This window comes from Capricornis sumatraensis, chromosome 7, assembly GCF_032405125.1.
Source record: "Capricornis sumatraensis isolate serow.1 chromosome 7, serow.2, whole genome shotgun sequence".
Classification (NCBI taxonomy): Eukaryota; Metazoa; Chordata; class Mammalia; order Artiodactyla; family Bovidae; genus Capricornis; species Capricornis sumatraensis.
In genome coordinates this window covers 93,519,280-93,639,888 of record NC_091075.1, presented here as the reverse complement: position 1 = coordinate 93,639,888, position 120,609 = coordinate 93,519,280, and the positions used below count along the sequence as shown (strand labels likewise).

Here is a 120,609-nt window from a genome sequence, read left to right as displayed (position 1 = left end):
TAGTTCACATGTAAGGAGAACTTTCTATATAACATGTGCTGTGCTCAATGCTTTACACGAATCAGTCTCATAACAATCCCATGAAGTAGGTACTAACATTATTCCAGATAAGGAAACTGAGGAACAAAGAAGTTGAAAAACAAAACAAACACTTGTCAAAGTTCCCATTGTTAATAAGGGGGAGAGCTGGGATTTTAATAGTTAGTGTGACTCTGGAGAAAGGTAAGAAAGGTGTTTATACGTCAGAGCTTCTGACATATAAAAATGCCCATACAAATAATGTGGAACAAAAATCAGGAGCTCTGGGAACACTAGGTCCACCTTCCTGTGGAGCCCCTATTGGCATAGTGGCTGCCATCTTTAGACAAGTCCTGTGCTCTCTTATCCACAGTCTCCACTGTTCCCTACCACCTAATATGAAACCTGCTTCACACTGTCTCTTTACCTCAACAGACAGTTATTTGCACAGAGTTTTTAGGGCAGGAAGCTAAGATGGAAGAGATCGATGGACAAATAGAAAGAAAAATGAGACCTGGATAATCTAATATATCCAGGCATTGCCAAAGTCAGGACTTGGCATTTGAGCAGCTTAATGGCAGGTCTCTCATGATCTTAATGCATCAAATGGCACTAGTCAGATATTTCTATATTATTGGTGTCTTTCCTTGAAGCCTCTTCCACCTCCAGGCCCCTTTCATCTATAATGACCCATTACAGTAAATCTACTTCTTGTCACACTCATCTTTATAGGCACAAAACATTTTAAGAGATTCCAGCTTTATCCTTATCCTTTTCTTGTGAGTCCTGGACACTTCTTTCTGTCTGTGCATGCATGTGTGTGTTTTAAGGGTTTAATCCATCTGGAGATGGCAACCCACTCCAGTACTCTTGCCTGGAAAATTCCATGGACTGAGGAGCCTGATAGGCTACAGTCCATGGGGTCGCAAAGAGTCGGATATGACTGAGCGACTTCACTTTCACTTTCACTGTGAAAATACAGATGAGAGGATACAAAAATATGAGTTTACAAGTTGCTCTTTGCAATTTATAAATCACTCCTAAATAGCTAAGTGGTGAGGATGTTGAAATTCTATCTAGCCTTGAGATTTGATGACTCACTCAGTATGACTTGTTAGCAAGTTACCCTCTATAGTACCAAAGTTCTTCCTGACCCAGGAATCAAACCGGGGTCTCCTGCATTGCAGGCAGATTCTTTACCGGCTGAGCTACCAGGGAAGCCTGTTTCCCACACATTTACAACTAATTCAAAGATCCAATCACTTCATAAAATAAAATCTGATGACCAATATTTTTACTCAAGCACAGTCATGCAACTCAAAATGAAAGTGCGGCAGCTAGCTCAAGCCTGATAGAACATTAGAGCTGGCACAAACTTTGAAAGAAATCTAGTCTAACTTCTCCACTTTTCAACAAGGAAACGAAGTTCCAAAGAGGTGAATAAGGGAACAGTCTGGCTGGAGGACTTACCTCACTTTGCCTCTCATAGCTGATAAATTTGCCTCTCTGCATTCTGTTAAGTTCATGAAAATTTTTGCTTAACCCAGAGTATAAAGCAAGAACATTTTTCTAAGCATCTACTATTTTCACAGTCACTATATGATACTCAGATATTTCCATCTTTAAGAGCTGCAAAAGAGTATTGGGCATTTATCCTAAAGAAATGAAAACTTATCTTCACAAGAAAGTCTGTACACAAATGTTTATAACAGCTTTATACATAATAACTAAAAATCAGAAACAAACTGAATGTCCTTCAACAGGGGAATGGAAAAACAATGGATAAACATCTGTGCCATGAAATATGACTCAGCAGTAAAAATGAACTATTGATGCACACAACATCTGGGATGGGTCTCAAGGGCTTCTGCTTAATGAAAAGGAACCAATCTCAAAAGGTTTCATATCTTTTATAACAGTATTATTCTATTTTTCTAACATTCTCAAAAGAACAGAATTCTAGAAATGGAGACCAAATTAGTGGCTGCCAAGTGGTGTGAGTGGTAAAGTGAGTGAAAATTAAAGCATAGCATGAAGTGGCTCCCCTGCTGGTAAGGAAACAGTTTTGTATCTTGATATATACATATAACAATATTTTACTGAACTACACACACACACACACACACAAGTACAAGTGAAAACTGGTGAAATTCAAGTAAAGTCTACCATCTAATTCATACATACACACAGTGCTGATTTCCTGCTTTGGTAATGTACTATAGATATGCAAGGTGGTATCACTGCAAGCATCTGGAGGAAGGGTGCGTGGGACCTCTGCACTATATCTGCAACTTCTTGTGAGTCTATAGTTATTTCAAAACAAAAAGTTTGAAACTGGGGGTTGGAGAGATTCTCAGAAGAGTCCATAAACTCTAACATGTATACAGTGCATATATATGGCAGTAACTGTTTTACAAGTGCCAAGTCACTAAATCCTCACAGTTTGTGTGTCAGTCACTCAGTCATGTTCACTCTGCAACCCCATGGACTGTAGCCTACCAGGCTCTTGTGTCCACAGCATTCTCTGGGCAAGAATAACGGAGTGGGTTGCCATTTAGCAATCCTAGAAAGCTCATTCCTTTTATTGTTCTCATTTTACAGTTAAGAAAACTGAGCCCAGAAAGAGCAACTAATTGTCTAAAGTCACCAGTCAAATGAGGAAAACTGGCCTTCAACTCCAGCCTTGCTGATTGTAGACTCTGGAATCTTCACCACCACATGGCTGCTGCCTCCAAGAGCACTGAATTCCGTTCTCATAAACCGCTCAAGGAACCAGCCAAGGCAAAAAGCCTCAGGTTCCTGTCTGGTGCAGTGATGCCAACCATGGCAACTGACCACCCCAGGGCCTGAGGCACCCCCCCCCCCCCAATACCAACTCGGCTTGGCCACAGTCACCTGCTGGGCAGGGAAAGACTTCTGGTGCGACCCTTCAAACATCCAGACCCTTCACACTGGATGTAGCCTGCAGGCAGCTAACCCCGAGAAGAGTGGGTTGCAGGCTAAACCATTCTCCGCAGAGGACTCTTCCACCATCAGTTTCCCATCTGGAGGTGTGTTACTCGTTCAGTTTTGTACAGCTCTTGGCAACCGCAGGGGACTGCAGCCCGCCAGGCTCCTCTATCCATGGGATTCTCCATACAAGAATAATGGAGTGGGTTACCATGCCCTTCTCCAGGGGATCTTCCAGACCTAGGGATCGAACCCAGGTCTCCCACATTGCAGGCGGATTCTTGACTAGCTGAGCGAGCAAGGCAGCCCTCCCATCTAGAAAGGGTATATTAATCTACATCCTCTGGGGGTGGTTTAGTCTCTCAGTTGTGTCCTACTCTGTGCGACCCCATGAGCTGATGAAGCCTGCCAGGCTCTTCCGTCCATGGGATTCTCCAGGCAAGAATACTGGAGTGGGTTGCCATTTCCTTCTCCAGCGGATCTTCCTGACCCAGGAATCGAACCTGTGTCTCCTGCATTACAGATAAGGAATCTGCCTCTAGGGGGACAGTAAAGAGCGTGGCATGAGCTGGTTATGTTCTATTACGATCATTTAGGTGCGGGAGACCTAAAGGAGGGAAGGAAGCCGGGTCCTCCGCGGCCATCGGCCACCCGCCGACCCCGACCCCGGCAAGCACGGAGCGCAGGCGCCCCCACGCGGCACCCACGGGATGCGCCCTCGCTCGGGCGCGCGCTTACCTGGGCCTGCAGTTCCGGCCCACCGGCATCCCGGCCCGCGGCGCCGGCGGAAACAGCCGCCTGTGGTCAGCCATGCTGCCTCGGCCGCCCACGCGGCCTCCGGTGGTGTGTGTTCCCCGCCGCTCGGGTCGCTAAGAGACCCGCCGAGCTGCGCGCTGCCCAGACTCGCCCGGGGCGCGGAGCAGCCCAGGCGCCCCCTGCTGCTACCGGGGAGCGAGCGACCCCGAGGCGTCCCTGCGCCCCACCCCCCTACCCCTCCTCCAACGCCTGGGGGCGTGGTCAGTGGCAGGGGAAGCGCGAAGAATCAGGTTCTTGGTTTAACTGTTTTTTTTTAATCTGTTGTGATTAAATCTATCGGGATTTAATCTGTTAGGGTCAGTGTTCATGCTTTTCTTGCACACCACCGGTTCAAAAACGGTTGAAGGAAGAAAGCAGCTGGGGTGAGAACAAAAGAAAGAATGGAAAGAGAGCGAAAGGAATAGACTGACTTGTAATGGTGGGAAGGCCTTTTAGCACGGAATGTTTTTCTGGAGGTCCTGGAAATCCGTAACTCACCGCCTCTGTAAATCGGGGGCTATGCACTGGTAACTAGTCACCAGCTGGTTCCCAGAGTCCCGCCTAGCTCTTGTGTTACTTGCTCCTTCTGCCTGGACTCCCTAACGCAGTGAAAATGCCATCCAGTTGGCCCTGGTAGGCAGATGTCCTCGTAAATATGGATTGCATGAGGATGTATTTTGGGTTTGCTAAGTTCTCTTGCTACTTCTGAGTGTTCCTGATTTAAATAGTAAGCCTTGCTTCTAGAGGAAATAGCAGCAAAACATTCTCTTCCAAAAATATTGCAATGGTTAAATTGTCTGTTATGGTGGGATACTTTTTGCGGCCATTTAAAGATGAGTCCTCTTCAAACTCTTCGGGAATAAATTAGCGTTACATTTCGGCACCTGTTAAATATCTGGATGGTAATAAAGGTGCCCCAGCTGTCTCTAATTTCACCATCTTCACCTGCTATGTGTGTTCAACGGTCTTTTCTGGGCACAGTGAATGCCTTGGAGTCCCACCACTTGAGATAACCCAGGATGCTGTTTAATAGTTATGCACACAAGGACTCCCCACCCCAATGCCTAAGACTCTGCATACCCAACACTGGGGGCCAGTTTGCATCCCTGGTCGGGGAATTAGATCCCTCATGCTGCAACTAAGATCCAGTGCAGCCAAATAAATAAAGGAATATTTTTTAATGAGTTCTTTAAAAAATTATGCACACACATACACCACTCCCTGGTACAGTTGCTTAAATTTGTTTTAGTTTCATTGATTTTCTATTCTGAAAATAGGGAAAATAAAAGGATATAAGAAGTAATAACTTATAGGGTTATTGGGAAATTCAGTGAGATGATGAATGTAAAGCATTTAATGCAGTGCTGGGAAGTAGGAATCCCTCAAGAATTACTGAGTATGATTATTATCTCTGGGCCTCCCTGGTGGCTCAGATAGTGTGAACTGGGGATGATAATATTTGCCCAGCTACTTCCCAGGGTTGCTATAAGAGTTAATGTAGAAAACTACAAATGTAATCATGATAAGGGGTCCTCTTAGTTGTTTTTATCATCTTTGATAATACCTTTAATATTGTTGGATTGCAAATTCAAACGTTTTTTACTTTGGGGAAATAGGATTTCTCCCTAGGACTGAGGATTAGAGTCATGCCTTTTGTACTGTGCATGGCACAGAGTAGGTCATCATTCAACAGATATTGTCTGTTATGGCCTTCCTAGGCACTGGGGATGCAATGGGGAGTAAAACAGCCTTGGTGTTTGTCATCCTGTTACTTAGTTTGTAGTGTTGTGTGAATAAGAAATCACCCGTTTTTCTTGACTCTTGCATTCTCACAAGTTGATATTTGCTTCATGTAGCAATTTTGATTTCATATCTGCTCAGTTCAGTTCAGTTGCTGAGTCGTGTCCGACTCTTTTTGACCCCATGCATGGACTGCAGCACACCAGGCTTCCCCTGTCCATCACCAACTCCCAGAGCTTGCTCAAACTCATATTCGTCAAGTCGGTGGTGTCATCCAACCATCTCATCCTCTGTTGTCGCTTTCTCCTCCTGCCCTCAATCTTTCCAAGCATCAGGGTCTTTTCCAATGACTCAGTTCTTCACATCAGGTGGCCAAAGGATTGGAGCTTCAGGTTCAGCATCAGTCCTTCCAGTGAATATTCAGGACTGATTTCCTTGAGGATTGACTGGTTGAATCTCCTTGCTGTCCAAGGGGCTCTCAAGAGTTTTCTCCAACACCACAGTTCAAAAGCGTCAGTTCTTTCTTTATGGTCCAACTCTCACATCCATACATGACTACTGGAAAAACCATAGCTTTGACTAGACAGAATTTTGTAGGCAAAGTAATGTCTCTGCTTTTTAACATGCTATCTACATTGGTCATAGCTTTTCTTCCAAGGAGCAAGCGTCTTTTAATTTCATGGCTGTAGTCACATCTGCACTCATCTCACATACTAGTAAAGTAATGCTCAAAATTCTCCAAGCCAAGCTTCAGCAATACATGAACCATGAACTTCCTGATGTTCAAGCTGGTTTTAGAAAAGGCAGAGGAACCAGAGATCAAATTGCCAACATCTGCTGGATCATGGAAAAAGCAAGAGAGTTCCAGAAAAACATCTATTTCTGCTTTATTGACTATGCCAAAGCCTTTGACTGTGTGGATCACAATAAACTGTGGAAAATTCTGAGAGAGATGGGAATACCAGACCACCTGACCTGCCTCTTGAGAAATCCGTATGCAGGTCAGGAAGCAACAGTTAGAACTGGACATGGAACAACAAACTGGTTCCAAATAGGAAAAGAAGTACGTCAAGGCTGTATATTGTCACCCTGCTTATTTAACTTATATGCAGAGTACATCATGAGAAACGCTGGACTGGAAGAAACACAAGCTGGAATCAAGATTGCCGGGAGAAATATCAATAATCTCAGATATGCAGATGACGCCACCCTTATGGCAGAAAGTGAAGAGGAGCTAAAAAGCCTCTTGATGAAAGTGAAAGAGGAGAGTGAAAAAGTTGGTTGAAAGCTCAACATTCAGAAAACGAAGATCATGGCATCTGGTCCCATCACTTCATGGGAAATAGACGGGGAAACAGTGAAAACAGTGTCAGACTTCATTTTTTTGGGCTCCAAAATCACACCAGATGGTGACTGCAGCCATGAAATTAAAAGACGCTTACTCCTTGGAAGAAAAGTTATGACCAACCTAGATGGTATATTCAAAAGCAGAGACATTACTTTGCCGACTAAGGTCCGTCTAGTTAAGGCTATGGTTTTTCCTGTGGTCATGTATGGATGTGAGAGTTGGACTGTGAAGAAGGCTGAGCGCCGAAGAATTGATGCTTTTGAACTGTGGTATTGGAGAAGACTCTTGAGAGTCCTTTGGACTGCAAGGAGATCCAACCAGTCCATTCTGAAGGAGATCAACCCTGGGATTTCTTTGGAGGGAATGATTCTGAAGCTGAAACTCCAGTACTTTGGCCACCTCATGCGAAGAGTTGACTCATTGGAAAAGACTCTGATGCTGGGAGGGATTGGGGGCAGTAGGAGAAAGGGACGACCAAGGATGAGATGGCTGGATGGCATCACGGACTCGATGGACATGAGTCTGAGTGAACTCTGGGAGATGGTGATGAACACGGAGGCCTGGTGTGCTGCGATTCATGGGGTCTCAAAGAGTCGGACATGACTGAGCGACTTAACTGAACTGAACTGAGTCACATCTGCAGTGATTTGGGAGCCCAAGAAAATAAAGTCTCTCACTGTTTTCACTGTTTCCCCATCTATTTGCCATGAAGTGATGGGACTGGATGCACTAAGTTTCTTTTTATTTCACCACATCCCATGCCTTCATTATAGTCATCACTCAGGGAATCTCTCATTCATTCTCTTCCCTTCCTTCCCTTTTGCACCACAAAGGAAAAATGTGTTACATATAGTAATCTAACAAGCAGATGTTTTTTAAGAGGAAGGATGGAGACGTCCCTGGTGGTCCAATGGTCAGGACTCCTTGGTCTCAGTGCAGGGAGGCCAAGCTCAATACCTGGTCAGAGATCTAGATCCCCCTGCCACAACTTAAGATCCTGCCTGAACTTCCCTTGTGGTCCAGTGGTTAAGAATCCTCCTGCCAATGCAAGGGACACAGGTTCCATCCCTGGTTCAGGAAGATGCCACATGCTGTGGAACAACTTAGCCCACGCTCCACAGCTACTGAGTCTGCACTCGAGAGCCCCCACACCCACTGCAACTACTGAGGCTTGTAAGCCTAGAGCCTGGGCTCTGCAACAAGAAGCCAGGGCAACAAGAAGTCCACGCACCACAACTAGAGAATAGTCCTCACTTGTCGCAACTAGAGAAAGCCCACGCACAGCAACAAAGACCCGGTGCAGCTACAATAAATACAAACATAAACAAATAGATGAAATTCTAAAAACTAGTTAAAAATGGGTATTTGGAAATAGAAAGATCATACTACCAGCCAATAAGGCAAGAAAAAAACACCATCATCCTCACTTTTTTTTTAAATTTGGCTGCACCAGATCTTCACTGCAGCATGTGCAGGTAATGAATAGAGAAAGTCCACAGAATGGGAGAAAATATTTACAAATTATATATCTGATAAGAGTATAACATCTAGAATATTTTTTTAAAAAAGCTCCTACCACTCAATAACAAAAAGACAAATTAAAAAATAGGCAAAGGACACGAATAGATATTTTCCTAAAGATACACAAATGGCCAGTAAGCCCATTAAAAGATGCTCAAAGTCATTAGTCATTGGTGAAATATAAATCAAAGCTACAATGAGATACTACTTCATGCCAACTAGGATGGCTATAAAAACAAAGAAAATTATATAGATTAGCAATGATGTGGAGAAATTGGAACATTTGTGATTACTGCTAGGAATGTAAAATGATGCAGCCAATTTGAAAACAGTTGGGCAGTTCTAACATAGACTTACCATGGGCTTCCCAGCCGGTGCAGTGGTAAAGAATCCGCCTGCCAATGCCTGAGGCTCAAGAGATGCTGCTTTGATCCCTGGGTCAGGAATATCCTGGAGGAGGAAATGGCAATCTACTCCAGTATTCTGGCCTAGAAAATTCCATGGACAACATAGCCTGATGGGCTACAGTCCGTGGGGTCATAAAGAGTGAGAGAAAATTGCGTGACTGAGCATGCACCACCCACAAGACTCACCATATGACCCAGCAACTCCACACCTGGGTATATACCCAAAAGAGTTAAAAACAGGGACTCAGATATTTGTGCAAAATGTTCATGCACCATTATTCACAGTAACCAAAAGACAGAAACATCTCAAGTGTCCATCAACAAGTAATGGATAAAAAAATGTGATATATACATGCAATGGGATACTATAAAACCACAAAAAGAAGGAAATTCTGATACTGCTACAACATGCATGAACCTTGAAACCATCATGTTACATGAAATAAGCCAAGTGCAAAAGGATACATATTGTATAACTCCACTTATATGAAATATCTGGAATAATTCCCTGAGACAGGAACAGAGGTTACAAGAACTCAAGGGGAAGAGGAATGGGGAGTTATCCCTTAACGAATATGAAATTTCTGTTTGGGGTGAGGAAAAATTTTGGAAATAATCTTGATGGTTGTACAACATTAGGAGTGTAATTAATGCCACTGAATCATACAGTTTAAAATGGTTAAAACTGAAAATTTTATGTTGTATGTATTTTGCCACAATTTTTAAAAATTGTTTTAAAAAATACAAAAAAAGAGAAGAAAGGTTGAAATTAGTGAGCTAAGACTCCAATTTAACAATTTGGGGAAATAGCCAAATAAAATATAAAAGTAGTACATTTTTCACACTGAGAAAAAGAAACCAGACTCAAAAGACTATGTACTCTTTGCTTCCATTTACGGGAAGTTTTATGACAGGCAGAATTAAGTTATAGTGATAGATATTGGTATTGTGGTTATTTGGGGTAATTGATGGAAAGGAGACAGAAGAGAGCCCGCTGGGAGGCTGAAAATGTTCTATATCTTGATCTGGTGGAAGATACATGGGTGCACACATGTAAACATTCGAGACGAGCTGTACCCTGCAGCCATGTGCAGTGTATTGTGTGTGCTGTAAATGACTAGAGAAGCAAAAAATATGGAGTGTTTTCTATCAAGAATATAATCCTGGAGAATTCTCTCCGCCATCATCACACAGAGAAGCCAGGATCTTGGGAATCATAGAACACAAAAGTCTGCAGACTTTTCCCTGCACGTCTTCTGTGATACTCCTTCGGGGGGGAGGGTATTTTAAATATTTAACAACCAGTAAGGCTTCCCAGGTGGCACTAGTGGTAAAGAACCCACCTGCCAATGCAGGAGACATAAGAGACGGGGGTTCAATCCCTGGGTCAGGAAGATCCCCTGGAGGAGGGCGTGGCACCCCACTCCAGTATTCTTGCCTGGAGAATCCCCATGGACAGAGGAGCCTGGCAGGCTACAACCCATGGGGTCACAACCCATGACAGTGCACACATGCACACACACAAGGCATATGGAAGAACCAATCAGGGGACTTCCCTGGCAGTAAAGACTTCACCTTCCAGTCCAGGGGCTGTGGGTTCAATCCCTGATCTGGGAGCTAAGATCCCACATGCCTCCTGGCCAAAAGTCAAAACATAAAACAGAGGCAAAATTGTGACAAATTCAATAAAGACTTTTTTAAAAGGTCCACATTAAAAAAAAAAAAAAAAAGAAAGAAAGAAAGACAAAAGAACCTATCAGGAAAGTGGCAGCCAGGTTGCGACAGCAGGGTTCTAGAGTCCCTGTCCAGGCCAGGCATATATATCCCTTTAGTTGTTGACTTTGGTTGGAAGGATGGCTCCAAGGAAGTGGCTGAGGCAGTCAGGGCAGAGCGGTTACTAGGGACGGCTCAGAGCAGAAACTATTGACCAACCAACTCAGTGCTTTGACAACCATCACAGTCTTAAACTGTGTTTGCTGGCTGAATATCAATTCTCTCCTTCACCCACAGGATCTCCCTAGAGATTTCCCTCCACAATTTCACAAGTGGTTTCTTGAAAACTGCCACCAATTGAGTCTGCAAGCCAAATCACAATGAAAAGGAGTAAGGCATGACTAAACCACTTTATCACTTGGTCAGCGGCGTTGAGTATAATGACAAGCAGGGGCTTACAAATAAAACAGATGAGGTTGCTGCCCTCAAGAGGCTATGGCTCAAAAATAAAGTAAAAAAGAGGCTATGGCCAGATGGATGGATGGCCTCCGAGCTCCAGGAGGCTGCTAGATTTAAGGAGATATCTGAGGCATCTACAATAGGCTAGACACATTCTAAGGAAGATGGGAGAGATGTCTACTTTTTGGAGTATGGAGAAGGAAATGGTAACTCACTCCAATATTCTTGCCTGGGAAATCCCATGGACAGAGGAGTCTGGCAGGTTAGAGTCCACGGGGCTGCAAAGGAGTCAGACAAGACTTAGCAACTAAACAGCAACAGCAGCAGACCATAAAGGGCAGACGGTACTTGGGGACATGCTGCTGGAGGATGTACCTGGTGCTAGTTATTACGGAGAGCAGTCTAGCACAACAGTCAAATCAAATGTGTGGTGTGCTTACAACCCTCTGCCTATTTGTTCCTCACCTGTCCCTGCTCTGCGCTGAAAGCTGCAGGATGCATTTGGGAATGTAGCAGACAGCCCTGATAGGAATGGGGGAAGGGAAAAGTTCAGCTATTTCTCTTTCCCTCTGTCTCCAAGAGGGTACAGTATCTATATATATTTTTCCTCCTCTTTCAGCTTCCACTGGTCAACCCTGATATGATTCCAGCTTCCTTCAAACTCAGGCTCCCATGCAAGTAATTCCTGCAGTTTGGATGTGGCAGGAGCATTCCTGCTTTTGCTAATGTCTCAGTTACCTCATTGTCTCTGTGACATGTTCTTTGCATTAAAGTCCCTTGGTATTACATGCTTAGAGTAGTTTCTGTTTTCCTGGTCGGACCCAGACTGATACATATATTACCTACACACGAGCATTTCTGCCACCAGGTATTACTGTTCTGTAGGAATGGAGAGAGATTCTCACCTGTAAGGGAAGATGTATGAGGACGTTCGTCACAGCATTATTAGCAGTATCAGTGAGTTGAGGGCAATGTGCATGTCCATCTCTGTGATATGGATGGGTAAAATGGATGGATAACTAGGTCCCAAATACAACAGTATAGATTTTACTCAACTACATGGTTAGATTTCTAAAAAATGCAATACTGGGTAAAGAAAGAGAGTTTTTTTTTTTTTTTTTTTTACTATAAGATGATTTATATAAATTAAAAATGTATGCATACAGGACTTCCCTGGTAGAACAGTGGATGAGAACCTGCCTACCAATGCAGAGAACATGGATTTGATCCCTGGTCTGGGAGGATTCCACATGCCATAGGGCAGCTAAAGCCCCTGTGCCACAGCTACTGAACTCGTGAGCACGAGAGCCCAGAAGCCACAATTAATCAGCTGAGTGCTGCAACGACTGAAGCCCATGTGCCTAGGGCCTGTGCTCACAAAAAGAGAAGCCTCTGCAGTGAGAAGCCCGTGCACCGCAACAAAGAGCAGTCACAGCTTGCCGCGACTAGAGAGAGCCCAAGAGCAGCAATGAAGACCCAGTGCAACTAAAAATAAATGAATAAATTTAAAAATTAAAGTTAGTACAAAAAAACGTATGCATACAAAACAAAGTAGATATTTTACAGAACGCACATAGTGAGCAGGATATACTTAAATACTCAAGAATGGTTGCTTATGGAGAGGGCAGAGGAATAGTGAAAAATGGAGAAGAAAAGGAGTATATGAATGAATGGTTAAGAGAGAGGCTTGTACACCCAAATGCTAATAGAATACCATGAATTAAAGATTAGCCAATGTGCTATACCTGAAGCTGGAAAAAGTTGCCAGAAAATAGTTACTAGGTGACGCTGAGGCATAATTTCCAAGAACGCACTGTGACTTGTGGAATGCAGAAACAAAATCCTCTCTGAAGCCAAGTTGCTGCTGCTGTTGCTGCTGCTGTTAAGTCGCTTCAGTCGTGTCCGACTCTGTGCGACCCCATAGACGGGGGAGCCCATAGGCTCCCCCGTCCCTGGGATTCTCCAGGCAAGAACACTGGAGTGGGTTGCCATTTCCTTCTCCAATGCATAAAAGTGAAAAGTGAAAGTGAAGTCGCTCGATTGTGTCTGACTCTTAGTGACCTCATGAACTGTAGCCCACCAGGCTGCTCCATCCATGGGATTTTCCAGGCAAGAGCAGTGGAGTGGGGAGCCATTGCCTTCTCTGAAAGCCAAGTTAGCTTCAGTAATAAAAACAACACAGGACAGATGGTGAAGCAAAGAGATAGTGACAAGTACTGGAGAAAGTGGGGGTACTGTCAAAATTCCGTGATAAATTTATGTGAGCCTAGCTCAAAGAGAATTCTGGGTCTGAAATTTTTGTCAGTTGTACTCAAGCATGTGCAGAGATTATGACTTGGAGTCTCACAGCTAAATATAAACAATACCAAAAATTTCTCCTTCATGCTTTTAAAAAAAATTTATTTATTTGGCTGTGATTTATCTTAGTTGTGGCACACAAGATTTTCATTGCAGCACACTGGATCTTTTAGTTGTGGCATATGAAGTCATACTTGTAGCATGTGGGATCTAATTCCCTGACCCGGAAGCAAACCCAGGCACCCTGAATTGGGAGCATGCAGTTTTAGCCACTGGAGAAGGCAATGGCACCCCACTCCAGTACTCTTGCCTGGAAAATCCTATGGATGGAGGAGCCTGGTAGGCTGCAGTCCATGGGGTCACTAAGAGTCGGATACGACTGAGCAACTTCACTTTCACTTTTCACTTTCATGCATTGGAGAAGGAAATGGCAACCCACTCCAGTGTTCTTGCCTGGAGAATCCCAGGGACGGGGGAGCCTGGTGGGCTGCTGTCTATGGGGTCACACAGAGTCGGACACGACTGAAGCAACTTAGCAGCAGCAGCAGTCTTAGCCACTGGGCCACCAAGGAAGTCCCTCTCTGACATGCTTTTAAGGATCAACTATGGCCTTGAAGAGTGAGCTGCTTTCTCAAATGGGGCTCAGATTATGATCAATATATGCACTAGAAAATTGGAAACAAGAAACATTTGGAGTGTCTTACAAAGGACATGAAATCTCACCAATGTAATTACAATCTGGGATTTCCCAGGAGGCTCAGTGGTGAAGAATCTGCCTGCCAATGCAGGAGATGTGGGTCTGATCCCTGGGTGGGAGAGATTCCCTGCAGGTGGAAATGGCAACCCACTCCAGTATTTTTGCCTGGGAAATCCCATGGACAGAGGAGTCTGGTGGACAACAGTCCATGGGGTTGCAAAGAGTCGGCCACAACTGAAGCGATTTGGCACGCACCAGTCCCCTCCTTTCTGGATTTCCTCCCCATTTAGGTCACCACAGAGCATTGAGTAGAGTTCCCTGAGCTCTACAGTAGGGTCAATACCAATCTCCCAAATCATCCCACCATGCCCCCTTGGCCTCTTGGGCTCCAGACATTTGTTCTTTAGGACTTTGTCTCTGTTTCTGCTTTGCAAATAAGTAACTGGAAAAGTTAAATTGTATTTTTCTCATTCATTCTGGTGTTACTCCAAATATAATTAACTCCCTCTCAGGAATTAACATATTTGATGGTGCTTATTTGGGCTTTTACACAATTGCGCATAGCGATGCTAAGGAGATGTTTGCTAAGCTGAACTGAATCTTTGTTTCCATAGACTGTGAAGCCAAAGAAGTGATTCAAATAAAACAGTAATGCATTATGGACTTATTAGATTTATTAGGCTCATGGCTAATGACATGAAGAGATGAAGATAATCACTCAAGCTCATGCAAGCAATTAGTGGGGGCAAACACATCCTAACCCAGAGTTCTATACTTGAGACACCCAGAAAAATATTGACTCATAAAGCAAGCTGAAGAAGCAATTTAATATAGTGACTAAGACCAACCCAGGTTTGAATCACAACTCCACCATTTAACCATGCTGGGCGAATCTCTTGCAGTTTCTATGCCTCAGCAATTTCTTCTTCAATAAATAGACCTAGTAATAGTCTATGTTGTAAGGCTGTTGTGAGGATGCAGAATGGAAATGATCTAAAGCTGTGTTCTCCAACAGAAATACAATGCAAGCCACAAATGTGAGCCATTCATGTAACTAAATTTTCTAGTAGTCATAAAGTAAAAAAAAAAATCAGATAAAATTAACTTGAATAAGATATCTTATTTATTCCAGTGTATCAAAATATTATTTTAACAGGCAATCAGTGTAAAAATATTAATGAGATATTTTACATTCTTTTTTTTCTTACTGTCTTTGAAATTTAAGCACATTTCAGTTTGGACTAGCCACATTTCAATTGCTCAGGAGCCACATCTGGCTGGTGACTATCCTATTGGGCAAGACAAATGTTAAAGTAGTATCATTCGCTCAGTCATGTCCTATTCTTTGTGATCCCATGGACTATAGCCCTCCAGGTTTCTCTGTCCATGGGGATTCTCCAGGCAAGAATACTGAAGTGGGTAGTCATTCCCTTCTCCAGGGGATCTTCCTGACCCAGGGATCCAACCCGGGTCTCCTGCACTGCAGGCGGGTTCTTTACTGTCTGAGTCACCAGGGAAGCCCAAGACAAATATTGAGTATGTAGCCAAGTTCCTGGTACAAAGGCAGCACTCAGAGTACTGACTCAGAAACATTCCCCGGGCTTATCCACAGATTGGTTGCATTCCTTACTCTATTATAAGCATAGAAAATATTTCTTAGTCACATAAGCTTGAAATCATGTACTTCCTCCATTTCCGTTATTCTTGTACTGTTTACTCCAGGGAATGTTTCCTTTTCTTCCTTCTGATGTGAGCAGAGGGTGGTTAGCTCTGTTAGCTTTTTCAGATTAGGGACTTTCTCTGAGAACCAAGAGGAAGAGTGTAGCCTCCATAAAGGATTTCACAGGACTTTGTCCTTTTAAACAAACTGCATTCAGCTGGGTAGGTATTTAATATGCTTTTATTACCACTGGTATGTGCCTGGAGTCAAAATTATATTATAAAATTTATTTCTTTGAACCTAATATGGGTAAACACCTTCCTTTTATCCTTCTCATTATATTTCTCCTAGACTCTCTTGGTAATCTGGCTCCCAAAGCTACAATTAATTCATCTGAAATGCCTCTTTTATGTCTGCTTATGGTGTCATTTAAGGAGGAGGGCATGGCAACCCACTCCACTATTCTTGCCTGGAGAGGAGCCCCCAGCTCCCATCAACAGAGGAGCCTGGCAAGATACAGTCCATAGAACTGCACAAAGTCAGACACAATTGAAACACCTCAGCACATGGTGTCATTGTTGCCTTCCCCTGCTGAATGCCTTCAGCACTTGGTGATCAGTAGGCTGAGCTAGGAACCCTCCCTTCTGCTAGTGGCTAGCCCAAAGATAAATGTAGAATGAGGAGCCAGACTCGCCATAGCCCTGGCCAGATCTCTTAGAAAGCCCACAAGGCAGTATTCAGCTGTCTTAGAAAGATGGCACTTATATTTGTAGAATGGTAGAAACAGATTCCTCAGGCAAGACCAAAATGAGACAGCAAAGGAAACTCTGTCCCTAGTCCCTTAAGGCTGAGTCAGGCTTGGAAACACCAGCCTAAGCCAGGGTGACCTGGAGACACTCAGCCTGAGTTAGGTCAGTCTGGATACAGAAAAATCTTCAGTCTTGGCAAACACAGACTAATAATGCCATAACCTTCCTTAAGGCTTCTCAGGTTGACAGTCTGCGGCTAAGTCGCTTCAGTCGTGTCCGACTCTGTGCGACCCCATAGACGGCAGCCCACCAGGCTCCCCTGTCCCTGGGATTCTCCAGGCAAGAACACTGGAGTAGGTTGCCATTTTCTTCTCCAATGCATGAAAGTGAAAAGTAAAAGTGAAGTCACTCAGTCGTGTCTGACTCTTCTAGACCCCATGGACTGCAGCCTCCAAGCTACTCTATCCATGGAATTCTCCAGGCAAGAGTACTGGAGTGGGTTGCCATTTCCTACTCCAGAGGATCTTCCCGACCCAGGGATCAAACTCGTGTCTCCTGCATTGGCAGGAGAATTCTTTACCAATTGTGCCACTTGGGAAGCCCCTGTTCTAATGGTACCCTTTACCTAAAAATCCCTCAGTAGTTGGTCTCCATCACCATCTTTCAATTCCCAACTCTAACCATACGTGTTTCCAGAGATGGACTCTTTCCTTCCCTCTTTTACCTCCAATAGAGCTCCCTTGATACTCCCTTCTATTGAGTATCAAGCATTTACCGTTTTTAGTGGACACTACACACACTACCCCTTCCCCGTTATGTAGCAGTCACTCATTTGCAGAGAATGACTGCACCCAGCTCTAATGATTGATACGTTGCTAGAAACTACTTTAGTTGAATTTTTATTAAGATAGATTGCTAGGAACTACTGTAATTGAATTTGACTTATGACTGGTTCAAGTATGGACAGCTACCCAGCCCAGGCCCATCAGTGCATGGCATTCCATCAAGGTCTGGTTCAGCTCGATCCAGTATTTGATGTAAATTCAGTGGCTGGGGGAAAAAAAAGACTTTTCTCACACCCTCAGTGGTATTTATCATCATAATTTTTTACAGAAGTATAGTTGACTTACATATTGTATTAGTTTCAGATGTGTATCAAAGTGATTCAGTTATCTTTTTCAGGTTATTTTCTATTGTAGATTATTATAAGATACTGAATATTATTTATTGCGTTTTATATATATATATATATATATATATATATATATATAGTAAATCTTTGCTGCTTATCTCTTTATAATTTCTATCCTTAGAATGACTGGACTTTACTTTCTGTGATACTGACAGTATATGAAACAAGATTGAGACAGAGAGGCATCTAAAGGACTAAAGTTTACCCTGAGTCATACACACCTTCGCTGTTGTTCGTACTAGGTCAAGCCAACTTATAGCTAAATGTGGACTCTACCAGGCTGTAGCAGTTTCTGTGTTCTCACTTCACCTTTGATCATCTAATTACATGAAATAAAGATAATGGAGCAAAGGTCCAGACTTGGTCGGGTCAAGGTCCCAACACATCTAGATTGCTACAGAGAATAAAAAATATTTATAACAGTGTTTACACTGGGGTGAATCATCTAAGTTCTGTTTGTTGTCACTATTTTCCTTTATGATTCTTGTGAAAGCTAGAAAGTGACTTCACCTGAATAACCAGCCTGACAGGTTTCTGTCAGTTTGCCACTTGACATGTATACAAAATTCAAACTGAATATTCCACTTTGTCTCAGTGTCAGAGCTTATATAGAAGAGTGCTGAGAGCCTGAACACTAGTGCCAGGCTCCACTGTTTCCTGGAGAAGGCGATGGCACCCACTCCAGTGCTCTTGCCTGGAGAATCCATGGACGGGGCAGCCTGGTGGGCTGCAGTCCACGGGGTTGCTGAGGGTCGGACACGACTGAGTGACTTCACTTTCGCTTTTCACTTTCCTGCGGAGAAGGAAATGGCAACCCACTCCAGTGTTCTTGCCTGGAGAATCCCAGGGATTCTGGTGGGCTGCCGTCTATGGGGTCACACAAAGTCGGACATGACTGAAGTGACTTAGCAGCAGCAGCAGCAACTGTTTCCTAGCTGACAAGTTCAGGAAAGTTACCTAAACTCTCTATACCTCAGTGTTGTCATCTGTGAAAATGAGACCAGTACCAGCACTGACCTCACTGGATTTTTTGAGGATTAAAGGAGTTACTATGTATAAAGTGCCTGACAACTTTCCTGGTGGTGCAGTGGTTAAAAATCCACCTGCCAGTGCAGGGGGCACAGGTTCAATCCCTGGCCCAGGAAGATCCTACATGCCACGTGGCGACTAACCCCGAGCACCACAACTGCTGAGCCCATGCTCTAGACCCCAAGTTCCACAACAAGAGAAGCCCTGAAAGGTTGTTGTTGAATCATGACGCCAGGATTCTTGGCTCAGAGAGGAGAAGAATTCAATCCGGGGCCAGAGACGAGGCTTGATTGCTCAGAGCTTTTGTGTAATAAAGTTTTATTAAAGTATAAAGGAGATAGAGAAAGCTTCTGACATAGGCATCAGAAGGGGGCAGAAAGAGTACCCCCTTGTTAGTGTTAGCAATGAAGTTATATACTCTCCAGTGAATCCAAAGAATGTCTGGAGGTTGTAAAGACCTCACCAGACCTACTCCCATAATTTACATTTTAAGATAACAGAATTAGCCAGAAAGTTTAATCCAGAGACTGTCCTCAGGCAGAATACATTGTTGTTATATAATCCTTGTAAAGAGCAGGTCTACTCCCATAATTTACAGAATTAGCCAGAAGGTTTAATCCAGAGACTATCCTCAGGCAGGATACATTATTGTCTAAGGAATGTAGAGAAGGAAAAAAAAAGTTTGTCCTTTCCTCCTCCCTGAGAATTCCAGACTCCTCTCTCCTTGGGGACCCCTAGACTTCTTATCAACCTGCCTAGGAAATGACTCTCTCAGCCCCCGCACGGCAATTAGAGAGCAGCAGCCTGGCTCGCCGAAACTAGAGAAAGCCCGCACATAGCAATGAAGACCTAGAGCAGCCAAAAATTAATTCATTAATATTTTTTAATTGCCTGAAACAGTGCCTAGCATGTAATTAAGCTTCCAGTAAATATTAGCGCTGTAATTCAGAGGATTTCTGAAACGTGGACTTTAAATAGAACCAACCAGTGAGTTGCAATGATCTGTGAATCTGGAGAGCCCCAGAGCAGCTTTATTAAACAGCAGGACACGGTAACAAAGAGGGTGACATGAAAATCAAAACCGCTTTCTTTTCCCTCAAGAGGCTGACGGGCTCTCTTGAGCCCTGCACTAAGAATCCATAGCTGTGCCCAGTGACTAGCTTCATAGTCTTGGGCAGATTCTTTGAACTCTCTGCAATTTCCCTGGAATTTTTTCAAATTTAAAATTGGGATATAATTGCTCCCTCAAGGACTGCTACCCTCTGTCCCTGGCGCAAGTGGAGACGTGGTCCTCCTCATGACTGCCTTAAGCTTATCCAGGATCAATAGCTTGAAATTATATTTTAAAATGATTTCCCCAAAATGAAATTTTTCTTCATTTAATTTTACTGTTTGAATCAGGCACAAGACAATTCTAAAGACAGACTAACATTAAGCCAAATGAAATAATGATGGGGGATCATTTAAACAATTTCCAGTGGTTTAAAATAATAATCTAGTAATTGTTAATAAGTATAATAATAATTATAATAATATATAATAATATAAATATATAATAGTAATTAAATAGTAATTTAAACAAATTCCAGTAGTTCATGGGAGTTTTCACCATGTGAAAACTATTTACACAGATACACACACACAAAGATTTGAACTATCGTTTAATTGACTTTATAATTTAACATTTTAAAAGAAAGTCTCTAAGTTATTTCATTTGTACCTATTCAGCATTTCTGTGTGTTAACTTTCTAAGGAGGCATAAAAACACTTTGTCTGGGACTTCTTGGTGGGCCAGTGGTTAAGACTCCACACTGCCCCTGCAGGGGAGTTAGGACCCCGTGTGCTGTGTGATCATGGCATCCGATCCCATCACTTCATGGCAAATGGAAGGGGAAAAAGCAGAAACAATGACAGACTTTATTTTCTTGGGCTCCAAAATCACAGTGGACAGTAGCCATGAAATTAAAAGACACTTTCTCCTCGGAAGAAAAGCTATGACAAACCTAGACAGCATATTAAAAAGCAGAGACATCACTTTGCCAACAAAGATCCATATAGTCAAAGCTATGTTTTTTCCAGTAGTCCTGTATGGATGTGAGAGTTGGACCATAAAGAAGGCTGAGTGCCAAAGAATTGTTGCTTTTGAACTGTGGTGCTGGAGATGACTCTTGAGAGTCCCTTGGACAGCAAGGAGATCCAACCAGTCAATCTTAAAGGAAATCAGTCCTGAATATTCATTGGAAGGACTGTTGCTGAAGCTCCAATACCTTGGCTGCCTGATGAGAAGAGCCAACTCATTGGAAAAGATCTTCATGCTGGGAAAGAGTGAAGGCAAAAGAAGAAAGAGGAGGCAGAGGATGTGAATCTGAGCAAACTCCAGGAGATAGTGGAGGACACAGGAGCCTGGCATGCTAAGTCCTTGAGGTCACAAAGAGTTGGACACAACTCAGCGACTCAACAACCACGACAACAACAGTACTGCATGGCATGGCCGAAAAAACCAAACCAAAACAAACAGAAGAAACAATCTGCCTTATCTGAGTGAAGCTTCTTGACTTTTGTAAAGTTTCAGATGAGATCATCAGCAAGTTTTATCCCTCCTTGTAAACCTAAATTCTACCCTATGGTAATAACATTTACTGAACAATTATATAGGACCAGGAACTTTATATGCTTCATCTCATTTAATCCTTAAAACATCTCCATCAGGTAAGTACTATATATTATTCCATTTTATAAATGGCACACAGAGAGGGTAAGTAATTTGCTTAAGGTCACGGGGCTACTAGACAATGAAAGTAGAATTCAAACATAAATGGCCTTCAGTGTCAACTGACCGTGTTGAACTTTATCTGAACCCTGCACTCCAAAAAAGCAATTGAGATATCTCCTGGACTTTCTACATTCCAGCTAATCTCAAAATATCACCCTGCCTATGGCAAATAAGATTTATCATCACCCTTCCTCAGGACTCTCTTGTTTACCTGTCTCTATAAAACCCTAGACCTTCTTTTTTTTTTTTTTTGAGACATTAATCTGTTCTTAATGAGCATTTTCCCCCTTATAATAGCCTCAAGAAGAGGATATCTTTACTTTTCCAGTGTGTTTTGTCTTCACATCACAAATCTACCCACTCAGGACAAGACCCCCAATACCTGAGAAAATAAAATCCAGTTTGGAGAGTCCTCAACTTGCAGTCAGGTAGTTAATGCCTTTGCTGGCAAAGTGGCCCACACACATTTCATCCAGCCTGTCATAATCAATTCAGAATTCTTTACCAAAGGGAAGAGAAGACAGATCCCTGGGAAGATGGGAGGTAAGCTTATTTTATAGAAAACGAAGACTGCTCAAGTTGTCTGCTGTTGTTAAAAGAGTGTAAACAGATTTGAAGTTTTGAAATCAGATCTCCTTTCCCCAAATCACTTTCTCTCCACCGCCCCCTTTTCTCCCTTCCAAAATGTCACCCAAATGCAAAAGTTCTCAATAGAAAGCTTTAGTAAAATTCTTGCGCAGCATTTACTACCATCCATTATGTACCACTGTACTACATTCTTCCCTGGTGGCTCAGAGGTTAAAACGTCTGCCTGCAATGTGGGAGACCTGGGTTCGATCCCTGGGTAGGGAACATCCCCTGGAGAAGGAAATGGCAACTGACTCCAGGACTCTTGCCTGGAGAATCCCATCGACAGAGAAGCCTGGTGGGCTACAGTCCACGGGGTCGCAAAGAGTCGGACACGACTGAGCGATTTCACTTTCTTTCACTTTCACTACATTCTAGGGTGCAGAAATAAGTAAAACCTTGCTCTCACAGAGTTCACACAGAAACAGAGTTCCAGGGGGGCTTTCCTGATGGTCCTGTGTTTAAGACTGCGCTCCCAGTGCAAAAGGTACAGGTTTGATCCCTGGTCAGGGAGCTAAGACCCCACGTGCCATGTGATGTGGCTAAAAAGTATTTTGAAGAAAGAAAAGAAATAGAGTTCCAATTTGGGTATATTCCATCCTAAAGCTCTGTCTATAGGATTGATTCTTGATTATTGAAAATACATTGGATAAGGACAGCTATAGAGGGAGTGCTTTAGAATAATGAATAATACCAAGTACAGAGATGATTGAGACAAAAGAAGTTTTCATTTTCCCTAAACTCAAACCCTGAGATTCCTCCCACCTTAGTCAAAAGTTTGACATTAAACTTTCAACAGATATTAAGAACCTTCGATGTGCCAGGAACTTTTCTGGGCACTGCAGAAATAATCACAGGGTTGAAACTTTCTGTGAGTCAGTTTCTCCATTCTTATACCATTTCAAGAGTAAGGCATGTGTATAACACAATGAAGAGTTCTATCTCCTCTTCAACATTACATTTGCTTTCAATTTCCAGGAGGGAAAACTTCAGGATGTACAGCAAAGACCTCCATCTCATTCCCAGAGGTCTATCATATCTGGTACTGTTATACATTTTTACTTCCTCAAGATCCAGAAAAAAAAAAAAATTTTCCTTCCTTTTCTAATATTACCATAGGTGAACAACTACAACAACAACAACAACAACAACAACAACAAAATATATATATATATATTTTTTTTTTTTTTACAATATTCTTTGGGACAATCTTTTTTTTTAAATTTAGTTTATCATTGTTCTCTTCTTTTTTAAAAGTTTTTCCTCTTTTTTTTTAAATTGAAGGATAATTACTTTACAATATTGTGTTGGCTTCTGCTATACACCAGCATGAATCAGCCATAGGTATACATGGGTCCCTTCCCTCCTGATCCCCTCTCCCAACTCCCACCCCATCCCACCCTTCTAGATTGTCACAGAGCACTGAGTTGAGCTCCCTGTGTCACACAGCAAATCCCCACTTGCTATCTGTTTTACATATGATAATGCATATGTTTCCATGCTATTCTCTCAATTCATCCCACCTTCTCCTTCCCCCACTGTGTCTATAAGTCTGTTCTCTGTGTCTGTGTGTCCATTGCTGCCCTGCAAACAGGTTCATCAGTACTATTTTTCTAAATTCCATATGTATGTGTTCAGTTCAGTTCAGTTCAGTTCATTTGCTCAGTCGTGTTTGACTCTTTGTGACCCCATGAATCCCAGTACGCCAGGCCTCCCTGTCCATCACCAACTCCCAGAGTTCACTCAGACTCACATCCATCGAGTCAGTGATGCCATCCAGCCATCTCATCCTCAGTCGTCCCCTTCTCCTCCTGCCCCCAATCCCTCCCAGCATCAGAGTCTTTTCTAATGAGTCAACTCTTCACATGAGGTAGCCAAAGTACTGGAGTTTCAGCTTGTTAGTATACAATATTTGTCTTTCTCTTTCTGACTTACTTTCACTGTGTCTAATAGACTCTAGGTTCATCCACCTTATTAGGACTGACAAATACATTCATTTTTATAGCTGAGTGATATTCCACTGTACATATGTACCATGATTTCTGTATCCATTCATCTGTTGGTGAACATCTAGGTTGCTTCCACGTCCTACTATTGGAAAAAGTGCTGCAATGAACATTGGGGTATATGCATCTCTTTAACTTAAGGTTTTCTCAGGGTATATACCCAGTAGTGGGATTTTGGGGTCAAATGGTAGTTTTATTCCTAATTTTTAAAGGAATCTCTATACTGTTCTCCTTGGTGGCTGTATCAATTAACATTTCCACCAACAGTGCAAGAATGTTCCCTTTTCTCCACAGCCTTCCCAGGATTTATTGTTTGTAGACTTTTTGATGATGGCCATTCTGACAGGTGTGATGTGATACCTCATTGTAGTTTTGATCTGCATTTCTGCAAAAATGAGCGATGTTGAACATCTTTTCATGTGTTTGTTGACCATCTGTATGTCTTCTTTGGAGAAATGTCTGTTTAGGTCTTCCACCCACCTTTTGATCAGGTTGTTTTTCTGGTGTTGAGCTGCATGAGCTTTAGGAGATTAATCCTTTGTCAGTTATTTCATTTGCAATTATTTTCTCCCACTCTGAGGGTTGTCTTTTAATTTTGTTTATTGTTTCCTTTGCTATGCAAAGGTTTTTAAGTTTAATTAAGTGGGGCAATCTTGGCTCAGGCAATAAAGAATCCACCTGCAAGGCAGGGGACCCAGGTTTGATCCCTGGGTCAGGAAGATCCCCTGGAGAAGGGAATGGCAACCCACTCCAGTATTCTTGCCTGGGAAATCCCATGGACAGAGGAGCCTGGTGGGCTACAGTCCACGGGGTCACGAAGAGTCTGACACAACTGAATGACTAATACCCATACACAAGTGGGGCAATTGTAATAAAGCTCTTAGTTAAGATAAATTGGGGAAATGTCTAGAGGGGAACAGATATTGTAAGGTTATTCATCAGCATAGTTATGTCATCAACAAAGTTATCTAGCTTTTGGGCACTGCTCTTTCTCCTTTATTACAGAAATTATGGCCCATTAACAGGACACATGTCATTTCTTAGCAAGGGCTTTAGCTACACTCAGCATTGTTATAGATGTAATAGCAGGTAATATTTAACTTTTGGTGAAACAGTAAATAGAGAATTTGAGAGGCATTCAACATTAGCACGAGAGTCTGGGTTTATGCTGTTGACCCCGTCAAGATTCTGGTGCTTACACAGGAACTGAGAGGCCCATCCTTGACAAAGCTGGGGTGCAGGGAAGGGGGAAAGAGGAAAGCTAAGGAGATGATCAGAGAAATCGTCCACAAGCTGGATACTGTTTGGAAGGACTGGAGGCTCAATTTAAAAAGTGGTATTTTGGACCACCTAATATTAAGATTTTATTTCAGGTAAAGGATTAGGCCTTCTCTGTCCCCTGAAGGCATTATATTTGGTTAGGACCCTCATTCCTCTTTTTAAAACCACTTTATTGAGGTATAATCAACCTATGAAAAGCTGTACATATTCAATGCATACAACTTGATGAGCGTGGAGATAAGTATACACCCACAATTAGTATGATCTGTGATGGCTGGATGGCATCACTGACTCGATGGACATGAATCTGAGTGAACTCTGGGAGTTGGTGATGGACAGGGAGGCCTGGCGTGCTGCAATTCATGGGATCACAAAGAGTCGGACACAACTGAGCGACTGAACTGAATTGAACTGAACTGTGCCACAAACATATCCATCTTCTCCAGAAGTTTCCTCCCACCCTCTTTATTATTTTATTTTCTGTGTATGATTACATAAGATCTGCCCTCAGTGTTAACTATAGGCTCTATATCTAGGACTTATTTATCTTACACAGCTGACACTTTGTACCCTTGTGTTAATACTTCCCTATTTCCCATCCCACAGCTCCTACTAACCACTATTCTACTTCCTGGTTCTATAAATTTAACAATATTAGATTCTTCATACAAGTAGTATCACATGGTATTTGTCCTTCTGTGACTGGTGTATTTCAAGTAGTCCAGTACCCTCCAGGTTCATCCATGTTGTCTCACATGCCCTTTGTGAAAGACAACGATATGTGCATACCACATTTGCTTATCCATCCAGCCATCCATGGACTCTTGGGTTGTTTTCATGTCTTGGCTATTGTGAATAGTGCTACAGTAAATATCAGAGTCCAGATACCTCTTTGAGATCTCGATTTCAATCCTTTCGTTTATAACCCAGACGCGTGAATCTTGGATCATACAGTAGTTGCATTTTTAATATTTTGAGTAATATCTATACTATTTACCTTAGTGGCTGCACCAATTTGCATTCCCACCAACAGTGTAGGAGGTGTCCCTTTTCTCCACATACTCTCCAGCACTTATTATTTGTAGACGTTTTGATGATGGCCATTTTGACCAGTGTGAGGTGGTACTTCACTGTAGTTTTGATTTTCATTTCTCTAATAATTAGCGATGCCTAGATGCTCTAATAATTAGGCATCTTCTTTGGAGAAATGTCTGTTTAGGTCTTCTGTCCATTTGTGGATTGGGTTGTTTGTTTATTTTGCTTCTGAGTTATATGAGCTATTTGTATATTTTGGAAATCAAGTCCTTGCCATTCACATCATTTGCAAATATTTTCTCCCATTCAGAGGGTTGTCTTTTCATTTTGTTTATGGTTTCTTTCGCTGTGCAAAAGCTTATGAGTTTGATTAGGTCCCATTCGTTTTGGTTTTTATTTTTTGGTTTTATTTCCATTGCCTTGGGAGACTGACCTAAAAAAACATTGGTACAATTTATATCAGACAACATTTTGCCTATGTTCTCTCCTAGGAATTTTATGATGTTATGTCTTATATTTATGTCTTTAAGTCATTTTGAGTTTATGTCTGTGTATGGTGTGAGGATGTATTCTAACTTCATTGATTTACATGCAGCTGTTCAACTTTCCCAATACCGCTTGCTGAAAAGACTGTCTTTTCCCCATTGTATATTCTTGCCAAGATTAATTGACTGTAGGTGTGTGGGTTTATTTCTGGGCTCTGTAGTCTGTTCCATTGACCCACATGTCTGTTTTGTGTCAATACCATGCTGTTTTGATTGCTATAGCTTTGTAGTATAGTCTGAAGTCTGGGAATATTATGCCTCCTGCTTTGTTCTTTTCCCTCTCAGGATTGCTTTGGTAATTCTGAGTCCTTTAAGGTTTCATATAAATTTTAAGATTATTTGTTCCAGTTTGGTGGAAAATGTCATGGATAATTTGATAGTAGTGTAGTATTTGTTAGTCACTCAGTCGTGTCTGACTCTTTGCAAACCCACAGACTGTAAGATCACCAGGCTCCTCTGTCCATAGAATTATCCAGGCAAGAATACTGGAGTGGATTGCCATTCCCTTCTCCAGAGGATCTTCCCGACCCAGGGATTGAACCTGGGTCTCCTGAATTGCAGGCAGATTCTTTACTGTTTGAGCTACAGGTAAGACCTATGGATAATCTGATAGGGATTTTATTAAATCTGTATATTGCTTTGGATAATATGGCCATTTTAACAATGTTAATTCTTCCAATCTAAGAGCTTGGGATATCTTTCCATTTCTTCGAATTATCTCCAATTTCCTTTATTAATGGCTTATAGTTCTCAGCATTTAAGTTTTTTACCTTCTTGGTCAGGTTTATTCCTAAGCATTTTTTAATGGAATTTTAAAATATATTGTTTTTTTAATTCCCTTTATGATGCTTCACCGTTAGTGTAAAGACATGCAACCAATACAAGATTGACATACAGAAATCAGTTGCATGTCTTTGCACTAATGGTGAAGTTCTAGTAGTTTTTGTGTGGCATCTTCAGAGTTTTCTATATACAGTAAATTTGGGTACTTTTATTTTTTTTCCTTGCCTGATTGCTGTGGCTACAATTTCCAGTACTGTGTTGAACAGAAGTGGTGAGAGAGAGCAACCTTGTCTTGAGGACCCTCATTGGTTTGGTTTGGTATTGTTCCTATACCACAGTGGCTTGTGGAATCTCAGTTTCCTGATCAAGGATTGAACCTGGGCCCTGGCAGTGAAAGCACCAAATCCTAATCACTGGGCCTCCATGGAATTCCCAAGGACTCTCATTGTTAAATGAGCAGTTTCTTTTTATGGTTTCACACATAGATATTAGCATGCCAGGTAGATCCCTTCAGCCTGTTGCTTATTGTTGAAGAATCTGGAACTAATTCCACAGTAATACCCAGCATAGGTTAAGAAGTAGGCTTTGTTGATGAAAACTCACAACACCAGGATCAAAGCTGCTGGGTAGCTTCTCCCTACTACTCTCTCTTATATACCCCCTCCCCACAATGGATATCTCCCTTCCAGTAGGGCAAGTGTGAGAAAGTGACCTTTATTCCCTGTAAGGGAATAAACGGATTGCTCAGTGCCAGGCAGGCAGGGTTTAGGGCACTGGCTGTCTACTTGAGTTGATTAGGAATGCCAGTCATCCTGCAGGCTTCCCTGGTAGCTCAGCTGGTAAAGAAACCACCTGCAATGCAGGAGACCACAAATTCATTCCTGGGTCGGAAAGATCCCCTGGAGAAGGGATAGGCTACCCACTCCAGTATTCTTGGGCTTCCCTGGTGGCTCAGATGGTAAAGAATCTGCTTGCAACTCGGGTGACTTGGGTTTGATCCCTGGATTGGGAAGATCCCCTGCAGGAGGGTATGGCAACCCACTCCAGTATTCTTGCTTGAAGAATCCACATGGACAGAGGAGCCTGGCAGGCTATAGTTCATAGGGTCACAAAGAGTCAGACATGACTGAGCAACTAAGCACAGCACATAGCACATATCCATCCGGCACCTGGGGACTTTGGGATGTACATGCCTGTGAGATATGCAGGTACACAGAGTCCCATGAGGAAGTAAGGAAGGCTTAGAGGAAGTAAGGAGGGTTTAGAGCAAGTCACAGTCACATGGAAAGTAGAGTGTTGAGTGTCATCGCCCTGCTGAGAGAATGAGGGAGCTCCTTTTTGTTTTCTCCTTGAAGAAAAAGATGCTAGACCTTTCTAGAATTCCCTACCATCACTGAATTTTCAAAAGATCACATTCCAAGAGTGATTATCACTCAAATCAGAAATGGGATATGAGGAAGAAAAAAAAAAAGTCCTTGGAAGTAGTAGTTCATATCTAAACATCTCCTTCTTGTACTCTGCCATCTCCTTATAAAATTCCCCTGTGATTTGCACTTTTATTGACGTGAAATCCACATATCATAAAACTAACCGTTTTAAAGTGCACAATTCAGTGACAGTTGTATAACTGCCTGGTTGTATAACTACCATCTCCAGCTCCAAAACATTTTATCAGCCCCAAAACCGCATGTTATGCATTGAGCAGTCATTCCTTATTCCCTCCTACCCTTTCCCTGGCAACCACTGATCTATTCTCTGTCTGTAAGGATTTACTTGCTCTGGATATTTTAGATAAATGGAACCATACAATATGTGGCCTTTAGCGTCTGTCAACTTTTGCCTGACATACTATTTATAAGATTCACCCTTGTTGTAGCACATGTCAGTACTTCATTCCTTGCTGTGCCTGAATAATGGGCCACTGTACATATTCCTACATTTTTGTTTACCCATTTACTGGCTAATAGACATTTGGCTTGTTTCCACCCTTGGCAATTCTGCATAGTATTGCTATGAACATTTGCATACAAAGATTAGTTTCAGTACCAAGTTTCAGTCCTTTTGGGTACGTAGCCACGCATGGAGTTTCTGCAACATATGGTCTGTCTATGTTCAACTTTTTGGAGAATGGTGGTGAGATCTCTGTCTCCTCTGGTTTAATTAGAAATGCAGAAAAACAATGCTGCTCAAGATAGCTTGTAATGCAGTCGAAGCAATCCCTTATGAATATTCTGAAACATTCTTCACTGAGGCTAAAAAGAGTGTTTGCTGTTTAGCAGAGAATTGGAGATGTTTCTAAACTGATAGCTAACAATCTTCTTTGAAGTTGAACCTTTACAGGAGGCTTCTGATTGATAATGTCAGAGACTCAGGAGATGTGATCAGTGCGGTGGCCAGAAGTCCTGCAGGCACTAGGCTAGAGGTGAAATACAGCTCTTCTATTTATCCTTTCTATAGGCTAATACCTTGGCCCCCACCCCTACCTTTAGCACACCCTGTACCCAGCCAAACGCTTCCTCTCCGACACTCACGAGGCCCCCTCTTCACTGCCCATTGGCCCATCCTACTCCCACCCAGAGACAGATACTGAGTATACTTGACTTTCTCATTTAAAACAACTTCTAACCATGGAATACATCATTAAGGAATAACTGTAAATGCTTCAGTGGTTTACTTAGCGCTGATTTCATAATATGCAGGAATCAGACAGCCCTGATATTTCATAATATTCTGGCTTTGCCACACCAAGAGTTGAACAGCTATCTAAACACACACCCCAAGTCTCATTTGCTTCTAGAAAATACCTCCAGACTACCTCGTGACATCAGATTAGAATGCTTTTCACATGACCGCATTCATTGAGGATTGTGTTTTTAGCCAGCTTGTAGTTGAGGGGCACCTGGAGCTCATTCCTGGCCTGCGGTTCTAGTCCATCAAGTCCAGGCAAGCAGAGGACTCTGTCTCTCAAACCATGAATTCTGATCTCACTGCCCCTCCTGGTTGCCCATGTGACTGAGAATGTTGGTACTGCCACAGCTTTTTCACCAATTTTCACTGTTTCTGTTTAGCTCTCAATAAATGCGAAGCCAGAAGTTCCAAGCAATGGTTATGTGGCTAAAGTTTAAGTGTCTGACAGACTGAGATTTCAAAACTCGTCTGCTTCTTACAAGCCATGTGACTTTGGGCCACTTTGCCAACCTCTCTCTGCCTCAGTGCCCACATTCTTAAAAAAAAAAGAGATAAAGTATGTACTTCATGGGACTTTATGAGGGCTAAATGAAATAACGTAAGTCCAGGATCTAACAGTGCTTGGCATATGTCCATGCAGTGGATAGAATTGTTGACATAGTAATCTTTTTTTTTTTTTTCCCAAAGGATCCATACATTTTCTTTCTTTTCTTAAAGTTATTTATTCATTTTTGGCTGTGCTGGGTCTTCGTAGTTGCACAGGCTTTCTCTGGTTGCGGCAAGCAGAGACTACTTTCTCGTTGCAGTGTCTTCTCTCGTGGCAGAGCATGGGCTCCGGCATGCTCAGGTATCGTAGTTGCAGCATGTGGGCTCAGCAGTTGTGGCTTCTGAGCTCTAGAGCACAGGCTCAATAGTTTTACCCATGAGAGCTTAGTTGCTCTGTGGGCTTAGTTGCTCAGCGGCATGTGGCAATCATCCCGGATTAGGGATCAAACCCATGTCTCCTACGTCGGCAGGTGGATTCTTTACCACTGAGCCACCAGAGAAGCCCCAGGGTAACCATTTCCCCCCCAGTGTTTCTTTTTCCCTCTTTTGCCCCTCTGCTTCCACTTACTGCCCCCCCCCCGCCCCCCGCCCACCCCACCCCAGTCTCAGTTAGAAGAGACTCTGCTGTGGCTTCAGGGGAGGGAAGGAAATAAGATGAAAATGTTTCCTTTTCCTAGTTGTTGTGTTTCAAATACTCTCCAGCTTTAAAGGAACAAAGAAAAGAAACATTTGAAGAGGGAGAATCTCATTTTCCCATAAACCCCAAAAGAATAAAACCAAAACCCAAACCAAACAAACTAGAAAAGATTCCCCTCACTTGGGGCACAAAGATGATAACAGGGAAGGCATACGGTTTCCTGGCTGGAGGAGGCAGCAGACAGACCACGGACAATGTCCCGGCTTCCCCCCTGCCCTGGTTTGCTATGAGTGTGATAGTGTAAAAATGACAAAGAAGCTCTAATCCACGAGCCTGTAACTTGTCTCAAAAGAAGTTGTGTAAATGTGAGAAGTTTGGGATCTGTTAAGGGGAAAGGGAGGAGACAGAAATTCTTAATTATGGATCCCACATTGCTCTGGGTTAAGGATGCTCCACAAACATTTAAAAATAAAAATATCAGATCACTAGGGTGTGAAGGTACATTTTCTAGACCACCTTCAAATTGCAGTAAGAAAGCTTGAGTTTTAGAAACCTCTTGGAGCTGGCCAGTCACAAAGTAAGCAAGGCTTAGGGCTACTTCCATTCTTTTTCAAGCTCCTAGTTAATAAATAACAAAATAGGGTGTTTCAGTTATCCATTATGGCATAACAAACCACCCCAAAATGTAGTTGCTTAATACACAGCCATGCATTTGGCCACATCCCAGTTCTGCAGTGTGGGCGGGGCTCACAGGGACGGTGCATCATCTCTGTTCCATGCGGCATATGCTGTGGTCATCTGGGAGCTTAGATGGGCTGTGAATCCTCTCTCCTTCCCCAGGGCCTCTCTCCTGCCCCAGGGCCTCTCTCCTGCCCCAGGGCCTCTCTCCTGCCCCAGGGCCTCTGTCCTGCCCCAGGGCCTCTCTCCTGCCCCAGGGCCTCTCTCCTGCCCCAGGGCCTCTCTCCTTCTCCAGGGTCTCTCTCCTTCTCCAGGGTCTCTCTCCTTCTCCAGGGTCTCTCTCCACATGGCTTCTCATCACCCAGAGGTGAAATCTGAGCTTCTAACACAAGAGTTGGGGGGACTTCCCCGGTGGTCTAATGGCTAAGGCTCTGAGCTCCCAATTCAGGGGGCCTTGGTTTAATCCCTGGTCAGGGAACTAGATCCCACGTGCTGCCGCTAAGAGTGCTCATGCTACAGCTAAAGATCCCACATGCCACAACAAAGACTGAAGATCCCGTGTGTGCCACAGCTAAGACCCAGTGCAGCCAAATAAATTAAAACACAAAATGAACAAACACCAGATGGCAGTTACATCCAAAAATGTAAAGGAAGGAGCTACCTAGACCTGGAATGGACACACTCCCATCAATTCCACCACCCATTCTACTGGTCAGAGAAGGGTGCAAGGCCAGCCCAGATTTAAGGGGAGGGGAACAAACACCACTTTTAACTGGAGGAGCTGCAGGAGCCTACAAAGGAAGAGTTGCTGACAGTCATATTTAGAGACTATCTTCCACACAAGATTGTAAAAACTGCAGTGCATTTTAAATGCTGACATTTAACACATCAACACTTTTCACATAACCATATACAGTTGACTATATAATTAACCTCCTTTGAATATAATAACTATTTTAAATTTAAAGTGGGGTCCAAAAAGTATTGCTTCCTGACTCAGAGTCTTGTTCTGGAGCCTGTCTTACACTCTTTGCAGGAAGTTCTTTTTCCTTCTGAGTCCTGAGTGATTGTATAATTTGTAGCAGGCACCAATAATCATTCATTCACAAGGGCGCTTGTTCTCAAGTTCCTGTTCTTCTGATTTTAGGTATATAGGGGTCTCTGGGAAATTTTCCGACTACTTCCCTAACAGGGCATCAGTCTTCCTACTCAACCAGTTGCAGCAGTAACCCTCCTCCACCATCTGACCCTCCAGAGCATGGGAGCAGTTTAATAGTCTGTGTACATGCCGCGCAGCACCCACTCCTTGTAAGCAGAAATGGAGGCTCATCTGGAGGGGAAGATGATTCAACAGCTCAAAGAAAACTAATGAGGCCAGTGAACAGAGAAGGTGACCCATCCTACAGATCAGAAATGAAGAGGATCTCCCTAGGGGCTTTGGAAGCTTGTATGAGAATTTGGGAGGCTGTGGGCAAAGTCTCCATCAGTAGTTACCATGGGATGGAGAAGAGGAAACTGAACAGAAGGACAGCTGGGCTAGGAGCTCAGAATTCCTCAGCTCTTTATAATAGGAAAGAAATTGCTGTGGGATCACAGATGGCTATTTTGGGAATATGAGTTTTTTTTTTTTTTAAGCTGTTTATATTTTCTGAAATTTAGGTCCTTTTTGTTCTCTCTTAGTGTTTAGTACATTTTTAAAATGCTAGTCTGGTCAGCTGTGCTAAGAGGAACCAAGAAAGAGGTTTTTGTCCAGTTTGGACCAGAGTTTTAAAGGGAAAGTGGCTTGCCAGCCGCCTGACAAGGTGGAATGCTCTTGTCCAGTGAGAGCACCTCAAAGGGAAGGTGAACCGAGAGTAACTGAGTTGGAAACCCTGGTTCAGACGCGATGTGTTTATCAAATCTGGAGCCATCTCTCCATCCCCACTGTCTGTTACTCCCCTAGTGGCCCAGACAAGAGGCAAGAAGGGACCTCAGTGAACAATGAGGAGCTGTGCCCTGAGGCTGGTGGCCCAGGGCTGAGTAGGTGGGTAACTATGGCATTTGCCTAGTTAACGGAACCTGCAAACAGAAAACTGGTCTTAGTCTGAAGATGGAGGAGGGGGATTCAACGTGAACTTGGACCACTGGGTGCCGAATACTCAAGCAAGCAGGTTACCGAAACTTTTTTCTAGTTAGTGCAGGAGAGGACACACACAGGCTCAGGCTGCTGAGGAAAGGGATAAGTGAGGGCTACCAGGCTGGCACAGCCCCTGAAGCAAACTGGGGCACAGGACAGAGCCCAGGGAGATAGCTAGAATCCGAAGCAGAGATGAGGAAAGAACAGGCTGTTAGCATGCCAGGACTGGAGGTAGGGAAAGGCTGCTGGTGGTGTCAGAATGACTGGGGACTACCCAGACATCCTGGCCATGAGGTTTGGAGGAGCTGAATCATTCCAGACCCCACCCAGGCCTGGTTCTCTAGGGCAGCTGCTGCTGACCTTTGGTAGCTATAGATGGGTAGACCTGGGAACGGGGGCGGGGGTGGGGGGGCACTGTCATTGCCAGAGTCCAGGCTCAGACCTGCCCTCACAATCTGCTCCAGTTATCTAAAACCCAGTAACATGCCCAAACCTAGTGGCTTCAAACAACAACAGTGGTTTATTCTGCATTTCAGGCAGGGCCGGACAAGGCAGGGACCACTCTGCTCCATATGTCTGGGGCCCAAGACTCAAATGGCTGGGGGTAGCAGGAGACTCGGAGAAGGAGATGGCACCCCACTCCAGGACTCTTGCCTGGAAAATCCCATGGGCGGAGGAGCCTGGTGGGCTGCAGTCCATGGGGTCGCTAGGAGTGGGACACGACTGACCGACTTCACTTTCACTTTTCGCTTTCATGCACTGGAGAAGGAAATGGCAACCCACTCCAGTGTTCTTGCCTGGAGGATCCCAGGGACGGGGGAGCCTGGTGGGCTGCCGTCTGTGGGGTCGCACAGAGTTGGACACAACTGAAGCGACTTAGCAGCAGCAGCAGCAGGAGACTGGGGGCAGCAAGAGGCTGGCAGGGCATCACCCAATGGTCTTTTCCCTGTTCACTCCAGCTTGGAGGCTTCAGGGGAGCTGGGCTTAGTGGTGGCTCAAGGCACCAAAAGCTACTATTTTCAGAGGCCCAGGAAGAAACTGCAAGTGTTTATGATCTAGCTTCAGAAGTTCTAGGACATGGTGACTTAGTGCTTTCCATCCCTAAATCCAGCCCAAGTCCAAGGCAAACCATGTAGACGCTCCTCTCAATAGTGCTGTGTGCTGCCCTAAGTTGCCTCAGTCATGTGCGACTCTTTGAAACCTCACGGATTGTAGCCTCCTAGGCTCCTCTGTCCATGGGATTCTCCAGGCAACAATACTCAATAGAAGGAGTATCAAAGTTTTTGCCACCATTTTTAATGCATCATAGCATCTCACCAAGTGGTCAGCAAAGTCTCCTAACTGAACCTCCAGGTCCCAGATTCTCATTGATGGCAGCTGGGAGGCAGCAATGCACAGGGTAGAAAAGGGAAGGGCTTTGGAAGCCACCAGGCCTGCATTCTGGTACAGGCAGGATCTACCACTCAGCAACTGGTTGAGCTTGTTAGGTTACTCGCCCCTAAGAGCCTTGTGGTTTCCCTGTGTGTAAAAGAGGATTAATACTACCATAGCGGCCAAGAAAATGTACTTCTCAGATCGTGCACAAATGACCAATGGCCCCAGCTGCTGAGCCCTAAAATCTGTCATCTAGTTCTCATCCCCAGCTTGGTGTAGAGGCCAGTTTCCTAGTGCTGCTCCCAGCCCATGACTAAATACAAGAAGCCTATTCCTGGGAGGCGCTGGGCTCCTGGGACAGGGTAGTTTGGCTTGAAGACTCCCCCAAGGCCTTGCTGAACTTTCTTAGAGCTTCACTGTAGCATAAGATGCTTCTTTCAACTCAACCTTCCTTCCTCACCTCTCTCCTTCCTGCACCCCAGGTCTAGCTCCCCAACCCTGTTCCCTCATTAATCTCTAGAGCAGTGCTCCCCTCCAGATGCTTTGGGCGGGGGACCAGGACAAAGAGCCACCAGGCTGCTGCCAGTATTAAATAGGTGTGTGAGCACCTAATCAAGGCCTGGGGTATAGTTGATGTTCATTCAACTGATATTTATTGAGTCTCTGCTGAGTGAGGACTTTACCTGGGGTGACTAGAACACATTAGTGAGCAAAGCAGATGAGAACATGAGGGCCCCCTGCTTGAAGCTTCTTGCTGCTCCCAATGCGGAGGGATAAAGTCCCAACTCTCCTACAGGACGCAAGAGTCCTTCAAAGTCTGACCCCAAGGGGCTTCCATATCCCTACCTCATACTGCACACCAGAGTCTAGAGTCAAAAAAGACTTTCCTCCGGCAATCTCCGGTTTTTCAACTCCAATATCCTTTTTTTTTTTTTTAAGTTTTAAAAAGCTTATTCTTAATTATGAAAGCTTAATTATTCTATAGAATAAGTATGTCTATACAAACAATTTTTTCTATAGAAATAATGGAGAGACCTCTAGCATGGTTGATCAATACAATTCTTTTCTTCCACCCCCCCGTCCCCCGCCCCCGATATCTTAACACAGCTTTTTCTTCTCCAAAAGCTTCCCCTCTCCTTTGTACACACCCTTCACATGACAAACCCTTACCCATCCCCCTCGACCGGTTCAGTCGTGGGGTGCTAGATCACCAGGGTAGAGGTGCTTGCTGACACAGATCTCATCCACCTCTGAAAGCACTAGTTACACTGTGCTTTAATTGCTGTAACAGTGTCCCGCTAGCTTGTGAGCTCGTGTAGATAGCAGGGGCAGCGTGTATCCATCCTGAATCCCCGGCGCTCGGCGCTTGGTAGCCCGCAGCTCGTATCTTGGGGAGAGAGTAGAGACGGGGAGAGCAGGCGATTTTCCCGCGGTAACCGCGGGGCCTGCGGCCAGAGGGCGGGGCCGTCGCTGGGCGAGGGTCAGGGGGCCGCCGGTGCTGGGCGGCCCCCGGGACCGGCCGCGGGGCGCTCTGGCCGAATCGCGGCCGCTGCCGCGGGGCACATGACTGCGGGCTCAGCCTCCGCCCCGCCCGCTTCCCCGCGCAGCTGCCGCCTGTCGCCTCCCGGGGTTGCGGCGGGCCGGGCCGGCGAGCGTCTCCGCGCTGCGCGCTCCCTCTGCCTCGCGAGCTGCGCCAGGCGGGCGCCGCGGCGGCCGCGGCCGGAGAAAGCGAAACCAAAGCGAGACTCCTTCTCCCCTCCGGCCGCCCGGGTGCAAGCGGGGCCGCTCTCGCCCAGTCGCGGAGCCGGGAGCCGGGCCCCTCTGCTGGGCCGCGGGCGCCCGAGGGTCCCGGGTCTTCCGGCCGCTCCGCCGGCGCCCCTCCGTCTCTCCCTCCTTTCTTCTCCTCCGGTCGCCGGCCTCCCGGCCCTGGAGCGGTGCGCGGAATGGGCAGGTGCTGCTTCTACGCGGTGGGGACGCTGTCCCTGCTGTTGTTGGTGACTAGCATCACGCTGCTGGTGGCCCGAGTCTTCCAGAAGGCCGTGGACCAGACGATCGAGAAGGTGAGGCGTGGCGGGCTGTGTGCTCTGTGTGTGTGTGTGTGTGTGTGTGTGTGTGTGTGTGTACGTGTACGGGCGCGCGCGTGAGCCGGGTTGGGGGGGACACTTTCAGCCCACCCTCCCACTGCTGAACCTTGCGCAGGGTGGATCTGCACCCCTTATAACCCTAGTCCAGAGGCTAGGGCCCTCCTTTTTTCCTTGTCTTCTTGGGCTGGGTGGGTAAGAGTTAAGGAAGGCTGGAAGGAATAATTCTGTTCCTTTTAGAGTAATAAACAAGACTGTGGGCTAGACTTTGAAAGAAGGCTTTCACTTACATTGTCATTTGTTTTCGGGGCCCTCCTCGCGCCCCAATCTCTGTTGGGCCCAAACTCATTTCCCTCCCACTTTATGAAGAAAAACTAAATGAAAGACACCGCCACCCCGCAGGTGTGTTGGCTGCTTGCCCTGGCCTTTGAAGTGGTGTGAGATGGGGATGAGAGGCTGGTGCCTCGTCTGTTGTGTTCCTGCCCTCCTGGGCTGAGCCCCGCACTTGGTAGCCAGGCCAGGCCTCCGGGCTGGGTGACATTTCAGTTCATCAGAGCCTGTGCTGACTAGCTGACTTAGCAGCTTGGTGTCTTGTACCAGCAGTCTGTGCTGTTTTGTCTCAACATGGATTTCTTGCTCTTCTCAAACAACCCTGCTGCTGCTGCTAAGTTGCAAGAGGACTGGAGTGGGGTGCCATCGCCTTCTCCGCAAACAACCCTAATCTTAGGCAAAGCTGCATTTAAATTCTTAATCTGAGCCGATCTCTTCCTCTCAGATGAGTGGGCTGGAGAGCTGGTCACTTCAGACCTCTCCATCCTATGATTTCACCAGTGGTCATTTCTCCTGCCCTTTCACCCACATCCACCAATCTGTGTGGAAAGAGGAACCAGAGAGAGTTACTGGGGTCACTTTTTCCTTTTAAAAAAGTTATTGGAGAAGCCTTTCTTGTTAGCACCCATCACTGCCTGATTTCTTCCACTCGTTTACACTTGCTGTTGGCTAGATAATAAAAGCTGGGGCCTCCTCCAGAATTGGTCACTGCACTCCCAATTAGCAAAATTGTTTCATTCCAGGTGGCAACAGACCTATTTTTTAAATAGAGGTTTCTAAAAGCCATCAATTACTTGAAATCTGAAGCCACTTAAAAAAAAAATGCCCTGGCAAAGCATAGTTTAATTTTTTAAAAGTTCACATTGTCAAGGGGTGACAGAACCCACTGTCTGAGCTGCTCAAAGGCCTTTGTTCAAAGCATGTTCAAAGAAAAAACTAAATTGAATCTCTCCACCCTTGTCCACCTGTCCTTGGCAAGGTAGTTTAAGGATGTAACGTCTTTAAGGATATAACCTCTTGCTTGGGTGTCTAGAGTTAAGCCATCCAATGATAGTCAATTGGATTTTCTTGTGTGGCTTTGAAAGGCTGTTTCAGGAGAGGTCTTTGAGATGGGTGATCTCCCCACCCTGTGCCTCAGGCATTGTCAGCCTTTGGATGCTCTGTGGGTCTACATTCATGGGCAGTGGGTAGGGAGGTGGTGGGGGTGGAGGGCAGTTGTAAGACAGCTGGACTGCAGCTTAAGTTTGCACTGATATTTGGTGATTGGCTTTTAAAGGTGGTTTTCTCCATGAAGAATGGACTCTGATCTGACTGTAAATGAAAGTACAGGAGAAGTGAACTTTCAGAAGTGGCTCACCCTGTTAAGGAACACTGCACCACCTGGTGTGTGAAACTAATGACAGGGCTAGGTGTGGACAGGTGTGGAAATATGGTAAGACAACCAGAGGTCACGCATTACCATCACTACCACTCCGCTTTCCTGGGTCGCCTGTAGGGGGGTAGCATGAGATGGTGGAAACAGTAAGGACTTTGCAGGTTAATTCGCAGGCATGAATCCGGCTCCACCGTGTACTAGCTGGGTAACCTTAGGCTAGTACTTAACCTTTCTTAATTCTAGGCTTTTCCATCTGTAAATGAGGATAACAACTATTTATGTAAATAGAAGAATTATAAGAATTACTAGAGAAAATGGGTGTACTTTTCATGGGATACAGTAGTATGTATAGTTATTTGTAGGGCTTCCCTGGTGACTCAGCAGTAAAGAATCCACCTGCAATGCAGGAGACATGGGTTCAATCCCTGGGTGGCAAGATCCCCTGGAGAAAGGAATGGCAACCCACTCCAGTATTCTTGCCTAGGAAATCCCATGGACGCAGGAGCCTGAAGGGCTCCAGTTCATGGGGCGTCTAACCACCACCACCACTATAGTTATTTGTAGATGATAGCAGTTTTATTTTTGTTAGAAGCAAATAAAAAATACATGAGATTGGAGGCTAGATACCCTATGTTCAAATCCTAGTCCTGACATTTCTAGGCTCTTTGCCTTTGGGCAAGTTACATAACTTCTCTGAACCTGTTTCATTCCTGAGAGAAATGAGAATGTTAGCCATCTTGGGGGTGCATTTACCATGAAACTCACAAAGCTTACACTTTGGGTCCCTCACTTGCACGGGCCCTTCCAAGGCCCTCTACCTAATTCTGTATGCAATGTTTTCTTTTCTTAGGGACAGCCTCCATACACTGTATGAGCTTCACACAGACCTAGGATCTGCTTGTGTGTGTGCTGTTGTGAAGCTGAGTGAGGTCATCTGTGTAAAGCACTAAGCAGGTGTCAGGCTTGGAACAGGTGCCCAATGACAGCTTCCATCGTCATTTCCATTAACGTTGTTATGGAAAATTCATTCATAACTTACTTTAATATACTTGTAATACAATCTGATATTTCTTGTTCTTAATTTTTTTTCTCCTTTGAAGATTGTCCATTTCCTGCTTTGTCTACATCAAAAAGAGGAGAGAGAAAAAGGATGAAAATCAAATGAGTAGGTTGGGCTAATTGTGAGAAGCTTAGTAACATAATTCCTATTAGAAGACTCTGTCTCATTTGATAATTGTCTTTGGGGCCCTCAACAGCCAGAAATGACTGAAGGGAGATTTTGATCTTGGCTATTGAGTAGAGTGGAAGGAACCAGGACAGTCTGGTTCCATTCTGGGCTTGTTATAGTCTGCCTTACATTGAGAAAGCCCTGTAACTGTTTGTCTTTGTTGTTGTTATTTAGTCACTCAGTCGTGTCTGATTGTTTTGTGACCCCATGGACTTAACCAACCAGGCTCCTCCCTCCATGGGATTTCCCAGGCAAGAATACTGGAGTGGGTTGCCATTTCCTTCTCCAGGGGATCTTCCCAATCCAGGGATCAAACCTGCATGTACTGCATTGGCAGGTGGATTGTTTACCACTGAGCCTCCAGGGAAGCCCAACTGTTTCTCTTTACTTCTCTCAGTTGCAGAAGAGGCAGAGAAATTTTTCCCTTCTTGGCTGCTCATACCCACATCCTGGAGGATACTCTGAGCATGGGCCAGGCCCTCTTTATTGAGCATTTTGACCTCCCTGAAGACAGAGCTTTGCAGGGACCCAGCAATCTCTTTTTCTGTCTAGAACCTAGAAGAGCACGGTTTTATGTTGCATTTCATCTGGTAACTCCACTAATTGTCCTAGCAACTAGGGCAGTGCCTGGTACGTGGTGGGTAAGCTAACTGCCTGCTGCCTCACTTCTAATTGTTTTAGTTGAAAGAACAGTGTCCTAAGAATCAGCAGAGCTTGGTGAAAACTCCTTTTTTGGTCACTAACAAATACTTGGATTAAATTGGACAAGCCAAGTAGCAAATTATTGAACCCCCTCAAAACCTCAGATTCCTCATCTTGAAAATGCGGGTCATAAGAATACCTACCTTTGAGTTGTTGCAAGAATGAAATAAAAGGATTGATGTAAAGCATATAGTACAGTCCCTTCCTGGTGCCTGAATTTGTTATCGTTATTTGTATAGGCAACATATCTGCACAGCCAACAATAAACATTTATTGTTTCCAGCTGTTCTTTTCACAGACAGGAACTTAAGGGTAGATAAAGGTCCTTCTAGCTCCAAAATCCTGAGAGTCCATGACACAGGTACGTGACCTGTGCTTGAGAGCAACTCTGCAGCGCAGGATATTAAATTTGCCTTTCGGCTTGCTGACAGTTTGAATATCTCCCAGAAATGAGGGCGCAAGCTGGCCAAGGGCAAAGTTGGCTAATAAGAGATGGGCTGGCAGGGGAAGCAGCGAGAGGGCAAGAGACTGTTGACACTTTGCTTCCTATTCATAGACCAAGGAAGGACGGCAGCATTAGGGCTCAGGGATGGGATGAACATGACAGAGGCACCTACCCTTCACTGGAAACCTGAGGCCCTGGGCAAATACCAGCTGGCCTGTGCAGGGAGTGAGAGCAACCTTGGAGCTCGAAGAGATAAGATATAATCCCTGACAGTTTAAGCAAGTAACACTGATTGGTGAAGCTGTGTGATATTTTAAAAGAGTCAAATGAGTAAAACATCTTCATTTTTGTTTATATAAAGACAGTCAACTATATATAATCTTCAAGGGCTCCTTCTTGCCTAGCAACCCCATTTCCTGATTTGCCTTTCTTCAGGGTTATAAAGACATAGAATCTTAGAGTAGGCATCGCTTAATCTGTTATTTTCTAGTCAAGGAAACTGAGACTGTAAATCGGAATATAGATAGTGGTGGGTATCAAATTAGGAGCTTCCCAGAGGCGCTAGTGGTAAAGAATCTGCCTGCCATGGAGTAATCTAAGAGATACAGTTTCGATCCCTGGGTCAGGATGATCCCCCGGAGGACAGCATGGCGGCCCATTCCAGTATTCTTGCCAGGAGAATCCCATGGACAGAGGAGCCTGGCGGGCTACAGCCTAGAGTCACAAAGAACTGGACATGACTAAAGCGACTTAGCACGCATGTACATATTAAGGTATTGAATTACCTTCACCCCATATGACCCTGGAAACGTAGAGAAGTGACTTATCAAAGACCACGTGATGAAGTTAGGTGCACAAACTGGGTCTTCTAGTTCACTTTTCCCATCCGGAAGGTGATCATACATCCCATTGCCTGTGACAGTTCTGGCTTATTTACACCTGTTATCCTAGAGCGATTACTAGCACCTTCTTCCCTTTCAAAAGATTCCTGGTGACTGTAAATTCTACCCTCACACATCACATCGTCCTCCACTTCTTGGCATTAAAGAGGAGCTGTGCTGTCAGAGGAAATGAGGCACCCTCATGCTAGCTCAAGAAAGAGGATTTTTTTTTTTCTCTAAGATTGGAAGAGGAAGCTGGTAGAAATCAAAGGGTGAGAACCATAGCACAGTAAGGCCTCCTGCGAATCCAGTAGAAACTGGACGGTCAGCAGGATCCAGGCCCAGTGTGTCTCTCCCTCTTCCTCTGCCTTCCCCACCAGCTTCCTCTGTGTCCTCGGGCCCAGGCTGGTTCCTCATCTGGGGCTCCCCTAGCCCTGACCTTCTGTGTTGCTCCAGCTGCTGAGCCTCCCATGAACATGCTTCATCTCTCAGTTCTTCCTTCCAAATTCATGACAGAGTCATGTGATTGGCTCACCACCAGCAGAAACCATAGCTCTATAAACAGAGGCCATATCCTTGCCAGAGTCTTTAACTCCTCAACAAAATCATCCAACTTCACCCTGGCTTTTGGAAATGTGATCTGGTGATATCAAAATCTTATGATGTTTCTTTCAGCATCTTACTAATTCATGGTAACTGTGGGTGTATGGAGTACTAAAGGTTAAGACAAGGGAGTAAGTTGTTCTCAGTGTTTTTCCTGGACTCTAGGGAACCACATCAGAATCACTTATGGAAAAAACCCAGACCCCACCAGCCATGCTGAATTAGAGTCCCTGGGACTAGCACCCAGGTCAAAACTGAGACTGATTCTGTTAACCCATGTCTTCACTCCTTGAGATGGCAATTCTTTTTTGTGTGTGTTTTGTTGTTTAAAAAGAAATTATTTATTTTTGCCTGCACTGGGTCTTTGTTGCTATGTGTGGGCTTTCTCTAGTTGTGGTGTGTGGGAGGCTACTCTTCAGTGTGGTGTGCGGGCTTCTCATTACGGTGTCTTCTCTTATTGCAGAGCACAGACTCTAGGGCACACAGGCTTGATAGCTGGGGCACATGGGTTTAGTTGGTCCACGGCATGTGGAATCCTCCTGGACCAGGGATGGAACCCGTGTCTCCTGCATTGCAAGGCAGGTTCTTAACCACTGGACTACCAGGGACATCCCTGTATTTCATTCTTAATTTTTGCCTGTTTTCCTGGTAAAGACATGTATACGCCATTGTGTAAAGTCAGACACAACAAAGGAAAAAAAAGAGAAACAAAGAAACTACTGTTAAATATACTGTTGATTAATCCACATTTTTTCTTTGTGCATTATAGTGGCACATATACTTTACAGAAATGGGGTGCTTCTGTTCTCACCCTGTATTTATTTTTAATTCCAACTGGCATGAGTAGCATACAAAAGAGTTGATAATTCTAGTTGGGGCTATTATTCTTAGTAATTACTACTGTTCTGCAGGTTTACATCAAAGAAAATATCTTTTGGGAGGGAGGGGAAGGTCTTTGCTTATGAGAACTGTTTTTTGCTTTCTTGTTTCACTGTCAAGCCACAGTGAAGGGGCCATCTGTTCTGCCAGACACTTGCTTGTTTGCCGGGGAGGAATCAGCAGGTGGGATTATAAAATCATTAATGAAAACACATGATATTGGCCAAGTGATTAGGCATTTATGGTCTATATCATCAAGATACATAGTCTATATCCATGACATATTACATGAAGCAACCATTTATCAAAGCTGGTAGCTAGTCAAAAGCAACTGAGAAAAATAAAGGCTACTTTCAGTGTTTGCTCTTTCTATCCAAAAGCACTTTTAGGTATATTCTTTGGCAGTCATCCATTTATTTAGGAAATATTTACCGAGTATGAATCCTTTGTGAGGCAGTGTGCTGAGACCTATGGGTACAATAGTAAATGAGATAGAGTCCCTACTCTTATGGAATTTATAATCTAATTCAGAATCCTGGGACTCAGATGCCTTTATTCTCTTAAGGATTATTGAAGACACCAAAGAACTTATGTTTCTATTGGTTACATCTATCAATATTTATAATATTAGAAATTAAAACTGATACATTTTAATTTTTACTTATTTATTTTTTGATGTCTGATCTTATTTATTTGTTACTCTTAGAACATCTCATTTTTGACTGGTCTCAGACTCAGAAGTAGAAGCTCTCAGAGAGGACAGCCTCCGTCTCTGGGCAATCTGTTCCTGCCGTTTTCTTTGGCCTCCTTCATTCTCTTGGCCAAAAGTTTAGCATATTCTGCAGCCTCTTCTTTATTTTTCTTAGTACAGTGTTTCTTCAGAGCAATACGCCGGCGTTTGTGTTGCAGAGCTCGTGGAGTCACGAGACGCTGAATCTTGGGTGCTTTAGTCCTAGGTTTCTTACCGTCTTTGTTTAGGGGCTTTCGCACAACATATTGGCGAACGTCATCTTCTTTAGAGAGATTGAAAAGTTTGCAGATTCTGCTAGCTCTTTTGGGACCCAGGCGACCAGGCACTGTAGTATCAGTGAATCCAGGAATATCCTTCTCCCCTTTTTTCACGATGACTGGTATCCACAATGCAACCCCATACAGATTTGCCCTTTCTCCAGTCCTCCTTGGTCTGTAACAGGAATGCCCCTTACTCAGAAACAGGCGAACTCGGCCATGGGTCAAGACACCCTGCTTCATGGGGAAACCCTGCTTATCGTTCCCGCCACTGATTCGGACCGCATAACCCTTCCATTCTTCACCCAGAGCGTCAGCAGCAACTTCTGTGGCCATACGCTTCTCGTAGAAGGTATGAAGTTTTTGTTCATCATCCACTTCAATGAGCTCCTGGCAGCCAGTGGCCAGGAAAGAGATGTTCAGCTTCATTCTGAGGCGGCCGACAGCCTCCGAGGCGCCATGCAAAAGAGCTGATACATTTTTAAAACACAAGTATGTGCATGCTAAGTCCCTTTGGTTGTATCCAACTGTGACCCCATGGACTGTAGCCCACCAGGCTCCTCTGTGCATGGGATTCTCCAGGTGAGAACAATGGGGTGGGATGCCATGCCCTCCTCCAGGGGATCTTCCTGACCCAGGGCTCGAACCCCCATCTCTTTCATCTCCTGCATTGACAAGTGGGATCTTTACCACTTGTGCCACCGGGAAGCCAAAATACAAGTATACATGAGCACGTATTTCATTAGCTGTCAGAGCAATGATATCATTACAACCTGTGTAACCTTTAAAAAGTTCCACTATAGGGCAGATAGTTAAATGTTATTACAGAAATAGTTTTGACCATGAGGAATCCCCTGAGAGCATCTTGGGGCCCCTCAGGGGTCCTCAGACCACCCTTTGAGAACTACTGATCTGGTTTTCATTTAATTAATTTTGTTGACTTCTAGAATTTTTAAAATGACATAATATACCTGCTTTATTTCTGTAAGGCTACTTTGGGAACTATGTTTTTAATGTTTTCAGACCACCAGGGTCTTGTTTACTTTGTTATATATTTATATGCTTGTTTGGTGTCCTCATGGGTCCAGCGTGAAGAACAGTGGGTTTGGGCCATCAGTGAATCAGGTTCAGGGAGTCTCCTGTCTTTTCCTGTGTGTTAATCAAATCAGACCAGAACATTAGCAGCTCCATAATTGAATTCTTCAATAATTCCCCTCTAGCCTCAGCCCTGCTAAAGATTCTCTATCCACAGGACATAATTCAGTATTTAAAGCTAGCCCCAAAGTTCTCTTTGAAGGTAGGGGTCCGGCCATATGTAGCTTTGTATCATCTTCTCAACCTGTTAAATGAATGTCATACAAAATAGATAGTTATTAAACATCACGTGGATGAGTGGAGAGATGAGAACTTAATATCTTCAGGATGATTTTGGTTATATATTGTTATTATGCTACACATTTTTGTTCCACAGGTTGCGTTTGCCTTACTAATAGTTTATACCTTTAAAATCTGGAAATTTCGCTGAATAATCCAGCTTTCCAGCTTCTCTGGGAACATGTGACCATTTGGGTTTTTTTTGTTGTTCGTTTTGATTAATTTTTATTGGACTGTAGTTGCTTTTGTGGGATTCCCCAGTGGCTCAGCGATAAAGAATCTGCCTGTAATGCAGGAGATAGAAGTTTGATCCCTCAGTCAGGAAGATCCCCTGGAGAAGGAAATGGCAACCACTCCAGTATTCTTGCCTGGAAAATCCCGTGGACAGAGGAGGCTGGAGGGCTACAGCCCATGGGATCACAGACAGTCGGACACGACTTAGAGACTAAACAACAGCAAACATAGTTGCTTTACAATGTTGAGTTAGTTTCTGCTGTGCAGCAAAGTGAATCTGCTGTACGTACACATCTATCCCCTCTTTTTTGGATTTCCCGAATATGGGTCTTTTGCAGTACTGGCCCCGTCACAGTCTGGGTGACAGCAGCTGGGGCAGAATGGAGGCTGCCCGTCAGACAGGACCTCCCTCCCTGCCCCCACCGCCATCACACTCCTGTTGTCCCCGACCCCAGGGTCCAGGGAAGGTGCCCTTTGTCATGGGGTTTGCTCTGCTGTCTTTCACAGAGTGGAGAAATATCTGTTTGTATCTGATGCTCTTTACCACAAGAAGGAAAATGAAAAGATAGCCTGAAGAGGTCATTCATTGTTCAGCCACTCAGTTGTATCTGACTCTTTGTGACCCCACGGACTGCAGCACACCAGACTTCCCTGTCCTTTACCATTTCCTGGAGTTTGCTCAAACTCATGTCCATTTAGTCAGTGATGCTATCCAACCAGCTCATTCTCTGTCACCCCCTTCTCCTCCTGCCTTCAATCTTTCCCAGCATCGGGGTCTTTTCTAATGAGTTGGCTCTTTGCAGCATGTGGCCCAAGTATTGGAGCTTCAGCTTCAGCATCAGTCCTTCCAATGTATATTCAGGGTTGATTCTTTTAGTATTGAAGAACTTAACATGCATTTAACAAAAATGGGAGAGGGCATATTTCTGTGCAGAAGTGAATATTAATGCTAGGGTTTGGCATGCAAACATGCACAGACACCTGTACCTGCTTCATTCCTTGACCTTCCCCACGTGGCTCCTTTAACTTCAGAATTTTACATTCTTTCTAAAGAAAGCAAGACAGAATGCCTTGCTTCCTTGTTACAGGAATGTCATCATTACTCTTGCAAGTCCCCTTTTAAGGATATTGCTTCTAATATGATTCTTCTGATAATCCACAGTAACGGAAGGAATAGGAGATGTAGATATAAACAGGTGAGGGAAACATCCCTTATTTCATCTTTGAGAGATATAGTCACAACCAAACAGGTTGTAAAATCATAAGACTGGCTCTACAAGTTATACAGAGAACCTGGCATTATTGCCATGGCTACACTTCTTATTTACTCACATCTTAAAATCCTGTTTTTCATCCACTCATTCAACTGTTCCTACATCTCCCCACCCCCATCCCCTGCCAGAATCCACGTATATCTCCCCACTCTTCACCTCATCCTTTTGATTAAGTTTCTATCCGGTGGCTGATTTTTCTCCCTTCAGGCTGGCAGTTCTCGACCTTGGGTTCACATTTGAAATTACCTGGAAGTATTTACAAAGTATTCTACTGGGTGTTTTGTAGCAGGAGCTTTTTCACGGTAACTGTTCTACCCTCTTGTCCTAATTGTGACTTATAGACAGAGCAGCAGCTGACACATAAACTGACATTGGAGCCTCAACTGTCAGATCTCATTAGCTGCAATTATTGGAGTTGCAATTAAGGCAAAATGAGTTCAATAACAATGACATAAAAGAAAAAAAAGAAAAGAAAACCAATGCTTTTGTTCCTAAGTTAAAAATAAGGTCAGAGAATAAGGGTAAAATGTTAATGGCAGCGTATTTCTTTTACCTCAACAGAGTATTTAGAAAGATAAATAGTACAAACTACTTATATTACTCCAAGAATCTGCCCTGGGTTTGCTTGATTTCAGGGAGAAATTTTAAAAATAATGCCAACCAACTGGTGTTTTGATATTTGATGAATTTTATTAATGTGGAATCCAATGAGAATCTTCCACACACTATTAGATCAGGTTTTCTCAAAGTTGGTCTGCATTATCTCCAGGTAAGTTTAGACTCTAGATGGCAATGTGGATGCTGAGTTTGTGTTTAATTATTAAGTAGCACTTTGTTGAACTAAAAATACAAGCAGCAGTGCTCTTGAGGCCTGAAAGTTTCTGAAAATATTAAGTTACTTGCATTAAAGCCCAACGCAGTTCCCTGAGGGCTTATTCTTATCATCTGCATGTGGCTTTTATCAGGACAGCTGGTTCCTCAGCCATCCTTCTGCTGCTTTCCCGAAAGATCTCCATCAGGCTGCTGTGGATGCGTTGTGTCGTGTGGCTGTACCAAGTCATGGGCTTCCCTGGTGGCTCAGACAGTAAAGAATCTGCCTGCAATGCAGGGGACCCAGGTTCAATCTCTGGGTTGGGAAGATCGCCTGGAGAAGGAAATGGCAACCCACTTGCCTGGAGAATTCCATGGACAGAAGAGCCTGGTGAGCTACAGTCCATGAGGTCACAAAGAGTCAGACATGACTGAGCAACTAACACCTCTCAGCAGAGGCAGCTAATCCAGTCATACCTGGGAGAAGGTGGAACACTCCATGTTGCTGGTTCTTAAAGGACCTGTTGGGATGGCAGGTGATGGGCTGAGTCAGGTCCCATGGACTGACGTCTTGGGTTGCATCAGGACCTCAGAGTTTATCCTATTAGCAGTGGGGAGAATGTCTGCCCTGATACGCACTTTTGATGGAACCCTCTGGAAGCTGATATAGATAACACCTTTGAAAGGGGCAAAGCTGGAGAAAAGGGCACCAGTTGGGAGACTACCTAACACTGAACCATATTACCGCAGTCCTGGCCAGTAATGAGATGAAAGTGAAAGTGTTAATCACTCCATCATGTCCAACTCTTTGCCACCCAATGGGCTGTAGCCCGCCAGGCTCCTGTGTCCATGAAATTCTCCAGGCCAGAATACTGGAGTGGATTGCCATTTGCTTCTCCATGGAAACTGCCCTACCCAGGGATCGAACCCAGGTCTCCTGCATTGCAGGCAGATTCTTTACTGTCTGAGCCACCAGGGAAGCCCAGTGATGGGATAGGCACAGGAAAAGAAATGGAGAAGAGGAGGAGGTAGGACTCCTGTCATCAGTAGGACTGAGTGATTAGGGGAGAAATCATGAGCCCCTTTTTGGTCACATTGATGTTGAGCAGCCTGCGAGGTATCCAGATGGAAATTTTAGGATGAAAGTGTAGGTCCCTCAGTCATGTCCAACTCTTTGTGACCCCATGGACTGTAGCCTGCCAGGCTCCTCTGTCCGTGGAATTCTCCAGGCAAGAATACTGGAGTGGGTTGCCATGCCCTCCTCCAGGGGATCTTCCCAACCCAGGGATCAAATCCAGGTCTACCACATTGCAGGCAGATTCTTGACTGTCTGAGCCATTAGGGCAACCCATGGACCCATACAATTGATATTATCCCAGTAATTTCAGGCATAGCCCTTCTTTGGGCCTTGCACATGAACGTTCACTGTTACATGCATGTCAATGTTACGTCCTTAGCTAAACGTCTTCTTGAAACAGGGCCTATGCTTGTTGGGCACAAAGAAAGCTCTCAGTATATACATATTGGCAAATTAACTGAAAGGTAGGTTTTTCAGTCCAGATGATTGACCTGGCTTTGACATGGCAGATTGACCACATAACTCAATCATCTTTACAATATTTCTCTTTTTTGAGTATTTATTTATGTATTTAATTTTTGGCTGCTTTGGGTTTTTGTTGCTGCATGCTGGCATTCTCTAGGTGCTGTGAGTGGGGGCTACTCTCTAGATGCAGTGTGCAGGCTTCTCATTGCAGTGGCTTCTCTTGTTGCAGAACACAGGCTCTTGGGCACGTGGGCTCAGTAGTTGTGGCACCCAGGCTTAGTTGCTCTGAGCCATGTGGGATCTTAATTCCCAGACCAGGGATCAAACCCATGTCCCCTGCATTGGCAAGTGGATTCTTAACCACTGGCCACCAGGGAAGTCCCTCCAATATTTCTTCTGATGGTAGTAGTACCACATTACGCCTGGAAAAATTCATCATGTTCTGCACTATCCAAAGTCACATGGTAAAACTGATTTGGAACTTTATGCTGATTTTTCATTTAGCATAAGTGGAAGACTCTGCTGGTTGCAGGGTTATCTAGTGGCCCAGGGAGGTCTTGGAGTCCAAGTGATGGTTTCTCCACAGTTTCATGGTCTTTCTGGGGTAGGTTGCCAGATAAAATTCAGGATGCCTAGTTAAATTTGAATTTCAGATAAACTTCAAGTAATATTTTAGTGAGTATGTCTATGCAATATTTTGATTCTCTTCAGTTTGTCAGTTATTAGCATCCTGCTGTGCTGACTTCATCTTTCTCTTATATACTCTTTCTTGAATTTTTTGAATGCAAGTTGCAGATATTACAACACTTTGCCCCTGAATCCTTCAGCATTGCATCCTAAGAATTAAAGCATTTTTGACATAGCCTGTGCAATATTTTAGGCTTTCCAGGTGGCACTAGTGGTAAAGAACCCTCCTGCCAATGCAGGAACCATAAGAGATGTGGATTCTATCCCTGGGTCAGGACGAGGCCCTGGAGGAAGGCATGGCAACCCACGCCAGTATTCCTGCCTGGGAAATCCCATGGACAGAGGAGCCTGGCAGGTTACAGTCCATAGTGTCGCACAGAGTTGGACACGACTGAAGCTTGGCACACACGCATGCAATATTTGGGATATCCTTGGGCATCCTGTGTTTTTATTCACTAAATCTGGCAGCTGTACTCTGGAAGTGTGATGGGGTAGTAGCTCCTAGAATGGTCAAGCATGGACTTTGCAAACCCACAGACCTAGACTTGGTGGGATTTGACTTGACTCAGCTGGCTCTGTGAGTCTGGGAAAGCTGGTGCCCCCATTTCCTTACCCACAAAATGGGAATTCTTCCCTTGTGGGGCCAATGGAAGGCTTAAAGTGTCCATAATGCCCAGCAGAGCACCTGCCTCCTGGAGACTTTGAGTCAGTAGCAGCCTGGTAGTAATGATAATTGTCCTTCTCTGAATTGAACATCAGGGAAGGAGATAAAAATAAAGAAGCAACTGTTTTAGAAACGTTGGCAGCTGTATTTATAAAGTGCCTTCTGTTCTCTCATTCCTCTTCTCTACTTAGTGTGTACACACACACACACACACCCCACACCATCTACTCTGGGATTTACAGTGTACACTAGGTTCCTTGCGGGCCATTGTGAGTGGGGAGGTCGGGCGCCAGGGGACGCATTAAAGGTGCAGGAGGGAATTCCCTGGAGGTCCAGTTTCACTGACCCTGGAGGTCTCCACTTTCACTGCTGAGGGCATGGCCAAAAAAAAAAAAAAAAAAAAAAGTAGGGGAAAAACCGATACTCTTGAGAGCAAAATTTTAGTGGATTCAAAGTCAAAGATGGTGTGAAGCTTGTAAGGATGTTGACTCAGCTAAGAGTGACTGGGGAGAGACCAGGGGTGGGAGTGGAGGCCTACAGAGAGGAGAAGTCCCGATTGTAACAGCACGTGCTGTCAGTGTGGCTCTGGCAAGCTGTCAGGCATTGGTGTTTTTGTTGTTGTTGTTAGGTTTTTATTTGGTTTGCTTAGCGAAGGACTCCAGTTGACCAGATATTTACTTCCATCCTGAAACTTTGTCATCAACTTGAAACTTGTAGAAGTAAGTTCAAGTCAGACTGTCATGAGAACAGCCAGTTTTACCCTCTTTTCTGAGAACGGTTTTACCTGCCTTCTTTCTGGGAACTCTTCTTCTTGTCTTCAGACTGTTTTCTTTTTTTTTTTTTTTACCTAAACTGGATACAAACCAGGCAAGATAAACTCAGGCAGTTTACCATCCCTTCACTCACACTGACTGGCTCTTTGGGCATGGATAATTCTGAGATGATTTTCTTTACTTTAATAAATAAATGAGGCTGCAAATCTTTTCTTTTTTTCCCATTGAAGTGTAGTTGATTTATAGTATTGTGTTAGTTTCAGGTGTACAGCAAAGTGATTCAGTATGTGTGTATATACATATACATATTCTTTTTTTCAGTTCTTTTCCATTATAGCTTATTACAAAATATTGCATATAGTTCCTGTGCTATACAGTTAGTCCTCCTTGTTTATGTTTTTTATATAGACAAGCGTACGTCTATTAATCCCATACTTCCAGTTTATCCCTCTCCATTCCCGCCCTGCTTTTGCTAACCGTAAATTTCTATTTCTATGAGACTGCTTCTGTTTTGTAAATAAGTTCATTTGTATTACTTTTTATATTCCATGTATAAGTGAAATTATATGTTTATCTTTTTCCGACTTATTTCGCTTAGTGTGATAAACTCTAGGTCTTCCCATGTTGTCGCAGCAAGTCTTTTCTCACTCTGGAATGAGTGAGCATCCATATCTTGTCAGAAAAAGCTGGCCAGGAATACAGAGTGTTACATCAGCTATCCTGACAACAGTAGGAGGAGCAATACTGCAAAGCCCAGTGTGGGGGATGGAGGCCCTTGGCCCTGGTGAGGGAGAGCTGACGACAGCTGATGAGGCATCAGCCTCGCCTTTGTTTTGCAAGGACAGAGGCAAAGCTAGATGAAATTAGTCCTCTGTATCCACTTCTGCCTTCCCTTGGGGGTCTAATTAATATATTTTATAGAATTGATTTCCTTAGATTTTTCACTTTAAAAAATATGTATAAGGGAACAGTTATTTTTTCTGCTTATGGAAGTAGTTTATTTTTGTTGTCAAAAAAAAAAAAAAAAAAAGAATCCAAATAGTGCAGAGAAACATCACAGAGAGACTGGAAGACCCCGCCTAACTTTGTTCTATAGAGATGAATGCTATTAGACATCTAGTGAAGGCTTGATGATTTTGAAGATAGCTAAAAGATTGAAATTGTTACATTATCTACACATCACCCCCCTAACGTTTTCATGTTTGCATTTTATCTGCTGTTTTTTTCCACACTTAAACATATTTTGCGTTGTCTGCTTTTACCAGTTAACATACATCATGAGCATGTTTCTTCCTTCTCCAGGGGAATCTTCCCAACCCAGGGATTGAACCCGGGTCTCCCGCATTGCAGGCAGACACTTTAACCTCTGAGCTACCAGGGAAACCCTCCTTATTTCTATGTAGTAGTTTTTATAATCCTAATGATTGCTTTCTACTCTAGTCTGTGAATTATTATAATTTACTAAGTCATTCTTGTCCTGTTCAACATTTTAGTTATTTACAATTTTATGCTAATTCCTTGTTATTTCAACCTTAACTGAATCTTATGTAGGCTATTTTATGAAGATAGTGACCCAAAATTTTTTTTTCTTTCTTTTCTCTTTTGTTTAACATTTGTTGGGTTGTCTGTATTTGAGGAGACTCATGGAAGTGACACGATTCCTTTCTTTTCTTCAGACAAAATCTGGAACCCTCTCATCCCCAATCTGGAGATGGTGATAGTCAACGTCACAGTCACCATTTATTGAGTATTTCGAGTGGGACTGGAGATAAGCACTCTGCTTAAGCCTCGTTTAATCCTTATAACAATCCTAGCCAAGCCCTCCTTCCCATGTGTGCCAGTGTTAGTTCAGTTGCTCGGTCATGTCCCACCCTTTGCAACCCCATGGGCTGCAGCACACCAGGCTTCCCTGTCCGTCACCAACTCCCGGAGCTTACTCAAACTCATGTCCATCAGGTTGGTGATGCCATCCAACCATCTCATCCTCTGTCACCCCTTCTCTTCCTGCCCTCAATCTTTCCCAGCATCAGGATCTTTTCAAATGAGTCAGTTCTTTGCATCGGGTGGCCAAAGTATTGGAGCTTCAGCATCAGTCCTTCCAATAAATATTCAGGACTGATTTCCTTTAGGATGGACTGCTTTGATCTCCTTGCAGTCCAAGGGACTCTCAAGAGTCTTCTCCAACACCACAGTTCAAAAGCATCAATTCTTCAGTGCTCAGCTTTCTTTATGGTCCAACTCTCACATCTATATATGACTACTGGAAAAACCATAGCTTTTACTTTATGGGCCTTTGTTGGCAAAGCAATGTCTCTGCTTTTTAATATGCTGTCTAGGTTGCTCATAGCTTTTCTTCCAAGGAGCAAGCGTCTTAATTTCATGGCTGAAGTCACCATCTACAGTGATTTTGGAGCCCAAAAAATAAAGTCTGTCACTGTTTCCATTGTTTTCCCATCTATTTGCCATGAAGTGCCAGTGTAAGCTTCCAAAGTACCTCTCAGTGGTGTCAATGCAAAATAGGCAGCCTGGCACAATAGGAGTGTCAGATAAAAAACAAATCTGACTTTGATAAGGGGAGGCTGTTTAGAAGGATTATTGTAAAGGAGAAAGGACCTGGTGGAAGGGGGGAGGGGATCTTGTATTTGGGAGTACATCTGACTGTATGATCTTCAGGGCCCCGAGGGTTAACCAGAAGGCTTTTCCTTTTACAAGGCGTTCTTGTGGCTGGAAAGGAGAGAAACCTGAAGTCTGATTAACAGCATTTTTTTACCCAGCTTTATTGAGGCCTGTGCATGTACGTGCTCAGTTGTGTCTGACTCTTTGCGACCCCATGGATTGTAGCCCACCAGGCTCCTCTGTCCATAGGATTTTCCAGGCAAGAACACTGCAGTGAGTTGCCATTCCCTTCTCCAGGGGATCTTCATGACCCAGGGATCGAGCCCAGGTCTCCGGCATTTGCAGGCAGATTCTTTACCACTGAGCCACCAGGAAAGCCCCAAGTATACAGCACAGTGTTATTAACTGTAGTCACCTTGCAGGCATTTGGCTACCACTGATCAGTGGGGTCAGGCTGTCCAGCTAATTGATTATGAGGCAAAAAATGGGAATCTGGAGGGTCAGCGTCTGGCCTTGTCTTAGGTAAACAAGAGAGACATCTGTGATTCTAAGTCATATGGGGAAGGGTGTTTCTTTGAAGCCAGCTATTTCCCAGAACACAGAAGCAAGGATTCTAGAACCATTGCTGTTTTCCAGGAGTACAAGGCTCTGGTAAAATTCAGGGTTGCCAGGAGCACAGGTTTGCAGTGAGTCCTGGCCTGGGAGGCAGGCTGCACCCTCTACCAGTACAGTAGACATCAAGCATTCACCTAACCTCTTTGCGCTTTGGTTTCCTGAGATGGAAAACAAGGAAGATGATTTTCCTTTTGAAGACTACTAAGAGGACTGTTGTTGTTCAGTCACTAAGTCGTGTCCAACTACTCTTTGTGACCCCATGGGCTACAACACACCAGGCTTCCCTGTCCCTCACTATCTCCCTGAGTTTGCTTAAACTCGACCCATTGAGTTGATGATGCCATCCAACCATCTCCTCCTCTGTCACCCCCTTCTCCTCCTGCCTTCAATCTTTCCCAGTCTTTTCCAATGATTTGGCTCTTCACATCAGGTGGCCAAAGTATTGGAACTTCAGCTTCAACATCAGTCCTTCTAATGAGTATTCAGTGTTGATTTCCTTCAGGATTGATTGGTTTGATCTCTTTGCTGTCCAAGGGACTCTTCAAGAGTCTTCTCCAGCACTGCCATTAAGAGGATTGGATGAGATAAAGTGACAACACAACCCTTGGCTCTTGATAGTATTCTGCAGCTCAGAAACCTTCCATACTCCTTCCTTATACATCAGATAAAATCTAGACTTCTGTGACCCTAACGTACCTCTCTAAATGACTCTCCCTGCTCCCTATAAAACCCACGCCCAGTCAGACCTAATACCATCATTCCTCTGGATCTTTTATTGTCTCATTCTCCATATCCACTCTTTCTGATTAAACGGAAGGCTCCAGGAGAGATGGACATAGATCAAGCACAGAGGAAGGGCTCACTCTGTCGGCCAGACAGGATAGTGGAATCAACCCCAGCTGTCCAGAAGGCATCCACCCCCATGAACTTCTTTGCTTGCCAAATTTTTATTCCTTCTTCCTGGCTCACATTAAGCCCTACCCTTCTCCGTCTCAGTTTGTAGAATTCACTGAACACTACAGAGACCACTGTTTGGTGTGCTCATCGGCCATATATTACCTGCTACTTTACATTGTTTATTATCTTGCATGTGTATATCACCATCACCCAGATAGAAGGTAAACTCCTGGAACACAGAAACCACGCCTGTGTTGCTAGGGATCCCCAACCTGCAATGCCTGGCACACACACATATAGTGTTTGGAGGCATTGCATGCATAGTTCTATAGTTTGCAAGAAAACCATGGTTATAGCATTGCTTTAAATAATTGTTCTGAAAAGAGATCATGGAGGGACACAGATTTTTTTTCCCACCCATGAAAGGAACTGGCTGTGTTTAGCTCTTTGTGTTGTGTGTGTGTGCTAAGTCACTTCAGTCTTGTCTGATTCTTTGGGAGTCTATGAACTGTAGCCTGCCAGGCTCCTCTGTCGAAGGGATTCTCCAGGCAAGAATATTGGAGTGGGTTGCCGTGCCCTCCTCCAGAGGATCTTCCTGACCCAGGAATTGAACCTGTGTCTCTTACATCTCCTGCCTTGTCAGGCAGGTTCTTTACCACTAGTGCCACCTGGGAAGCCCCTTAGCTCTTTAGGGTGCTGAAAAAAGTGAAAGTGAAGTTGCTCAGTGGTGTCCAACTTTTTGTGACTCCATGGACTGTAGCCTACCAGGCTCCTCCGTCCATGGAATTTTTCAGGCAGGAGTACTGGAATGGGTTGCCATTTCCTTCTCCAGGGGATCTTCCCAACCCAGGGATCGAACCTGTGTCTCCCACATTGCAGGCAGATCCTTTACCATCTGAGCCACCAGGGAAGCACAAATTAGGGTGCTGGATTACCAAGAAGATACAGAAACTAATTAGTGCTAGATCTGTGTGTTTCTGATTCTAATGTATCTACCTGAATTGCTTTCTCGTATCTGAATGTGGTGGCTTCTCATATCTTCCCTGGTGGCCCATATGGTAAAAGTGTCTCCCTACAATGTGGGAGACTCGGGTTCAGTCCCTGGGTTGGGAAGATCCCCTGGAGAAGGAAATGGCAGCCCACTCTGGTACTCTTGCCTGGAAAATCCTATGGATGGAGAAGCCTGGTAGGCTACAAACCATGGAGTCACAAAGAGTTGGACATGACTGAGTGACTTCACTTTCTTTCTTTCTTTTCTTTCTTATCTGAATGTGGCTGAAATGGCAGGGGAAACCGCTTCCTCTGGGTACCCTTTAAGGGCTCCTAGGACTTATAGCTGTCAAGCTGCTCTCACAGGACCTTGACTGTGGCTTTGGCTGTGACTGTTCATGCCTGTCTTCTGCTCTTCTCTGGTTGCCCATCATGGTCTTCTCTCCCAGCATCTTATAAGCAAAGCTGATGGAAAATATAGTTTTCTTCTACTATGTTCTGTTGACTGAACCAATATTTCTCCAAAACCTGCATTGTCCTGGAGGAGTGGGGAGGATTAAAGAAAAAACAAAACCCTACTCTTTTTCTGTAGGTCAGCACCAACAGGTAACCTAACATATTCCAATATTGAGTAGCTGCACTTCTCATTTTTCGCTGCCAATATCACGTGCGTCATGTTGCTTCTGAGTAACCTCAGTTTTTTAGAAGATATTTTCCATCCTGAGTACTTTTTTCCCTAAGAAATTCCTATATAATGTGTTATGAGATTCAAAAAAAATGAATGACCCATCCAGTTAAGGGGGAGTCTCAAGGACTTTACAAAGGAGGAGAAATTACTGCCCTGCATTTTCCTGGAAATTTCTGGGTAAGAAAAAGAGGTTTTTATTTGAAGCAGATAACTTGAAAGGTGTCTATGGGAGATACACCACAGGATGCCAAGTTTTAGTAGTCCAGGCCTCCAATTCAAAATCCTCTAGGAGACAATTATTATTTCCGTGTTACACTTTTCATAGTTAACATACCAGTTTTAGGTAGGTTTCGTTCAGTGTTAACTGAGCTGTTTCTAGGGGCTGTGTGTGCACTTTATACCAGAGAAACTCTGGTATATCTCTCCCGCATAGAGTTACCGTATAGAGCCTGGCTCTGACACGAAGAGACACAGACCCTTCCTTGTCCTTCTGTGGCCTCTGGGTTCTATCTGGTCAGCCTCTGTCAGCTGCTATCCCCCATCTCTCTCTCTCTCTGGGCCTGACTCTCTCCCTTGCTCCTCTCAGATAACTAAGACTCCCATTTAGAAGATAAGATAAAACACCACAAAGCTCTTAAAAAAAAAAACAAAACTGCCTAAAATGATCAATTAGGCTGCTCTATGGCTGGGGTGGGGAGAGATCACTGTGTGTGTGGCAGGGGTGGGGGGAAGGAGAGGGGGGGTGTTTCCCCAACAAGTGAGTCTAAGCTGGATCCCAAGCTTGGAAGGAAAGGGTTTTTGTGGTTTCTCTTTAAATTTTTCCATCTCACCAATCTGACCTCAAATTGGTAAATCAGTACCGATAGTAAAGGCCAAGAATATTTTACTAATGTGCTGTTTGGATAAAAATCAGATGATTAGATGTTCCAGCTGGTGCCAAACCACAAGGAGCCCCCAGTCCTATAACATGGCCGACTCACGGACAGGAATTGATTTCCAGCCCGCCAAACGACTGTGTTAGCTCTGACAAGTGTGGGTTTTCTGCGTGCATTTTATTTCAGCACCAACCACTTTGTTTTTCCCTGCAGAGTCTTGAGATATTTTCCACTGAGAACTAGAGTAATATCATTAAGTTCCCTTACAACTCCGCTTCTGTTACATTGGAAGCCTGGACTACTAAAAACTTGGCATCCTGTGGTGTGCTGTGTCACAGGGCGTGGTTTCCGTCCTGTTTCGAGGCCAATGTCTCTGTTTATCATGATTCAGATCCTCACCGCTAGAGGGGTTTCGGTGATGTCATTAGCTGCTTCTTATGCAATCTAGTTATTGTTTCATTAGTGGACTTATACTCTCTTTATCCGTAGATCTCCTTTTCCTCTCTTCTTTTAAAAATTTTTCTCAGTGTTGGGAGTTCCCTAGCTGTCCAGTGGTTGGGACTCCACACTTCCACTGCCGTGGGCACAGGTTTAATCCCTGGTTGGGGAAGTAAGATCCCACATGCCCTGTGGCACAACACCCCCCAATTTTTTTTCTCAATGTTAAGGTTTTTTTTTATTCATTATAAACATTTGGAAAATACATAATCTCGTCAAGGAGAAAATAAAGAGTCGGACACGACTAAGCAACTTCACTTTCACTTTTCACTTTCATGCATTGGAGAAGGAAATGGCAACCCACTCCAGTGTTCTTGCCTGGAAAATCCCAGGGACGGAGGAGCCTGGTGGGCTGCCGTCTATGGGGTCACACAGAGTTAGACATGACTGAAGCAACTTAGCAGATCCCAACAGCTATCAGATCAAAATAACAGCTATCAGATCCCTGATAGCTCAGTTGGTAAAGAATCTGCCTGCAATGCAGGAGACCCTGGTTCGATTCCTGGGTTGGGAAGATCAGCTGGAGAAGGGATAGGTTACCCACTCTAGTACTCTTGGGCTTCCCTTGTGGCTCAGCTGGTAAAGAATCTGCCTGCAATGGTGGGGGCTGGGTTCGATCCCTGGGTTGGGAAGATACCCTGGAGAAGGGAACTGGTACCCACTCCAGTATTCTGGCCTGGAGAATTCCAAGGACTGTATAGTCCATGGGGTCTCAAAGAGTCGGACATGACTGAGCAACTTTCACTTTCAGATCCCAACATGCAGAGTTAGTCACTGTTTGCATTCTGGTTTATTTATTCTCAGTCTCTGATCTTATCTTTCTTAAGCACCTCAATGATCTTAACTTTTTAAAAAATGAATTTATTTTTAGTTGAAGGATAATTGCTGGACAAAATTGTGTTGGTTTCTGCCAAACATCAACATGAATCAACCATAGGTATACATATGTCCCCTCAATGATCTTAACTTTAAAAAAGCAGTTTTTCCAAAAAATACCAAGACAATACCCAGATCAAGTCCAATTCCAAAACAGTAGTTATTTAACTCACTTCAATTTAACAGTACTTCCTTCTCAACTTTATGCCTTATCTCTGTTCTTCACTCACTAAGCTGTGTCCAACTCTTTGAGATCCCATGGACTGCAGCATGGTAGGCTTCCCTGTTCTTCACTATCTCCCAGTGTTGGCTAAAACTCTTGCCCGTTGATTTGGTGATGCCATTCAACCATCTCTTGTCTTAGCTCGATATTAAACTGAATTAGCTAAATCTTAAAATGCAGTTTTTCTTTAATAACAAGTTAGCTACTAGATATTAGGTTTATGTGTATTAACCTTGGGTGCAGTATTAATCAGGCTTCTCTTATAATGCTGGATAACAAACAACCCCCTAAACTCAGCAGCTTATACATGTTAGGAAGTAACATGTACTTCCTACTCCTTATGGCCAGGTTGGCTGCAATTTGAGCTGAGCTATGTCAGCTGACTTAGGCTGGACTCCTGGCACCATAGCTGGTCTACACATGACCATTTTAGGGCCTTGGCTGAAGGGTCACCAACTGCCTGGGACAGGGTAGCAGAGGGCGGCTGGTGGAAACTTGCCATGCCTTTAAGGCCTCAGCTTGAAGCTGGGGCATTCCCATTCCACCCACATTCAGTTAATCAAGTCAAGTCACTTGGCCACACCTTAAGTCTGCAGAGTGGCAAGGTTACTCCTTATATAGAAGGGCCAATGTGTATTAGTTTGGGACTGTGCTCTATTTGTTTGTGAGGGGTGTCATAACAGTAACCACAGACTGGGTGACTTAAGCAACAGAAATGTATTGTCTCACAGTGCTGGATACTAGAAGTCTAAGATCAAGGTGTCAGCAAGGTTGATTTCTTCTGTGGCCTCTCTCCTTGGCTTGTATGTGGCTGTCTTCTTCCTGTGTCTTCACATGATCCTTATATCCTAATCTATTCTTATAAGGACATCCTTTATACTGGATCACAGCACCCTAATGACTCCTTTAACTTTTCATTTCTCTTTCAAGACCCTGTATCCAGGGAATCTCTGGTGGTCCAGAGGTTAAGAACTCACCTTCCAGTGCAGGGGATGTGGGTTCGATCCTTGGTTGGGGAACTAAGATCCCATATACTCTGGGGCAGCTGAGCCCCACACTCCAGAGCCTGGGTGCCGCAACTAGAGAGAGGTCTGGGCAATACAACAATGACCCGACACAGCCAAATAAATATTTTTAAAAATAAAAGACCCTGTCTCCAAATACAGTCATATTCTGAGGTACTAGGGGTTAGGACTTCAATATACAAATTTGTTTGGGGGGGGGGTGGGACACACACAGATTAGACCATAATACCTAGTAAGGATGGGAAACAAAGGAAAGATTGTAGACAAAGAATACCCTAAGCACTAGTGCAGCTTAGCTTTCTCATCTTTAAGTCAGGGATAGGCAAATCTATGCTAGGGGTCTGCTGGGGACTGGATAAGAAAATGCATTTAAAGCCCCTAGTGGTGGAAGTGGTAGGAGTGGGTGTGTGTTAGTCACAGTCGTCCAACTCTTTGTGACTGCATGGACCATAACCTGCCAGGCTCCTCTGTGCATGAAATTTTTCAGGCAAGGATGCTGGAGTGGGTTGTCATTTCCCTCTCCAGGGGATCTTCCTGACCCAGGGGATCAAACCTGGGTCTCCTCCATTACAGGCAGATTCTTTAATGTCTGCACTGCCACGGAAGCCCCAGGGGTGGGTGTGGTTCTACCTCAAGTGGAAGGACCAGCTTTCTGGCCCTCTGGCCCTGTTCCGTCACATGGGCGAGCTGGGAATGCATGCAGCTTCTCAGAGTGGCCTGACTTCCATGGAAGCTGTCCGACCACTAGACTCTTGGTAACAAAGCAAATAAGGCCTTTCGGTACTCAAACTGTGGCCTTGGTTTTGGTGATGCCATGTCTCCATCCATGAGCGACGGCTCTAGCTTGCACCTTTTCTTTACCACCCATGTTTACTGAACACCTGTTATGGCTTATAACAGTTGTGGGCTCCATATTGGCACGAGGCGCGGCCCTGCTCTCAAGAGACTGCAGCCTGTGAAAAAAATAAGTGAGCTGGGAGGTCAAAGGAGAAGGTGTCCCTCTCTCTACCTCTGTGTTCAGAGCCTTATGCTGTATAAATCTCTTTTGTCCTCCTCTAGAATATCGTGTTAAGGAACGGTTCCGAGACCTTTGACTCCTGGAAGAAGCCCCCTCTGCCTGTGTACACCCAGTTCTATTTCTTCAATGTCACTAATCCAGAGGAAATCCTCAATGGGGAGACCCCTTGGTTGGAAGAAGTGGGGCCATACACGTACAGGTGAGTCCTCAGCACCTGCCTGCCCTGCCAACCAGAAAATGGAGCGGCGCCGCCTGTGACCTGAGCCCCTGTCTCTTCCCACGGGCCTCCTCAGTGTGCTGCAGGGAAGCACTGATTCTAACTACATCTGTCTGAAGCGCTGCTGGTGGTGGGCACACAGCTGTGAATGAATGGCTTTGTGGATGGGCCAGTCCCAGCCTGTTGTGTTTAGAAATGCAGCTGCTTCTTCCTGAGCTGGAGAATGTGGTTACTAAGCCATGAATAACTGCTTCTACTCCTGACCCTTTTAAGGTGGCCCCTGATTTTCTATGGCTTCCCAGGCGGCTCAGCGGGTAAAGAATCCGCCTGCAATTCAGGAGATGCAGGTGGACATGAGTTCGATCTCCAGGTCGGGAAGGTCCCCTGGAGGAGGACGTGGCAACCCACTCCAGTATTCTTGCCAGGAGAATCCCATGGACAGAGGAGCCTGGCGGGCTACTGTCCATAGCGTCACGGAGTTGGACATGACCGAAGGGACTAAGGACGCATGCTCGTGATTTTCTATAGTGACCTTTAGGGTCTTTCCCTTGTTCTCTCCTCACATACCTAGTCTTACGCCAGTTCCCAGAATTCATTGTTAGTCTGAAGACAGGCCTTTCTGTCTCTTCTTTTTCTTTTTTAATTGAAATATAGTTGATTTATAGCTTCCCTGATGGCTCAGTGGTAAAGAATCTGCCTGCCAATGCAGGAGACCCAGGTTTAATCCCTGGCTAGGGAAGATCCCCTGGAGAAGGAAGTGGCAACTCACTCCAGTATTCTTGTCTGGAAAATTCCATGGGCAGGGGAGCCTGGTGGGTTACAATCCATGGGGTTGTGAAAGAGTCAGACAGGACTGAGCATGCATAGATGAGATGATAGTTGATTTACCATGTACTAATTTCTGCCATACGGCCAAGCAGTTCAGTTATACTGAATGTATATGTGTACATTCTTTTTTATATTCCTTTCCATTGTGGTTTATCATGGGATATTGAATACGGTTCCCTGTGTTATATAGTAGGAGCTTGTTTTTCTATCTCTTCTTATTTACTTCTTTCTCCTCCCCTCCTGAGTATAAGAGATAACCAGGTGGCAGGGTGGGTTAGAGTCGTTGGCAGTGACCACTGATTGCAAGCACTGGGGAGTTAGAATTTCTTTAATCATTTTTTAGAAAGATTAGTAGAGGGAGGTGCTTGGGGACCTTACGGTCAGAGTATTTTCCCCACTGTTGCAGTATTTCCCGCACCTCCAAGACAGTAACCTCCCCCACAACCTTTGCAAACATCTTTCCAACAAAGCTTCTCTTTACCAAGTTACAAAAATAATAATATTAGAGGAAGCATATAGATCTTTCTTCAGAACTGCTGTGTGGTAAAAATGCCACAAGATTCCGTCGTAACCGATTGCTCAATAAATGGTTGCTGACTGATTCAATCATTGAGTCAGGACTGTCTTGGTGCTGGAATTCAGAGGTAAAAGTTCTCTGTCCCTGCCTCAGGTGCTAAGGGTCTGACTCTGGAGTCAAATGGCCTGTTGTCAGTCTCACCTCGGCCATTTACCAGTTCTCTGTGCTTCTGTTTCCTCATCAATAAAGTGGGGATAAAAATAGGACTTCCACCATGAGATTGTTATGAAGACCAAGTCAATAGGTCAGTATTTATAAAGTGCTTAGACTAGTGTCTGGCATGGAATTAGTGCTAGTTAAGTGTTTCATGTTATTATTAGTCTTAGTGGATTGTCTTAGTCTGTGTAAATCAATGCCCAGAATTGTAAAGATGAGCTTTATCATTATGAGGTGAAGTGTAAGTCGCTCAGTCGTGTCTGACTCTTTGTGGACTCCATGGACTGTACAGTCCCTGGAATTCTCCAGGCCAGAATAGTGGAGTGGGTAGCCTTTCTCTTCTCCAGGGATCTTCCCAATTCAGGTCTTCCGCATTTCAGGCAGATTCTTTACCAGCTGAGCCACAAGGGAAAGCCTGTATTATCATTGTATAGTAGAATTTGAAAAAAAAAAAAAAAAAAAGACAACACTTGGGTCCTCATTTTAAAAAGCATTTTTGTACATTTAATGCCTTAAGAAACTCCATGGACTAGGTTAAGCGAGGCCTGCATTTGAGAGTGTACAGCCAGGGGACTGAAGTTGAGCCAGAACTAAGATTTTTGAGTGTCCTGTTTGTTTTACAGTTTTAACCATTTTTTAATGATGATTTAAAAAAAAATAGAAAATATACCATCTTTACCATTTTGAAGTGCAATTCAGTAGTTTTAAATATATTCATATTGTTGTAAAAACAGACCTGCAGAACCTTTTCCTCTTGCAGATCTGAAGCTGTTATAGCCATTATGTCACACCCCTTCCTCCTTTCCCCTCAGCCCCTAGGAACCACTATTCTGCTTTGTTTCTATGAATTTGAACACTGTAGATACCTCATACAAGTGGAATCATACAGTATTTGTCTTTTGCTGTGTTTAACTGAATTCCTTTGAGTGGGGAGGATGACTGACTCCCTGCAAGAATAAACTCACCTGAGAACTAAAGGAAAACCCCAACAGTCTTCCCTCTGGGTCTTCTGGGCCTGTTCCTGTCATCGTTATCCTCGTCTGAAAAAAAGATGTAGGTTCTAATCATAACCCAACGAAATCCAATATTTCATGAAGACACGTTGTGGGCCATGGCGTCTGCTGCCTTCATGTGCTGTTGTAGATGTGGTCATGGGGGTAAATCCTAGAAATGAAATACTGTCCAACTGTCACCATACTCCCTAATGTTCCCATCTTCAGTTCAGTTCAGTCGCTCAGTGTCCGACTCTTTGCGACCCCATGAATTGCAGCACGCCAGGCCTCCCTGTCCATCACCAACTCCTGGAGTTCACTCAAACTCACGTCCATCGAGTCGGTGATGCCATCCAGCCATCTCATCCTCTGTCGTCCCCTTCTCCTCCTGCCCCCAATCCCTCCCAGCATCAGGGTCTTTTCCAGTGAGTCAACTCTTTGCATGAGGTGGCCAAAGTACTGGAGTTTCAGCTTTAGCATCCGTCCTTCCAGTGAACACCCAGGACTGATCTCCTTTAGAATGGACTGGTTGGATCTCCTTGCAGTCCAAGGGACTCTCATGAGTCTTCTCCAACACCACAGTTCAAAAGCATCAATTCTTCAGCACTCAGCTTTCTTCACAGTCCAACTCTGACATCCATACATGACTACTGGAAAAACCATAGCCTTGACTAGACGGACTTTGTTGGCAAAGTAATGTCTCTGCTTTTGAATATGCTATCTAGGTTGGTCATAACTTTCCTTCCAAGGAGTAAGCGTCTTTTAATTTCATGGCTGCCATCACCATCTACAGTGATTTTGGAGCCCCCCAAAATAAAGTCTGACACTGTTTCCACTGTTTCCCCATCTATTTGCCATGAAGTGATGGGACCAGATGCCATGATCTTCATTTTCTGAATGTTGAGCTTTAAGCCAACTTTTTCACTTTCCTCTTTCACTTTCATCAAGAGGCTTTTTAGTTTCTCTTCACTTTCTGCCATAAGGGTGGTATCATCTGCATATCTTAGAGATGACTCCATGGACTGTAGCCCTGCAAGCTGCTCTGTCCATGAGATTTCCTAGGCAAGAATACTGGAGTGGCAGTTTTCTTCCCCAGGGGATCTTCCCGACTCAGGGATTGAACCCAAGTCTCCTGCATTGCAGGAGACTCATGGAAAAAGCTAGAGAGTTCCAGAAAAACATCTATTTCTGCTTTATTGACTATGCCAAAGCCTTTGACTGTGTGGATCACAATAAACTGTGGAAAATTCTGAAGGAGATGGGAATACCAGACCACCTAACCTGCCTCTTGAGAAATCTGTTTGCAAGTCAGGAAGCAACAGTTAGAACTGGACATGGAACAACAGGCTGGTTCCAAATAGGAAAAAGAGTACGTCAAGGCTGTATATTGTCACCCTGCTTATTTAACTTATATGCAGAGTACATCATGAGAAACGCTGGACTGGAAGAAACACAAGCTGGAATCAAGATTGCTGGGAGAAATATCAATAACCTCAGATATGCAGATGACACCACCCTTATGGCAGAAAGTGAAGAGGAGCTAAAAAGCCTCTTGATGAAAGTGAAAGAGGAGAGCGAAAAAGTTGGCTTAGAGCTCAACATTCAGAAAACGAAGATCATGGCATCCGGTCCCATCACTTCATGGGAAATAGACGGGGAAACAGTGGAAACAGTGTCAGACTTTATTTTTTTGGGCTCCAAAATCACTGCAGATGGTGACTGCAGCCATGAAATTTAAAGACGCTTACTCCTTGGAAGAAAAGTTATGACCAACCTAGATAGTATATTCAAAAGCAGAGACATTACTTTGCCAACAAAGGTCCGTCTAGTCAAGGCTATGATTTTTCCTGTGGTCATGTATGGATGTGAGAGTTGGACTGTGAAGAAAGCTGAGCACTGAAGAATTGATGCTTTTGAACTGTGGTATTGGAGAAGACTCATGAGAGTCCCTTGGACTGCAAGGAGATCCAACCAGTCCATTCTAAAGGAGATCAGTCCTGGGTGTTCATTGGAAGGACTGATGCTGAAGCTGAAACTCCAATACTTTGGCCACCTCATGCGAAGAGTTGACTCATTGGAAAAGACCCTGATGCTGGGAGGGATTGGGGGCAGGAGGAGAAGGGGATGACAGAGGATGAGATGGTTGTATGGCATCACCGACTCACTGGACATAAATTTGGGTAAACTCTGGAAGTTGGTGATGGACAGGGAGGCCTGGTGTGCTGCAATTCATGGGGCTGCAAAGAGTCCTACCACAACTGAGCAACTGAACTGAACTGAACTTTTTTGTCAATGCTTGCTTGTGCATGCTTCCCCAGTCATGTCCAAGTCTTTGGGCCCCATGGACTGTAGTCTTCCAGGCTCCTCTGTCCATGGGATTCTCCAGGCAAGAATACTGGAGTGGGTTGCCATTTCTTCCTCCAGGGAATCTTCCCAATCCAGGGATCGAACCTGAGTCTTCTGCAGCTTCTGTGTTGGCAGGCAGATTCTTTACCACTTTGCCATCTGGGAAGCCCCAACTTGATTAACTGTCCCAAATGTTACACCAAGCAATTGCTAGTCAGGTATCTTGGTGTAATTTTCTTCCAACATTTTTTTTAAACTTTTTAACTGGGGTAAATAAATCAGACTTGTTTGGGGCCCCTTTAATGTTGGGGGGCTAATAGGGGCCTCTTTGGCCCGTTTAACTTTAGGTAGTGTTGGTTCAGAGCCTTTGTTTTTTGTTTTTGTTTGTTTGGCTGTGCCATGTGGTTTGTGAGATCTTAGTTCCCTGATCAGAGATTGAATCCAGGACACTGGCAGTGAAAGCCCAGAGTCCTAACCGGTAGACCACCGGGGAATTCCCTAAAGCCTTTGTTTTAATCTCATCAATGTCCATTTTTTAAAAAATCCCATTTTTAAATCACCATCTAAGGATTTCTATCCTGTTGGGATGATGTCTATCCTATTGGGATGAGTCCCTATAAAATTGTCACCTTGTTGGGAAGCAGTCTCTTGACTTTCTCCTCAGAGTTTCCTATTCCCTTGTTAATTAACCTAATGTTTTTAGTAGTACCCTAAAGACCCATCAAGGGAAAGCCATGACCATAAATTACGCTTTCCAAATAGTTTTGTTTTAAAATACGGGAATTCTTAAGTTATATTTTTTTGTATCTGCCTTTTAACTTGCTCTTTTCATGGGCACCAAGAAAACAGCCGTTTATAATATGAGCTCCCTAAAAATTTACCAATTTAGAAGTTTCTTCAATTTAAAGGACCATTGTCTGGCACTGATAAGTAGTATCTTAATAGTGATAAAGAACGAGTAAGACACAACGGTGCTCAGTGGCTTCAGTGGTGTCCGACTCTGTGACCCTATGGACTGTAGCCCGCCAGGCTCCTCTGCCTGTGGGATTCTCCAGGCAGGAATACTGGAGGGGGTTGCTGTGGGTTCTCCTACAGGAATCTTCCCCACCAAGGGATTGAACCCGAATCTCTTACGTCTCCTGTATTGGCAGGTAGGTACCTGGGAAGCCCTAAGACACAACCGACGCCCCCAGCAAGAGTGCAAAGGATGCGCCTTCAGCCCCTCTAATGGGCTTTTGTTACCATTTAGTGGATCTGATCTCTGTCACTTGTGAATTTGCCATTGTTTCCCTACACAGGAAAGACAGAACATTCTGGAAGCTCTGCCCCACCCCCAACCCCAGCCATTTAATAGTCTCTCAGGTTCCCTCCTGACTGAGTCAGCTGTGTGTCTGCAGAGAAGGGGAGGCCTTGGGGTCCCCTACTGGTCAGTGTGGACTGGTCTGGGGGTGGGAGTCTGTGCGGTGGGGGAGACCACACTGGGCAGTCCCGGGCTTGACTGATTGATCGGATACAGTTTACAGTGTTACCTTTTGTAAAGTTGTCACATAGTCATAAGTCTAGAATATTAATGTTTATGGGAAAATATGGTGGAAGTTCCACATGTAGATTAAAAAAACAAAATGATCAGTCTGGTTTAAGGAATGTACGTGTTGTTTACATTTTTATTAAGCTGTGGATTGAGCAGTCCTGGGACAGGTCTGTTGACACAAAGTTAATTTGCCTTGTGATCCTATTGCTTGGTGACCTATTTGCCTAAATTTGTGTATTCAGTGACTTTTGCATCCTTTTTGAGGTTTTTCATTTTGTCAGGTTTCTATTTTGCCTGCTCTTTGACATTTCAAGCATTTAAAAAATTAATTTGTCCAAAGGCCCTCTCAAGTCAGTTTCATGTTTCTAAGATGTAGTTGCTAAATTTACAATATCCCGGTAAGTATCTCCTTTTTTACTTTATGAGCTTTGCTGTTTGGATTGTTAATTTCTTTTATAAGGTCGTATTACTGCTTTGATAGTAAGGAAAAAGATGTGAGGGATAAGTATTTCATAAGTGTTTTTTTTTAATTCACTGACCATTAAGTTATACTGAATTATAAAGTAATCAACATTTACAGTGTCATAAACAGCATTATCTTTAAAAGTGTAAACTATATTTTATGTTATAAAAATAATATATATAAGCAGCAAAGATAAAGTTGAAAGCACAGTAAATTAAAAAACTGCTGCTACCCTCCATGGTTTCACTGTCTCTTAGATAACCAGTGCTAATGGCTATATTCTTGTTTTTCCATGAATGGGTTTCCCTTTTGCATGGTTATACTGTTTATACTTCTTTATGTTCATGTGTGTGTGTGCACACTCAGTCACTCAGTTGTGTCCGACTGTTTGTGACCTCATGGACTGTAGCCCGTCAGGCTTCTCTGACCATGGAATTTCCCAGGCAAGAATACTGGAGTGGGTTGCCATTTCCTGTTCCAGGGAACCTTCCTAACCCAGGGATCAAACCTAAGTTGCCTGCATCTACCTGCATTGGCAGGCAGATTCTTTACCACTGCACCACCTGGGAAGCATGTTCATATACATACATGTATATTCTACTCACTGAATATTACGTGATAGGTATTTTCCCATGTATGTCTTTGTCTTATTTATATAAATACATTTTTGTGATAATATTCAAGAGATAGAAGGAATATATTACTACACTTCCCCACTCGCTTCTTAGACATATTGGTCAGTTCTTGTTCCATCCTTTGATTACCAAGTGGATTGAATGTTTGCCAACCAGTTGTGTTTCCGCTTTGTTAGTTCTTGTCCTTTCCCAGTTTTCCTATCTGGGAACTGGGTGTGTTCATGGCACTTACAAACTTTTTATATAATAATGATATTAATCCTTTGTTATAATTGTGGCAACTGCTTCTCTATTGTTTGCCTTTTTAAAATTTACATGTAACCAAATCTCTTCTTTAATGAACATTTCTATCATTTCTGAGCTTGAAAAGTCATACTTCCTCCAAAGGTTTGAGTCTATTTTCTTGTGTTCTTTTTTTTCCCCCCACATTTAATTTCTTATGGATTTGTTTCCTTACAATTTAGCCAAGATAGGAATTCTATTTAAAGTTTCAAATGCTGTTCTGTTATTCCTTTGGTCCTTACCTCAACTCTGAGTCAAACTATATAAATGCCAAAGAGATGATAGAAAAAATTTAAATGCCATGGTTATTGTTTCCATTATTTTAACAGAATGCTTATCTCTTTTTCTATAAACCCGACTTGCTCTTTTCTGGTATCTTTTTTTTCTCAAAATAGAAATAGAAGTAGCTTTAGCTAAATCAGTTTTTTTAAAAATCAAAAGTAAGAAAAATACCTGCCTTTTTCACTTTCACTTTTCACTTTCATGCATTGGGGAAGGAAATGGCAACTCACTCCAGTATTCTTGCCTGGAGACTCCCAGGGACAGAAGAGCCTGGTGGGCTTCCGTCTCTGGGGTCGCACAGAGTCGGACACGACTGAAGCGACTTAGCAGCAGCAGCAGCAGCCTGTACAAAAAGGAAGTGACCAGGTGGGCTTTAAATGCACGTGCATTCCTGGTGAGCCAGTGGAGACAGGGTAGCACTTGGGGGATGGGGGAACCATTTCCATCTTCAAGAGTAAAGCTGTTTCTTGTACACCTCTAACAAACATGGGCTACCCCCACCCTGGATCCAGTGCTTTTTCTCTTTGACCTGCTCTGGGCTCTGGTTTTCAGTCTTTAACCCAGCTGACCAAGGCAGTGAGGACAGAAGGTTCTGGACCGCGCGGCTCAGACCTGGACTTTGGCCCGCCTCCCCGCTCCGCCCTGTTACCCGGGCCCTCCCATCGAGCCTGGCTGCACCTCCCTTCCCAGCCACACCCCAAGCTGCGGGCTGCTCTTGCGGAACTGACTCCGCAATATGTAACCGCTTCCGCAGTGTGTAACCTTCCGCCCCACCGCACTTTGCTCACCCTCCACTGGAGAAACACTTGCTGTGCGGTTTCGTGGTGCCGCCTGCCTTGTTCTCACTCTGCTTCTGTTCGGAAACCCTGTCACTTCCCACCTTGGGGGAGCTGACTCCTTCCAGAACTAAGTGCGTTCAGGCCCCGCATTCCCTCGGGGCGCCCTTTCTAGTCGCCGCCCTCCTCTAAACTGACAGCTTGGGGTCAGCTTCAGAGCTCTTTCTACCTGTGAGGTAGCCCTGTAAACAGCAGCCTGCTGTGCTCTGCCTTGGATTCTCTGAGGACAGGACCCAGGTGTTAACATCTCTGCATCTGGAGAACTTACCAAGAGCCCCTCTCGCGTTGGGTTCAGTTCAGTTCAGTTCAGTCGCTCAGTCGTGTCCGACTCTGCGACCCCATGAATCGCAGCACGCCTGGCCTCCCTGTCCATCACCAACTCCCAGAGTTCACTCAGACTCACGTCCATCGAGTCAGTGATGCCATCCAGCCATCTCATCCTCTGTCACCCACTTCTCCTCCAGCCCTAATTCCTCCCAGCATCAGGGTCTTTTCCAGTGGGTCACTCTTTGCCTGAGGTGGCCAAAGTACTGCAGTTTCAGCTTTAGCATCAGTCCTTCCAATGAACAGCCAGGACTGATCTCCTTTAGAATGGACTGGTTGGATCTCCTTGCAGTCCAAGGGACTCTCAAGAGTCTTCTCCAGCACCACAGTTCAAAAGCATCAATTCTTTGGCACTCAGCTTTCTTCACAGTCCAACTCTCACATCCATACATGACCACTGGAACAACCATAGCCTTGACTAGACGGACCTTTGCTGGCAAAGTAATATCTCTTGCTTTTTAATATGCTATCTAGGTTGGTCATAACTTTCCTTCCAAGGAGTTAGCATCTTTTAATTTCATGGCTGCAGTCACCATCTGCCGTGATTTTGGAGCCCAAAAAACAAAGTCTGACACTGTTTCCACTGTTTCCCTGTCTATTTGCCATGAAGTGATGGGACTGGATGCCATGATCTTCGTTTTCTGAATGTTGAGCTTTAAGCCAACTTTTTCACTCTCCTCTTTCACTTTCAGCAAGAGGCTTTTTAGCTCCTATTCACTTTCTGCCATGAGGGTGGTGTCATCTGCATATCTGAGGTGATTGATATTTCTCCCGGCAATCTTGATTCCAGCTTGTACTTCATCCATCTTGGCATTTAACACTATGTACTCTGCATATAAGTTAAATAAGCAGAGTGACAATATACAGCCTTGACGTACTCCTTTTCCTATTTGGAACCAGTCTGTTGTTCCATGTCCAGTTCTAACTGTTGCTTCTTGACCTGCATATAGGTTTGTCAAGAGGCAGGTCAGGTGGTCTGGTATTCCCATCTCTTTCAGAATTTTCCACCGTTTATTGTGATCCACACAGTCAAAAGCTTTGGCGTGGTCAATAAAGCAGAACCAGATGTTTTTCTGGAACTCTTGCTTTTCCATGATCCAGCAGATGTTGGCAATTTGATCTCTAGTTCCTCTGCCTTTTCTAAAACCAGCTTGAACATCTGGAAGTTCACGGTTCATGTATTACTGAAGCCTGGCTTGGAGAATTTTGAGCATTACTTTACTAGCATGAGATGAGGGCAATTGTGCGGTAGTTTGCTCGTTCTTTGGCATTGCTTTTCTTTGAGATTAGAATGAAAAGTGACCTTTTCCAGTCCTGTGGCCACTGCTGAGTTTTCCAAATTGGCTGGCATATTGAGTGCAGCACTTTCACAGCATCATCTTTCAGGATTTGAAATAGCTCAACTGGAATTCCATCACTTCCACTACTTTGTTCATAGTGATACTTACTAAGGCCCACTTGACTTCGCATACCAGGATGTCTAGCTCTAGGTGAGTGATCACACCATCGTGATTATCTTGGTCGTGAAGCTCTATTTTGTACAATTCTTCTGTGTGTTCTTGACACCTCTTAATACCTTCTGCTTCTGTTAGGTCCATACCATTTCTGTCCTTTATCGAGCCCATCTTTGCATGAAATGTTCCCTTGGTATCTCTAATTTTCTTGAAGAGATCTCTAGTCTTTCCCATTCTGTTCTTTTCCTCTATTTCTTTGCATTGATCGCTGAGGAAGGCTTTCTTATCTCTCCTTGCTATTGTTTGGAATTCTGCATTCAGATGCTTATATCTTTCCTTTTCTCCTTTGCTTTTCCCATTGGGTACTAGAAGCTAATGTTTCATAAAGCACTTGGTATGTGTTCGGTAGTATTCTGACTGGATGACAAGCTTCTGAGGATTTAATTCTCATGGCAGCCCTACAAGGAAAGTGAGAGTGTTAGTCTCTCAGTTCAGTTCACTCGCTCAGTCAAGTCCGACTCTTTGCGACCCCATGAATCACAGCACGCCAGGCCTCCCTGTCCATCACCAACTCCCAGAGTTCATTCAGACTCATGTCCATCCAGTCAGTGATGCCATCCAGCCATCTCATCCTCGGTCGTCCCCTTTTCCTCCTGCCACCAATCCCTCCCAGCATCAGAGTCTTTTCCAATGAATCAACTCTTCACATGAGGTGGCCAAAGTACTGGAGTTTCAGCTTTAGCATCCGTCCTTCCAAAGAAATCCCAGGGCTGATCTCCTTCAGAATGGACTGGCTGGATCTCCTTGCAGTCCAAGGGACTCTCAAGAGTCTTCTTAATACCACAGTTCAAAAGCATCAATTGTTCGGCGCTCAGCTTTCTTCACAGTCCAACTCTTGCATCTGTACATGACCACTGGAAAAACCATAGCCTTGACTAGACGAACCTTTGTTGACAAAGTAATGTCTCTGCTTTTGAATATGCTATCTAGGTTGGTCATAACTTTCCTTCCGAGGAGTAAGCGTCTTTTAATTTCATCACTCAGTCACGTCCAACTCTTAGTGACCCCATGGACTGTGGCCCCCAACCCCCACCCCGCTCCTCTGTCCATGGTATTCTCCAGGCAAGAATACTGGAGTGGGTAGCCATTTCCTTCCCCAGAGGATCTTCCCGACCCAGGGATCAAATCTGGGTCTCCTGCATTGTAGGGGGATTCTTTACCGTCTGAGCCATCAGGGAAGCCTGCCTTACAAGGAAGGAATGATATTATTTCCATTTTATAGATGAGGAAACCAAGGCATGAAGCTAGTAACAGATGAAGCCAGGATTAAATGCAAAGCCTGGCAGTCAGATCTCAACCCACACTCTACCCAGTGTGCTCAGCCACTTCTTACAGGCATCTTCAACAGAGAGCCTTGTGTGAATGGAGGACAGAAATGACAAGGGAGATAGGATTATGTGGTGATATTGAATGTATCTAGTTTATCTAACACCTCTGAGAAATTAGATATGGCAGAGATGTTAGTTTTTCAACTGATTAAAATTTTTCCTTTTGATTTCCTGATCTCAGGCATATTGTTTGACTTCTGTGAGGTGAGGTTTTTGCATGAATCTTCAGGAGTTTAAAAAAAATTCTTTTTGTTTGTTTTAAAAAGTAAAAACTTCTTTAAAATGGTTTTAAATGAAGTAATCTCAATCATTTATTTCCCTGCCATATTAAAATAATTCTTGGGGCATAACTCAACCTTTTCTGAGTGACCAGGACCATCATTGTGATTCAGTTCATCAGTTCAGTCGCTCAGTCGTGTCCGACTCTTTGCGACCCCATGAATTGCAGCACGCCAGGCCTCCCTGTCCATCACCATCTCCCGGAGTTCACTCAGACTCACATCCATCGTTCACATAGACTCATGTTCGTGATGCCAACCATCCATCTCATCCTTGGTCGTCCCCTTCTCCTCCTGCCCCCAGTCCCTCCCAGCATCAGAGTCTTTTCCAATGAATTAACTCTTCGCACGAGGTGGCCAAAGTACTGGAGCTTCAGCTTTAGCATCAGTCCTTCCAAAGAAATCCCAGGGTTGATCTTCAGAATGGACTGGTTGGAACTCCTTGTAGTCCAAGGGACTCTCAAGAGTCTTCTCCAACACCACAGTTCAAAAGCATCAATTCTTCGGTGCTCAGCCTTCTTCACAGTCCAACTCTCACATCCATACATGACCACTGGAAAAACCACAGCCTTGACTAGACGGACCTTAGTCGGCAAAGTAATGTTTCTGCTTTTGAATATACTATCTAGGTTGGTCATAACTTTTTTTCCAAGGAGTAAGCGTCTTTTAATTTCATGGCTGCAGTCACCATCTGGTGTGATTTTGGAGCCCCCCAAAATAAAGTCTGACACTGTTTCCACTGTTTCCCTGTCTATTTCCCATGAAGTGATGGGACCAGATGCCATGATCTTCGTTTTCTGAATGTTGAGCTTTAAGCCAACTTTTTCGCTCTCCTCTTTCACTTTCATCAAGAGGCTTTTTAGTTCCTCTTCACTTTCTCCCATAAGGGTGGTGTCATCTGCATATCTGAGGTTATTGATATTTCTCCCGGCAATCTTGATTCCAGCTTGTGTTTCTTCCAGTCCAGCGTTTCTCATGATGTACTCTGCATATAAGTTAAATAAGCAGGGTGACAATATACAGCCTTGACGTACTTCTTTTCCTATTTGGAACCAGCCTGTTGTTCCATGTCCAGTTCTAACTGTTGCTTCCTGACCTGCATACAGATTTCTCAAGAGGCAGGTTAGGTGGTCTGGTATTCCCATCTCTCTCAGAATTTTCCACAGTTTATTGTGATCCACACAGTCAGAGGCTTTGGCATAGTCAATGAAACAGAAATATATGTTTTTCTGGAACTCTCTTGCTTTTTCCATGACCCAGCGGATGTTGTCAATTTGATCTCTGGTTCCTCTGCCTTTTCTAAAACCAGCTTGAACATCAGAGAGTTCACAGTTCAAGTATTACTGATGGCTTGGAGAATTTTCAACATTACCTTACTAGTATGTGAGATGAGTGCAATTGTGCGGTAGTTTGAGCATTCTTTGGCATTGCCTTTCTTTGGAATTGAAATGAAAACGGACCTTTTCCAGTCCTGTGGCCACTGTTGAGTTTTCCAAATTTGCTGGCATATTGAGTGCAGCACTTTCATAGCATCATCTTTCAGGATTTGAAACAGCTCAACTGGAATTCCATCACCTCCACTAGCTTTGTTCGTAGTGATGCTTTCTAAGGCCCACTTGACTTCACATTCCAGGATGTCTGGCTTTAGATTAGTGTTCACATCATCATGATTATCTGGGTCGTGAAGATCTTTTTTGTACAGTTCTTCCATGTATTCTTGCCACCTCTTCTTAATATCTTCTGCTTCTGTTAGGTCCATACCATTTCTGTCCTTTATCAAGCCCATCTTTGCATGAAATGTTCCCTTGGTATCTCTAATTTTCTTGAAGAGATCTCTAGTCTTTCCCATTCTGTTCTTTTTCTCTATTTCTTTGCATTAATCGCTGAAGAAGGCTTTCTTATCTCTTCTTGCTCTTCTTTGGAATTCTGCATTCAGATGCTTATATCTTTCCTTTTCTCCTTTGCTTTTCGCTTCTCTTCTTTTCACAGCTATTTGTAAGGCCTCCCCAGACAGCCATTTTGCTTTTTTGCATTTCTTTTCCATGGGGATGGTCTTGATCCCTGTCTCCTGTACAATGTCACGAACCTCATTCCATAGGCCCTTGAGATTAGCAAGTACCAAACTTTTCTGAGCCTGTGCTGTCCTGGGACTTTGACATCAGTAGGATTTATTATCAGCTTCTAAGTAGCAGGGACCATACCAGGTAGTTTTAAGTTGTTATTGCTCAGTTGCGTCCGATGCTTTGCAACCCTACAGACTGCAGCGCACCAGGCTTCCCTGTCCTTTACTATCTCCCCGAGTTTGCTCGAACTCATGTCCATTGAGTCGATGGTCCCATCCAACCATCTCATCCTCTGTTGTCCCATTCTCTTCTTGCCTTCATTCTTTCCCAGTATCAGGGTTTTTTCCAGTGAGTTGGCTCTTCCCATCAGGTGGCCAAAGTATTGGAGCTTCAGCTTCAGCATCAGTCCTTCCAATGAATATTCACGGTTGATTTCCTCCTGGGTTGACTGGTTTGATCTCCTTGCTGTCCAAGGACTCTTAAGAGTCCTCTGTGAAATCAAAAAGGATTGTGTGGTCAAACCTTTGGAAGAGCTGTACAGTCTCAGATATTTATATTACTGTGCATAACTTGCTGTTTAGTACTAGAGAAGAACAGAGACTCGTCTACTTTCATGCACGTGTAGGTAGGCATTTGTTTCTTGTTTGTTTGTCTCTTTATTTTAAAATCTAGAACAGGTTTAAGAGGCATCCTGATTTCTTTTCCTTCCCACCCCCCTCTTTTTTTTAAATTGTAGTATAATTGCTTTACAATATTGTATTCATTTCTGCTGTACAACTGTGTGAATCAGCTGTATGTATACGTAGATCCCTTCCCTGTGAACCTCTCATCCCACCCCTCTAGGTCATCACAGCTGGTTTTTTGTTTTTTAATTTTATTTATTTATTTTTCATTGTGCTGGGTCTTCATTGCTGCGAGGGCTTTTCTCTGATCGCAGTAAGCAGGGGCTGCTCTCTAGTTGTGGTACGCTGGCTTCTTGGTGCGGTGACTTCTCTTGTTTCCAAGAACAGGCTCTAGGCCTGCTCGGCTTCAGTAGTTGTGACTCCTGGCCACTAGACCACAGGTTCACTAGTTGTGGGGCACGGGCTTAGTTGCTCCAAGGCAGGGAGCAACTTCTGGATCTTCCGTATGGATCAGGGATCAAGCCCGCATCTCCTGCACTGGCAGGCTGATTCTTTACCAACTGAACCACACCAGATTAACCCCATAGAGCTGTTTTTGATAAATAACTATATTAAGTGATGAAATGATTATATCTGAGAGTCTTCAAAAGTTTTCAGATTTATATTAAAGCATTAAAATTATCCACATACCCTTTTCCAAGGGAAAAAAAGACTTACTTACAATTTACCTGAGATGTTAAGATTATTCATTTACAATCTAAGTAATGTCATTAAGCAGTTTATGACTGAGTGCCAGAGGTGTGGTATAGGGATGAGAAACCCAACTTGTGACTGTGGTCAGGAAAGGCCTCTGGAGGAGGTGGTGAGTAACCCCGTTGCCCAATGCCTGTGTCAGAATTATAAACTCTAAATTAGCTCTGTTCAATGGAAATAGATGTGAATCACCTATGCATTTCAGATTTTTCTAGTAACCACATTCAAGAAAGTAAAAAGAAACATGCAACTAATTTAAATAATATATGTTTATTTTACTCATTCTAAGATAGTATCATTTCTGAATGGAAAAGATGTGGTATGTATACACACACACAAACATACACATACAATTGAGTACTATTCAGCTATAAAAAAAGAACAAAATTTTGTCATTTGCAATAACTTAGATGTACTTAAAGGGCATTACGCTAAGTGAAATAAGTCATAGCAAGGTAAATTACTGTATGATATCACTTCTATGTGGAAGCTGAAAAATACAGCAAATTAGTGAATATGTAACAAAAAAGAAGTAGACTCACAGATATAGAGAACAAACTAGTGGTTACCAGTGGGGAGGGAACAAGGGCCAGTCTAAGGGTAGGGGAGTAACAGGTACACACTATTAGGTATAAAATAAGCTACAGGGTTATATTGCACAACACAGGGAATGTAGCCAATACTTTATAGTGACTATAAATTAATTTTTAAAATTGTGAATCACTATATTGTAAACCTGTAACTTATATTGCACAGCAACTATACTTCAATTTAAAAATAAACAGAATAAAATAGTATCTTTTAAACATGTAATCGATATTAAAACATTGGATATTTTACTTTTTTTTTTTTTTGGTACTGTTTTTGAAATCTGGTGTGTATCTCATCCTTACAACCCATTTCAGTTCCAATTAGCCGCAGTTCAAACGTTCAGCAGACACAAGCCTACCAGGTAAGACAACACAGCCCTAGATGGAACAGGAAGAACAGTATGCAGTCATGGGAGAGAAGGAAAAACATGGGAATTTAATGACCATATACTGGGGACCAGGCAGATGCACAACTGGCATGAGGCATTTAATGAACAAAACATCGGTCCTGTTTTTATGTAAAATTCTGATATTTTGTTCATCATGAATTTTTGGCATTAATTTTGATTTTTAAAATTGCATTAAAATATTATTTATTTTGTTTACAGAGTGTTTGGGCCCCTCTTACATTTTGTACCCAAGACAGGTGCATCATTTCCCTCACGCTAGTCCCAGGCCTGGCAATAGGCACTTCCTACCAACTTTGCCAATACCTCATTTGGGGGCACTCTCCCGAACCAGGCTGAACTGGATATCAAAACCATGAGTGAACTCCTCTAATTGACTAAGCCTTGGACATTCATTTTGTTAAATTAATTTTCAATTGAATTCAACTTAGAAATGAAAAGACACTGGTAGACATATTGAAATGGAAATTGAATCTATAAACTGAAAAATCTGAAAATGTTTTGGAACCAAACTATAACCTCAGAGAGAGTTATTGGCTTTGATTGCCTAGTCAAAGTAACCCCATATTGCTTTTCCAAATTATGGGTGAAAAGAAGGAAAGCAACAGGTTTTTTACTCTCTCTGGGGTCTTATTTCCTTCCCACATTATAGCTGGAATCTCCAGTGTTTAGGGGGGTCAGTATCTGCAGTTTCTCCCAGTATACTGAGAATGTTATATTGAAAATAACTTTAATGATGAAAGAAATGAAAATTGTATTACTTAACAAAGTGTTGCCTATTTTCAACAAGATCCTTTTCTTTCTTTTAGGGAACTCAGAAACAAAGACGAAATTCAATTTGGAGATAATGGAACAACAATATCCGCTGTGAGCAACAAGGCCTATGTTTTTGAACGAGACAAATCTGTTGGAGACCCGAAAATTGACTTACTTAGAACAATAAATATTCCTGCATTGGTAAGTAGGCATTTTAAATCTCATTATTGTGGATTTTAGAAGAAAGGTAAAAGCTAAGTCCATTACAGTTTTACTTTTCAGTTCCGTCCAGTTCAGTCACTCAGTCATGTCCGACTCTTTGCGACCCCATGAATTGCAGCACGCCAGGCCTCCCTGTCCATCACCAACTCCCGGAGTTTACCCAAACTCATGTCCATCGAGTCGGTGATGCCATCCAGCCATATCATCCTCTGTCGTCCCCTTCTCCTCCTGCCCCCAATCCCTCCCAGCATCAGGGTCTTTTCCAATGAGTCAACTCTTCGCATGAGGTGGCCAGAGTATTGGAGTTTCAGCTTTAGCATCAGTCCTTCCAGTGAACACCCAGGACTGATCTCCTTTAGGATGGACTGGTTGGATCTCCTTGGGGCTTTTAGGAGTTATTAAGTTATATATGTAGGTGTATATATATATTTTTAATATGTACATATTTTAATTTTTTAATATGTGTATGTATATATATATATTTCCCCTTCCATTCTTTAAAGTTGATTTTAGACTTTTTGAGGTTTTTCAAATGTGGTCTCTTCAAATGGTGACAAAGTGCAAATTTTAAGATTTTTTTTTTCAGTTTCTTCCTGTGTGTTCAGGATCAGACTTGTGCAAATAAGCATGTCTCTAGGATTTTGGAGGGTAGCTGATCATATTTAAAGTGTTTATTTTCCCTCTTGTTTTTGTTCAGAAACTCTAGCAATAGAATTTGCTTGCTACTTTTTTTTCTTTTTAGCTTCTTATTTTGTATTGAGGTGTATCTGGTTCATAGTGTTGTGATAGTTTTAGGTGAACGGTGAAGGGTCTCAGCCATATACAGACATGTATCCATTCTCCTCCAAACTCCCCTCCCATCCAGGCTGGCACAGTATAACACTGAGTAGAGTTCCAGTAGGTCCTTGTTGGTTATCCATTTTAAATATAGTAGTGTGTACATATTTAGCTTCCTATGATGGATTTTTTTAATCCTTAAAATATGTATTGACTTTCCCCCATCTCCTTTTAAATAGCAGAGACTAGGCTATTGAAGACAACCTAGTATTGGGCTCTGTTTTTAACGGCAATTATAGCTAATAGAAATACATGAGACCCAAGAAACTTCTACTCATTCCCTCGGAGGCTCCCATCCTAACTCCTAGGTGACCACTACATATGCGCCTGGACCTGGAAAGTATTAGACCCCGGATCAGGCCCAGCCCAGCTGCGTAATGGGGCAGTATATGCGGGTGCCCCCAGCCTCCAGCCCTGATCAGGAGGAAGATAGTGCCATCTTGTGGCAACGATGCCAATGCACTGCAAGAGTTGTTCCCTTTCTGTGGTTCCTGGGTTGCAAGTGAGGATCTCATTTACGAAATGTAATACTGAGAAAGGACAATAAGTGAAGAGATTTATTCTTCACGCTCAGCCAGAGAGGAGCTCACTGGCTGATTTTTCAGCTGTTTGATCTCAATACTTACATTTAGGTCTGCAGCCCCCTTTGCTGAAGGGACGGTAGGTGGTTGGGGTGCAGACACAGCTGTCTGAATTTGCCTGTGCTCCTCAGACCGCCATGGAATGGAGCCAGCTGCCCTTACTCCGGGAGTTCATCAAGGCCCTGCTGAAGGCCTATCGGCAGAAGCTCTTTGTGACCCACACGGTGGATGAACTGCTCTGGGGTTACAGAGATGAAATCTTATCCCTCATCAGCGTTTTCAAACATGACGTCTCTCCCTATTTTGGCCTGTTTTATGGGGTAAGTCGATTTTTCTTTTCAGAAACTGTGTGTTCAGCTGAAGAGGAGGGCACTGCAAGCCAGATTATATCTTCACTTTGGGTGAATTACTTGGCACTCTTGATCTCTTGTAGAGTATGTGAAAAATAAGAAAGTGCTTTAGTAGGGGAAGAAAAACTTCTCCTACAATTTCAACATGCTACCAGTACTGACTTTGAATGAGTGTGAAAAAATGTATGAAGTGGGGCTGTGCCATTAATCTTTCAAAGTGTCATAAATATGAGTGATCAATGTCAAGTTTCGATGGCTTAGTGACTAAACCCATGGATCAGCCTGACAAAGGCAAACGAGAAACTAAATAGGGTTGTGATAGTACGTTAGGGATGGGAAGTACTTATTATATTTTAAGACATCTCATTTGTGAAAGATGTTGGATAATTTGAAACTACATGTGCCCTTCACCTATGATTTATTTAGCTTATAAGTGGAATTTTGCATCATTTCTTTGCAGATTTTATTTACTTTGATTTGCAACCCCAAAAATGGGCTTCCCTGGTAGCTCAGCTGGTAAAGAATCCACCTCCAAGGCAGGAGACCCTGGTTCGATTCCTGGGTCGGGAAGACCCACTGGAGGAGGGACAGGCTACGCACTTCAGTATTCTTGGGCTTCCTTGGTGGCTCAGCTGGTAAAGAATCTGCCTGCAGTGGGTTCAGTCCCTGGGTTGGGAAGATCCTCTGGAGAAGGGAAAGGCTACCCACAACGGTATTCTGGCCTGGAGAATCCCATGGACTGTGTAGTCTATGGCATTGCAAAGAGACGGACATAACTGAGCAAACCAAAACTATCAGCATTCAAGTAATTATTATTTGAAGTATATGTTATTAACTGCTTGAGCTTGAAATAAACAAAAAGTGAAAGTGAAAGTGTTAGTTGCTCAGTCCTGTCCAGCTCATGGCAACCCCATGGACTGTAGCCCTCCCGGCTCCTCTGTCCATGGGATTCTCCAGGCAAGAATATTGGAGTGGGTTGCTGTTCTCTTCTTCTGGGGATCTTCCCCACCCAGGGATCGAACCCGCATGTCTCACATCTGCGTTGGAAAGTGGGTTCTTTACTGCTAGTGCCACCTAAAAGCAATTAAAGTCTGTATCCCCCTGCCCGCCCCTCCCCCCCCAAAAAAAAACTTGAGTAAAATGGATAGTTGAAAGGTTGATAAATGACAAACTTAAACTCAGGAAGAGAGGGTAAGTTCAGGGCAGGATATGTAATTGTGATTAATTTCCCCATCTTTAAATTTGTTGTTATTCTCTGGCTCTAACTACTGAAGAATATCACCTTATCCTGTAATCTCTTAGCATTTCAGTTGGTAAATGGTGGTAACACAGCCCCTGTACTGTCAGGGATATATAACACTTAAAAACTATGGTTAACAATATGGTTAACAACTTTTACATATTACCTTCACAAGAGGAGGAGGGTCCTAGGACTAGGGTCCCACCAACCCTAAATCCTTCCCTCTGGGCAAGCAGACCCAATCAATGTTCCCTGGAAGGTTCCATCTGACAGGAGCCCAGCTTCCATGGGACCAGAGGAAGCACTGATTTCTTGTTGTGACTAAACTTCTGTCTAGAAATAATTTCAGGGAAACTCCCTACAGAGAGATACAAAGGCTACCACCCATCTGCCAAGTAGATTCTATTCCTCATACCTCAGTATTTCTCTGATAATTTTCGTTGTATAGCTTGCTTTTTGTTTTTACACTGACCTCATCAGATTTATGGGGCTTCCCAGGTGGCGCTAGCAGTAAAGAGCCCATCTGCCAACGCAGGAGACATAAGAGATGTGGGTTTGATCCCTGGGTCAGGAAGATCACCCAAAGGAGGAAATGGCAACCTACTCCAGTATTCTTGCCTGGAGAATCCCATGGACAGAGGAGCCTGGTGGGCTACAGTCCATGGGGTCACAAAGAGGTGGACATGATTGAGGCAACTTAGCATGCATGCATGCCTCAGACTTATAACTAATATCCTTAAATACCTTTTAAAAATGTAATTCACATTTACAGGCTGATTTAAGAAATTGGTAGTTTTGCTTTCCCACAGGAAGAATGTGTTGGTTTTCTTTATTTTTTCTTCTTTCTTTGCCTCCACTGTAACTCTATAAAACCTCATTAGTGAAAAACCCTAGCATTGCTCAGTTGGATTAGTACCTGGCATGGATTTCCCACGTTCAGGAAAAGAGCGTGAGACATCGACTCAGAGGGGCTGGATCCACGTCCTGACTTTAATAACCAAGGGACTTTTCTGACCCTCAGTTTCATCATTTGTAACTTGAGAATAAAGGTATCCACACTTCAAAGCTTGTTTGAAATAGCCAAAATGAGAGTCCACAAGAGTGCTTTGCAAAGTATAAATTGCAACACACATTTCAGGAACCGGTTTTTTCTTTTCTGTGACTTACTCAGAAAAGAAGACCCTGAATTACTAATAATATGAACGACTGGTATATGTTTCCATTTTGGAGCCGAATAAACTCTCTCTACTGTTGTTTTTAAAAAGGCAAAGGTGTTTTTTGTTCAGTTTTTTGTCTGCTCTAGCCAAATACTGACTCTGTCGCCAGCAGTACAGAGATCCACACTTGGGCTGCCATTCATTCAAGACTGGGACCGACCGTGGGCTTGTGTACTTTGCTGGCACCTACTGCTCTGCACCTGTCTGAGCCTGGCCTCCAGTCTTTCCTTAATCCCAGTGGTATCTACCACATATCCCTCTGATCCCCTAGACCATTCCACCAGCTTCACTGCACCTTGTGACTAAAGAAGAAAACCTTAGTTAAGGCCATCGAACATTTTATCCTTAAAGACTTTAATGATGAAACAATCAAATGATTTGGTTGTTTCATCTTTAAATGGCAGGACAGAATGTGAGAGTGAGTAGGAAGAGGTGATACAAGACAGTGTGAGAGAGCAAGACGGCTCCCAAGAGCAAGAGGCCTGGCTGGGTGTCTCTTAGTTGCCTACTGGAAAGCCAGTCAGGATATCTGTACCTGTTGATTTTAAGGTACCTCTGTTTTCCTTGGCATAAAAGAGTTCAAGCACCTCCCAGTGAGTGTGGATTCTTGGATGTGTTATATAGAATGATGGTGGCTGGGAAGGATCTTTGAGAAGTCAGCCAGTCCTATTGCATGGATGGATTATGCATGTATTACGCTAGGAGTATGAATGATGTCTTATTCTCAGAACATTTCTCAACCTCCTGCAGTAATATGTTTCTTGTATGCAACCCACATCCCTACTGCAACAACACAAAACCTATTTATTCCTATTTGTCTTCAAACAACAAAAGTTCTAGTGAGTAACAAGGAAGCATTGATATTCTGTGTCTGACTCTTAGGCCACTAACAGTTGGGGAGAACTCTGAGTGACTGAAATCTTTAAATGCTTACCCACTTAGCTTAGCCTACATTGGAGTTAGTTGGAGGACTGCAAGAAGTAACACACGTGTCTTTTTAAAATTTGGTGGTTCAGCATTCTTCTGTGTGAGTATGCTTCTACGTTATTGTATGTTCACGTTGTTGCTCTCAAAGAGAGGTCCCTTCTCATATCTTAAAGTCATGTAAAGCTTCATATGTGGAACACAATGTGACTATTATGTATGTGGACAGTGTTGACATACTGACATAGTTCGTGAAATAATATTGTGATGAAAAGGACCCAGGTAGGCCAAAAAAAAAAAAAAAATTGAAAAGAGAATTCACAAAGGATATGAATGTTTTTTAAGGCAAAGGACTGAATGAAAAAAGAATTCAACCTCACTGAATACAGAAATGCAAAAAGAAATAAGAAACCCTTTTTTTGTTGTTGACTCAATAAGCGAAGTTTAACAAAAGGCATCTGAGGAATGTAAACTGATGTATCTTGCTCTTTCCACTGAGTGATCTTGAGCAACTTGCTCATGTGTTTCAAAAGCTTTAAAAATGTTAATGTTCTTTTAGCTAGCAATATCACCTTTAGTGGTCTATTTAGAAAATAAAAAGTTTTTAATCATAAAGATATACATACATTATTCATAGTAGCAAAAATTTTTAAACTAAATATTTAGTAATAAGAAAGTGGTTAAATTATTTCCACCTAATATGAAGTCATTAAGTTGAACCTAGGAAGAACTTTTTTAGGAAGAACAGGAAATATACAAATAACTAAAGAAATTGTATATATGTATAAAAATTGTGTGTGGCTTATGCCACACATATGTATATTACATATATATGTATAAGTTCTATAAACAAATTTTCTGTAGAAAAAAAGATTAAAAAGAAACAGACCAAAATACTGAAAAAAAAAGTGTATGTTGCTTCTTAAATTCCTCCACTTAACTCAAATGTGGTCTAAGCTAAGCGGTTAAACATTTAAATGTTTCAGAGTAACTCGTGCATTTCCCGGAAACCAAAACTCCATCTCAGGTGAAGAACTTGCAAGAATGTACAGAGTATCTGTGCCATTAAGAAGTGTAACCTGGAAAGAATATACAACTCAAGAAAATTTTGGTTGAAGAATGGAATTATGTGTAGTCAGGTCCTGGCCCTGGATTTATGCTTTTTTTAATTTTTTAATTGAGATAGAATTCATTTAACATAAAATTCAGCATTGAAAAGTATACAATTCAGTGGCCTTTATTATATTCACACAGTTGTGCAAGTGCCACCACTGTGTAATTCCAGAACCTGCCCCAAAACCTGCCCCATAACCCACAGACTGTTAGCAGTCTCTTCCATTCCTCATTCCCACCAGTTCCCGGTAACTTGAATCTACTCTCTCTATGTATAGATATGCCTATTGTGGACATACATATAAATGGAATGGAATTTATATGTTGTGGCATATATCAGCACTTCATTCTTTTTCAAGGCTGAGTAATAGTCTATTGTATGGATATACCACACTTTGTTTATCCATTCTTCAGTTGATGTATATTGAATTTATTTATACTTTTGGCAATTAATAATGCTGCTATGAACATTTGTGTACAGGTTTTTATATGGCCATTAGAGATAAATTTTGGAGCAGAATTCTCGGGTATATTATAGAAGTGGAATTTTGGAGTCTTATGGCAACATTATGTATAACTTTTTGACTAGCTGACAAACTGTTTTCCATAGCAACTGCCACATTTTACATTCACACCATCAGTGTAGAAAGGCTCTAGTTTCTCCACATCTTCACCAACATTTGGTGTTTTCCTTTTTTTAAAATATCCCTCCTCATGGGTATGAAGTTGTATCTCATTGTGGTTTTGATTTGCATTATTCTAATAACTGATAATATTGAGCATCTTTTCATGTTTTTATTGGTTATTTAGATAATTTCTTTGGAGAAATGTCTCTTCAATTCTCTGTCCATTGTTTAATTGGGCTCATACTTTTTAAAAGCATAAAGTAATAATATGGCCAATATGGGATTTAACAAATAGTCACTCTATTCCCTAGTTCTGGTTCAGTCTCATGAGGCATGTAGGTTCTACTAGGGCAGTTTCATAAAGATTAAATGTGCTGGTTACTGTATCATTTAGGGTTCTCTAGAAAAACAGAATCAGTAGAGATTTGTATATTTATTGAGGGATTTATGTTGTGTTGGCCAGAACGTTCATTTTGCTTTGCCCCTAGGGTGTTACAGAAAAACCCAGATGAACTTCCAGCAAACCCAGGATTAAGGAATTGGCTTATATGATTGTGGGGGCTGCCAAGTGGCAGGTATGAAATCCATGGGACAGGCTAGCAGGCTGGAAACTCAGGCAAGATTTCTATGCTGTAGTCTTAAGGAAATAATTTTTTTTCCTCCAGGAAACCTCAGATTTTGCTTTTAGAGCTTTCAGCTGATTAAATGAGCCTACGTTCATTATCAACAGTAATCTCCTTTACTAAAGCTGAACTGATCACATCTACAGTATATAGCAACATCTAGAGTATTGTTTGGCCAAACAACTAGGCACCAGAGCCTGGCCAAGTTAACACATAAAATAAACCATCACAGTTATCTTAAATAACCATATTCACTTATTTTCAGAAAAATGGGACTAATGACGGAGACTATGTTTTTCTAACTGGAGAAGACAATTACCTTAACTTTTCCAAGATTGTGGAATGGAATGGAAAAACGTAAGTCTAATGGCTTATCAGTATAATTATGTTTTCAATTTTCATTTAAATTGAATGTCCACTTCTGCTTTATTTTTTTTAAAAATTAGCACAATCATTTTTGGGTAAAAATATATCAATTAAAATCTATAATTATGTAAAATATCCTATAATATAAATAATATAGTCTAAACATGTAAAATTATTATTTTGTAAATCAGGATCGGGGTAAGGTACTCCACAGATTAAATACTAAGTTATTAGTATTAGTATACAATTATTAGTATTAGTATACAATTACCATATAATGATATGTAGGTTTCTCATGGTTACAGCATGAATCACAAGCCAGTGAAAAGTTTCACTTTTCCACTTGCTATTGTTTGTTGTTTAGTTCCTCAGTCATGTCCGACTCTTTTGCAGCCCCGTGGACTGTCCTCTGTCCATGGGATTTCCCAGGCTATAGTACTGGAATGGGTTGCCATTTCCTCCTCCAAGGGATCTTCCTGACCCAGGGATCGAACCCACATTGAGTGATGTGTCTCTGCTAGGCAAATATTTTTCAAATTGCTGCCTGTTTGCGGGGAAGGAAAGAATTTTTTTTCTATTTTTAATATAATTTAATGATTGTACATTGTGTCTCTTTTATGATGAAATACATTTCAGTTCATTGCTATAGAATTTCAAAATTATTTCACATTTATAATTTGTAAACAAACCAGCTCCAAAACCAAATTTCTGCAAAAAGGAACTGAGGCAGCTTGCAATTAAGTCACACATAAAGCAAAATAATTTTTTTAGGTCATAGAAATCTTCAAGAAAAAGGAGGCTAATTATTCAGGGACTGTGGTAAGAGAAATTTTCTTCTTGAACATTAAATTTACTTTAAAGCTTCCCAGAAATACAGGCAAGAAAACTGATGTGGAATATTATCTTTACAATTTTCTATAAAGCAAAAACTTGTTAAATTAAAAAAACTTTTTAAATTTGTTATAACACATATATCCAGGTGCATACACATATATTTACATACACATATACATACTCCTTCCTAAGGATATAAGAACCCTGAAAGAATATAAGAAACTGGCAAAAGTGTTGCCTTTGGAGGCATAACTAGATGACTGGGTACGAGGCTAAGAGAGAAATTTACTTGTAAACATAATATAGCTGGATTTTGTTTTAAAGCCAATCTGTTGTTTTCTTTTAATAGAGTTTAATCCTTCTAAATATGTGTTGTAACTACTGATACAATTACTGTATAATGATATATTATTTCATATATTTACACTTATTCGACATTCTTTTTCACCCTTAGCTGGTTATGTCTATTCTACCCTTAGATTATACTTAATAGTTTTTTTTTTTCTAACAGAATCTAAAGTTAGCTATTATCTTTCTTCTTCCAATGAAATGATACCTTTACCCATTTCTTAACACAGCGTCTGTGTTATTCTTGTCTACAACTTGTTTCACCTTTTTAGGAAGCCAAATATAACTTAAAAGTTCATTATTTTTATAGTAAATTAAAATACCAATGTATTTTATTAATTTGTTGGTATTTTTCTTCTCACATCTTCCCTTTGGGTTTAGTTTTCTTATTGCTGAAGATCATTAGTACAGTGGTTCTCAAACAGGGGCAGTTTTGCTCCCCAGAGGACACTGGGTGATGTCTGGACACATATCATCACAACTGGAGGTCGCTACTGGCATCTACTGGGTAGAGACCTGGGATGCTGCTACACATCCTGCAGTGTACAAGACAGTCCCCTACAGAGAGTTCCATCAGTTCAGTTCAGTCCAGTTGCTCAGTCGTGTCCGACTCTTTGCAACCCCATGACTGCAGCATGCCAGGCCTCCCTGTCCATCACTAACTCCCGGAGTTTACTCAAACTCATGTCCATTGAGTCGGTGATGCCATCCAACCATCTCATCCTCTGTCGTCTCCTTCTCCTCCCTCCTTCAATCTTTCCCAGCATCAAGGTCTTTGCAAATGAGTCAGCTCTTCACATCAGGTGGCCAGAATACTGGAGTTTCAGCTTCAACATCAGTCCTTCCAGTGAACACTCAGCACTGATCTCCTTTAGGATGGACTGGTTGGATCTCCTTGCAGTCCAAAGGACTCTTAAGAGTCTCCTCCAACACCACAGTTCAAAAGCGTCAGTTCTTTGGCACTCAGCTTTCTCTATAATCCAACGCTCACATCCATACATCGGGCCCAAAATGTTACTGGGTTGTTTGTTGTTGTTGAGTTGCTAAGTTGTGTCCGACTTTTTGGACTGCAGCATGGACAACCCCATGGACTGCAGCACCCCTGGTTTCCTTGTCCTTCATCATTTCCCAGAGCTTGCTCAAGATCATGTCCATTGAGTCGTTGATGCCATCCAACCATCTCATCCTCTGTTGTCCCCTTCTCCTGCCTTCAATCTTTACCAGCATCAGGGTCTTTTCTGATGAGTTGGCTCTTCACATCAGTTGGCCAAAGTGATGGAGCTTCAACTTCAGCATCAGTCCTTCCAATGAATATTCAGGGTAGATTTCCTTTAGGATTGACTGGTTTGATCTCCCTGGGACTCTCAAGAGTCTTCTACATCACCACAATTCAAAAGCGTCAATTCTTCCGCATTTTGCCTTCTTTATGGTTCAACTCTCACATCCATACATGACTATTGGAAAAACTGAAGCTTGGCTATACTAGGTTGGGAAATCCTATATTAGTAGTTGTTTCAGTGGGTGGTAAAATTTCTTAGACTTTGCATATTTAAAAATATCTTTATTTCACATTCAGTTTTTAATGATTTTAGTTTGGTATAGAATTCTAGTTTGACAGTTCAAAATTATGAATATACCACTCCATTTACTTTTGATTATCTTTTTCCTTGACTTTATTGCAGTTTTACTACAACATAATCCAAATTTGAATTTATTTTATTTATTCTGTTCAGCCCTTGGAGCATACTTTAAATCTAAGGCTTTCTATCTTTCTTAAAATTTGGGAAACTTTGAACAATTATCTCTTAAATTATTGCTTCTCTGTTATTCACCCTATTCTCACTACTGTCCCCCAAACTCTCACTAAACGTTTATTGAAGCCTCTTGATATAGTCTCTATATCTTGATCCTTCCATTTTTAATCTTCCTAAGATTATATCTGTGTAAATTCTTTGAAGTAATATTTCATTTAGCCTGTTCTTTCCAACTATGTACAGTCTAGAGTTTATCCCAATAGAGAGTTTTTCTTTCAGAAACTGTTTCTATTCTGAAGATTATCTACTTTTTATTCTTTGGGTCTCTCTAGAGAAGACTCTTGAGAGTCCCTTGGACTGCAAGGAGATCCAGCCAGTCCATCCTAAAGGAGATCAGTCCTGGGTGTTCATTGGAAGGACTGATGCTGAAGCTGAAACTCCAGTACTTTGGCCACCTGATGTGAAGAGCTGGCTCATTTGAAAAGACTGTGATGCTGGGAAAGATTGAGGGCAGGAGGAGAAGGGGACGACAGAGGACGAGATGGTGGATGGCATCACTGACTCGATGGACATGGGTTTGGGTGGGCTCCAGGAGTTGGTGATGGACAGGGAGGCCTGGTGTGCTGCGGTTTATGGGGTCGCAAAGAGTCGGACACGACTGAGCGACTGAACTGAACTCTTAGTTTATTCTTCCTTTTTTATTTGTTAGTAGTTTACTGTTCCTTTTGAAGGATGCTGTTCTTTCATTTGTGTCTTTGAGGATACTAAACAGCCTATTTATTAACCAGATTGTTCAGTTACTTTAATTTCTTCAAAAGTGAATTCATCTTATCATTGTTGATTTTGTTGCCTATCTCTTAGCATAAGTTGCTTTCATTAAAAAAATGTTAACTTGCAGAATTATTTTCATTGGTAAGTCTGTTATCTATCCACCTGCTCATCCATCCAACTATCCATCCATCCTCTCACCTCTCCCTAGGTAGCAGGTATGCAGAAGTCCACCCAGTAACCCCTCAAACCAGTATACATGGTGGACCTCCACCTCAAAATTATGCAGAGCATGAGAAAGTTAGATACCATCACCGACTCAGTGGACATGAGTTTGAGCCATCTCTGGGAGAGAGTGGACAGGGAAGCCTGGTGTGCTGCAGTCCATGGGATTGGAAATAGGCACCCATGACTTAGCAACTGAACAATATCACAGATCTGGCCAAAAAATCAGCAGGCATCTTAGCCCAGGGTCTGGTTATAAGGTGTCTGGAGCTTTCTGCCTCCCTGTGACTCAGCTTTGCTTTCTTCAGCCTTTCTTGCTGAGCAGAAAAAATCCCTGCCCTAGATCCTGATTTCAAGCCCTTGATGGACCACCTTTAATCCTCACCAACCTCAGAATCTAGACCTGCAGATCTTTCTCTTGGCTTCCATACCTGCAGCCCAGTAGGCCAGCAGCTTTATCCTTCTCACTGCTTGGCATTTAACACCTTTCATGGTCGAAAAAGATGTTTGTGCTTGAGTAGAGTATAGACCTTTTAAATGTTCTCTTTTATGGTTTATCAACCACTGCTCTGTGATTTTACTTGGAAGAGACCCTTAATACATGAATTTAGAATTTCACCTTGACCAGAAGTTGGAAGAATTCCTATTTTTTGCCCATTCCTTCCTATCTTTTGCATTTTATACCATTGTTCAAGGAATTAATTTTTAAAAACCTGCTATCTCAACTGTGCTCTTAGTGAGTATAAAATCAATTCAAAATTAAGCTTTCTTGTGACCCAAGAGAAGTTAATTTTGGATCAGAGAGCTGTTTGGAGGGGAGGCAGTTAATGACCTGTTGTGAATATTATCTTCTTGAACATGTCTGTCCAGAGTTCATCTGACTGTGGGCTGGCTGTGAACACGGCTGTTGTGAATGGCAAATTGGATCACTGCTTAAAGCACATGGATATTTCTAAATCTTTACAGGAGATCCTCAGTTTTGAAGGAAGGGAAGAAGGATGTTTGACTGTTTTCTCTGTCAGAACTGATATTTGGAAATCAGGGCCCTGCTTTTCCCCTTTTCATCCAATTCCCAACCAATATCGCCCTGGTGTCTGCGTGTGAACAAGGTTCTGTGGGTAGCCAGCTCCCAGTTAGGTCTTGAAAAGTCCAGACCATTATATAAAAAAAAAAGCCTAGGGACTTTGCTGGTGGTCCAGTGGTTAGGAATCCTCCTTCCAATACAGGGACTGTGTGTTTGATCCCTGGTCTGAGAACTAAGACCCCACATGCTGCAGAGCTACTAAGCCTGTGCACCACAACTAGAGAGCCCACATGCCACAATAAAGGGTCCTTGTGCCACAGCTAAGACCCGACGAAGCCAAAAATACATAGATAGATATATGTATCTTTAAAAATAGCCTAAAATCCAGTGTGGCCATCTGGACTCTTTCTTGTTTCCCTGTGACAGGTCGCTTGACTGGTGGACAGCAGATGAGTGCAATATGATCAACGGAACAGATGGAGACTCTTTTCACCCATTAATCACCAAAGATGAAGTCCTTTATGTCTTCCCATCTGATTTTTGCAGGTAAGAACTTGAAATGTGACGACTGTACAGGCGCCAAAAATATGAGGGATGTATATAATTGCACTTATTTGATGAGGATATTTGTGCTTAATGAGTGACCAGCAATAATGGCATATTGAGAAACAAGAGAAAGTGTAGCCGTTCACAGACCAGCTGTGTTGGTTGGAATACCAGCTCCACCACTTACAGCTGTGTGACTTGGGAACATTATTTAACTACTGTTTGCCTCACTGTCCTCATTTATAAAGTAGGGACAGAAATAGTTGCCTACCTTGGGAGTTGTTTTGAGGATAAATTAGTTACTTTCATAAAATACTTAGCCCAGGGCCTGTCACACAGTAAAGAATATTAGCTCTTCATTATTATGATGTCCTCTATCAGGTGTGAAATTTGCTCTGGTCTTCTTCCAATTGGTGCATAGAAGATAAATCATACCGTGGTCCATACTTCAGAGTTCATAGGTCTTTGCTGAGTGCTAACCTTCCTGTTGAGCATATCTGCTCACCCTTGCCCACATCTATCCCTCTCTCCCACCTGCTGTTTCTCTCCAGACACCCATGATGAAGCCCCCTCCGTGGGAGGAAGGCATCCTACTCCACACCCTGACTCCCATCTCCCTGTCGTTACCTCTCCTTCCGCCCTTCACCATCACACTGCTCAGATGAGTAGCTGATCACACAGCCTCCCTTTCCTCTCCCGCACCCTCCTGCAAGGCTTTTTATGAGACTTCTCTTCAGTTGGACGTCACCTAGTTACCTTTGACCCTATGGCGTCTACGTTCTCAAGAATGGCTGTTCTTCTGGCTTTCATTTATTGTTCAGTCACCAAAGCGTGTCCATGACCCCATGGACTGCAGCATGCCAGGCTTCCCTGTCCCTCACCATCTCCCAGAGTTTGCCCAAGTTCATGTCTATTGAATAGGAGATGCCATCCAATCATCTCATCCTCTGTCGCCCCCTTCTCCTTCTGCCCTCAATCTTTCCCAGCATCAGAGTCTTTTCCAGTGAGTCGGCTCTTCGCATCAGGTGGCCAAAGTATTGGAGCTTCAGCATCAGTCTTTCCAAAGAGTATTTAGGGTTGATTTCCTTTAGGATGGACTGGTGTGATCTCCCTGCTGTCCAAGGGACTCTCATATTTCACACAGTTGAGCACCTCCCCAGCTAGCCCTGTCAGAATCACTGTAAATCTCCCTCATCTCTTGCACTAAATTAGCCGCAAATGCTATTCATCCTCCTCAGAAAGAGCTCTTCTTTCACTCCCCACTCTCTGTGCCACAGTGCAGACCTTTTCCAGCTCTGGAGCGGACTATCAGTCACCTTCCAGCCAGCTGTTCTACCTGGTCAATATTTGCAGAAGGACCGAAGAAAGAGAACATGTTTGAGTGCAATGAGTGAGACAAGGAAACCTAGAAGGGCAGGAGGGGCTTATTAAAGATTTGCCACAGAGGAAACTTATTCTTGTCTGGAACCACCACTTGTGAAGAGCCACTTGGCAGTGCTTAGCAATGCCAAAGACCTCCAACCCCATGGTTTCACACGCCTCTCCAACATGGGTTCCCTAGCCTGAAGAACTTGGGTACCTATGTGAGGGAGACTTACATGTCGATTGTAGTTAAGAAAACATTGGAAGTGTTGCCAGAAATAACCAATAAATGATCTATAATTGGCATAGAAAAGTTTTACTTGAGCCAAACTGAGGGCTGTAGCCCAGGAGACGCTAATTCAGAGAGCACTTGAATTGTATTTTGTCAGACTACAAAATGTGGGAGGTGTACAAGGCAAAAACCTCAAGGTTACAGTTAGTTACATGAATTGTTTATCAAGAAATATAACTGGACCTGTCAAGAAGTAAGGGTGCTTGTTAAACAAGGGTTGGCTTGGATCTGAAATGTTTGCCTAATTGCAAGGGGAGACCTTGACCCTGCAAAGTTGCAGCTGACCGCTGCTAGGACATACTGTTTTGAGAACAGCTAGTGGTGTCCTTGAGTTTAATGCAGTTCAGAAAGTTCAGGTTTTCAGTGATGCCGGAGTGTGTCTGAAACCGCATCCACAGTGGTCACCCAATTCCCTCCTGGATGTCTGAACCACAGCTACTCCATTTTTGTTTTTAAATACATTCTCTTCATTAATGGTTAAAGCAGATGTACCATGTATGTTTGACAGGCCGTAAGACAGGCTGTTCTCGTTAGCATAAAGTTTAAGTTAATTCAGGTATAAGCCGAAATCACTTCCCCATATCTCAATATGTAAAAACTTCTTCCATCCAAAGTAATCTGAGTGCCTATGCAAAGGAGAACATAAATAAATAAATGGGACCTTTGTATGATAGAATATCATATAAAAAGTAAAATATAGCAACCAGAGCCATGTACTTTAATGCAAGAAATCTTAAAAATAGAATGTTGAAGGAAGAAGCAAATTACAGAAAAACAATATGGTATACTATTATAATAACATTTAGAAATAACAAACAGTGCCACATGTTGTTTATGAGTATGTATGTAGGTAAAAGTATAAAGGCCTGGGAACTTCCCTGTGCTCAGTGGCTAAGATGCTGTGCTTCCAAGGCAGGGGTCTCTGGTTCGATCCCTGTTCAGGGAACCAGATCCCACATGCCACAACCAAGTGTTCATGTCACAACTAAAACTGCAAAGATCCTGCATGCCAACTTTGATCTGGCACAGCCAAATTAATTATTTTTTTTAAAAAGCATAGTGGTCTGCATAGGAATGATAAACCCCAAATTCAGGATAGTGGTTACCTCTGGGGATGCAGAGAAAGATCAGAATCAGGAGTATTACATAGAGAACTTCAGTTGTAGCTGTAAATATACATTTTATTTATCTGAGTGGTTTTTGTTATAAAATGTGTTTATTATAATATTTTTCTCTATTTTTCTATTTGCTTAAAATTTTCATTAAGAAATGCTGCAGGGGTGAGATGTACAGTGGAAGGCAACTCCTACATTAGTCACAACCCGGTGAGAGATGTGTCCCACCGGTGGTTCAGAGATGAAACGTGAGGCCCCCCTCAGCCTTCAGACACCCTCAGATGCAGGGATGAAGGCTCCAAGACAAGGCCTGTGAAAGTGCCTTGGCTATCACTCAGAGTGAAAGTGAAAGTCCCAGGGACCATACAGTCCATGGGATTCTCCAGGCCAGAATACTGGAGTGGGTAGCCTTTCCCTTCTCCAGGGGATCTTCCCAACCCAGGGATCGAACCCAGGTCTCCTGCCTTGCAGGTGGATTGTTTACGAGCTGAGTTACAAGGCAAGCCCAGCGGTCACTCAGGTGCTATGCAAATAGCTGGGTGGTTTGTGTTAGAAGGAATCACTGATAGAAACTCTAATCTCTGAGGGCAGAATTGATGTTCTACTCTGTTGAAATAAATAACCATGGCAAAATATGGAAACTATTTTTACTTGGGGGAAATGGGTATCAGAGTACATCTAATCAAGTATCTGTCTAATGGGGCACTTGTCCAGGCCTTTGGGAATCTGCGGGGCCATGCCTTTTGTCACCTCCTCCGCTTCCGCTTTGTCTCAGCTTCTCCCTGGCTTTCTTTCCTTTGCTTCTGCTTCAGCCACACTGGCATGTGCCCGTGCTGGTCTGGACGATGCTTCTTTCTTTTAGCATAAGCATCCATTCTAACTCATTGTCTTGGTTTTCTACCACACATTATGTCTTTTTCTCAGTCTGGTTGGGATGTTAGCACAGTTGCTGCCTCTTAAACATTGTTCACTGCAATCCATCTCCTACTTTATTATACACTAAGTGGCTTGAGCTCCTCTCAGTCTTTCTTTGGCCTCTTCATTTCCCGTGTATCCTGTAAGCGTTTAGCCATATTACACCTGAGAACAGTTGGCTGACTTACTGATTCAGGCAGGCCATGCTGATGGGGACCCAAGCTGACTTTTTATCCTTACTTCCTAACAGGTCAGTGTATATAACTTTCAGTGACTTTGAGAGTGTCCAGGGACTGCCTGCCTTGAGGTATAAGGTGCCTGCAGAAATATTAGCCAATACCTCAGACAACGCTGGCTTCTGTATACCTAAAGGAAACTGCCTGGGCTCAGGAGTTTTGAATGTCAGCGTCTGCAAGAATGGTAAGATTCAGAGAGGGGATGCAGGTGGCGGTATGGGGGTCTGGATGTACGATTGATGTTCCTCAACAAAGAAGGTTGTCAGCCCAATAGAAAGAGCAATTCCAAGCTCTTAGGAATAATGTTTTGTTAGAGACAGACTCACAGACGTAGAAAACAGACTTATGGTTACCAAGAGGAAGCAGAGGGTATAAATTAGGAATTTAAGACCAGCAGATACAAATTACTATATATAAAATAAAGAACAAGCTCCAGGGAACTATATTCAATATCTTGAATACATATGTATAACTGAACCACTTCACTGTACACCAGAAATGAGCACATTGTTAATTAACTACAATTTTAAAAAAAGTTTTGTAACATGACTATAGCATAGTTTTTTTAAAAGCATTGGCTTTCCTGTAATGCTTTTATTGCTAGGATGCCATGTTGTGTTTTTTCTGGGCAGTAGTTCAGGAGTGGTTTTGGCTTTGTTTTCAAGCTGGCCCTGGGCTAGGAGTGGCTCGTGGCCGCCTGTGCTCTGGGGGTGTCCTTGGTACAAGGCGCTGGCCTGGGCAGCTGGACCCCGCCCCACCCCGGGTCTCCTGCACATGCGCATGGCGCGGGTGCAGCGCAGCTCCACAGGGGACAGGGCCATAGCTTAGGCGTCCTTCTTTTTTTTCCACTCGACTCTTCAACCTAGCACATTTTTGTTTCGTTTTTTAGTTTTTTTGTTGGAGTTGATTTACAATGTTGTGTTAGATTCTGCTGTATAGCAAAGTGAATCAGTTATACATATATGCACTGTTTCTTAGATTCTTTTCCCGTATACATTTTTCCAGAATATTGAGTAGAGTTCCCTGTGCTATGCAGTAGGTCCTTATTAGTGGTCTGTTTTATATATAGTAGTGTGTATGTGTTAATCCCAGCCTCCTAATTTATCCCTCCTTCTACCCTCTTCCCCTTTGGTAACCATAAGATCATTTTCTTCATGTTACACTATTCCTGTTTTGTGAATAAGTTAATATGTGCCATTTTTTAAGACTCCATATATAAGCGATATCATGTGATGGTTGTTTTACTCTGACTTACTTCACTCGGTATGACACTCTCTAGGCCCATCCATGTTACTGCAGATGGTATTATTTCATTTTTCTTTTTTAAATGGCTGAGGATATTCTATTGTAAATATATACTACATCTTCTTTATCTGTTCATCTGTTGGTGGCCATTTAAGTTGCTTCCATGTCCTGGTTATTGTGAATAGTGCTGCTATGAATATTGGGGTGCATGTATCTTTTCCAGTTACAGTTTTAATAGAAATAATAGTTCATATTACTAGCAGCTTACTAGTATCAGTCACTGTTGTAAGTGCTTCACATATTTACATATAGTTAATACATGTAAAGTATTAACTAATTTCATGTTCAAAACAAGGCTGAAACAGAAAGTAAAGACTCAGGTAATAGGAAAGTTCATACCTTGGTAATGATTCTCATTACTCTTAAAACTAAGAGTTAATTTGAAGCAGAGTTAGTTTTAAACCTTGACCACAAAGTTCCCAATGTTTCATAAAAATGTCTGAGCTAACCTGCTCCTTTTTGTGAATGAGGTGAAATGACCAGCGGTGCAGCTGACAAAAGCATTTTCTGCATCACAAGGATAGTTTTCACAATCATATGCTGCAAAAATAGCCTTGTTAGATAGACAACCAGTGGCCTCTCTTTATAATTGTGGAAACCAAGGCTCAGAGAAGGAATAGGATTTTTTTTTTTAATAAAATCTTTATCTGAGCAAATTCTTGCTAGAATTTAGGGTCTTTTCATATTTCTACTGTGATATTTCTTGGGCTTAAATTCTTTAGTTTCTGTTGAGAAACTTGGTAACCCCTTTCTCTTGATTAAAAAAAATTTTTTTTTTTTTCTGAGTAATGTGGTGACTTTCACCCCTTGTCCATGTGGTTTGGAAGTTCCCTTTGGGCTAATCCTCTCTTTCCTTGTCTGTTGAGATCATGGCTCACAAGACTGGCCATACATCAAAATGATCTGGAGAATCATTAAAAGCATCTGTCCCAGAGCCCACATACTAGGGCCCCAGAATCAGTATTTTTTAATGGGCTGCATATGATTCTCATGAAGATGATGCCTGCACGATTAGGAATGACTGTTCCGGGGAGCACACACCCCAACCCGGAGATTAGACCTCTCCTGCAAACTCACTGCGGGGTAGTCCTGAAGCAGCACGTGCCTGATCAGCCCATGGTTCTGTGGCTGAAGGCACACATCAGTAACCTTCTGCTTCCTCAAGAAGTTGATGTCAGAACCCCACAGAAGGATTCTGTTTTACAACAGACTTCCTGCTCTAGTCCTTTTCCTCTTGCCTCTTCTGTGTTCCCAGATGTGGACTAAAATGGTTGCCTCCAGGACTGTCCTCCAGTGTTTTGAATTCCTCAGAGGAACATGTTGGCCAGTGGGATGAGTGAGGGTTCTGGAGTCAGAGGAATCTGGGTTTGAATCCTATTCTGTTTGTTAGCAAATTGGCCGTATTGCTGAAGGAGGGTTCCAGACAGCAGTTTTCTCATCTGTAAAATGGGAATGATTATAACTTCCTTGGAAGGCTGTGTGAAGGTGAGAGATAAATGTATGCATAACACTCAGGACAGTGTCTGGCCCTTATTGTCTTCAACAGATCTTTAAAAATACATTTTAAAGGTCAGCATCCTTTAAAGAAGGAAGGAAATCGTGTCTTTGTGAAACTGTGTAGCAATAGAGAACAGAACTCTACGTGTGACAAGTGAGATGACTGAGCCATGGACTCAGACTTCAATTACTTGCCGTTAGGTAGTTCAGATGGTAAAGAATCTGCCTGCAGTGCAAGAGACTCAGGTTTGATCCCTCGGTCGGGAATGGCAACCCACTCCAGTATTCTTGCCTGGGAAATCCCATGGACAGAGGAGCCTGGTGGGCTACAATTAGTGGGGTTGCAAAGAGTCAGACACAACTGAGCAGCTAACACACAGGCTAATTTTTCCCCAAATATGTTTTCCTGGCAGGAGTGACTGGGTCCCACTCTTCTTTTCAAGAGCAAAACCTAGAATAGGTTTTCTTTAATAATTTGCTTCTTTACTTATTTCTTAAAAGGAATAGAAAATATTTTTTAAAAAAGAAAGAAAGAAAAGAAAACCAGTGTCTTCCTGGGGGCAGACCTTGATATAGTCAGAGGCTGGGCCGATGGCAGGACCAGGCAAAGTCTTAAAAAAAATCTGCATTGGGAATTCTCTGGTGGTAGAGTGGGTTAGGACTCCATGCTTTCACTGCTGAGGGTGCAGGTTCAACCCCTGGTTGGGGAACTAAGATCCCATGAGATACAGCCTCCCCACCCCCCACCAAAAAAAATTCTGTATCAACACACGCAGGAGAACAAAGCCTATCTTGGGTAAAACAAAAACAGAAAAGCAAGCAGGTGAGGAGGGCAGTGGGGAAAATCCACTTACGGATAGAGAATTGCAGGTGAAACAAATGCTTGAAGATGAGCTGACCTTCATTCGGTCAGAATTCTGTCTCCATCACCTGATTGCTGAATGTCCTCAGGAAATTGTGTAACTTCTCTCAACCTCCCCTTCCTCAAATGCAAATGGAAGGTAATAGTTCTAACTTCATAGGGTTTCTGGGCATGTCAACTAAAATAATGTGTATAAAACACTTGCACTTTATAAGTACAGAACATATTAGTTGAAAAATGAATAATTCAGCTAGTAGTAGTAGTGTTAGTCACTCAGTTGTGTCCGACTCTTTGCCACCCTGTGGACTAAGCCTGTCAGGCTCCTCTGTCCATGGAATTTTCCAGGCAAGAATACTAGAGTGGGTTGCCATTCCCTTCTCTAGGAGATCTTCCTGGCCCAGGGGTCAAACCTGAGTCTCCTGCATTGGAAGGCAGATTCTTGGTATAAAATAGGGGTAAATGACATGTCAGAAATTGAAGTGTAAATCCCAAGCTAGGACTTTCAGCCTGACCCTCTCCTCCACTCAAGTTTTCTGTATCCAGCTTTCCACCCCTCACTGAGGAACCAGATTTGTGGTCAGGAACTGTATATTCAACTTAGACTTGAAAGAACCACACCATTCATTTCTGTTTTCCTCACACTGCAGGTGCACCTATTATTATGTCTTTCCCACACTTCTACCAGGCAGATGAAAAGTTTGTCTCTGCCATTGAAGGCATGCATCCAAATAAGGAATATCATGAGACGTTTGTGGACATCAATCCTGTGAGTACACACGTCTTCCTGGTTAAAAAGCAGACATTTTATTCTGTCTATACGGTGTTCACCAGTTTAGCCCTGAGCACTCTTGAGAAATATATTGTCTTCCTTTCATTTATATATTCAAGTGGAGGGAACTCGGCTCAGTGCAATGTGGTGCATAGTCTCATAACCTGGCCAATAGAAAGCTAAGTTCTATGAAGCTAATATGCAGAAATATCAGCAAATCCTCTTTAACACAAAAGCAACAATGAAAGTTCCATCATTGGAAACCACTGGAATCAGACAAGGTAACCTGGATCTTCTTCTGTTGCCGAAAGAGTGGCCTGAACATATATATGCATTTCTCCCACTGGGCCACAGATCAGCAGGGTGAAGATATTCCTCTGCTTACTTGCTGCCAGGAATGTTTTAGTTGAAATTTAAATATATATATATATATAAGCTTTAGTCACTTTTGGCAAAACACTTTATACAGGTGTTTTTGAGAGTTGGTTTATGATAACATTAATTTAAAGGGCATCAGATATATATACACTGTAATCCCATGTTCACAGAGGAGAAAAACTAAAAACCATGTTAAAAGGATGTGAGTATCATTTCATAGCATGAGAGCCCCTCACTGTAGGGACTGAATGCAATATCATCTTTCTTGGGATTCTGAACACATGCATGGAACAGTCATACAAGAGCAAACACATTCTTTGAGCACAGCAATTTATGGACATTTCACTCATAACTACTCATTGCATTTACATTTGAGAAATTGGTGCCCTTGTCTTCTTAGGAGGGCTTCCCAGGCGGCTCAGTGGTAAAGAATCCACCTGCCAGTGAAGGAGATGAGGGTTAGATCCCTGGGTTGGGAAGATCCCCTGGAAGAGGAAATGGCAACCCACTCCAGTATTCTTGCCTGGACAATCCCCATGGACAGGGGAGACTGGCAGGCTGCAGTCCATGGGGTCACAAAGAGTCACCTCTGAGCTACTGAGCACATGCAGCACATCTTATGAATAAGATCTGGTGTGGTTTTCTCCCTTTTCTGTCTTAGCCATCAGTCAGTTCCTTTTCACCAACCAGACTGTTTGCAGGTGCTTGTCACCAGGGCAAGGCACAGCCCTACACCCTTGGTGCAAAGGTGGAGTGGCCATGGGGGATGGTGCTGCATCTGCCCGGGCTCGGTGGGGTGGGCCTGGCTGTGCATGGGGACCATTCTCTGGCTGTGCCCATATCCTCCTCATAGTGGTCTGACCCTCTGCCTGCATACCCAGGCCCAACAGTCCAGTTCAGTCCAGTCGCTCAGTCGTATCCGACTCTTTATGACCTCATGGACTGTAGCACACCAGGCCTCCCTGTCCATCACCAGCTCCCAGAGCTTGCTCAAACTCATGTTCATTGAGTTGGTGATGCCATCCAACCATCTCATCCTCTGTTGTCCCCTTCTCCTCCTGCCTTCAATCTTTCCCAGCATCAAGGTCTTTTCCAAGGAGTCAGTTCTTCACATCAGGTGGCCAAAGTATTAGAGCTTCAGCTTCAGCATCAGTCCTTCCAATGAATATTCAGGACTGATTTCCTTTAGGATTGACTGGTTGGATCTCCTTGCAGTCCAAGGGACTCTCAAGAGTCTTCTCCAACACCACAGTTCAAAAGCATCAATTCTTTTGCGCTCAGCTTTCTTTATAGTCCAACTCTCACATCCATACATGACTACTGGAAAAACCATAGCTTTGATTATATGGACTTTTGTTGGCAAAGTAATATCTCTGCTTTTTAATATGCTGTCTAGGTTGGTCATAGCTTTTCTTCCAAGGAGCAAGCGTGTTTTAATTTCAGGGCTGCAGTCACCATCTATGGTGAGTTTGGAGCCGAGACCCAACAGGGTATCTGTTAAATCTCCTTCCTGCCCAGGTTCTTTGTTGCTGCTAAGTCGCTTCAGTCGTGTCCGACTCTGTGTGACCCCATAGACGGCAGCCTACCAGGCTCCCCCGTCCCTGAGATTCTCCAGTCAAGAACCCTGGAGTGGATTGCCATTTCCTTCTCCAATGCATGAAAGTGAAAAGTGAAAATGAAATCGCTCAGTCGTGTCCAACTCTTAGCGACCCCATGGACTGCAGCCTACCAGGCTCCTCCGTCCATGGGATTTTCCAGGCAAGAGTACTAGAGTGGGGTGCCATTGCCTTCTCCAGCCCAGGTCCTCTAGTGCTTTGCTATTCAAAGTGACAGCATCCTGGGCTTCCCACATGGCTCCGTGGTAAAGAAGCTGCCTGCTAATGTAGGAGACGCGGGTTCCATGCCTGGGTCAGGAAGATCCCACATGCTGTGGAGCAACTAGGCCCATGCGCCGCAACTATTGAGCCTGTTCTCTACAGCCTGAGAGTTGCAGCCACTGAACCCTATGCACTCTAGAGCCCATGCTCCACAACAAGAGAAGCCACTACGATGAGAAGCCCATGCGCTGTAACTTGAGAAAGTCTATGCAGCAACGAAGACCCAGCACAATCAGAAATAAGTAAATAAAAATAATTTTTAAAAAACCTCAAAGTGACAGTATCCTGCCCAATCTCAAGCCCCAACCCAGACCCACCAAATCAGAATCTGCATTTTAACAAGGTCCCCAAGAATTCACATGTGTAGTAAGTGTGAGAAACATTGGTCTCCCAGGCTCCTAACCTAACCCCCAGTCCTCATTCTGTCTTGGGAAACAGTTGTCCCTTGTTCCACTCTGCCTAGCAAGCATGGCAGTGGCTGCCCTGTTTATCAGAACCACACAGAAATGGTGCTCTATTGAACAAGATTCTGTGTGTGGTTTTAATAAATCCTAATGGAGATCAGCCCTGGGATTTCTTTGGAAGGAATGATGCTAAAGCTGAAACTCCAGTACTTTGGCCACCTCATGCGAAGAGTTGACTCATTGGAAAAGACTGATGCTGGGAGGGATTGGAGGCAGGAGGAGAATGGGACGACAGAGGATGAGATGGCTGGATGGCATCACTGACTCGATGAATGTGAATCTGAGTGAACTCTGGGAGTTGGTGATGGACAGGGAGGTTTGGCGTGCTGCGATTCATGGGGTCGCAAAGAGTCGGACACGACTGAGTGACTGAACTGAACTGAATGTTTTTTTTCTGTTTTTCTGATTTGCAGTTGACTGGAGTTATCCTAAGAGCAGCCAAGAGGTTCCAAATCAACGTTTATGTCAGAAAATTAGATGACTTCATGTAAGTTTTACTTCTTTCTGCAGAGGCAGAGGGTGGTTTTGCTACATTGACTTTCTGGTGGGGTTGCTGTCGGGAGGGGGTATGGTGCACTTCTAAGTCTGTTCACTCTTGTCCTTCAGGGATGAGGCACAGTCAGCATTTTCATGGGCTGCCTTGGTCTTAGAATTTACTTTTTTTCTTTAAGCAAACATGTATAGAATTCTTTCCATGAATCAGCCATTGTTCTAAGTTCTTTACATACTTATCTATTCCTTACAATAACCCTGTGGGGCTTCCCTGGTAGCTCAGACAGTAAAGAATGATCCCCTGGAGAAACGAATGTCTACCCACTCCAGTATTCCTGCCTGGATAATCCCATGGACTGAGGAGCCTGGCCATGGGGTTGCAAAGAGTCAGGCACAACTGAGTGACTAACTTCAGTTCACTTCATCTCCATTTTACAGATAAGAAAACTGAGGCACAGAGAGGTTTAATAACCTGCTAGAGCTAGAACTCACACAGCTAGTAAAGTTACAGAGGCTGTTCTTACCCATCCAGTAAGCATTTCCCATGGGCTTCCCTGGTAGCTCAGCTGGTAAAAAAATCCGCCTGCAACACAGGAGACCCTGGTTTGATTCCTGGGTCAGGAAGATCCTCTGGAGAAGGGATAGGCTACCCACTCCAGTATTCACAGGCTTCCCTGGTGGCTCAGGGAAGGCTCGATGGGATTCTCCAGGCAAGAATACTGGAGTGGGTTACCATTTCCTTCTCCAGGAGATCTTCCTGACCCAGGGATTGAACCTGGGTCTCCCACATTGGAGGCAGACGCTTTAACCTCTGAGCCACCAGGGAAGCCCTAGATATGGTATATCTAGCTATTATATAGATACCATATAGATATGGTAAGGAATCCACCTGCAGTGCAGGAGACCTGGGTTGCATCCCTGGGTTGGCAAGATCCCCTGGAGGAGGGCATGGCAACCCACTCCAGTATTCTCACCTAGAGAATCCCTATGGACAGAGGTGCCTGGAGGGCTATGGTCCATGGGGTCACAAAGAGTCAGACATGACTGATTGACTAAGCACAGCACACAGAAAACATTTCCCACACCATGGCTCTGGTTCCCTTCTAAGTACAGTCTCCTGCTGAGACTTTACAGTGGACACTGAGAAAATGCTAATTATGATTTAATGGCAAATGAAGACACTGGATCCAAAACTGTAGTATGTATCTATAATATCATATTTATCTTTTTTTTCTGTCTGCCTGTCAATCAGACTTGGTTAGTTTCCCCCATCGAATTTGCCAGATTTAAGCCCAGGTGTTTTGCATCTTTTTAGGAAGCAAGTGTGGTTTGTGAGAATGTATTTTGTGTGTGTATTTCTGAAGGAATATAATTTAGTAGTTATGATCTAGAGCCTTAGAATCAAAATGGAACTACAGTCCTAGCTCCAGCCCTTGTTCGTGGTAGTTCTGGGTAGCTTACTCTGAGCCATCATTTCCTTGTCTTAAACCTGGGGCAGTAATACCTCTGCATGTGAGAATTAAGATGTGTTCCCAAGATGCCCGGGGCAGAGCTGGTGCTTAGTACGTGCTCACTAGCTGATTCCTCCAGGCTCTTGGATAGACAATATTTAGTCAGTTCAGTTCAGTCTCTCAGTCATGTCTGACTCTTTGCGACTCCATGAATTGCAGCATGCCAGGCCTCCCTGTCCATCCCCAACTCCCGGAGTTCACTCAAACTCACGTCCATCAACTCAGTGATGCCAACCAGCCATCTCATCCTTGGTCGTCCCCTTTTCCTCCTGCCCCCAATCCCTCCCAGCATCAGAATCTTTTCCAATGAGTCAATGAGTCTTTTCCCATGAGTTGGCTGGAGTCTTCCCTTCCATAACTCTTGGGAGTATAGTTTTCATTTTGATGAATTTGCTTTCAGCATCTTGTGCTTTGGTAAAGACACTTTCCATAAATGTGCAACACTTCAAATTGCTAGACTGTGATCTAACGGCTGATTGTTATGTGTTTGCAAAGGTAAGAAGGCTGCATAAATTCTGGGTAATTCAATTTTCATGCTGGAATTTTCATATACACTTACCTCATTGGGCCAGTGTGCCATCATAATGAAGATGTCTATAAAATAATCTTTTTTGTTGTTTTTATAGTGAAACAGGAAACATTCAAACCCTGGTTTTCCCAGTGATGTACATCAATGAGGTAAGTCCTAGGAGGGAGCCATGGGTATATTTCACCTATGGAAGCTTGGGGACCTTCCATTATGGTGTCTGTGATTGTAGCTATGTGTAATTTTAGATGTGAGAAAGGGCAAAGGTGATTTTTTTTAAAACCTGTTTGTCCTCAGAAATTTTCTGTTTATATGTTTACATGAATCTGTCTGTGAGATTTGAAAATGACAGAAATTTCCCTTGTCAAGAACATGATGTGGGTGAAGCTCCTTTCTGGAAGCTGGTCGTGTAAGAACCAAAATGGTGATCAGTTTACCATTTATTGCTTGAGAAAAAGAGTGAAAAAGAGCATGAGCTGGTTGAGAAATGATTAAATAAAATGGGATACTTGCCCATTGATTGCAGTGATATGTGGTTGCCTTATCCTTCATCACAGCATAGATGTCTCTTCTACTTTGTGATAAACAAGCATACATCATGAATTATAGGAAACAGATCCTGTCTTAGTTCAAACAAAAGGAGTTTCTCTGAAGAAATTTCTTTGACAGTGTACCCAGAGAAATACTATCCCTAATTGTTAGGTATAAATTGAAGTTTTGTAAATAAAGCATATTCTGAAGGCTCAGAAAACACTTACCCACTATGTAAAACACCTGTGATAAATTTTTCTCTGGATCACATATCACACTTACTATAGGGATTTCTCCTCAATTTCCCTTCTCTCTTTCACCCAGTTTTGAGAGAAAAGCTGCAGGATCAAATTCTTGACTGGACTGGCTTCCAGTGTTAACAGTAACATTTTTTAAAGTTTTGTGATTTTTCTATCTTCCATAAAAATATTTTTTCTTTGCAGAAGATTTAGTAACAGAGCTTAGCAAGAAAAGACAAATTAAAAATGATTTCTCACAAAACCTGAGCCAGACTGGTAAACTGTTTTTAACTTGCTTTATTTTCCTCAACAATGTGTTATAAAAACCATTCTCCAAAACAGCTTTGTAAAAATAATTTGATGTTTTGCATTTTGAAAAACAACACATGCTCTTTCTGGAACTCTTGGGAAATTAAAAATAACATTTAAAAAGTGAACTGCTTAATAAGCAAGCCCATCCCTCAGAGAAAAATGCAGGTGACATCTGCTTACATTGCCTCAGTATTTTTCTGGTTTTGGTATTACAAACTTGAGACCCATACAGTAGATTGAGCTTGATATCTTTTTTTTTTTTCACTTAGCATTGTATTAGTAGCCACACTGATAAACTTTTGAAGGGTTTGTGATTACAATTCTAAGACAAGGCTTTTATTGTTTCATAGGAAAAATTCAGGCAATATTTACCATTTACAGGACCTATTTGCTGTTTCTCCTGGGTTATTACTGTTATTGTTTGTGGGGAGCGCCTTGGAAGTAGGGCTTTGTGAGAGTATGGCAGGGCCCTGTTCTGCCAAGTTGCAGCATATCTGAAGTCCCCTCCACCTGAACCTTTGCTTTGACTTTTTGCTAAAGACTGGATTGTGTCCGGGGAATGATGGAGTGAAACCTCGTGCTTTTGCTCCCACCCAGAAAGAACTTGACTTTTCCCTAGGAAAGTAAAACGTTAGACCTGGAAGCGACCTTGGAGACTGCTCTCTTACCCCTTTTTTCCAGAGGAGACTCTGATGGGCCTTCACCTGCAAATTGAGCCTAAATTAAACCTAAACTCCCAGTTGTTGCTAATAATTGTTATAGCATTAAGCTCTTCAGAGTACATCATGAGAAACGCTGGGCTGGAAGAAGCACAAGCTGGAATCAAGATTGCCAGGAGAAATATCAATAACCTCAGATGTGCAGATGACACCACCCTTATGGCAGAAAGTGAAGAGGAACTAAAAAGCCTCATGATGAAAGTGAAAGAGGAGAGAGAAAAAGTTGGCTTAAAGCTCAACATTCAGAAAACGAAGATCATGGCATCTGGTTCCATCACTTCATGGGAAATAGATGGGGAAACAGTGGAAACAGTGTTACACATTATTTTTTGCGGCTCCAAAGTCACTGCAGATGGTGACTGCAGCCATGAAATTAAAAGATGCTTACTCCTTGGAAGAAAAGTTATGACCAACCTAGATAGCATATTGAAAAGCAGAGAGCCATTACTTTGCCAACAAAGGTCCATCTAGTCAAGGCTATGGTTGTTCCAGTGGTCATGTACGAATGCAAGAGTTGGACTGTGAAGAAGGCTGAGCACCGAAGAATTGATGCTTTTGAACTGTGGTGTTGGAGAAGACTCTTGAGAATCCCTTGGACTGCAAGGAGATCCAACCAGTCCATTCTAAAGGAGATCAGCCCTGGGTGTTCTTTGGAAGGAATGATGCTAAAGCTGAAACTCCAGTACTTTGGCCACCTGATGTGAAGAGTTGACTCACTGGAAAAGACTCTGATGCTGGGAGGGATTGGGGGCAGGAGGAAAAGGGGACAACCGAGGATGAGATGGCTGGATGGCATCACCGACTCAATGGACATGAGTTTGAGTGAACTCCAGGAGTTGGTGATGGACAGGGAGGCCTGGCACGCTGCGATTCATGGGGTCGCAAAGAGTCGGACACAACTAAGCAACTGAACTGAACTAAGCTCTTCAGATACCTCAGCCATGACAGTTTAAGGTGATAATACCTTTGCCTTTATCCAGAAAGTGTTATTCTAGAATATTCCTTATATATCAATACCCTGTGCGATTCTGGTTAGCCTAGACTTCTCTGAACACTCTCTGTTGAGATCTCTGGTCCCGATTAGTATAGCTAACTAAGAGAGAAATTATACTTTCTACATGCCATTTGTTGGGAGTATTTCATTTATTTATTCATCTAATCAACTGACATTAATTGAGCACCTACTGTTTATGGAGTGCTATATCCAGCTTTTAGTTGACTGAAATAAAAGTCTTGACTTCAGGAATACTTCACAGTCAAGAGGAGACAAATAGGTAAATAGGTAAATAGGCAGTTACAATGCAGAATGTGAAGACAGTGATGGAGGATTTTAGAATGTGAGAGGGCAGCTCAGAAAAGGGGCCTTGAATGAGGCCTGATGTGGCCAGAGAAGACTTCTGGAAGGAAGTTATGCTGAACTGGACTTTGAAGGATGAGCTGGAGTCTGATACAAAAGAAAAGCTGGTATCATCCCAGTATTTCCCCCTCCTTTTTCAGGAGGGGGAAATACTTCCTGGTATTATCTGAATATTTTCTCCCTCCTTTCCCCCACCAATTTAGAGTAAAACATGCTCAGGAGGAAAGAGGAGACATTAATGACTAAGTGCCCCCTCTGGCTATTCTAACTTATAAATGGATTTTCAGTATCTCTGGTTTGCTGACAGGAGGACATACCCAAATTGTGTTTAATGATTTGGAAGAAAGATAGCACAAAAAGCTTTACCCCCTGGATATTCATTAGTAATCAAGGGAATACTATTTTCTTGCTCCTCTCCGCAGAGTGTTCTCATTGATAAAGAGACTGCAAGTCGACTGAAGTCTGTGATTAACACTACTCTGATTGTCACCAACATACCCTACATTATCATGGCGCTGGGTGTGTTCTTTGGTCTGATCTTCACCTGGCTTGCATGCAGAGGACAGGGATCCACAGATGAGGTGAGCAGTGGCTGGAGGAATGTCTGCCTTACAGGATTATGTTCAGCTGTGCTTCACTGAAGGGGTGTCAGTGGGCTTATTAGGGTGGACTCTGAGGTTTGATGCTGGGCACAGTGATTTCATGGTTGTGTTACTTAGGCTGAGCTGAGCCAAAGGAGAGGCAAGGGAAGTGTGTCAAAGATGGAGAGGTGATAAAATAATACTCTTCAGTGTTTCAGACTCTCTTGTTGGGACTAGAACCCCTGGGAGTAAGGATTACATCTTTGGAAAGAAGAATATATAACAGCTGAGCACCCAGACTTTGGTGTCAGAATGTCCAGGTTCAAATTCCAGTTTTGACTCTTAATAGCTGTATGACCCTAGAAATCATACCTTAGTTTCTCCGTCTGTAAAATGGGATAACTGCACCTCACTTAGGAATATTTTGTGAGGACTTGATGATACTTTAAACCTAAAGCACTTGGCCCAGTGTAAACATTTAGTAAGAGCTCAATAAATATTAGTTATAGGACAAAACAGCTCCATGATTACAGAGCAAGGCAGCCAGGGATCTGCTTGGAAAGAATCCCTGGTGTATCAGGAGATACCTACCACTGAGTCGTTACTGCACAATAAATGGTGGGCACAGGGGAGTGGTTCCTTTTCTGGAGAGATGGGAACATCCCCACATGGATGGGATAAATGGTCAAGTTGGCTTCCCTAAGTGACCAACAGGCCAACCCAGGGGTCTAAACGCCTTCGATGAGCCTTTCTTAAATACCCACCAGCTTTCCAGTTGGCAGCAAAGGCTTTTTCCCCTTCTCTCTTCACCACCTCCATTAAGTGTCTGAGGCAACTACGAAGTAGGAAATGAAATAGGCTGAAACCATCTAAATCATGTTAGTTCAGATTTCCCTGCGTGCTCCCAGTATGCCTCTCGACCCACGCCCATCACATTAGCATGAATTAGGGGTGAGGCAGCAATCTTCACATCTCTATCTATGGATCTTAAAGTCACTCTAAAATGGATCTTACTGCCACAGACACAGATGAAAGCCCACGTAAGTGTCATGAGTGCTGCTACAGTTAACCATCTTCACATATTCACAAGCAAACAATTACTGCACCCACCGCCTCCAAGACATTGTTCTCTGATGGGTTTCCCCTTGAAGGAGGCAAATTAAATAATGTGTGATGAGGATTATGTTTCACGTCGACACAGGGAAGGGTACTGCTCCAGTGTCAGGGTGAGGATGTTAGAGCAGGCCTCCTGGAGAGGATTAGAGCTGAAAGTTAAAGAAGGAACAGGAGGAAGCAGGCCAAGAGAAGAGGTGAGAGGATGACATCCTTCCTAGCGGTTTCTCCTCTTTCCGCCTTCCTCCATCCCCTCCCCACACCTTTTGTATCTGGGAAGAAGCCGGTGATGTGACCGCCTAACCCCACTGTCCTCTCTCTCCTGGTCTCAGGGAACTGCAGACGAAAGAGCGCCCCTCATACGAACCTAATCAAACCACGAGCCGTGCTTGGGGAAGGAAGCATGCACACTGTTCTGACCTGGGCCGTGATGACATGGGGCAACCGCCTGTGTCCTCACGGGCTTGCCGCCTGGTGAGACAGGAGGAGGACGCGCTCATCACGGTGCTCTAGCGTGTGATGAGCACCTTCCGGCAGAGGTTCAGGAACAGGCTGACCTGGTTGGCCGTTAGGATCCTGTGGTCCCTGACAGATTGTTTTCTTTTTCATGTGTCTAGCAAGTATTTAATAAACGCTTGTAATTTTTTGTTATTGTTGGGTGCTGGTAGCTCCAGAATTTTGTGACCACTGTCGTGGTTATAATGTCTTTGCATCACTTGTTAATGCTACTTGGTCTAACCTTATTCAATTCTCTTCATTCACCACACTTTGTGCTCAGAATACATACATATTACTTTATGTTGTATTCCTCCATTCATTTCATCCACCAAACAGAAGTAAATAAGAGTTCGGAATGCAGGGTAAAATGGTAAACATCATTCAGTAGTATTCAAATGCATTTAATTTCCTCTTTTGAAAAAGTACATATTGCCTTTCTTGCAAATCTTCAGTTCATAATTCCTCCAGGATAATAATTCAGTCTTCTGACCAGCTTTCACCCAGGATGGGAATAAGTGGGGAAGGGGTTGTTGGGGTGGTCCCCATGAGTTGATAGTGACAAGCACCTGAGGATTTTTGACTTGTACTTTTGTGAATTGAAAGAATGCATAAATAATGTTGGTGAGGACAAGTACAGATATTTCATATAGAATAGAGTGCTAGTTATGACTTTTGTGGGTAGTTTGTTTCTTTTTTTTTTTTTTTTAGTCAGAATGATCTTGATGTGGAAAGGTGTTTCTGGGAAAATGTAATCGGTAACTGATGTTTTTTGCCCCCGAACCACCCTTGCCAAATATGACTGTATTAACTACAATACTATTGAGTGATTATTTGTAAAATTATTTATCAATATAGGAAATCCATCTATCCACAACCTAACTTACACTTCAATTTCAGGAAGTCTTACTGCACTAAATACACATTTCTTCTGGGGCAGTCTACTTGGTAACTCTGAGATTGTTTCTGAGTTGTTCTCACCTCAGATTCAGTTCCGTCTGATGTTTTGTGGCTCACTGTCACTCACTGAGTAGAGAAAAATGTGCCCTGTGCTTCCTGTGACAATCGTTTTGCTGACAGAGTGATGGTGTTTTAAAATATTGCACAGGAAGTACTTTTAAGAAAGGTCGCTTAGTGTCAAAAGCAGAGCCACCTGTCTGCAGAAGACCTCTTGACTCTCAATGTAACCTGAGTCAGGATTGAGAACCATCCATTGTCACAGAATTCAAGCATATTGAAGGGCAGTTTCTCTGATTCTTAATGCTCACTATTCATTTTGGATTGAGAAACTTGTACAGTTAATCTGGCAGACCGCACAGAGAACTTCTCAACAACTGAATCATTCTGCAGGATTTTTTTTGTTTAAAACGAGATTTCAGTGTAAGCAAATGAGGGGGAAAAGCCACAGATTTCACAAATATAGCTTCTGATCCCTGTATGGAGCCAATAAATCATTTTCTTGCCCCAATTTTCCTACTCTCTACACTAAAGCAATATGTAATGTTTCCCTTTTTTGAAGGAGCAATTCATTAAACTCTCAGTTTCTCTATAAATTAAGATAGAACCTATAGATACCCCAAATCACCAAAATGTGAGATGCTAAATTGAAGTTATTTTGTCTTTAGTAATGCCAAATATCTAGATGTTTTAATTCATCAACATTTAACTAGATAATTGGTACATCTTATTGTTATGCACCCACTTGTTCACACAAATAAAACTGATAAGTCAGTGCATACCCATTGATTCATTCTATCATCAAGATATAATCATCTGAGATGAAATTTTAAAATACTATGATAACAGGTAAAGATGTACACGTTTTGATTGAGTCCCACACAGCCAGGGACCCCAAAACATATTATTTTCATATGATTCTTAATAGTTACTTGGCTTAAAAAAATCACATTTGATATTTTCCTCCTAAAAAATCTGTGGCAAACCCATATGCTGCAGTCAAGATTACAGATTGGTTAAGAACGAATGTACCTATTTGGTTTTCGGTTGAAAATAACAAACGGTTCCTCGTGATCATTTTTGTGGAGCTGTTATCCTAGACAGGCTCCCAAAATCTTTGTGATTGTCACAATCAAAGAATACCATGTCCTGTACTATGATGCTCAATTTACAGAGAAACCCAACAGAGAGAGGTTACCTCCCTTCTCTCGAGGAAAACTGGGAGTTGAACACAGGACAGGAAATGGGCTTTGCCACTTTCCACTCCAGGCTTCTCCCACTAGACTTTATTCTAGAAAGATCACTAATGGTCAAGCAGGGCAGGTACTACACAACTAACTTCTATTGGGGTTTTTACTTAAGAGAGACTAATTCTTTCAGTTGCTTGAAATGAGAGTTCTGTAAAAGGTGACCTCCATCCTCGGCCCTCTGGACACTATCACTGGGATTAATTACTTGTGACTATTAAAGAGAACGCTGCCCAGAATGTTCTTCCTGTAGTTTATACTGCTGGTTCCTTTCATGTGATTCTTGACATGTGTATTTCTACCCTTAATGCAATGGACTATTTCACTAATAAAAAACTTTCTATGAAATTGCACTGGAAACTGTATGTTATGTCATCAAGTGTTCAGTGGTCCATGGAGTTTGATTTGAAAGGTGCTGTTCGCCCTGTGGATGGAATCAGGCTTGAGTCATACCTCTTAGGCCACTTCCAATTTGAGCTCAAACTGTGGTGGACAGTTAGAGGCAGCCTGACAAGCCTCACTTCAGGTAGGTCCAGTGCTGTGCTTTTTTGCCTCAAGTCTTTCTCCAGAGCCCCGGAAGCCCCTCAGGAGCATGGGGGTTAATACTCCCAATTACTCATGCTCTGGGGCTTCCCAGGTGGCTCAGTGGTAAAGAATCCGCCTGCCAATGCAGGAGATGGAAGAGATCTTGATCCCAGGGTTTGATCCCTGGATTGGGAAGATCCCCTGGAGAAGGAAATGGCAACCCCCTCCAGTATTCTTGCCTGGAGAATCCCATAGACAGAGGAGCCCGATGAGCTATAGTCCTTGGCATCGCAAAGAGCTGGACAGGATTTAGTGACTAAACAGCAACAACTGATGCTCAACCAGAGTGGGCAGGAGTCAACTGCTAAGGGCGCCAGGTCTCAGAGGGCCAGTTCTCAGGCTCACTCTACTCGGTCCCTCAGCTAGGGTTGCCTGGACCAGAAACTGCTCCTGTTATAATTCCTTCATCCCCAGCCTGACTCTCCTTACCCCCACACAGCTGCCTCCAACCAAATAATCTGCCTGTTTTAACCCCCCTATTCAGGTCTGTTTCCAGGTGAACATAAAGTGAAATGCAGACAAATCCACCCAGAGGGTGCAGCAAGATCAGAGAGCTGTTGAAGAACTACTAGACTTTTGTGTCTGCAGACATTTGGACTGAAGTTATTAGGCCCAAAGTTTAGATTCTCTTTAAAACCTTTACCACGCCAATAATAGTGCAACTTACTTCTGAAGTCAGAGCCAATCCAGATCAATCATATTTAGCTCAGTGTTACAAACATCCTTATATTATTAAGGATACTTGAAAACCTCAGTGTATGTGCTTCCTAGGGACCCCCAAAGCTGATTTCAACTGGCTTAAGTCATAGGAGAAGTTGTGGGATCATAAATGTAAACTTTCAATGAAGTTTCAAGATGTTCTGGGAACCTGACTTGGAGCTGAGGGAAGGCTTGACTAAGGAAGCAACATTTGACTAAGACTGAAGAACAGGCAAAGCGAAGCATTGCAGACAAAGGTAACTGGACGCGCAGGAGCAAGAAGGAACATGTTACATGGGACTGAGATAATATCTGTCTAGAATTCAGAGGAAGAATAGTGGGCGATTAGGCTGGAAAGAAAAGCAGCCTTATTGTGCCCTGTTTAAGATTTCATTACGTATTATATGATTCTACTTGCAAGAGGTACTTAAAATAGATTCATAGAGACAAAGAGTAGAAAGAGTGGTTACTGGGGGCTGAGAGAGTGGGGTTATTGTGTGCCCCAGTTGTGTCCAACTCTTTGTGACCCCACTGACTGTAGTCCAGCAGGCTGCTCTGTCCTTGAGATTGTTCAGGCAAGAAAACTGGAGTGGGTTGCCGTTTTCTCCTCCCAGGGATCTTTCCAACTCAGGGCTCACACTCACAACTTGCGTTGGCAGGCGGACTCTTTACCACTAGCACCACTATTTCTAAGGCCAACAGGAGGAACCCATTAAAGGGTTGTGAACTGGGCTGTTGGCCAGTGCAGGACAGGGAGAAGAATGGGATATGTGACAGGTTTGTTTAGGAAAAACTCATTCTAGCTGCAGGGTGAATAAACTGGAAGAGCCAACCTGGATACAGGGAGGTCAGTTACGAGGCTGTTGTGTTAGGTGGTTTCTTTGGGGTCCCCACTGACGTTTAAGATGGGTTTTGTCGAGGTATCATGAACCAGCTGGCAGGTGAATTCCACAAAGCTGCAGAGCATGGGTTAAGTAATGGGTTTAATATGGAAAAAAAATTATAGAAAAAGGAGACAAGAGATACAGGTTCCATCCCTGGCTCGGGAAGATGCCCTAGAGGAGAGCCTGGCAACCCACTCCAGTATTCTTGCCTGGAGAATCCCATAGACAGAGGAGCCTGGCATGCTACAGTCCATGGGGTTGCACAGAGTCCCTGTATCCAGCTTGTGCTCAAATCCAGTAAGTAAAGCAAGGAACTCATTTTTTTTTTTTCTCCTTATCTTCCTCCCAGTTCCAATGTCATCACAGTGTAGCTGGCTGTACAAGCCAGGAACCAGGGACTCTTGCTAGACTCCTGCTTGCCTGCCTCTCCACACCCACCAATCATTAAGCCCACCTGTGCTTCAGTCTCCATCTTCCTGTCATCCCATGGACAGGCAAGCTGAAGGTCAGAGCTCTGTTTGGTCTCAGTGCAGAGAGCATATTTACCTTTTTATAGGACGAGTGTGAAAAAGCAGTCTTGTTGATGGAGGAATACACAAGCAAGTGAAAACAGGCAGTTGGGACTTGGGCTGCCTATGGAATGTTACAATCTCCACTGCTGGGGTGAAGAAGACACCAGTTACATGGGACGTATCATTGGGTGCAGCCCTTCCCCTCCCCTAGGAGAAGGGGGAACCCCCAGTGACAGCTCGCTCATTCACCAGGCAACCTAGAATGAACATCCAAGGTCACAGTCTAACAGTCCTGCTCATTGCATAGCACTGGCTACTGCAGTAGTCTAGGAAGGAGCTGGAAAACGTTTTTTCTGTAAAAAGCCACTTAGAAAATAGTTTAGGTTTTGCAAGCCTCTTTGTCACAACTACTCACCTCTGTTCTTGGAGCATGAAAGCAGTCATAGACAACGCGTAAGTGAATGCATATGTCTGCCACCCAAAGAAACTGTGTTTACAAAAACAGCAGCCCACATTTGGCCCCTGGGCTGTCATTTGCTGATCCCAGGTCTGGGTAAGAGGTTACAAAAATTTGAATCAGGGAGATGGCAGTGGAAATGAAGTATTTTTGAAATATTTAAAAGATAAAATATATAGGTGGTTGTTGTTCAGTCGCTAAGTTGTGTCTGACTCTTTGCAACCAAAATAATGGGACTTGGAGATAAAAATGGGAAAGGCAAGGGAGAGAAACATGTTAAGGAAATCATTCATTCACTCCACAGTACTGAATAAGAGCCTGTCATGTGGATGGGCACTCTGTTAGCATTAGGAACACAACCAGTAAACAAAGCAAAGTTTTCTGTCCTCATGGCACTAAGATTAAGACCACACATGCTAAGTCACTTCAGTCCTGTCTGACTCTGTGAGACCCCATGGACTGTAGCCCGCCAGACTCCTCTGTCTATGGGATTCTCCAGGCAAGAATACTGGAGTGGGTTGCCAGGCTCTCGTCTAGGGCATCTTCCCGAGCCAGGGATGGAACCTGTATCTCTTGTCTCCTGCATTGGCAGATGGGTTCTTTGGTGGTGGTAACTGCTAAGAATATTAAAATAGCCAGCGACAGGAGTGGAATCAGGGGAGGCTTCGTACTGAAGAAATGCTTGTCCATTCTTTTCCATCTGAAATTATTCTTTCTAGCCACAATTTCTGTGATTTGGCTCGGCTGGGTCTTCTCTCTCGGGCTCTGCTCTGGTCATATTACTGGTGCTCAGCTGTAACCTCTTCTCACTTGATCCTCTCTCCCTGACAATCCCATTGGCTCCCAGGCTTCAATAACAACCTAAACCTCATGGACCTCTCAGTTTAACCTCAGTCCCACATATCCAAGCACCTGCTGGATATCCTCAAACAGCTTGTGCTCAAATCCAGTAAGTAAAGCAAGGAGCTCTTTTTTTTTTTTTCCTTATCTTCCTCCCAAGTTCCAATGTCATCACAGTGTAGCTGGCTGTACAAGCCAGGAACCAGGGACTCCTGCTTGCCTGCCTCTCCACACCCACCAATCATTAAGCCCACCTGCTCATCAGTCTCCATTCCTGTTGTCTTCATCCATATACCAGTGTTCTCACTGAGACTCCTGGAATGACCACTTTTAGAATTACTTAATTACTCGCTTACATTTTCGAAACACGTAATAGGTTTTATACTGCAAAGTTTTCCTCCACCCCATCTCCTTGCCACCCAGTTCATCTTCTCAGAAAACAGTTATTCATTTTTAAAAATGTATCTTTCCAGGTATATTTTATACAAATATGTGTAATTACATAGTCTAGCTCTCTTCCCCACTGAAGTTGTAGCATACCATATTCAAGGTCTTGTGTTTATGTAATTTATCTCTGAGATCGTTCTTTTCAGTACACAGAGCTTTACTGTTCCTATTGCATCGCTGAATAGTATTCCTTTGTATGAATGCAACTATTTGGGCAAAACACTGTTTCCAATCATTTGTTATTATAAACAGTGTTGTAACAGATAACCTTGTATTCCATTAATTTTGCCAAATAATTTACAAGATAAATTCCTGGAAGTAGCATTGCTAGGTCCAAAGACAATTTTAATAGACATATGGCTTTTTTGTTGGTTTTATTTGTATTAAAGTTACAAAAGCACATAGATTTAAGAATCACATAATTCTACAAAGTCTCCACCAAGAATTCTTTTCTCCCTCTACTGTCTTTTTCTAATTTAAATTTATTTTTAATTGGAGGATAACTGCTTTACAATGTTGTGGTTTCTGCCATAGATCAACATGAATCAATCATAAGTACCGCTATGTTCCCTTCCTCTTGAACTTTCCTCCCACCCAACCTACCAAGAATTCTACAAAAAAAAACCCCAAAACCTAAATTCTCAGAGGCACTTCTTTCTCTCTTTTTCTCCCCGCGCTCCACCACCCCCCTCCCCCATTACCCCATAACTTTAAGTGATTTGGTTCTTGGTGAATGTTCCACTGACTCTCCAAGGGCGTCCTGGGTAGCTCAAATGGT

General features: G+C 43.2%; 1 protein-coding gene and 1 pseudogene across 2 annotated transcripts; one reads left to right on the top strand and one right to left on the bottom strand.

Moving 5' to 3' along the window:
• The first annotated feature begins 37,451 nt into the window (after nucleotides 1–37,451).
• SCARB2 (scavenger receptor class B member 2) lies at nucleotides 37,452–115,718 on the top strand. Of its 2 annotated transcripts, XM_068974849.1 has the most exons (12): nucleotides 37,452–37,724; nucleotides 62,918–63,075; nucleotides 80,711–80,858; nucleotides 82,429–82,617; nucleotides 88,656–88,747; nucleotides 94,136–94,255; nucleotides 98,190–98,359; nucleotides 102,487–102,605; nucleotides 105,741–105,814; nucleotides 107,957–108,008; nucleotides 111,437–111,595; nucleotides 113,041–115,718. In XM_068974849.1, exons 1-12 carry the CDS (start codon nucleotides 37,608–37,610, stop codon nucleotides 113,077–113,079), a joined length of 1,437 nt encoding a protein of 478 aa, XP_068830950.1. In that variant the 5' UTR covers nucleotides 37,452–37,607; the 3' UTR covers nucleotides 113,080–115,718. The 2 variants fall into 2 exon arrangements, with proteins under 2 accessions (XP_068830950.1, XP_068830951.1); XM_068974850.1 differs by lacking the exons at nucleotides 80,711–80,858; nucleotides 82,429–82,617; nucleotides 88,656–88,747.
• On the bottom strand, nucleotides 44,939–45,625 carry LOC138082159 (small ribosomal subunit protein eS6 pseudogene; annotated as a pseudogene).
• Nucleotides 115,719–120,609: the final 4,891 nt, after the last annotated feature.

Bases quoted from the DNA above. Each gene is read 5' to 3' on its own strand.
- SCARB2 (XM_068974849.1), top strand. From the start codon at position 37,608: ATGGGCAGGTGCTGCTTCTACGCGGTGGGGACGCTGTCCCTGCTGTTG. The intron at 63,076-80,710 runs GTGAGTCCTCAG...TCTTTCTTTTAG, and splicing joins GTGGGGCCATACACGTACAG to GGAACTCAGAAACAAAGACG. The intron at 98,360-102,486 runs GTAAGATTCAGA...CTCACACTGCAG, and splicing joins TGTCAGCGTCTGCAAGAATG to GTGCACCTATTATTATGTCT.